The 144,179-nt window shown below is 39.0% G+C and overlaps 1 protein-coding gene across 3 annotated transcripts; it reads left to right on the forward strand.

Annotated features, from left to right (window-relative positions):
• Positions 1-21,948: 21,948 nt before the first annotated feature.
• GPBP1 (GC-rich promoter binding protein 1) lies at positions 21,949-97,207 on the forward strand. 3 transcript variants are annotated; one of them, XM_055422026.2, is made up of 13 exons: positions 21,949-22,167; positions 23,341-24,318; positions 59,204-59,323; positions 78,282-78,405; positions 78,539-78,762; positions 79,732-79,798; positions 80,833-80,892; positions 87,835-88,019; positions 88,612-88,752; positions 90,576-90,743; positions 91,199-91,386; positions 94,483-94,585; positions 96,236-97,207. In XM_055422026.2, exons 3-13 carry the CDS (start codon positions 59,261-59,263, stop codon positions 96,392-96,394), a joined length of 1,482 nt encoding a protein of 493 aa, XP_055278001.2. In that variant the 5' UTR covers positions 21,949-22,167; positions 23,341-24,318; positions 59,204-59,260; the 3' UTR covers positions 96,395-97,207. The 3 variants fall into 3 exon arrangements, with proteins under 3 accessions (XP_055278001.2, XP_055278000.2, XP_055278002.2); XM_055422025.2 differs by having other exon boundaries at positions 21,950-22,167; positions 23,341-24,304; XM_055422027.2 differs by lacking the exon at positions 80,833-80,892 and having other exon boundaries at positions 21,952-22,167; positions 23,341-24,304.
• Positions 97,208-144,179: the final 46,972 nt, after the last annotated feature.

Genomic DNA, 144,179 nt, shown 5'->3' on the forward strand with positions numbered 1-144,179 from the left:
GGATGATTTGAGAGAATAGCATTGAAACATGTATATTATCATATGTGAAATAGATCGCCAGTCCAGGTTCGATGCATGAAACAGGGCACTCAAAGCTGGTGCTCTGGGACAACCCAGAGGGATGGGATGGGGAGGGAGGTGGGAGGGGGGTTCGAGATGGAGGTATACATGTGCACCCCTGGCTGATTCATGTCAATGTATGGCAAAAACCACCACAATATTGTAAAGTAATTAGCCTCCAATTAAAGGAAATAAATTTTTAAAAAGAATCAAATTGCTTAGGACCCTCATATTTTCAAATCCTTCTCTTCTTAGCCATGTACGTAGTTTCTTCCTAAATTAAGATCTTTCCTCTCAATTATATGGAAATGATTATGAAGCTGGGGAAGCAAGGAGGCGAAACAAAAGGAAAAATGAAAGGACAGACTATTCATACATTGCTAGAGTATTAAAAAAGTTTTTAAATTTTATTTATTTATTTATTTTTGGGTATGCTGGGTCTTCATTGTTTTGAGAGGGCTTGGTTTAGTTGCAGCAAGCGGGGGTTACTCTCTAGTTGTGGTGCTTGGGCTTCTCATTTTGGTGGCTTCTCTTGTGGTGGATCATGGGCTCAGGCACATGAACTTCAGTCGTTGTAATGCATGGGCTCGAGAGCTTGGACTTAGTGGTTGTGAGTCCACTCACAACCACTTAGTTGCTCTGTGGCATGTGGAATCTTCCTGTACCAGGGATCAAACCTGTATCCCCTACGCTGGCATGCTGTTTTCCACTGGACCATCAGGGAAGTCCAAGAGTATAAAATTATATAACTACTTAGGCAAACTGTGGCAATTTCTACTCAAGTCCAATATATGCCACTCTATGACACAGTGTTTTCCCTCTTATGTACCTACCCAAGAGAAATGAAAACAAATATCCACACAAAGATTTTTGCACAGATGTTCATAGCAGCTTAATTTACAGTAGCTCTAACCTAGAAACAACCCAAACGTCCATTAACGCTGGAATGGATGAACAATTTCTACCTGCAACAGCATGAATGAATCTCAAAAACATTACGCAGAGCAGACACACACGAATATACATTATTAGATTCTGTTTTCTCTTTTTGCTTTTTTAAAATTATTTTGTTGCTGTTGTTGTTTTTAATGACTTTTTGTTTCTGTTGTTTTTGTGAAGTTCTAGAAAAGACAAATAGGCAAAGAACATATGGAGAGTGATTGTGATTGATGGTTACTGACTGTTAATGGGTACAAGAGAATTTGCTTGGGTGGTGGAAACATTCCGTATTGTACCTATACATACATAGTTGGATATATAGGTAAAAAGTCAGTGAACTTTACACTTAAGATCTGTGTATTGTACTAAATGTCAATTATATTTCAATTTAAACTAGAGAAATAGAATATATAAAGAAAGAGACATTAGAAAATCAAATAGTGGCAAGAGTTAAGGGAGAGAGTTGACAGTTAGCAATATCTAAATTTTCAACCCATAATTCTATTAAATATTCCATCCCATGTTGAAGTAAAATGATTTTAAAAATTTATTTTTATTCCAAATGATGTCCCCAAATATCGCAGTAATTTCCTAGGCTCTTCCTTTTGCTCAGGACCTGGTCAATGTCCTGAGAAAGCTGAATCTGGGCTCTGGAATGAGAGTGGGCTTCCTGGACATACAACCTATACAGCAGCACAGGACAATGAGCTCAGAAAGAGTTTAATGCTCTGCTGTCACAGTCTTGACATTCTTAAAAATTTTATCTTTGAACTTGTGTTTTGCAAGAGAAATTTGTTGAGACAATGAAGCCTGTGCGTCAACAGAAGAGATATGTACGATAGATGTGTTTGCTACTTGTTGCTATTCTATTTGCACATAAAATTTGTGAGGCCCACGGTCACAAAATTTCTGTGGATTCACAATGTGTGGGAGTTCCATAAGACCCAAACCAAGGGCAAGATAGCATACTGTATCTATGACTGAGTAAGGAATGAAGCCCTGACAGCCCCCAGAGGCCAGGTTATCTACTTGAACTGGAACTAGTTTCCAAAACGGGGGGAAAAAAAAAGGCAGCGGTGTTCTAAGAAACAATAATCCTTGTATTGTGGTGGTGGTTTAGTCACTAAGTCATGTCTGATTCTTTGCAACCCCATGGACTGTAGCCTGCCAGGTTCTTCTGTCCATGGGATTTCCCAGGCAAGAATACTGGAGTGGGTTCATTTCCTTCTCCAGGGGATCTTCTCAACCCAGGGATCGAACCCATGTCTCCTGCATTATAGGTGGCTTCTTTACCAACTGAGCCACCTGAGAAGCCCAATTTCTTGTATAGCCAAGTGAAAATGGTGGCATAAAAGGAAAAGGAAATATAAGGCAACTCATATTTTCTTTTTCTTTCTTAGTCATTCCTTAGTTATCAGAAAGCTGAAGGTAGAATGTGTTGATAGACCGTACGCATATCAAGAAGTGAAATAAGGTAGTGGTCCAGTGGTTAAGACATCACGCTGCCAATGCAGGGGGTGCAGGTTCAATCCTTGGTTCAGAAACTAAGATCCCACATGCTGAGGGGCATAGCCAAAAGACTAAAAAAATAATAACAAAAAAATAAAGTTAAATAACTGTGCAGCCAATCTAGTTCTAAGACATTTCTATCATTCCAAAAGAACCTCTGTACTCAGAGAAGTAGTCATTTAGTTATGATCTCTCTCTTCAGATTCCGCTGTCGTTCTGGCTTTTTATGTTCTGCAAGATAAAGTTTTATTTTATTTATAACCAGAAAAAAAAAATCAGCAGCACAAAGAGCGGTCATGCTGAAAGCCCCCCTGGTGGATTTGAGCTTGTCAGATGAGCCCATCACCTCATGCTTCCATTCTCTGTTACTCATTTTATATTACTTGGTCAATTATTAATATAAATGTTATAGATGAACTTAAGATTATGGAAACATGAGTATTATGTTTTTGTCTGCACTTTTCTGTACTTTTACCATCTCAAAGTTAAAAATGAAAACACACAATACCTGTTTATTATTTGAACTCTGGAAGATACAAAACAGTAAAATAATTACTCATAATTTAACCATCTGGAAGTTACTCTTAAATGTCAGTACCCATTTCTTAGTGAAGGGAAAATGGACCAACCATCTGAGCATTTTATGAAGGTTTAAGTGGTGGCATCTGAAAGCAAAATATCAATACTACACTTGAAAACAAGTGATATCAGATTCTTCAAAGAAAGTCAGGGACCATAAGTGTACTTGACACAGATGCAGAAGGGTAAAATCTCAGATGAGCAGAACATTACAATACAATGGTTGTAATCTATATGACACTTTTAATTTCATATGACCGTGTTTCAGAACTTTGCCATTCTAGTTAGTTGAACCACTTACCTCAAAAAAATATCCATCTCTAATAAGCGACAAGGACCTACTCGTAGCACAAAGAACTACACTCTCAATATTTTGTAATAACCTATAAGGGAAAAGAATCTGAAAAAGAATATATACATATATATGTTCTGTATACCTGAAACTAACACCACATTGTTAATCAACTATACTTCAATTAAAAAAAATGCACTCTCTAAAAATTAAAATATATATAAATGTGTATATGTATATATGTATTTATATATATACATAAACACTAAAAACAATTTTGTTTTTCCTTTGGGTCTGTAAGTAGCAAAATGATTTTTGCAAACTTATTTATTCACCCAATTTATGAATGATAAAGTTATCTCTAAGGAATTTCTGCCACTTTACTTTCTTTTTGGGTTCCTGGTTCTTTCTAGATGGAGGCTTGGAGGTGTCACAAGGAGGAATGATCGAGTGAAAGTCGCTCTGTCATGTCTGACTGTTTGCGATTATATAGTCCATGGAATTCTCCAGGTTAGAATACTGGAGTGGGTAGCCTTTCCCTTCCAGGGGATCTTCCAACCCTGGGATCGAACCCAGGCCTCCAGCATTGCGAGTGGATTCTTTACCAGCTGAGCCACAAGGGAAGCCCAAGAAGAAGGAAAGCGAAAGTGAAATTGTGTCTGACTCTTTGCAACCCCTCAGACTGCAGCCTACCAGGCTTCTCTGTCCAAGGGATTTTCCAGGCAAGAGCACCGGAGTGGGTTGCCATTTCCTTCTCCAGGGGATCTTCCCGACCCAGGGATTGGTCTGCCGCACTGCAGGCAGACTCTTTACCCTCTGAGCTACCAGGGAAGGAGGTTTCAAGTCATGTTTGACCAGCTGGCTTGAAGCAGAAGCTGCTGAAAGTTAAGCTCCCAAGGCAAACGCCCTCCAGCCCCACCCAGTCCATGTGCACAGCAACACTGTTCTTAAAACAGGGTAGAGTCTGTGGCTTTTGGCTTTAAAATAGGACTCCATTTTCTCTCTCTCCAATTTCACCCGCTGGAGACCAGACTCAGCTGGGTTGGAATCCTCCTGCTTGGCAGTAGAAACCATTCAGCACTCCACCTTGTCCTCCATAACAGGGTGCCAGGATGCATGCTACTATGGAAAGCTGTTGGTTTGGCAGGTGAGAAAAGCAAGGAAATGGAAGGATTATACAACTTTATCTCACTGAGGTAGGAGGTGAGGTTTGAGGAACTGAAGTAGGAACTTTACCAAGAAACATTCAGCTGACATTCAGCTGGAGTGCTGAATTGGTTAGAGGGTTTGGGGATCAGGGCTGAAGAAAATGAGAGAAGCTGACATGAGAAAATACGCTGCTCCAAGGGACCTGAAACGGAGACAGGTAAATCTGTAATAAGGTCAGTCAGCGTGGTTCTGGGATTTTCTGCAGGAGAGTCCCCAAATACAGACAGAGAATCTTCTAAAAGCAAAATCACTAAAAAGGGAGGGTTGAGAACCTGGGTGACTTGGGGAGTTTTAGGCTTCCCCTGGTGGCTCAGATGGTAAAGTATCTGCCCGCAATGCAGGAGACCCAGGTTTGACCCCTAGGTTGTGACAATCCCTTGGAGAAGGGAATGGCTACCCACTCCAGTATTCTTGCCTGGAAATCCCATGAACAGAGGAGTCTGGCGGGCTACAGTTTATGGGTCAGACAGGACTGAGTGACTAAAGCACACACAGAGCATCTAAAATATAATCAAGATTTGACTTTCTTTATAGGATAATCAGATGTCAAGATCTTCTCAGTTTTTCTAAAAGAAAAATAGTACAAAGTGGTTTCTCTTTAATCCAGAAACTCCCCTTAAGCTGGAAAGGTAGCAGGGAGGGGTAGGCAGGAACTGAAAAGGCCTGAGGGAGAAGTGGGACTAGATGACCTTCAAGGAGCCTCCCAGAGCAACAGCACCCAAAGGCAGGATAGTCCCCTGAAGGTGAGCTGGAAATTTGTGAAAGTGTTTTTTGAATGTTACAAAGATAGCATTTAGTCAAGCTAAATGTAATCAATGTCACTTCTTTTAAAAGATAAACACCAAGTATTTCTTGCTTGACTTTAATGTACATTGAATTTTCTGGGATTGCAGCTACTGAGTATACTGAAGGAAAATTGTACCTCCTTTTAGGGAGAACTTTACCAAGAAATATTAAGAACTTTTGAAAAATACCAGTAGTAACATGTCAGCTAATGTTATTTAAATCAAAATAATACATTTGTTTTAGTCTGCATTTATAGCTTTGCAGTCAAAAATTCCACATATAGAAACTGTTAGGAAATTACTGAGCTATATGAAAAATTTTAAGTTTGGGCAAAAAATGCTTAGAATTGGGCAGCATCCAATCTAGCAGATAGAAAGGAGCTCTGACGAGCTGTACAACATGAAAGATTTATCTGCAGAAGGGTGGAGGAACAAGGAAGTTAGAGGAGGCAAAAAACAAAAGAAGCATTTTGTTATTGCAGGGTTACTATCCTTCAGTTGATGGCAGAAGTCTGTCAAGCAGTTTACCCAACTGGTGCTGATCAGATGATTCTTGATTAACTAGTTTAAGATTCCATTTCTGGGAGAACGGAAACTGTAATTAGGTCTTGGTTTGGCAACATGGGCCTTGGCATAAGTGATTCCATTTTGGGCCTGTTGTCTTATTTTTTAACACTACAGACATATGACGATTCCATTATGCATTCCAGTAAAACTGTGACTAAGCATTTACACATCCAACCGTGTGTTTTATTACAAATTACTTCCAGTTTTTTAAAGGGGGTGACACAAAACACTTATTTAAAAAGGGAGGAGGGTGTAGATATGTAGAGCTTAGACCTGTTAGCCAATTGTAAGAGTTTTTTTTTTTTTTTACTTTGGAATCAATAGACCTTGAAGAGCATCATGAAAACCAAGAGACTTCTTATACATTTACATATAAACATAAACACTTGCATAAGCACCCTACCCTTTGTATGTGCAAATAGATTCATTCTTAAGGGACATTTGGAAGAGGAGGTACTGGATGAATGTGTGTGAATAGTTTACTAAACCATTAAAATTGGACCACTGTAAACAGAAAACAACCCTTATTCCTTTGCAGCCTTATGTTAAAACTCTCCTTGTGCTGCGTGCTAGGTCACTTCAGTTGTGTGTGACTATAGCCCTGAAGGCTCCTCTGTCCAAGAGGATTCCCCAGGCAAGAATATTAGAGTGGGTTGCCATGCCCTCCCCCAAAGGATCTTCCCTGCCCAGGGATCTAATCCACACCTCTTAAGTCTGCGGCACTGCAGGCAGTTTCTTTACTATCGCCTCCTGGGAAGTCCCTTAAACTCTCTAGAATGGCTCTTGTCTGTCTCAGCACAAAATCTTGGGTATGCTCCATAGTATTTTCACTGTCACTTTCACATGAGTTTTGACGAAGATTCTCTTCTTGACCACATTTCAGCCAGGCACTTCTGAGCCCTCTCTTGAGTAGGCCTCAACCTTGGCCTGTAAAGATTAGAACAAACACAAACATAGTTTCTAACAGCTCAAGGCCACATCCCTAGGATGAGTCTCACTCCCTTAAAGTGCTGCCCTAGAAAACTCCATGCTGCCAAAAGAATTGATTGTTGTAGCCAACACCTAAAGATAGAGCCTTGCCTCCCTCTCTGTGGGAGAAGAGAGGTCTTTGATAAGGGCCAACTAACAAACACAGATGGGTTTCACAGGCACCCCCTACCCTTCCAGCTTTTTATAATTTTTCACTTCCCTGGCTCTGCTAAGGCCCTTTCCTCTCCCTATTCCATTTTCTCCCCTTAAACTGCCCAGCCACCTCTGCGCAAATTCAACTAGAAGTTGGGTTCAGTTTACAGTGGAATCTTCTCCCTATGGCAATAGTGTAGTACTAATTAAAATTTGTCCTTACCACTTTAACTAGCATCTGGCTTTGTTTTTCTTTGATAGTTTTTAGGATTCAAGCGACCCACCTTTTTGCTGAAGTTACCGCACCCTTTCCGGTGATCATCTTGGGCCAAGTCCAGCTTCCTTCCCCACGTCTACATCTGGTTTTGGGGTCACTTATGCACCCCCTAACCCACCAAACTTCAGGTTCAGGCCATTCCCAACAGAGTTCTCTTGGTTAACTCTGTTGTCAGAAAAGCAGCTCACTACAACTTGAAGACCCTCAGGTCTGAGTCAGGTGTCCTGTCTTCCAAGCTTCCTTCTTGGTTGGTTTCAGAAAGGCCTAAACACCCTCCTGGGATTAGGAGAACATCAACACAACTCTTGCTATTCATTTCTCTTTCCTTCTTACAATCAATATTTATTTTTAAAACTCATCTGGTCCTTATTTAAACTCTTTTCTTCTATGTTTTATTGATACATAATTGATACAGGGTGCTCTGTGAGTTTAAGGTGTGCAGCATAATGATTTGAAATGAAAATGAATATCAGGAAATGATTACCACAGTTCATTGGGCATCCATCATCTCATATAGATACAAAATTAAAGAAATATAAAGATATAGATATTTATAGATGTATAGATATATTTTTCCCTTGTGATGAGAATTCTCAAGATTTACTCTCTTATCAGCTTTTATATGGAGAAGGCAGTGGCAACCCACTCCAGTACTCTTGCCTGGAAAATCCCATGGATGGAGGAGCCTGGTAGGCTGCAGTCCATGGGGTCGCTAAGAGTCGGACACAACTGAGGGACTTCACTTTCAGTTTTCACTTTCACTTTTCACTTTCACGCATTGGAGAAGGAAATGGCAACCCACTCCAGTATTTTTGCCTGGAGAATCCCAGCGATGGGGGAGCCTGGTGGGCTGCCGTCTATGCGGTTGCACAGAGTCGGACACGACTGAAGCGACTTAGCAGCAGCAGCAGCAGCAGCTTTTATATATAACATACTGTTATCAATCCCCAATGGATCAAGGATCCTTTAATTTGGGTCCTTTGCCTGGAGTTGTAAATGCCAGTCAAAGGAAACTGAGTTTGGTATAGCAGAGCAGAAACTTTATTCATTGACCAAGGAATGGAGAAGAGAGAGTTCATGCTCTAAAAATACCTTTTTTCCCAGGAAATTTTAAGGGGTAGGAGGGAGACTTGTCATCAGGGCTCTAGGAAAGTGGTGGAGATAGATTTCCTTGAGCAGCCAGGGGCAGCTGGGGCTCTCACAGTCTTCCACAATTCTTTGCACATGGTACAAATTGTGCCTAGCAGAGAACGAATCCCTCCTTGGGCAGAGATCTTAGCCTGGTAATGAAGCAAAGGTAACTTTCGGATACCTCCAGGTCTCATATGCTCAGGTATGTTTCTGTGGTCAAATCAGAGCCAGCCGGTTCAGAGCAGTTGGCCACAGCATTTCTCTTAAAGATGGAAAACATCTTTGTCAAATGCCAGGTGCTTTAGAAACAAACACGGGGATAAATTAACACAAGCATAATTTAGCTCTCGGGGGCTGGTATGGATGACAGTGCAGCAGCATTAATTACATTTATCATGTTGCACATTACATTGCTAGGACTTATTTACCTTATAACTGGGACTTTGTTCCTTTTAAGCACCTTCATCCAGTTCCCCCTCCCCGCCACCTCCTACCTCTGATAACCACAAATCTAATCTCTTCTTCTATGAGTCTATTTGTTTTGAAATATAATTGACATACAACACTATTTAGTCCCTGGTATACAACATAGTGATTCTGTATTTCTATACATTTCAGTATGATCACCATGACCTTTCTACCATACGAGGACACAGTGAACCAGAAAACAGACTCTCAGCAGACAGTGAAACTTCTGGTATCTTGATCTTGGACTTAGCCTCTAGAACTTGAGTAATTAATTTCTGTGGTCTTCTGGGAAGGCTACCCAGGTGGGCTTCCCTCGTGGCTCAGCTGGTAAAGAATCCGCCTGCAATGCAGGAGACCTGGGTTCGATCCCTGGGAAGATCCCCTGAAGAAGGGACAGGCTACCCCCACTCCAGTATTCTGGCCTGAAGAATTCCATGGACTGTATAGTCCATGGGGTTGCAAAGAGTTGGACACGACTGAAAGACTTTCACTTTGACGACTTTCAGTTTATGGTATTTTTTTATAATGACCCAAACAACTACTGGGATTTCAGTTTTTTTGTAATTGTTGAAACTTGCCTGTGATCTAACACTAAATGCTGAGGATGAGTGTATTCAGTTGCTCAGCTGCAGCCCGCCAGGCTCCTCCGTCTATGGGATTCTTCAGGCAAGAATACTGGAGTGGGTTGTTGTTTCCTTCTCCAGAGGATCCAGTGATCAAACTCACTTCTCTTGCGTCTCCTGTATTGGCAGGTAAATTCTTTACCACTAAGACACCTGGGAAGACCACTTGATGATTTTTAGTGATGTTCAGTATATGCTTGAAAAGAATGTGTAATATTGCTTTTTTCAGTACAAATTTATATATAAAGGTACATACACAAGTAATCTATTACATATAATAGATCACATAATTATGCATTATAATACTAGATTATATTATTATACAATGTATGTTGTATGAAATATGTTATATATTACATATAAGATGCTAAAAATGATCACCACATTAAACTTAGATATTACATAATTATAACCGTATTTCCCACACTGTAAATTTCATACCCGAGACTTATTTTGTAAGTGGAAGTTTGCACCTCTTAATCTCCCTCACCTATTTCTCTCCTCTCCTCAATCCTGCCTACAATCAAACTTTGATTTTTATAAATATAGATAGGGTCATAGGTATCTTATTCCTTGTTGCATCCTCAGCATTTAGCCTCTGCCTAGGTCAGAGTAGGCTTTATAGGACTTTGTTGTTTGTTTTTAATGGATGAATGCTTATGGAATTGATAAATAAATTTTTTGCATGTAAGTTAAGGCAAAGAACAACAAAGAAAATTCTAAATAAGGTAATTTTTCTGTTTCAGTTTTCTTTCTGTCTTATCCAGTTTATTATCTTATTCCAGTTATGCTTTTCTCTCACTCTTTGAGTCACCAACTTTTTCCCCTTAAAGTGATTGCCTTCCTTCACCTATTCATTTTACACTCCAGAAGTCTGGCTGAATTCATTCTTTACAGTAGAAAAGAATGCTAACTGTAGGGAGACTTCCCAGAGTCTTTCTCAGTTGCCCTTTTCATTCTATGGAAGTGAAAAGAGTGTCTGCCCTGGGTAATAAAGGAAAATTGGATAGGATAAATTGCTTCCTTTTCAATTTATTTTCCACAAAAGAAATGCTGCTTTAAAGGGAAACTTATTTATAGATAGGATAAGTGAATTTGATTCTTCTTTGGGTTAGCCACGGTGTTGACACAAAAGGGAGAAAAACAGCGGAATTGTTACACTTAGCCCATTGGTTGTTTCAGATGGCCAGTTCCTTTACCAGAAACTGAAGGTCTTTCACAACTGACTTTGGATATCACGGATGAAAGAAAACATTGCATGGTATCAGCCAGCCTACAGGACAAAGACCCTAAATTCATAGACACTCCTAAACTGAGAGTGACAGAAATGTAACACAAACTAGTAAAGCAATAAAGAAAATTTGTTTGCATTACTCTGAAGTCCAGGAATGGTCATTATTTCAGGTAGGACTAGGTCCAAGGACTGAGAGGATAGTAGGGTTCTGATTATGTTTACCTCTAAGAGCCACATAGTAGGCAGGATGAGAATTCCAGGGTTTCTGCCCTGGAAATTCCAGATTTGCCTTCCCTCAGTTTTTAGTACGGAGAAGGCAATGGCAAGCCACTCCACTACTCTTGCCTAGAAAATCCCATAGATGGAGGAGCCTGGTAGGCTGCAGTCCGTGGGGTCGCTAAGGGTCGGACATGACTGAGTGACTTCACTTTCACTTTTCACTTTCACACATTGGAGAAGGAAATGGCAACCCACTGCAGTGTTCTTCAGAATCCCAGGGACGGGGGAGCCTGGTGGGCTTCTGTCTATGGGGTCACACAGAGTTGGACACGACTGAAGTGACGCAGCAGCAGCAGTTTTTAGTAACCCTAATAGAAAGAGAATGTTTTCTTGATAGTTCCTGTAGAGAAGTCTCAGAAAAGGTTCTGATAAATCTAGCTTGAGACAGGTGCCTCAAATCAGCACTGTGGCCATGGAGATAGTATTCCAATTAGGCAGGGATAGGATCCAGCTTCATACCTGTAACTGAGGGGTGGGGAGGCTAATGGCTAATGGGGTGGGGTCCGTCCCAAATCATACTACACAGAATGGGTCCCTTTCAAAACAGGCATTCCAGTCCCCACTCTTCCATCAATATTTTTTTTATGGGTCTCCACTTTAAATTTCTTTCAAGTGTGACACTTAAAGGATGGCAATTTCTTAAAGTATCCTGTTATTAATTCCAACATTTAGTAAATTTTTTATCAGAAATCATCTCTAGTTCCAATCAAGATTCAGTTCAGTTCAGTTCAGTTCAGTCGCTCAGTCGTGTCCGACTCTCCGCGACCCCATGAATCACAGCACGCCAGGCCTCCCTGTCCATCACCAACTCCCGGAGTTCACTCAAACTCATGTCCACAGAGTCGGTGATGCCATCCAGCCATCTCATTCTCTGTCGTCCCCTTCTCCTCCCGCCCCCAACCTTTCCCAGCATCAGAGTCTTTTCCAGTGAGTCAACTCGTCGCATGAGGTGGCCAAAGTATTGCAGTTTCAGCTTTAGCATCAGTCCTTCCAATGAACACCCAGGATCGATCTCCCTTAGAATGGACTGGTTGGATCTCCTTACAGTATAAGGGATTACTCACGCTCTAATTTTTTTTTGTTGGAATCTTGACAGAGATGTCAAGCAACCATGACAACTTTGTTTTATTGCCTTTATGGCTTGGAAAGAGAGAAAGTTAGAAAAAAAAAAAAGACACAAGTAAAACAGATGCAAAATAACTCCAAGAGTGCAACAGCATAGTTATTACTGAGACAATCGGTAGCCTTAGTTATCATTGGGGTCAGCACAGGAGATCCTGAAATTAACGGGGATATAGGGCTTTTTATGGAAAGCTAGCTGAGTTCTCATTGCTGTCCACTTGAATTTGTGATCTGCGATTCAAACTCACACTAAGTCCCAATCTGAACTGGGATTCCCATCTTCCACCTAATTTGTTTCTCTGCCTTGATTTCATAACTCAGAAAATGCCACAAGCATCAACACAGATGACCAAATTAGAAACTAGTTTTTTCTTGCCTTATCTTCACAAACATTTAAACATAACATTTTCGGCATCCACCCTTGGATCTGTTTGAATCTTTCCCTGTCCGTTCACCTACTCCACTCACTCAATTCCTCAAGAAATCTCGAGTCCACTGGGCCTAGTATATATCAAATGAATAACCATAACAATAATTTATAGTTAAGATCAGTGCTATAAGAGTGAGTACAAGGGGAACAAGGAGCTCAGGGATGACTACCTAAGGAAGTACATTTAAGTTGAAACTTGAAAGCTTGTAAGAACTGGCAGAAAGTGGGAGATCACCTGTGTTCCAGCCAAAAGGAAGTTTATGTGATGACCATTTACACAGTTCTAATGTGTTAGAAGGATCATGGAGGAGAATTACGGGGTGTAGGAGAAACTGAAAAATGGCTGCAGCAATCTCAAGACATCATTGTCTTTCACCTGGATTACTGCCATAGCATTTTAGCTTTTCTCTTCATGGACTTTCATTTTCCTAATCTCTTCTTCAGAGGATCACAAGGAGGCTCTTTGTAAAGCATGAATCCAACATGTTTCTTTCTTACTTAAAGACTGTACAAAGTCTTTGGGATAAACACCTAATCTCCCTAGCACAGAGTCAAGGCCCTGGAGATTTGTTCTCTCGTGTTTTTCTCCCGTCCTCCCTCATGGTTCCTAGCAGTCTATGTGGCGGCAGTCACTTCATTTGCATCTTTGGAAATGACTTGCATGTGTTTGTGTGTGTGTGTGTGTGTGCGCACGCGCGCGCGCGTGTGTGTGTGTATTAGTCGCTCAGTCATATCTGACCCTTTGTAACCCCATTGCTCCGGTTTATTTTCATCCATGTACTTCTGACTGTCCCTCCTGAAATTATGCTCATCAGACTCAGTTTTTTCAAGGTTTCTTCTTGGAAAGCCACCTCACAGCACTCTGCATGCCTCTAACATAACACTTGGCACAAAGTCTTGAGATCCATCATTTGACAAATATCGAGTGGTTACTATTGCTAGCACTGTTTTAGGCACTGGAGGATACAGTAGTGAACAAAATAGATATTAGTTCAGCTTTACCCCTTAGGTTGTGAGAATCTGGAACACTGATTATGTCTTAATCATTTCTGTATCCTCAACAGATGTACCACAATGCCAAATATAATGAAATCTGAATTGAATTGAGCTAGTATTCAAGTCCAGGTCTGCCTAATTTCAAAGTCCCTGATTTTTCCACTACTATGTGGAATCCAGATGAATCTGAGTCTATTAAAGTAAAAATAGTAACACTATTAAAGAAAAATGGCAGCATGGATCATAAGTAACCAGGACCTGGTTCATTTTAAATGCTCAATAAATAATGTTATTTTGCCAAATCTTCCTTTAAACTACCATCTTTGGCTCAATGAGTCACCCTCTGGCATATTACCTTAATTTTCCAACACTCCTCTCTCCTTCCTCTCCAGACATACTCTCTAAATTCAGAAATATTTATCACTATATAGTTTAATAGAAGAAAAAATTAGATACAATCTAAATGTTCTTCTATAAGATACTGGTTAAATAAAGTAAATTCTTCCAAAGGATAATTATACAATTCTTAAGTTAGCACTAAGTGCAACTGACAAAGAAAGATGACCATATATTGCTAAGCTGAAAAAACAAGTTTCAGAATATTGTGTATAGACCAATTTTATTAAAATATATATGGATATGATACATACATGAATAAGAGAAAAATCTACAAGGATCATAAACTGTTCACAAAAGCTTCATTCTGGAGGTATAGTAGTATCTTCTCATTTATATATACTTTTTCAAAACAAACAACTTTTTACTAAAGTATAGCTGATTTACAATGTTGTGTTAGTTTTAGGTATACGGCAAAGTGATTCAGTTATACATATATGTATACCTGTTCTCTTTCAGATTCTTTTCCATTAAAGGTTATTATGATATTGAATATAGTCCTTGTACCATGCAGTAGGTCCTTATTGCTTGGATGTTTTATATATAGTAGGGCGTATATGTTAATTCCAAACTCCTAATTTATCCATCCCCTGTCCTTTCCCCTTTGGTAACCACAAGTTTGTTTTCTATAAGTAGGACTGAGACACTTAGTTTAGAGACACCCCTGACTCTCCTAGAGCTTTGTCAGCTGGGCCACGGGGGACTGACTATGCACCCTCTGACAGAGCATATATCTTTTGCATGTATGTAGAAATGTGCTTTTACTCCCCGGGGATGGTGTACATTATCTTTAGATTTTCACAATGATCCTTGACCTAAGATACATTGAGCCATCTATGCAGAAGACGGATGCTTAGGAAGTCCTCCATGAATGTCTTTTATCTCCATTAGATTTTTAAAATTTTTTAATGTTTTATTGAAGTATGGTTGATTTTCAGTTTTTTAAAGTTTTTGGTACATAGCAGAGTGATTCAGTTAGTTCAGTTCAGTTCAGTTGCTCAGTCATGTCCGACTCTCTGCGACCCCATGAATCACAGCACGCCAGACCTCCCTGTCCATCACCAAATCCCAGAGTTCACTCAAACTCATGTCCACAGAGTCGGTGATGCCATCCAGCCATCTCATTCTCGGTCGTCCCCTTCTCCTCCCGCCCCCAACCTTTCCCAGCATCAGAGTCTTTTCCAGTGAGTCAACTCGTCGCATGAGGTGGCCAAAGTATTGCAGCTTCAGCTTTAGCATAAGTCCTTCCAGTGAACACCCAGGATTGATCTCCCTTAGAATGGACTTGTTGGATCTCCTGGCGGTACAAGGGACTCTCAAGAGTCTTCTCCAACACCACAGTTCAAAAGCATCAATTCTTCATTGATCAGCTTTCTTCACAGTCCAACTCTCACATCCATACATGATCACGGGAAAAACCATAGCCCTGACTAGACGGATCTTTGTTGGCAAAGTAATGTCTCTGCTTTTCAATATATTACCAAGGTTGGTCATAACTTTCCTTCCAAGGAGTAAGCGTCTTTTAATTTCATGGCTGCAATCAGCATCTGCAGTGATTTTGGAGCCCAAAAAAATAAAGTCTGACACTGTTTCCACTGTTTTTCCATCTATTTCCCATGAAGTGATGGGACCAGATGCCATGATCTTTGTTTTCTGAATGTTGAGCTTCAAGCCAACCTCTTCACTCTCCTCTTTCACTTTCAACAAGAGGCTTTTGAGTTCCTCTTCACTTTCTGCCATAAGGGTGGTATCATCTGCATATCTGAGATTATTGATATTTCTCCCAGCAATCTTGATTCTAGCTTGTGTTTCTTCCAGCCCAGCGTTCCTCATGATGTACTCTGCATATAAGTTAAATAAGCAAGGTGACAATATACAGCCTTGACACACTACTTTTCCTATTTGGAACCAGTCTGTTGTTCCATGTCCAGTTCTGACTGTTGCTTCCTGACCTGCATACAGGTTTCTCAAGAGGCAGGTCAGGTGGTCTGGTATTCCCATCTCTTTCAGAATGTTCCACAGTTAGTATGTATATGTATTTTCAGATTTTTTCCATTATAGTTTATTATGCAGGAGACTCAGCTTTGATCCCTGCATGGAGAAGATCCCCTGGAGGAGATACGGCAACCGGCTCCATATTCTTGCCTGGAGAATCCCATGGACAGAGGAGCCTGATGGGCTACAACAGAGAGTCAGACACGACTGAGTGACTGAGCACAAGAGATTGAACATAGTTCTCTGTGTTATATAGTAGGACATGGTTGTTCAGTTTATACACTATTGTATTGTTTGATTTTAGAATAAACTTATATCATCTTCATAATTAAAAAGGAAGGGTGAAAATATAAAAGATGCTCTGATAACATAACTATTACCATATTAATTCCTATGATTTTGTTTTAAAAGCTGGTTAGTTTGAGCACAGCTTCTAGTCTTAGCAAAGTTGAAGTGATCTAGTATTACTTAATTCTGAAACTTACAGGCTTAATACTAGGTATCAAAATGAGAAATCTTTAGCTTTACTTCCAGATCTGTTTGACTGACTTTTGACCAGGTCATTTAGCCTCCAGTCTGTATCCCTATATGCTTATTAGGCAATTAGACTTAGTGTTACAAGTGGCATTAACGCATTTGAGTAGAATTATTTGCTGGGGTGGGGTGGGGGGGGCGGTGTTGCCACTCATTTTTACTGGGAAGCTATTGATTCAATAAACCTTCTAAAGTACGTGATGGATTTCCTTGCACTGAATGCATATTCCGAGCCAAAAGAGGATAGAGCCACCCCAAGATGAACTTGGAAACCTAAGAGGAAAAACACCAGGGAAATTCCATCATGGAGAATATTCCTAAGCAGTTTCCCACATATTTATTGTACCTAGAGTCAGCAGGTAGCAGAACAGCCCAGCTCTTGACTCAGTTTCTCTCAGTCAGTCAGTAACAAGGTGCAGGGGATGGTGGCTATTCTATCTCCAGGGCTCCTCATATTTCACTTTCAGAGATCACAGAGGAAACAACATATTGAAATAGATTCCAAGACTTTTAAAAACTCTAAAAGCATTTTCTTCACTTTATCTTCAGTGATTTACATGCATTTACATGCTATAGCTTTAAAATTATAGACACCATGCAAGGAGAGTCTGTGTTTTGAAAGTCACATATTGGAGAGAACATTTAAAAATTTTGTTGACAATTGTGCCCATGCTAATGGTGTTCCTCCATATCTCCTAGAACAAAGATAGGAACGCAGATGTAGAAGTGCCAATTAGCAAAACTGGGCCACCCATAACTGGAGGCCAGAGAACATTTGTCAGTTCACATATATGCAAGTGGTCAATTCTCCAGCAATTAGTTCTATGCTCAGACAGTAAAGAATCTGCCTGCAATGCAGGAGACCCGGGTTCAATCCCTGGGTCGAGAAGATCCCCTGCAGAAGGAAATGGCAACCCACTCCAATATTCTTGCCTAGAGAGTTCCATGGACAGAGGAGCCTGGCAGGCTACAATCCATGGGATAGTCACGACTGAGTGACTAACACTGTCACAACTGAAAAACTCATCAAAAGGAGAAAATACTTGGTAAATTTAAATTTATAATCATGAATTGAGTGAAACTTAACAGGATCAGGAAACTTTTCTAGGGAAAGGAAGGTTAGAAAAGTGACTCAAAAATAATGACCATCCTGGAATAAAAAAGGGATATAAAGGTTAGCTTTACATATACGATGATACAAAGACATACTAGGAACAAATCCTTGAAAGGAATACATTAATAAAACTTAAGAGCCATTATTTCTGGGTGGTGGACTATAGGTAATTTTTATTTGTTTATACTCTTCTGTATCTGTCAAATGTTCTACAGGTACAACTTTTGTACTTAAAAATTATTATTGGTGGTGGTTTATATGCTATGTCGTTTCCCACTGTAGTGACCCCATGGACTCTAGTCTGCAAGGCTCCTCTGTCCATGAGATTCTCCAGGAAAGAATACTGGAGTGGGTTATCGTTTCCTTCTCCAGAAGATCTTCCCAGCACAGGGATTGAATCTGGGTCTCCTGCATTGCAGGCAGATTCTTTATCAACTTAGCTGCAAGGGAAGCCCACAAGTATAATAGTATGTGGCAAAAACAAAGATTAAGGTGGAGAAGCCATGCATTTAACAAATATTTATGCTGTGACCAAAACTATACTAGTTGCTATGAATAAATATGAAAAACATAATGCTGCTTTCAGGGACCTGTGAGTTCCGTGGTAGAGACAAGTAAGGAAATCAGCAACTAATTACATGTAGAGGGATGATAAGGAAGTTCCTAGACACCTTCTAGGATCTAGGTAGAGGTAAAAATGGGTAATCATAGACATGAATACACGATTGCATAATGGGAACACAGAAAAGGAACACTGGATATAGTTTGGAAAGATTCAAGGTTTCCTACAGAAATATTTTGCTTCCCAACTGCTTTAGATTTTTGGAAATTAAGTTTTAAATATCAAATTATTATAAAATAGTATATTCAAATAGCACAGAAGTGAATAAAACAAAAAAATCTTGATCTGATGACAGAGTTATTCTTTCGTTATTGCTATATAAATATACATACTTTAAAAAACAGATTCTGATGCTATATATATATATTGTTTTGTCACATACTTTTACCTCTTAACATATTGAATATCTTTGCATATATTGGCCTACCTTATTCTTAACAGCTGTATAGTATTCTACTATACGGATGCACATTAATTTTTTAACCAGTACTTGGCTGGTAGGGGCTTCCCAGGTGGCGCAGTAGTAAAGAATCCTTCCACTAGTGCAAGAGATGCAAGAGAGGCAGGTTCATCCCTGAGTTGGGAAGATACCCTGAAGTAGGAAATGGCAACCCGCTCCAATATTCTTGCTTAGAAAATCCCATGAACAAAGGAGCCTGGTAGGCTACAGTCCCTGGGGTTGCAAAGAGCTGGACACGACTGAGCATGCACTCACACACACACTTGGTTGGCAGACACTTAGGTTTTCTGGTTTTCACTATTACATATAAGTTGGAAATGAATACTTTCATTTACACATCATGTATACTGGAGCTAACATTATTTTGAAGCAAGTTACTTAATCTCTTTATGACTAATATTTATAAAATCACTGAAAGTGTTGTCAAATTTATCACTATTTTTTGTATAAAGTGAAGAGTGTGTGCATGCTCAGTTGTGCCCAACTCTTTGCGATGCCATGGACTATATCCTACAGGCTCCTCTGTCCATGGGATTTTCCAGGGAAGAGTATTAGAATGGGTTAACGTTTCCTACTCCAGGGTAATCTTCCCTACCCACGGATCGAACCTGCATCACTTTCATCTCTGCATAGGCAGGCAGATTCTTTACCACTGAGTTACCTGGGAAGCCCTTATTTCTTATACAGGGCTTGGTTAAAAAAGCATTTTTCAAACTATTATAATGTTATGCTAACTAATAAAATAACCTAGTATGTGATAAATCCTTTGTTTACATTTCACTAAATGAATAAAATAATGGAAACCATATTACTGGTTGAAGACAGATTCTTGTATTTTTTTTAGTTAGCTTGTTTTTTAATGATTAGAAAAGTAACACAGGCCTTAACAAGTATAAAGATTCTCTACCTGGAAATAAACATTGGTAACATTTTGATATCTATTCAGACTTAATCTTTTGATGTAAAGTTTTTCTAGGTGACAGAAAATCAACAGTCCTGTAACTGACTTACTTTTCAGTAATGTCTGCTGTGAACATCTTTTCATGTTATCATTTTTTATAAAGAAGTATATCATCATTTTAAATGGCTTTTGTAATTATAAGCAATTTATCAATGGATATCTATAAATTGTTGGACACCTTTCCTATTATTTAACTAATAAAAATTCTCAGATGTAGAATAGCTGTTGATACCTATTCCTTATACCTTCCCCTAGTTTTTATTCTTTTTAAATCTTTGCCAGTCTGCTAGGTGAAATGTAGTACAGTATGTCACTATTAAGTTTTATTTTCACTTTTTCTGATTTTTAGTGAGGTAGAACATCTTTTCATATAATTACTGACACATACATGACTGGCTTCTTCATGTCCTTTGACCTTTAAAGAGTATGGTTGCCTGTTCCTTGATAATTTGTAAGAGCTCTTAATGTATTTATTATGTAAATTAAACATTATTAGATATTATGGATAGTAACCAACTGTATATAATTAAATATTAACATTTTTGTCATCCATGTTACAACTGTTTCTCCATTCACTATTCGGTTTTCAGCTTTATATCTTTTGCCATATGAAAGGTACAATTCGTGTTTTCAAAGCATCAATGTTTTCCTTTGTTGAATCGACACTAGAAGAAGCAGGTCTTGTCCCAATACGTAAGTTATTTCTATGGAAGCAATGTGGTGTGGTGTAAAGAACGTGAATTAAGACCCAAACACACTTGAATTAAAGTCTGACAGCCAAGTACCAGACTTGGTACAGTCTGGCACCCACATTCTATGCTGTGTAACCTGAACCAGTTTCCTCATCGGCAAAGAGGAAAACACCACTTCAGAGACTAGTATGAGAATTAAGTACTTGGCACAGACAAGGAATCCAGCAAGTGTTAATTCTCATTTCTTTGCACTCAGCGAGGCATTATTAATTGCCCAGTGTCCATCTCCCCTCGAAAACGAAAAGATTGGGAGGTGTAATTATTGGTGAGTTATATTCAAACATTCTTTCAGGTAGCTTTTAGAAGCAGTTCACTAAACTACAAACCCCATAATGCACATAAAAGAAACGTAAAGTTTCCGTGTATGAAATCTTCATGGCTTGGAGGAGGGCGAAGAGCCAAGAAATTTTTCTTCTCCGGTTTTTCCCTCGTTAAGACACCCTTCCCCCACATACTTCCTAAAGAAATACGGTTACTTTTCTTACTTTGCGATACCCCTTGAAAGGCTGATTTCACAGGTTTCAACGTGAGTCTTCAGTGTCAAGGCAAAAAGGGTATCGCGATTAGAAAACGGTGACGCCCACAAAATTCATTATACCGAATCTCACGAGCTGTGAGGGACCGAGACACTGTTGAAATAATCCTCCCCTGCTGTAGATTTATAAAGAGAAAAACGATAATTAGCACGGTTATATCCAGTAGCCACTTTTATCCCTGAGAATCTGGGCTTCGTTCCCAACCAGAGGGCCTCGTCTCCTCAGTCACCGGCCTCGCGTATATTATTTATGTCCGACACTCCCGTATTTGCATACGACAGTGGATCCACTGCTTCAAGGCGCCGGATTAGCCCTGCGCCAACTCCGCCGGCGCTCCGCCCGCGCGAGGCTGTGTACCGGCGAGCATGTGATCGCTCAGCCTCCCAGGCCTGAGCGAGGTATCCGGCGCATCGCGCGCGCCGCGGCCCCGCAGAGCATCCAGCCAGGGTAGACGCCGCGGCGCGCGCCACTCGAGCCGGCGCGGCCGCCTCCCGAATCGGCGTTCCCCTCTCGCCCTCCCGCAGCCCCACCATCCCAGGCTCCGCGGACGGGGGGAAGGGCGGGAGGAGGGGCTCCTCAGGGAGCCGCGGGGAATTCCCCCTTCCACCGAACGTTCCCGATTGTTCACCAGCCTCACGTCAGCAGCAGGGGGTAATCCCCGACTCCAGCTGCTCCTGACGTCACCGTGCGGAGCCACCGCCCCCCGCGCGCCCCTGCCTCCGGGACCTCCTCGAAGCCCCGCCCCCAGGCATAACCACGCCCTCTTCCCCTCCCCCAGCCGCTCGACGTAGAGGGAGGGGCTTCTTTGGCCGGGGCGTGAGCGGTTGCTTAGGCCAGAAGGTTCTCCGGTGGAGACGCTCCTCCTGCTGCCCCGCCCAGTAGGTTCGTTCGCACCGCTTCTTCCACACCCTATCTCCCTCCTCCTTCTCCTCGCCCCGCCTTTCCCCTCCCTTCTCCTCAGCCCCTTTAGTTTCTTCCCCGCCTCGCCACCTTCCACGATCTCGCGAGACTTGGCCCAGAACATTGCGGATCGGGTCGGCGCCATTTTGGGACTGAGACTGGTTGTGGGGGAGGGAAAAGCGGCAAAAGGGGATTATTCAAAGTACCGAAAACCTCCTCCCGGGATCAAGCGCAGCGGCACCCCTAGGCCAGGGGCACCTCTGGTGTGGCAGAAGGTAAAAGCGTCCTCTGCGCTCGCCGCCAGGGTCTAGGGATGGGAGGGGGTACCCGTGTCGGCGTTGAGGTTTGAGGGGTCGGGAGCGGCGTTGGCGGCGCGAGGTGTGAGGCTGCCCGAGGACGGGGGGAGGGTGGCGGGAGAGCGAGGACAGAGAGGGAAGGACGGCGCGGCGAGGCCCCTCTAGGTATTGACTTGGTCCGGGAGGAGCGGAGGTGGCGGTTGCGGGAGGGGGTGGGTGGCTTAGCCCGGGCGGCTTGAGGGGGGGTGTTGTTTGGCGGAGGCTGGGAATGGGTCCGACGCCTTTCGTGCTCGGTCTTCCTCCCTCCGGCCTCTCGCAGGCGCCCGCCTCCTTTTGCACCGCTGCCGCTGTCGGAGGGTTGAGAGAGTCGAGGCCGAGTTGTGGCCTTTGGTTGTTTCTCAGCGCACCCGCTCAGCCCGCCTCTCCAGGTCCGCGGCTGTGGACTGAGGCGAGCGCAGCCTTGCCCCTCTTGAGTCCTGTAGGGTCTGAGGGGACTCGGTCTGGTTGGGGAGAAAAGCACTCTTAACGTGGTATACGAGAAGGGCTCAGTACCTTCCACCCCCTCAGTGTTGAGAGAAACCTGTTTTCTTAATTCAAGGAAATGGGAACCCTCACATCTCGTGGCTGCCGAATAAGTCTCACCCTCGGGCGAATTTAAGGAATGTTCTTGTCCCACTTCCCGGCCACTTACCTTCCTACTCTTAGTGTGCCCCTTTCATTCTGATTTGGAGGGAGCGTCTTTCTCTTTTATAGCCCTCATTCGCTAAGTTGCATTTAGTAATGCTCGGTGGCAACACACCTGTCTTTGCGTTTTCTTTTGGTAGATTTCAATAGAAAATACGGAAGATCTCTTAGATGATTGTTTGCTCGTTTGTAACATTTACTCAAAGTATAAGAAGGTTTGCTTATATAATCCCTCAACCTTATATTCGCACACCCTTCCCAGTTGGAATCCGCACTTGTCTTCCATAATACCATCTCCCACCGTTTTCTCCCCCTTTGCATGTTTTGAAGTTCTTTTCATACAGTAGACCTTTTTTGGGTGCGGAAGTGCATTTCTCTCCAGAGGTTGACTGTTGAGGATGGGGATTAATTTTTAGTTCAAAATTAAAATTCAGTGTGTAATTAAAATTTTTTTTATAACTTTTACAGGTGATTGAATTACTCAGATATGAAGATCATCTTCTAGGTTTTGTGTAAAAGGCCCCGGATATTTCAAGTGGCCATTTTGGAATTACAATGTTTTTGGATAATTTTACCCCAGAAGTTTATTAAAATTGGCAAGAATCATCTCAGAAGTGAATTGATAGTAGTGAACAATTCTGCAAGCTACTTAAAAAGAGATCCAGGCATTTCTTCAGTATTTTGGTTCAAACGGATTATATAACTGGTTTAGAGTGTTTCAGCTGGTGGTATTTTTGCCTTCCCCCAACCCCTCCCCTGTTGTTGGTGTTCTTCAGCCAAAACTGTAAGATATGTTTGATTTGTGTACTGAGTAGTTTCGGCAGTTTCAAATTACTGTTTAAATATTACTGAAGTTTCATGGCAGTTTATTTTTAGCTTTATTAAAAGTTTTAGGAATTTTTGACCTCAGCCCTTTTCATGTCACAATGGGACAGCTTTTCTAAATGAAGACATTGAATGAATACAGAGTTTTTTTGCTTTTATCTTTTATTTACGTGGAAATTTAAGATGTGGCAGTTTCCCAGCAGCATGGTAGTATTGAGATAGCTGTGTGTCTCTTGTTTATGCTGATGTTTAGGAATGCTCTTCAGATGTGAAATTTTCTTTTTGTTTTTGCTTTTTGACTCATAAATTGGATTATTTCTTCTGGAGTGGATAAGTACAACAGTGACAAATACATGGAATAATAAAGAAGACTTTAAAATCTTAAAATCCAAGGAACTTGGCTAATTCTGACGATAGCCATATGAAAACTTTAAAACAGAAGTATGGGTAGCTGACTGAAGTAACTCTATGTCAAATAGCCATAGGTTAAGTGTCTTCAAAGAACTTGGATATTATTTCAGAGGATACAAAATAAAAAAACAAACTGGAAAACATAAAGATTACAGAGACAAACCCAACACCTTCCTGTGCAGTCCTGTTGGAATTTGTAAGTACTATATGGTGAGCAAATCAAATGTTCATTTGTAAACTGTAATGAGTCAACTTTATCCTGTGTTATTCTTTGGAAGCCTTTCAGTTTCTTGCAGTAAGATTCCTTGGCTTTAGTTTCCTGGGCAGTCTGAAAAGAACTGTTAAGTAAATTGAAATGCAGAAAGAATTGTTAAGACTATTTCAGAGGAAACTGTTCACATTTGAAGTTTTCGTGCTTCTGAAGTAAGAGACAAATCCATATGGTCAGTATGGCTTTATGGATTAATAGAAAGGTAGGAAAAAACTCAACAAATAGCCAATTTACTTCCTAAATATGAGTTTAGATTACATTCTGAATGCAGTTTAGTGTTCCAGTGTAGAATTAGGTAGTTGTTTAAAAATTACAGGGCCTGACTTTTAATCTGGTCTTTCACGGAGTAAATTGTTTTAAGGGATAACAATTCCTAACTTTTTAATCCATTACAGAAATTTTTTGAAACAAATTTTGGAGTGGCTTTGTTTTTCTGATTGTTCCTTAAGTTCCAAAAAGTTTCAAAAAGTCATTACTAGGAACAGAAACTGAGAGGAAGAGAAGGTACACTAAGAACCTTTAACTTTAAAAAAAAAAAAAGTATACATTTTCTGCCTCCAGAAGGTAATGTTGCCTTAAGTTTATAAACAAATCTTGGTTTAAAAAAAAAAAAGTGACTATTAATTGCTGTAATAAAAATCCTTTGACAAAAGAGTATTATCTTTTAATTGTTTATTTGAGGATTGACTGGTATTATGATTTGTTACTGCATTTAGTTTTTTTAGTGAGTCATAGGCATTCAGTAGAAGTGTTTGTTTTTAAAAAATTGACTAAAATTTGTTTTTGAAGCAGTTTATATTAACAGACGAATGTAGCTAAAGTTAAGAGGGTTATTTTTTTCACTTAATTATTTCTCTGAGATTAAAAAATACTGTAATATTTGCACACTTTGCCAGGATAGCCTAATAACTGGTCATTTGGCTCATTTATTGTTCTGTTGTTGTTATGCTGTTGAATCCTGTTAGCTCCCTTAGAGCAGGAGAGGAAGGAGAGTCCAGAAGATTGTAGGTATTTAGACATACGTGGTATTTTATTTTTTGATGTAAAATTGAGTTTAGGGTTAAATAAATCTGTCAGAAAAGAATAGGATATTTGTTGTTTTCTCTGTCAGAGCTTTGTGTAGTACTTCTAATTGAGTTTCCACCTTGATTTATATAAACCTGTGATGAGAACAACCCCTCTTCTGCCCCTTTCTTTGCTTCAGAGAGCCTGTGTTTTACGTATTCCTCAAACTTAATGGGTTTTCAAGTTACTTATCTAAGAACATGCATTTTGAATGTGGTTAGGAATTTGAACTGGAAGTGAATGGCCTTTATTTATAGAAAAGAACCACATAACATTTACTGTTTGTGATTATTTTTCTTTAAATTTCTCCTGTTGCTCCAAGCAGTAGTATCAGGATAGAGATAACTAGTGACCAGGGTTTTTAACAATTAACTTTAATCCTTGAATAGTAACATTTGCTTACAGTAGTTTTTCAAGGGCAGCTTTATTCAACTTGAGTGTTTTGATAAATTGTTCATTATTTTCTTGGCATTGAAATATACAGTACCAGAGTAATTGAAATAATGGCTGGGTTCTCCCCCCCTCCCCCATAAATACCTCTATCTCCCTTTCTCCCATTTCCCCCCCCCACTATTGTGCCTGAACAATATATAGGTCTAAAATAACACAGCGAGTAACATTTATAGATGATGATTGTGTTGTCCATGGTAGTATATCGTAGAGAAAACTACTATTAGTTGTATAGGTGAGAAATTAAAAATTTTAGGGAGACTGAGACTGGTGTAAGAGTCTTTATCAAGTCTCCAAGTCGGAGTAGAGAGACCCAGACTTAATCACTAGCCATGTTTAATACTCTCTTCATGTGGATTTTACTTTTTTAATTCAGTTTGAATATTATCCCTGATGTTTTTGTTTTCCTTCTCATTTACTGCTTTTCTTTGGTTAATAATGATTACTAGTGGAGCTTGGAGACCAGCTAAAAGAAGAAAAACCACTGTTTTTACTATTTGTTATTAGCTGTTTGAGTGCTAACTTTGGTATAGTTTCAGATTATGAAATGAACAGAAGAGAGAAAAAAATAAAATTCAGTAAGGGAAGGGAATCAGGATGGGAACCTTTAATCTGAAAGTAAAATTACAAGTGAGGATAGAACCTAAACAGGCCAGATTCTCTAATTGTCTTTGACTCAACCACTTAACAATTTACATCCAGTTAGGGGTAATGATGTAGGAAAAGGGTAGTTTTGGGGAGTTAGGAGATTTTGGATCTAGGATTTGGAATATTAGAAAAGGGTCTTTGTGACCTTGTATATTTACTTAAGGGCTTCCCAGGTGGTGCTAGTGGTAAAGAACTTGCCTGTCAGTGCAGGAGACCTAAGAGATGGGGGTTCGATCCCTAGGCGGTAAAGATTCCCTAGAGGAGGGCATGACGATCCACTCCTGTGTTGTTGCCTGGAGAATCCCATGGATAGAGGAGCCTGGCGGGCTATAGTCCTTTGGGTTGCAGCGTCAGACAACGACTGAAGCGATTTAGCATGCACGCATATATTTACTTAAACTCTTTTGGCTTTACTTTTTTCATAAAAATGATGGAAATAATGTATGTGAAAGCTTTTTTGTTAATTGTGAGGTGTAATATATAGGTAAAGTTTTATTGTATTTGTAACATTTTAAAATTCTGTTTAATATATTTTACATGTTAAACTAATATTATGGTCTCTGAAATTATTTGTCTCTTGTTTCTGTTAATGGCATTACCTGCATCCTAGTCACGCTTTCCTCATTTCCAGTTTAATCTGTCGTTCTAGCTTGATCTTTGGCTAAGGAAATACCCTACTTTAGTTGAGTTTGTGTGTGTGCTTAGTCGCTCAGTTGTGTCTGACTATTTTCAACTGCATGGACTGTAGCCCACAAGTCTCCTTTGTCCATGGGGATTATCCAGGCAAGAATACTGGAGTGGGTTGCCATGCCCTCTTCTAGAGAATCTTCCCAACCCAGGGGTCGAATCCAGGTCTCCCCTATTGCAGGCAGATTCTTTACGGTATGAGCCACCAAGGAGGTCCTTAGTTGAGTTTACGTCTCTGCAAAGTCTTTTCCTGTGGCTAGAGAAATCTGCCTGAATTAAAGCTCTTGGTTTTGTTACTGTAGCAGCCTTTCGGGTCATGTCTTTGGAATATTTCGGAAAGAGCAAGTTGCAAAGAGATATATCTTATGTCCTCCTCTCTTTTAATGTTTCATGTGTGAGGGGCTCCTAACATGAATTCTTTTTGGCTATGTGGATGGGAGACTGATGTGAGAAGTCTCTGAAATAGATGTATTTGAAGGTGCTTCCATGTATTTTTTTAGAGAGCAGGTTCAACAGCAGGATCACGAGACACAGAATGCTATAATTACTGATAAGATCTTTTATGATTGGATGTCCTTTTCAGTTTTACCTGCCTGCTTTTTCCCTTTTTGTTAGCTGTCCCACCCAGCAGAATACTTACAAGCTTTTGTGCTGTATCTCTTACAGTAATTGCTGTTTTCTGCATCTTTTTATATAAGAGATCATACTCAGTTTCTTTAAAAAAATATTTATTTATTTTTGGCTGTGCTGGTTTTACTTGCTGTGTGCAGATTTTTTCTAGTTGTGTTGCTTGGACTCCAGAGCACTGCTTCAGTAGCTGCGCTTCTGTGAGACATGTGGGATCCTCCCAGGCCAGGGATCAAACCCATGTCCTGTGCATGGGCAGGTGGACTCCCAACTGCTGGACCACCAGGGAAACCCCAGTTTCTTTAGTCATCTTTCTGTTCACAACTTGGGGGGTGCATTGTTTTCATCTTCATTTCCTACCTGTTAAGTCAGTTTCCAGGTTATATATTTTTAAAACCGTATTTAGAAGTTGTTCCATACTTTAGTGTTTTTTTAAAGCAAGAATCTTAAAAAAAATTCTAGTTAAATGGATTGTTTTCTTTGCACCTCGCAGATAAGTTTAAAAAATTATTTAACCGAAAAATCATTTTTTGTCTTATGTATGTATAAGAGTAAAAACAAGTTAGCTTTCAGTGAACATAAATAACAGTTGACTCTTGAATGACACGGGGATTATAGGCACCTACCTTTGAATTGGAAAATTTGCATATAGTAGGCCAGATGTCTATATCTGAGGTTTCTCAGTATCTGCATCCACAAATTCAACCAGTTTTGGATAGTGTAGTAGTCTAGTATTTAATATTGATAAAAATCCACATGTAAGTGGGCCTGCACAGTTCTAATGACTATGTTAAGGGTCAACTGTATGTTCTTGTTTTTTTCTTTCTAATGGCAAACATTTTTTTTTTTTTGCTTTGAACTGTATATTCTTTAAAGAGGGGAGTTAATACTATTACACATGGATTTTCTGTGGGTCAGAAATTTGGTAGCAGTTTAGCTGAGTGGTTCTGGCTTCTATGTCTTTCATAAAAATCTCAAGGGTTGCTGTCATTTGAAGACTTGACTGGTGCCTAGAGGATCTCCTTCTAAGAAGGTGTTCCTCTTTGGGCTAGCAGGTTGTTGCTAGCTGTTGTCTGGAGGACTCAATTTCCTTAGCATGTGTGTATGTAGATCTTCAGCTGTTTGCATGGCAGCTCCATTTCCAGAGGAAGTGATCTGAGAAGAAAGGTGGGTAGAAGTGTTCAGTGCCTTTTATGATCTAGTCTCAGAAGTCACTTCTGCCACATTCTTTTCATTAGAAGCAAGCTATTAAGTCTAGCCCACAGTCAAGGAGTGAGAAGTCAGGCTCCACCTTTTGTCAAAAGATTTTGTGGACATAGTTAAAAAAACTAGGGGGTAATTTCTTTACAACCTGTTGTTGTCAATATGGGAGCTTCCCAGGAGGCTTAGTGGTAAAGAATCTGCCTGTCAGTGCAAGAGGCCTGGGCGGGTTGGTTGATCCCTGGTTGGGAAGATTCCCCTGGAGTAGGAAATGGCAGTCCACTCCAGCATTCTTGCCTGGAAAATTCTATGAACCGAGAAGTCTGCAGTCCATGGTGTTGCAAAGAGTTGGACACTACTGAGTGACCGAGGACACCCACATGTTGTCAATATAATTAGCTAAAGTCTTCACCCCCACAAATATGTTGTTTTAAGTTTAGAGAAGAAAATAGATTCTAAATTTGTATCAATTTAGCAGATATAAGTCTTTTCTGCCTTTTGAGCCACTGTATGAGATAAGGAAGTAAAATCTTCGTCCCCCTTTGCACTAATCTCCCAATTTGTGTAATGAGGAACTTTTCTATTATGGTAAAATAAACATAAAATTTACCATTTTAGCCATTTTTGAGTGTACAATTCAGTGACCTTGCGTACCTTTACATTGTGTGATTATCACCACCATCCATCTCCAGAACATTGTTTTATTTTCTCAAATTGAAACGTTACCCATTAACTCTCCATTTTCCCTTCTCCCAAGCCCCTGGCAATCACTGTTGTATTTTCTATGAATTTGACTACTCTGGGTACCTCTTACCTGTTGATATTGTACTCTTTGAAACACTTCTTAAATATTTTGAAGAATATCTTCAAGGAAATTAGATATGTTTATAATAAAATAAACTTTTTGGTTCTAATTAATAATTTGTGGCAAAATACGCATAACATGAAATTCAGCATTTCAGTTATTTTTAAGTGTATAGTTCTGTGGCATTTAGGTACATTCATGTTGTTACGCAGCCATTACCAGCACTCACCTCCAGAGCTCTTTTCATTTTGTAAAACTGAACCTCTATTCCTGTTAAACCATAACTATTCTTTGCTCCTTCCAACCCTTGGAAAGCACCACTCTCCTTACGTCTCTATCAACTTAACTATTCTAGGTACCTCATATAAGTGGAATCATGCAAATTTGTCCTTTAGTGACTGGCTTATTTCCTTTGAACGTCCTTGAGGTTCATCCATGTTGTACCATGGGTCAATCAGAATACCCTTTTTTTAAAGACACAATAATCCATTATATGTGCATGAACCACATTTTGTTTATCCATTCGTCTATTAATGGACACTTGGGTTATTTCCACCTTTTGACTATTGTAAATAATGCTGCTGTGAACATAGGAGTACAAATATTTGTTTGCATCTTTGCTTTCGATTCTTTTGGCTAGATACCCAGAAGTGGAATTGCTGATCATATGGTAATTCTATTTTTAATTGAGGAACCACCATACTGTTTTCCATTGAGGCTGCACTGTTTCTTATTTCTACCGGCAATGCACAGGGGTCCCAGTTTCTTCAAATTTTTCTCAGCATTTGTTGTTTTCTGTGTATTGTGTTCTAATGGTTGTGAAGTGGTATTGTTATGGTTTTGGTTTGGTTTTCCCTAATGATTAGTAATGTAATAAAATGATGTCTGGTGTGCTTATTGGTCATTTGTATGCTTTGGAGAAACACCTATTCAAGCCTTTGGCCTATTTTTAAAGCAGATTGTTTTTGTTGTTGAGTTATAGGAGTTCTTTATTCTTGATATCAACATCTACCATAATGAGTGGGTTAATCCATATTAATGCTTACCATGTTTCAAGCAGTATTCAAAGCTTTTTAAAAAAACTATTAATTCATTTGATCCTCATAGGTGCAGCTTGTGGGAAGGTTCTATGCTCATTTAATAGGTAAGAAAATGAAGTCAGAGGTTTTAAATTGCTTATTAAGGTTACACAGCCAATAAATGGGATTTCTGAATCCATACATTCTGCATCCAGAACCTAGAACTCCCAACCATTATGGCTCATAGTGTTAGGATAACAGTAGGACACTGGAAAAGACTCTGATGCTGGGAAAGGTTGGGGGCGGGAGGAGAAGGGGACGACGGAGAATGAGATGGCTGGATGGCATCACCGACTCTGTGGACATGAGTTTGCGTGAACTCCGGGAGTTGGTGATGGACAGGGAGGCCTGGCGTGCTGTGATTCATGGGGTCGCGGAGAGTCGGACAGGACTGAGCGACTGAACTGAACTGAACTGAGGAAGAAAGTAAAATTCTGTTCTATTTCAGGAATTTCGAAACTTTGTTCTTAACCAGCAACTAAATTTTATTTTCCTTAATGTGATATGGTTGTGACTTATTAATAATATGCTCACATAAGTTCTTTATCAGGAATGTTTTCCTTTAGGATCACCTCATAACTTAATGTTTATATAGCAATTTAATTTAGAAAGTATTTTCCCCAGTTATCATGTAAAATAAATGCTATTTCTGTTCAGTGGTTTAAGAAAGTCAATCTGAAATTAAATAATTTATGCAAGCTTCTCAGTAAGTGAGGGAACCATAATTTGGATTATTTGCGTTCTTCTGTTACAATTAGCTTCCTTAGCATTCCAAGGTTCTAAGTAGTAGGTCTTATTCTAAGAGCAGTGCTATCCAAAGAACTTTGTGAAAAGGTGCAAGATTCTGTGTCCATTCTTTCAGTATAATAATCACTAGCTATATGTCATTGGAGAAGGAAATGGCAACCCACTCCAGTAATCCTTGTCTGGAAAATCTAATGAACAGAGGAGCCTGGTGGGCTGCAGTCCATGGGGTCAGTGTTAGACCGAGCAACTAACACTTCAAGACTTCATACATCATTATGGAGATTTGAAATGCATCTTGTGCAGATGTGATTTGAATTTAAGATTTGTTTAATTTTTGTTTAAATTACAGCCTGTGGCCACTAAGCTGCCATATTGGACAGCACAGCTCTAGAGTTCAGTTCAGTTCAGTCGCTCAGTCCTGTCCGACTCTCCGCGACCCCATGAATCACAGCACGCCAGGCCTCCCTGTCCATCACCAACTCCCGGAGTTGACTCAAACTCATGTCCACAGAGTCGGTGATGCCATCCAGCCATCTCATTCTCTGTCGTCCCCTTCTCCTCCCGCCCCCAACCTTTCCCAGCATCAGAGTCTTTTCCAGTGAGTCAACTCGTCGCATGAGGTGGCCAAAGTATTGCAGTTTCAGCTTCAGCATCAGTCCTTCCAATGAACACCCAGGATCGATCTCCCTTGGTACAGAATTCTGTCAGATTCCTAACCTTTTGTGACAAATACTTTTTAAAGTGCTGTATACACTCCTGCAGTCCGTGGGGTCGCTAAGGGTCGGACATGACTGAGCAACTTCACTTTCACTTTTCACTTTCACACATGGGAGAAGGAAATGGCAACCCACTCCAGTGTTCTTGCCTGGAGAATCCCAGGGATGGGGGAGCCTGGTGGGCTTCCATCTATGGGGTCACACAGAGTCGGACACGACTGAAGTGACTTAGCAGCAGCAGCATACTCTCTTGAAATAAAATAGCCTATGCATATAGTAAGATAACAATGTTATACAGCCGTAATAAGAAAATAGACATTTATGACAATGTATTTCAATAGCATAAGTATGATCAGATACCCTCCTATCTGCCCCCTAATTTCCAGACCATACTCTACAGGTTATTTGCTCTTCTTAAAAAGAAGCAGATGATCTAATAAATACTCTTGTCTTTTAAGGTAGAAAAGTACCTCAAGTTGATTAATTTTTCCTTTAATAGTATTTACTGCTAGGGTAGTTGAGTAGGCAGTTAGCCAACATTAAAGCTATCATATAGTGTAGTGACATGATAAGCATCTTTTAATGTACTTTGGTGAAGGGTCTATTCAAGTCTTTGATCCATTAAAAGATTAACTTGTTTTATTGTTAGAATTCTTTGTTTTGGCTATAAGTGTATTAGATAATGTGTTTTGCAAATTTCTCCCATCTGTGGTTTGTCTTCATTTTCTTAACTGATTTGGAGATCAGACATTTTAAAACTTGTAGTAAAATTGGTTATTTTTCTTTGATGATTTGTGCTTTTTTGTGTCATAAGAAATTTTTACTTAATCCGAATTCATAGGATTTTCTCCTGCTTTTTAGCTTTCTGCTGAAAGTTTTGTAGTTTATATTTCTAGATCTGTGATCCATTTGGAGTGAATTTTTTTTTTTTGCATGTGAAAGGGTTGAGGTTCATTTCTTTCTTTTTTAAATATAGATGTCCTACTCTCCTAATTCTGTTTGTTGAAAAGACTTTGTTTCCCACTGAATGATGTTGAAATACCTCTGCTGATGTCAGTTTACCTTATACATGTGGAACTATTTGTGGCTTCTTTGGTATATGTCAGTTCCACAAAGCAGTAGTCAATAAATACAAATGGTAGCTTTTGACTTTTCCTTTCTGCTTTATTTTAAAACCTGATTGACATCTTTTATAGGAAATTTGGATTAAAAGGGGAAATTGTTTTTATGGGGATATGAAATATGACCTGTTGCAAAATAATGCCATCTTGAATTTATGGAGCAATTGTCTTTTGAATGGCTTGTGATGTTATATATTATCTAATTTATACTTAAGCGTACTTGGAAAATAAATGACAACATTTTTATGTTGCAAATGAGAAAGTAAGGTACAAGCATATCATCTTATTTATGGTAAAATATATGGTTTTTCCCGTGGTTGTGTATGGATGTGAGAGTTGGACTGTGAAGAAAGCTGATTGACGAAGAATTGATGCTTTTGAACTGTGGTGTTGGAGAAGACTCTTGAGAGTCCCTTGTACCGCAAGGAGATCCAACCAGTCCATTCTAAGGGAGATTGATCCTGGGTGTTCATTGGAAGGACTGATGCTAAAGCTGAAACTGCAATACTTTGGCCACCTCATGCGACGAGTTGACTCACTGGAAAAGACTCTGATGCTGGGAAAGGTTGAGGGTGGGAGGAGAAGGGGACGACCGAGAATGAGATGGCTGGATGGCATCACTGACTCTGTGGACATGAGTTTGAGTGAGAATGAGATGGCTGGATGGCATCACTGACTCTGTGGACATGAGTTTGAGTGAACTCCGGGAGTTGGTGATGGACAGGGAGGCCTGGTGTGCTGTGATTCATGGGGTCGCGGAGAGTTGTACATGACTGAGCGACTGAACTGAACTGAACTGATTGACTCAACAGTGGATCTGGGATTTTTATTTCTTGCGTATTAGTCTGTGCTAGAGATGTTTATTGCCTGGTAGATGTTTGTCTGTTATGTGCCTGTACTTTGATTGGTGCTGGGCATTTAATAGCAAACAAGGTAGTAATATAAGATTCCTAAACTCATGTAGTTTGTCTTCTCTGAAGTTCTGTGAATATAGAGTAAACGTAGTCCTTAAATTTGAATGCTGATTTCATATCATCTAGTAAATAATAGCTATTTAATGTTGACCAGCCTTTTTAAGACTTTATTTTTTTGCTCTGGTAAAACTAGTTTTCTTCCTGCTTCACAGAGTTATCATTACAATCAAGTGAAACAATGAATTTTAAATGCTTTGAAATTGTAAAGTGATGGCAACAGTAGTAGTAGTATTGTTACGGCTGGCAGATAGTAGTGTTTGAGGATCATGTGATCAGCCAGGAGGGAGATTGTAGATAAGGGAATGTAGGGAACTGAGCAGATACCAGGTATATTTAGATTGCATTTATGACCTGTTTAAAATTGTTGAACCATAGCTGTTACACTCTTATGAGGTAATTGCTTAAGTTGCAATATGGTACCATAATTTTAAATGCCATCTTTATGCAAAAGATCTCAAATTTAAATCTCCAGGCCTCCTCCCCATATTCTAGGCTTGTAATTTAACCGACCTTGACTTTCTAATTTCATTTACAAATTTAACATATCCAAAACTGAACTTGTCTTTGAGTCTTTCCCAGCTCTTTTGTCCCTGCTTTTGTAGCTCAATAAATGGATACAGTATCCGCCTATTCAGATTAAATAATTAGGTCTCATCTTTGATTTCTTCTTTTCCTCCCATCTAGACAATTAGTAAATCTCTTTGCTCTCCCAAATATATCCATTTCTGCTCACCTTCACTGGGCTTTTACAAGCCTTGATCTTCTCTTATTTGAACTACTTGTTGTAGCCTTTAACTTTGTACCATTCTTGCATTCTTACAGTTCATTATTCCCAGAGCATGGTCTTTCCATTGGACCTAAGGATAACATGCAAACTCTGTAGCCTGCAAGCAACTTAATTGTCCTTTCTTTTTCTCTGCAACATTGGTTACTGTCATCCTAGACCATTGGTTTTTGGCCTTTTCTTCCTTAAATACACCAGGCATATTCCTTCCTGTCTTTGGGCCTTTATGCTCTGCCTCTTTTTCCTTTTTTAGCTCAGTTTTGGCTCATATATTACATTCTGAATGACTTTCTCTAATCATTCTGTGTGAAGTGGGCAACCCGCTTTGTATAACTTTTGATTTTTTCTTGTTACTGTGTTATGTTCAGATCAGTCTCTTAATTATCCCTTCTTGGACATGAGTTTGAGTGAACTCTGGGAGTTGGTGATGGACAGGGAGGCCTGGCGTGCTGTGATTCATGGGGTCGCAGAGTCGGATACGACTGAGCGACTGAACTGAACTGAACCTATCTTTATTGCATAAACTTCTGAGGACAGGTACCTTGTCTCATTTGTTTATTGTTACATGCTCCATGTGTTAATGTAGAGCAGAGACATCTTAGATAATGTAATCCATTCCCCACCTACACCACCACCCTCGGTTTTTTATTGTAGAACTTCTATTTAACTACCTAGGGGCTCGGTAAAATTTGTTAGGGGATTATTTATAGGTGAATTTCTTTGTTGTCTGATCATTTAGAAACAATTTTATCTGCCTGAGAGTAAGTGTTAGTTGCTTAGTGGTGTCTGACTCTGCAGCCCTATGGACTATCTATAGCCTGCCAGGCTACTCTGTCCCTGGAGTTCTCCAGGCAAGAGTACTGGAGTGGGTTGCAATTTCCTTCTCCAGGGGATCTTCTGGACCCATGAATCAAACCCAGGTCTCTTGCATTGCAGGCAGATTCTTTATGGTCTGAGACACCGGGAAAGTTCTTTATCTGCCTAGACTTAAATAATTGTTACATGAACTTCTAGTCTGTTTGCTAGATTCAAGGCTAACTTTGGATTTTGTAACCTTTCTGAAGGGACTGCTTGATAATGACTTCTTTTTATTATAACCCTGGCCTTTTAAAAAATTTCCATAGTTTTGAAATGTTCAGTCAGAGGAATTGAAATCTAGTGGAATTAGTCTCTCAGTCTTAAAAAGATAAAACACTTTACATTTCAAGGAGTGACCTTGAGATATGTGCATGGCCAATTTTAGGCTCATTTTCAGAAATCAGGAAGGCCATGACAATTCATTTATATTACCTGATGTCTTTATTTAAGGAGGAAACATAATCCTTTTATGTTTCCTCCTCAGAGATGGCAAATGCAGATTTATGTCCATAGAGCTTTAATTATTTTTGGTATTGCAGATTTTCTCAGTTTGGTTTTGGCTTTGAATCTTTTAGATCCCTTCCAGGGGGGCTTATTTAATAAAACTCTGGTAGGATGGTAAACTTAAGGCTGCTGTAGCAAGTATCATTAGGTGAGTAATGAAATCATTGCTTCATGAACACTAGCTAGGTTGAAAACTACTTGATTATCAAGATGTCTTAAGGACTTTTCCTATGCAAGCTTAGTTGCCTTAGGTTTTTTTTTAACTCATAGTTTAGGTCTTTCACATTGTGTACTCTTTGATCTACATTTAAAATGAGTTCCTTTTATAGGCACTTTGTGGAAATGGGGAAAAGTGAGTAAAAATGTTTTCACCTTAGTACTTTAAATTAGGGCCTTCCAAGGATTGAATTTGATGAGAGAACGAGTCTTATCTGGAGATAAAGTTGGCTAGGTTAGTGGAAAGCAAGTTGTGACTGTTGTGGAAGTTCAGACTACTTGTCTTCTTTTTGCCACCTAAAAGACTTTTTGTCTAGGAGATTGAGATCTGTATTTTCTATGGTTTGATATAAAGCTATAAACTCGAGATGGTGCCTGATAGGTAAGGCAGAAACTTAAAACTCAGAACATAGAGACTGACTGACATACTTGTGAAACTTAAAGCTAATATTTTATGTAATACATGGTCTCTACCTAATGTTCCCTGGGTTATTTACAGTATGTGTAGGGTGTATATAGAGGTTAAGAATTTGAGCTACCACTGATTAGTACTGTGACCCTGGGAACTTTAAAATGTACTTCACATCTAAAAACCTGTTGTTCTTGTTTGAAGAAAAGATAATATCAACCTTCTGGGGATAGTGAGAACTAAATGAGATAATATTTGTAAAATCCTAAGCAGATTGCCTAAAACATAGTGTGTGTGCGTGTGAATATATATATTCATTGTATATTTTGTTTTCATAACCAGGTAGGTCCTTAAAAAGTTCCCTGAATTATTTTCTAAAAAATTATTTTTATTTTTTTATTTTTAGCCATGTTGTGTGGCCTGAGGGATCTTGTTTCCCTGAGGTTGCCCCTGCAGTGGAAACAGAGTCCTAACCACTAGACCACCAGGGAATTCCCCAAATCTTTAAATTAAAGATGGATTATATTAAAGTGTTTGAGGATTCAAGAACTGGTAAAGCTGAGTCAGACTTAAGAGGATTTAAAATTATTTTGAATACATGCACCTAGTGCAAATTACAAATAGTACACTTTTTTTTTTTAAATAGAAAGTCACCTCCTTTTGTCCAGCTATAGTTCTTCTCTAAGGAAACTGTTTACTATGAATTTTTTTAGAGATCTTATGGATATATAAGCATGTGATATTTTTCTTTCTAAATAAGTAGTATGATGTCCACTTTGCTCTTTTTTTGGGGGGGGATCTGAGTTGGGTTTCATTGCGGTGTGCACGTTTAGTTGTGCTGCAGCATGTGGGATCCTAGTTCCTAGACCAGGGATTGAACCTGTGTCCCCTGCATTGCAAGATGGATTCTTAACCATTGGACCACTAGGGAAAGTCGCTTCATCTTGCTGCTGCTGCCAAGTCAATTCAGTCGTGTCCGACTGTGCGACCCCACAGACGGCAGCCCACCAGGCTCCCCCTTCCCTGGGATTCTCCAGGCAAGAACACTGGAGTGGGTTGCCATTTCCCTCTCCAATGCATGAAAGTGAAAAGTGAAAGTGAAGTCGCTCAGTCGTGTCCGATTCTTAGCGACCCCATGGACTGCAGCCTACCAGGCTCCTCCATCCGTGGTATTTTCCAAGCAAGAGTACTGGAGTGGGGTGCCATTTCGTTCTCCGCTCCGTCTTGCTATCTAACCTTTTTTACTTAAGGAGTTATCTTGGAAGATTATTCCATATTAATACCAGTAGACCACCAGGAAACTCCTGAGAACAAAAATTTTATATATAAGATCTTTTTCTGTGAACTCTTTATATCCTTTTCTCATTTTTCTCTCTTTTCTATAGAGAGTTCTTTTTTGCTGATTTATAGGAGCATTTGTGTATGAAGGTAAAAGACCTTTATATATGCTTTGTGTGACAAGTATTCCCTGCCCTCCCCCAGTATAGTGATGTTTTATTTGACATTGATTGTGATTTTCATCAATAGAATGCTTTTTGAGTTTATATGTAAATATGTTTTTATTCTTTTTTTGTGTATCATACTTAGAAAGGCCTTCCCTTTTCTCAGGTAATAAAAATTTCTCTTTTTCTGTAAAGACTGTGACTTTTTTCTCCTTTAAATCGTTAATCTGTTTTGATTATTTTGAGTAAACTTTGAAGTAGGAGAGTTGTCCAGACTTTCCTCTTAATACTAAATTTCTGCATGTGTTGTTTATATGGACTTTTCGTTCTTTCACTGAGGTTTCTTTCTGTTCACATATTAATGTTATGGAGTTTGAGTGAACTCAGGGAGTTGGTGATGGATAGGGAGGCCTGGCGTGCTGTGATTCATGGGGTCGCGGAGAGTCGGACACGACTGAGCGACTGAACTGAACTGAACCTTAAAGTCACTGTGACTTTTAAAGTTGAGTTATTTAAATAAAAAAGGAGTTAAAAAGCCATTTAATCTGGAATTAAGGAACTACATATTAATGTTTAATTTATTATTTCCTAATTCTAGAAAATGGATTTGCCTTTGAAATGCAAATTATCAGGTTCATTATTCTGTAAATAGGACATGAATTCTTCCCTCCCTGTCTCCTGTTCTGCATCCAGTTCTTCATTCGTTCTATACTAGTATGTGTTCTTTTGAAGGATGTTCTTTAAAGTATTGGTTTGGAGTTTTGGCTCCTTAGATTTCAATTTTGTTATACAGAAAACAGATATGTCAGATATTTCTTTATGGGAAGCTTAATTGTGTAATAGAATAGCATATATTTATGCTGAATCTTTTGATAAATAACGTGGTGAAATGGTTAAGGTTTTTCTTATGAAAAATTTTTATGCATTTAATCTTTTTTAAGTTTTATTGAGATATAAATTGACATGTGTAATTTGTGTAAGTTCAGAGTGCACAACCGCATGTTTTTGCTTAACATATATTGTGAAATGATTACCACAGTAAGTTTAGTTAGCATCCATTTTCTCATGCTGTACATAACATCCTGAGTACTTATCTTGTAACTGGAAGTTTGTACCTTTTGATTATGCTTCTCCACTGGGTTCCTCACTCCAGCTCTGTAACCACAAATCTGATCTCTTTCTAGTTTTTTTTTTTTTTAACAGATTCCACATAAAAGTAAGATCATACAGTGTATGTCTTTCCTTGACGTACTTCACTTAGCATAATGCCCTCAAGGTCTACTCTTTTTTGTTGTCACAAATGGCAGGATTTCCTTTTTTTTATGTACCACAGCTGCTTTATCCATTCATCCGTGGATGGAAGAGTTTCTTAGAAAGGTAATAGTTGTTTATCACGTTGAGTTAAATTTTGAATGCTTGATACTTAAAGCACAATTTAAATTATAAACCAGTCTTAATGTATTTTTATTTACTTTGCAGTACTGTAGAGTTCATATCGATACTTCCAGTTCAAGTTTAGGACCACTGGGTTTTTGGTTATTGCCTTCTGTCTTACATGTGTATTTCCTTTATTCAACGTTTAGAATCTTGGTTCTCAAGGACACTTGAGTCTTTTTTTTGGTAATGGGATGCTTTCATGGTAATTTGTTTAGATTTTCTCTTTACTGGGGATATTTTTAGTAAATTGTCTTTTTCTAAAAACTGTCCATTTCTATATTTTCAGCTTTAATTACGTAGAGTTGTTCAGATGGTTTATGATTTTAAATGTTGCCATTTTTGATTTTATATATTTGTGCTAGTAGCTTCTCTACTGATCTGTCCCTACCCCCATCCCACAGCAGTTTTGGATTTATAGTTCAGCTTTTCCAATTTATTAACTATTGGTTTTGTGACTTTGCTTCTTTTCATTTAATTGCATGTGGAAGAGGCTTGATTTTGTTAATTTTAGTTTAATTGAATTGTGGTCAGGTAATGTCATTTGTAGGTATGTTTGAAATTTAGTAAAGATTTCTTGGTGGCCTGAGATGGGTGCTTGAAAAGAAGATATACTTTCTGTGTTTAGGGGTTTAGCATTTGATACATAAAATCTGTTAAATTTTAAATGAGTATGGTTTAAATTTCTATATGCTTACTAATTTTTTATCCGCTAGGTTTGTGTTGGAGTGAGCAAGATGTGTTCAAGTCTTCTGTATTTTTCTTGTATCACCTGTATTTTATGCTTTATGAAAGTGTATCACTGTTACTGGGATCATAAATATTAGAATTACCTTGTTATTGTACATTTCAGTTATAAAGTCTGTCTTTGTCTACTTTGATGCTTTCTAGTTTGAATGCTACCCTGTTAGTACACTTACTGATCATTTTCTGGTGCATTATGTAATCTGCTGTTAATCCTGTCCAGTGTTTTTCACTTCAGATGTTACGTTTTTTATTTCTAGAAGTATTATTTTATGTTCTCTATTTTTCCTTTATGTTCCTATTTTCCCTGTCCTTAAACATATTTATAATAGTTGGTTTGATGTTCTTGTCTGCTAATTCTGTCATATCCATCATATCTGGCTATCTCTTTAAGTAGATTCTTCCTCTTGTTATTGGTAGTATTTTCCTGTGGGGGAGGCCCCCCCCCCCCTTTTGCATGATAGATAATTTTAATTATTTTGTTTTGTTTATTTGGCTTCTGTAGGTCTTCGTTGCTGCAAGCAGGCTTCTGGTTGTGGAGAGCTGGCGCTAGTCTAGTTGCGGTGTGTTGGCTTTTCATCATGGTGGCTTCTCTTGTTGCGGAACACAGGCTGTAGGTGTGCAGGTTTCAGTAGCTGCAGCATGTGGGCTCCAGAGTGCAGTCTCAGTAGTTGTGGCGCACAGGTTCAGTTTCCCCATGTCATATGAAATCTTCTCGGACCAGGGAGCAAACCTCTGTCCCCTGCATTGGCAGGCAGATTGTTTACTACTGGACCACCAGGGAAGTCTTGCGTGACTGATAGTTTTTGATTGAATGCTAAAGATTATGAATTTCATATTGTTAAGTGTTAGGTTTTGTCATTGGACTTTGGGAAACAAGATAGAATTAGTTGGATCCTTTCAAGAAAAGTTCTATGAGGAAATTTATACAAGTAAAACATTCAGTTTCGTAAAAATCCTGTAATAGTAAAATTGAATTGGCATGCAGTTTTAAAATTCTGGCTATGACAGAGTAACAGGTAACCAGATAACCAGATTTATCCACCCATCATAGAAATCTAAAAAGCCAGACAAAATGTATGTTACAGGCTTTTAAATATTGGATAACAGGAGGTGGTCAGTCTTATAAAAGCCCTCATTGCTTGAAGAAAAGTAATAGGTTACAGCACGGGGCAGGGGGGTGGTGGGGTGAATTCAAACAGTCTGGTGGTCTTACTAAAAGTTGAGACAGCTGAAAATTTGGAAAGGTCAAAGTAGACATTGTGGGGCAAAGTAATAGGAAACTGTTGAGCGGAGAGAGGACTCAGAAGAATCTACTCAAGGCTTGTCACTTACAACTGGACCTGCATGTGCATGTTTGGAAGTGACTGAAGCCAGGGAATAGAACCACCAGAAAGGAGTAGGTGAAACAATTCCAAAGATTTACGTAGGGTCAGGAAAAGTTTATGTTTACATCAGCTTCAGTGGAAAACCCACCTAAGATTTGGCACATAGGCAGTAAGTAGAATATAGGCAAAATCTTCAAAAGGATTAGCTCCAATTTGTGGGGCAAAATTAACTCCAGACTACAAGCTTTTTTGGACCCACCCTAACAAAGAGTTTTGTAAGTTTGGTAGCTGAATAGGTCCAGTATTTTAATTTTTTATGAAAATAGCTGGACATCTTTTCCTAATAGTTTTTTTCTTTTTTAATTTACCTTGGGTTTTTAGTTGCAACATGCAGGATTTTAGTTGCATTGTATGCGATTTTTTTTGTTGTTGTGGTGCCTGGATTTTCTAGTTGTATGTGGCTCAAGGCTTCCAGGATGCTCAGTCTTTAGAAGTTGTGACACACGGGCTCCACAGTGGACCGGCTCAGTAGTTGTGGTGCCTGGGAGCTTAGTTGCTCCACAGCATGTGGGATCTTAGTTTCCTGACCAGGGATTGGACCTACATCCTCTGCATTGCCAGATAAATTTCTTAACCACTGTACCACCAGAGAAGCCCCTAATGGTTATTTTTTTTTTTTTAATGAACTGTCCATAAAGTGACTAGAAAATGTTGGTCACTGATCTTAGTCTTTTTTTTTTTTTGGCTGCGCCACATTGCATGTGGGATCTTAGTTCCTTTATCAGGGATCAAACTTGCACCCCCTGCAGTTGGAACCCTGGAATCTTAACCACTGGATAGCCAGGGAAGTCCCACTCTTCATTCCTCCTGGTTGTTAGGAATTGCTTGTCTAAGAATGTATTTATCTGCTTCACTTTTGATACTTTGAGTATAGCTTTCATGATTCAAAATACTTTTTCCCTCAGCACCTTGACTGCTATTTTGTTGTCTTATAGCATGAGATGTTTAAGAAGTTTGATGCAGTATGATTTTTTTCCCCTTCCTGTGGAGATGTTTTGTTTTTATCTCTCAAGAAGTTGTTCTGTATTTTTGGAGTTCTGAAAATTCCATTTTGCTAGTTATTTCTTGAATTTTGTGTTTCCTTTGTGTTCATGGTTTTTAGTGGTCTCTCTGCTACTGCCACTTTCCTTAAAATGTTTGGTTATTACTTCACATTTCCGTTCCGTTCCATCGCTCAGTCGTGCCCGACTCTATGCGACCCCGTGGACTGTAGCCTACCAGGCTTCTCTGTCCATGGGATTCTCCAGGCAAGAATACTGGAGTGGGTTACCGTTTCCTTCTCCAGGGTATCTTCCCGACCCAGGGATCAAACCCAGGTCTCCCGCATTAGAGGCAGACGCTTTAACCTCTGAGCCACCAGGGAAGCCTTAAAAAGCTCTTTGGGACTCTATGTGTGTGAGCATTGCTTTTTGAATGACTGTTACGTTGAAGGACTCTGAAATCCAAGTATCTTTGTGGTGTTAGTGCCCATTGTAGCTCTTTATTTGGAGAATCTACCCCAACTCCGTTCTTTTTGAGTACTACTGGGTACTCTGTGTACATTCATATACCAAGGAGCAAGCTGTTCTCCAGTTTTTTTGTGGATACTCAACTGGGTTTTCTACAATTGAATTCAGTTCGGATTTTCTAACACTTACTACCTGGAGTTAGTTTAGACTGTACAGGTTAAGGACTCAGTCCCATAGGACTGCCCTTCTGGTCCCACTTCAGATATAAATCTCAAGTAGTAGATTTTCAGATTACCCGAACTTCTGTCTGATTTGGCTTTAAATTAGAGATGCCCATGGACACCCCTCCCACCACCACCAGTTCCCCCCTGCTACCCCCCAGGTTCCATATTTTTCTGTAATGGTTCACAGAATGCAAGAAAACACTACTGTTACTGGTTTATTGTAAAGGATATTCTAGAAGACATAACTGAACAGCCAAATGAAGCAGTACATAGGTTGCTGTCTGGAATAGTCCCTTTGGAGTTTGGGGTATACCACTGCCTCAGCGAGTAGGCACATTCAGCAACCTGGAAGCTCTGCACACCCCTTCTTTTAGGGTTTTTACAGAGGTTCTAGTACCTAGGAGTGAGTGATTAAATTGCTGGCCTTTAGTGATTTGCTGCAAGTTGCCCAGTAGTTATAGAAAATTTTGTTTCTGGTTTTCTGTCAGTAAAAAGTTTTCATTTGTAACACACATGCACTAATGGACACTGCACACAAATTTTAAGTATGTATTGTGTTCACAAGTGAACACCCCAAATTAACACCATTTACTAGCACTCCCAAGTGTTTGTGTCCTTCTCATTTTCTAACTTTGAAATGTTTTTCATCTTCTGTTTCTCAGTCTCCTTACCTCTTCACATCCAGTCCTTTGCAGTCACCCCCCTGTAGACTGTGTTTCTGCAGTCTCCCTCCCTGTCTCCCCCCTCCACATCATTTCCTTTGTTACTACCCCCTTATTCTTTTTCTTGTTTTTTTTTAATTGAAGTATAATTGGTTTCTATCCTTGTTTATTTTATATATGGTGGTGTGCATCTTTTAATACCATAATCCCAGTTTATGCCTCCCATTCACCTTTGATCACTGTAAGTTTTTTCTATGAATCTGTTTTGTAGTAAATTCATTTGTACTACTGTTTTTTGGATTCTACATAATAAATGACATAATATTTGTCTTTCTCTGACTTATGTCACTTAGTTTGATAATCTCTGGGTCCATCCATATTGCTGCAAATGGTATTTCATTCTTTCTTATGGCTGAGTAATATTCCTCTGTGTGTGTGTGTACACATGTTCTTTATCCTTTCATCTGTATGGATAAATGTCCATGGTTGCTTCCATGTCTTGGCTATTGTACATAATCCTTCCATGAACATTACAGTGCATGTATCTTTTTGAATTACAGTTTTTGTGTTTTCCAGATGCATGCCCAGGAGAGGGATTTGCTGGTCATACAGTAACTCTCTTTTAAAGGAGTGTCCATACTGTTTTCCACAGTGGCTGCACCAATTTATATTCCCAGCAACGGTGTAGGAAGGTTTTCTTTTCTCCACAACCTCTCCAGCATTTGTTACTTCTAGACTCTTGGATGATGGCCATTCTGATCAAGTGAAGTTGATAAGTCGTCGTTTTGGTTTGCATTTCTCTAAGAATTATTGATATCGGGCATCTGTTGATGTGCTTTTTGGCCATTTGAATATCTTCTTTGGAGAACAATATCTCCAAATATGGAGGAAAAATAGCTATTTAGGTCTTCTGCCCATTTTTTGTTTGGATTTGTTTGTTTTATGTTATTGAGTTGTATAAGGTGTTATGTATTTTGGAAATTAAGCTCTTGTTGGTCACACTGTTTGCAAACATTTTCTCCCAGTCTGTAGGTTGTCTTTATGGTTTCCTTTGCTGTGTAGAAGCTTATAAGTTTTATCAGGTCCCTTTTGTTTATTTTTGCTTTTATTTCTATTGTCTTGGGAGACTGGCCTAAGAAAACACTGGCACAGTTTATGTCAGAATGTTTTGTTTATGATCATCTTCTAGGAGTTTGACGGTGTCATGTATTATATTTGTCTGTAAGCTATTTTGAGTTTGTTTTTGTGTGTGGTATGAGAGTGTTCTGACTTCATTTATTTGCATGTACTATCTCTTTATTCTTGCTCTCTTTACTTCCATTTTTTATAAGAGAGCTTTTAGAAAATTGAAGGAAGCTAGCTCTTTTCCACTGAAATTGAACTCATGGACAGTTCTTTAAAATTTTTTAAGTAACACAACTTTTGAAAACCTCTGTTATGAGTGAGTGGTAATGGGAACCAATACCTTTCCTCTCAAGGTGATTTTCTGAATCCTTTCTGCCCCCTTTATTTTACAACAAACTATACCAGATTTATTTTTTCTAAACACATGTCCAGACATATAGTTGTAACTTTAAAAACTTCTGAGTGCTTCCCTTGCCTGCTGAATTTAATTCTGATTTCTCATTCCTGTGTGCTGTTCAAGGTAGTACTCAGTGTCTCCAGAGTACTTTCTCTACTTGGTTTTAAATATACTGGCATGTTGAGTGGTGTTGGTTGACATGTTCATTACTGGGTTGATGTGTTGAGAGTCCATTGGCTAGATTCATTAGTTCAAATAAGTTTGTAACAGAATGACTTAGTACCATTGAGAAAGGAAACCCCCAGTAGTAGTAGTTGTTTTTTAAATTACTTATTTTTGGTTGTGCTGGATCTTCGTTGCTGCTTGTGAGCTTTTGCTAGTTGTGGTGAGTAGGGGCAACTCTTTGTTGTGCTGCTCAGGCTTCTCATTGTGGTAGATTCTCTTGTTGAGGAGCACAGGCTCTGGCATGTGGGCTTCAGTAGTTTCAGCGCTTGGTCTCATTGGTTGTGGCCCACAGGGTTAGTTGCCTGCATCATGTGGAATCTTCCTGGACCAGAGATCAAACCCATGTCCCCTGCATCGGCAGGCAGATTCCTATCCACTGAACCACCAAGGAAGTCCCCCAGTGGTTTTAAGAGACCTGTTCAGAAATATTCTGTGCTTACTCTAAATTATTCACACAAAATGATTCCTTTAGGTTTTTTATTTTTTAGGATTATGTTATTGGCCAAGGTGTGGGGACAGACAAGGAGAAACAATGATAAATTCCATTTCCTTTCTGTGTCAGTGCCAGAGAGTGTAATTTTGTTTTCTGCTTAATTGAAACAAGACATTAAACATTATGGTTTTATGTCTTGGGCTAAATAAGTTTGAATGTTTTAAATAACATGATCTTTAAATCTTAAGGGATGGTAGTTTAGAAGCTTCTTGGTAATTATTCTAATTTATAATACCCTTTTAAAAAATTCTATATTATATGAAACATTGTCAAGTTGTATCTAAGCTATATATATATATTTAACCATAGTCATACATTTTTCTGGTTTTTTCCTCATGTTTTTATTCCAGTTGAACTAAAGTCATCTCTGGGATTTTACATTGTTATAGCAGTGTTTTCTCAAACACAGGGTTTAAGAAACCTTAAGGTAAACCAATCACCTCTGATTCAAGGTTATTTTACTTGAATAAGTAACTTAAATTTTTTTATATTGAAACATATATAGATAAAGTACAGTGCAGAAATTTCATGAGCTTGTACAGTAGGACTTGAGGATGAATTGTTTTGGTTACTTTCTGAAAATACATTTTGGAGGGGGCAGGTTTGTTAACTTTGTAAGTAACTTCTATGGGAAAAAGTTTGAGAAATATATTGATAATGAACAATGAGCATGGTTTTGAGGCAGGAAGATTTGAGTTCATATCTTAACAGGCTTTGTAGTTTTGTTGTTGTTGTTTAGTTGCTAAATTGTGTCTGACTGTGTGACCCCATGGACTGTAGCCTGCCAGACTCCTCTGTCCGTGGGATTTCCCAGGCAAGAATACTGGAGTGGATTGCCATTTCCTTCTGCAGTGGTTCTTCCTGACCCCCAGGGGTCAAACCTGCTTTCTCCTGCATTGGCAAACAGATTCTTTACCACTGAGCCACCTGGGAAGGGCCTAGTCTGGGGGTAAATTATTTATCTCTTCCTATTCTGCCCTCCCCCCCACCTTCAGAACACATATATAAGCCGATGCCACATATGTTTTTTAAAGTGTATCTGTTTACTTTATTTGAACTCTGATAATATTGACATTTGTTTAAATGGCAAAACATCTTTTTTTTTTTTTTTTCTTAAACTGTGTATTCTTTTAACAAGGAAGTTAAAATACTTTTGCACATGGATTTTCTGTGGGCCAGAAATTTGGTAGCAGTTTAGCCGAGTGGTTCTGGCTTCTTAGGTGTCTTTCATAAAAATCTCAAAGGTTGCTGTCATTTGAAGGCTTGACTGGTGCCTAGAGGATCTCCTTCTAAGAAGGTGTTCCTCTTTGGGTTAGCAGGTTGCTGCTGGCTGTTGTCTTCAGGACTCAATTTCCTTTGCATATGTATATGTAGATCTTCAGCTGTTTGCATGGCAGTTCCATTTCCAGAGGAAGTGATTTGAGAAGAAAGGTAGGTAGAAGTGTTCAATGCCTTTTATGACCTAGTCTCAGAAGTAACTTCTGCCACATTCTTTTCATTAGAAGCAAGCTATTAGGTCTAGTCCACAGTCAAGGGGTGACCTGGGTTGGGAAGATACCCCTGGAGTAGAAAATGGTAACCCAATCCAGTATTCTTGCCTGGAAAATTCTATGGACAGGGGAGCCTGGTGGGCTACAGTCCATGGGGTTGCAAAGAGTTGGATGGGGCTTAGTGACAGAGCGTGCACACACATGCGCGCGCACACACACATACACACTCTTTGCACATTTCTCTGGTTAAATACTTCAGATGGATAATTTGCTTATACCTTATGAAGGATATGAGACAGCAACTTTGTTTCCATTTGTGAGCTTCAGTTCAGTTCGGTCGCTTAGTCGTCGTCCGACTCTTGCGACCCCATGAATCACAAAACGCCAGGCCTCCTGTCCATCACCAACTCCCGGAGTTCACTCAAACTCATGTCCACAGAGTCGGTGATGATATCCAGCCATCTCATTCTCTGTCGTCCCCTTCTCCTCCCGCCCCCAATCCTTCCCAGCATCAGAGTCTTTTCCAGTGAGTGAACTCTTCGCATGAGGTGGCCAAAGTATTGGAGCTTAAGCTTTAGCATCAGTCCTTCCAATGAACACCCAGGATCGATCTCCTTTAGAATGGACTGGTTGGATCTCCTTGCAGTCCAAGGGACTCTCGAGTCTTCTCCAGCACCACAGTTCAAAAGCATCAATTCTTCGGCTATCAGCTTTCTTCACAGTTCAACTCTCACATCCATACATGACCACGGGAAAAACCATAGCCTTGACTAGATGGACCTTTGTTGGCAAAGTAATGTCTCTGCTTTTTAATATGCTATCTAGGTTGGTCATAACTTTCCTTCCAAGGAGTAAGCGTCTTTTAATTTCATGACTGCAGTCAGCATCCACAGTGATTTTGGAGCCCAAAAAATAAAGTCTGACACTGTTTCCACTGTTTCCCCATCTATTTGCCATGAAATGATGGGACCAGATGCCATGATCTTAGTTTTCTGAATGTTGAGCTTCAAGCCAACTTTTTCACTGTCCTCTTTCACTTTCATCAAGAGGCTTTTTAGTCCCTCTTCACTTTCTGCCATAAGGGTGGTGTCATCTGCATATCTGAGGTTATTGATATTTCTCCCGGCAATCTTGATTCCAGCTTGTGCTTCTTCCAGCCCAGTGTTCCTCATGATGTACTCTGCATATAAGTTAAATAAGCAGGGTGACAATATACAACCTTAGCTGTTAAAGAGGGAAGACTGCCCTTTTAAATCTTGTACTTTCAGCAGTGTTTAGTGCTTGTTTTAGCTTACATTGACTGTTTAGTAAATGAACTGATCTGAATTAAATTTTATCCTTTGTAGACCATATTGTTTGCAGTATAATTCTAAATTAAAGTTTATCTTTACCAGTCCTTAAAAAAAGATCTCATTCAGGGGTGACTTAAACGGCTTAGTATTGTGAGCTTGAAAGAGAAGCTCAGTGAGTAAAAATTTGTTTATAGAGTAAGGTTTTTTTTTTTTTTTGTAGTACGTTTTGTATGAAAATTGTTAGCTCATTATAAGTTTTGGAGTGCTTCAGTTATATTTTGTGTATTAAGCCTTTAGTAATCTAAAATCTCGAGAATTGAAAGCATGCTGTTTCCAGTAATGTTTTTTTTTTTTTCCTCCTTAAATAGAATTCTTTTTGTAGGGGTGAAAGTAGCAATTTTCACATGTAGCAATTTAACAAATAGCAATTCTCATAAAATTCCTCTTCTATTTTATTTTTTATTTTTACATGTAGGTAAAACAGAAAGGTTCTGAACAACTTAATAAGAGATAAGCTGAGGGGAATAGGGGACTTAACAAAATTCAAGGCTAAAGCAAGCCAATAATATTAAACTTTTTAAAGGATGGAAATTTCTAATACTCTATATTTCTTGTGAAATTTGCTAATGTTTTATATTTGAGAGTCTAATCTGTAATTGAGAGTTTGAAAACTAAGAAAATATATTAGACACTTTGTTTCATAACTGAAACTGTAAGAAACAGTAGGGCAGTGGATTATTTTCCTGTGTTTAGAGGCCATGTTCCTGAGGCAAGAGTTTTTTTCTTAGTAAATATTCAGTATTTACCATCTTTTCCTGATTATCATTCATTACTTTAAGTACTCATTTAAGAATAGAATTCTCAGCCTTAAGACCTGTTGAATCAGAATCTGTAGGGGAGGAACCTTTTACTTTATTAGGGAAATCTGTCTGCTTCTGCTGCTAAGTCGCTTCAGTCGTGTCCGACTCTGTGCGACCCCGTAGACGGCAGCCCACCAGGCTCCCCTGTCCCTGGGATTCTCCAGGCAAGAACACTGGAGTGGGTTGCCATTTCTTTCTCCAAGACCCAGAGCAATCAAGTAAATAAATATATATATATATGAAAAATAGGGTAGTTTGGGAACAAATCTCTATGATGCAAGATCTCTGATTATTAACTTGAGATAGAAAAGTAGTAATTATTTTCTTTTTGATTCTTTCAGTATGTAGAAATCCCCAATTTCATAAAATTTCTACCACTAATTCTAAAAAAGAAAATAAATTACAATTTTCATTACCACAATTTTCACTAATATCATTTGATATTTATACTGAGCCTAGAGAAATAATAGAAAAATATCACCAGTTAGCATCCATGCAATATTATACACATTTTCAGTAATTATTTTTGTATTTATACTCAATATCCATTTGTAACAATATATATAACCTTTTCACAAACTTCTAATGCTAACTCCTATTATTTGGAGCATATGCCTCTGTGGTTCAGTTGGCCCAAGTGCACAGCCAAGACACTTAGAACTGCTTATGAGCCTCCTGGGGAAACCACCTTGACACGCCTCAGTCATAAGCAGACTGTACAATGTGTGAGAGCACTCACTGATGACAGCACTGACTGTATTCTCCATTTGGGGACAAAAAGAGCCTGATTTCCAACTTGCCTGAATCAACAGCATCCTACTGTGAGTGCAGATTAAGAAAAAGAAGTCTAATTACACACACCCCCGCCCCTTGGTCTGTCTCTGAACCAAGACATATGTGAACTCCAGGAAAAGTAGAGAAACTGAATCACTCATTCCTCCCTCAATGATTGGTCTGGTCAACAGATGTCACTTTCTCTTTCAGGTCATTAAAGATCCTTTCTTTCACTACCTACCTCTGATATTGTAGACTTGCAAACTTCTCTGGCCACAGATTCAAATTTTGGATCTGTAGTTAGGTTCAGCTTATAATTCCATAATAAATGATTGCAGTCTGAAGAGCTTACTAAATATTAATCAGACTTCATTAGTGGTATTGCAGTAGTGAAGCAGACACAACAGTGGAATAAGATGTCAGAGTATACTTTTCAAAGTTAAAAACATGAAACTTCCCTGGTGGTCCAGTGGTTAAGACTTCACCTTCCAAAGAAGGGGGTTCAGGTTCCATCCCTGGTTGGGGAGCTAAGATCCCACATGCCTTAGGGCCAAAAAGCCAAAACATAAAACAGGAACAATATTGTGACAAATTCAATAAAGATTTTAAGAATGGTCCAAATAAAAAAAAAATTGAAGAAATGTTAAAAACATGACTCAAAAACATAGAATAAACATGTCACAGCCTCCTCATTTAAAAAAAAAAATAACCTGATTCTTGAAGATTTTGAACTAGTTGTTAGAGTGCATATGATGTGTCTCATATAATGTCACAAGCTCTGGGAGTTGGTGATGGACAGGGAAGCCTGGCATGTTGCAGTCCCTGGGGGTCTCAAAGAATCTGACATGACTGAGCAACTGAACTAAATGTCTCTCAAGTTAGCGCCTCTCCTGTTGAAGACAGGCTGTGCTCTGGTTAGGATATTACAGAAGTGAAATGGTGCCCTGTCTTGCTCATTGGCACACAATTTCAGTTTGTTCTTTTACTGATGATACTCACTTTGATCTGTTGATTAAGGATTTCCCAGGCTATGTGCCAGGCCATTTCATTACAAAACTGTAGTAATTTTTTTTTTGAGGTTCTTAGAAATTATGTAAATAACCTCTTCCTTCTAAAATTTTTCAGTTGTATATATATTTATCTGGATTCATAGTGTTTTATTCAAGGGGTTATAATATAGCACATTTATTTATTTTTATGAGGTGAAAGCCACGTTACATGAAATTAGCCATTTTAAAATGTATAAAATTCAGTGTCATTTAGTACGTTCACAATGATGTACTAAACTTGGTTCTGACCCAAATTCCAGAACATTTGCATTATCCTCTAAGAAAAATCTGAATCCATTTAGCAACCAGTCCCATTCCTCCTCCCCAGCAGTCCCTGGTTAGGTCTCTGCTTTTCATCTCTGGATTTGTCTGTTCTGGATATTTCATAAAAATTGGGATTGTACAGCATGTGATCTGGAGAAGGCAATGGCAACCCACTCCGGTACTCTTGCCTGGAAAACCCCATGGACAGAGGAGCCTGGTAGGCTGCAGTCCATGGGGTCGCTAAGAGTCGGACTCGACTGAGCGACTTCACTTTCACTTTTCACTTTCATGCATTGGAGAAGGAAATGGCAACCCACTCCAGTGTTCTTGCCTGGAGAATCCCAGGGACGGGGGAGTCTGGTGGGCTGCCGTCTATGGCATCGCACAGAGTCGGACACGACTGAAGTGACTTAGCAGCAGCAGCATGTGATCTGGCTTCTGGATGTGTTTGGTGGCTTAGCATATTTTCATGGTTAATCGTAATAGAATATGTCTTCTATTGAATACATACACAGTTTGTTTTTTATTCATTTATCGATAGGTGGTCATTGAGATGTTTCCACCTCTTGGCTGTTGTGAATAGATCTGCTGTGGGCATCAGCATTCAAGTATTTAAGTATCCATTTTCAATTCTTTTGAATGCAGTGGTATTGCTGAGTCATATGCTATATATTTTTAGCTTTCTGAGGAATTATCAAACTGTTTTCCCCAGCACTTGCATCAGTTTACCTTCCCATTAACAATGTACCAGGGTACCAGTTTCTTCATATATTTGGCAACCCTTGTTATTTTTTTATATACTTTTAAATTTCATTTTATATTATTTATATATATATTTAAATTTATTTATTTTAATTGGAGGCTAATTACAGTATTGTAGTGGTTTTTGCCATACATTGACATGAATCAGCCATGAGTGTACAGACACTTGTTATTTTTTAAAAATTAATTTTTGGCTGTGCTGGGTCGTTTCTGCACTTGGGCTTTCTGTAGTTGCTGCGAGGTGGGGCTGCTCTTGCTTCAGTGGTCAGGCTTCTCATTGCAGTGACTTTTCTCGCGTTGTGGAGCACAGGCTCTAGGCTTACAGGCTTCAATAGTTGTGCATGAGCTTAGTTGTCCTGTGGCATGTGAAATCTTCCTGGATCAGGGATCAAACCCGTGTCCCCTGCATTGGCAAGAGGATTCTTAACCACTGGACCACCACCAGGGTTGTCTAACACTTACTATTTTACTGTTTAGTTCTTTCCCCTTTCTTGGAGGGAGGCTGAGAAATGTCTGTTCAAGTCCTTTGCTCATTTTTACATTGTCTTCAAGAATTCTTTATATATTCTGAACACTGGAAACCTGTTAGATAAAATTTGCAAATATTTTCTTCTATTCTGTTGTCTTTCCACTTTCTAGATGATATCCTTTCTATAGAAGTTTTAAATTTTAGTGAAATCCAAAAGTGCTGTATCTAAAATTCCATTGCCAAGTCCTAAATTAGTGATGCTTTACCTCTGTTTTCTTCTGCTAGTTTATAATTTTAGCTTTTGTGCATCTTTGATCCATTTTGAGTTATAGATATCAATGCAAGTTTATTGGGTATCCACTTGTTGAAGTTCATTTGTTGTGGTCTTAGCAGTTTGGTTAAAAAGAAAAGTCAGTTGGCCATACATGTATGACTTTTTCTGGATTCTCAGTTCTGTTCCATTGGTTTATATATCTATCCCTTACACTATACCAGTAAGACATTATTTTGATCATTATAGCTTTGTAGTAAGTTTCAAAATAGGGATATGTGAGTCCTGTAACTGTGTTCTCCTTTTCCAGTAGTGTTTTGGCTATTTGGGGTTCCTTAGTGTTCCAAATGAATTGAGAATGGCTTTTCTGTTCCTGCAAAAAGGGTTGTTGGAATTTTAATAGGGGTTATGTTGAATCTGTTATTGCTATCTTAACAATACTTAAGTTTCCCAGTCCTTGAACACAGCATGTTTTTATATTAATTTAGATCTTTAAAATTTTCCTGTAGCAATGGTTTGTAGTTTTTCAGTGAACAAATCTTAAACCTTCTTGGTTAAATTTATTTCTGGATGATTTTTGAATAGATTTGTTTATTCATTTCCTTTTGGATTGTTATTGCTAATATATAGAAATGCTATTGAATTTTCTTTGTTGATCTTGTATCTTGCACTATTGCTGAGTTTATTAGCTTTAATAGGTTTCCCCACAGATACAGAAATCACGGTTGATTTCCTTTAGGATGGACTGGTTTGATCTCCCTGCAGTCCAAGGGACTCTCAAGAGTCTTCTCCAACACCACAGTTCAAAAGCATCAGTTCTTCGGCGCTCAGCTTTCTTTATGGTCCAGCTCTCACATTCATAGATGACTACTGGAAAAACCATAGCTTTGAGTAGATGGTTATGTGTCTTGGTGTGAATCTTTTTGTGTTATCTTTCTTGGAGTTCAGTTAACTTCTTGGATATGTGTGTTTTATGTCTTTAGCTAATTTACTAAGTGTTTAGCCATTATTTCTTGGTTTCTTTTTCTGCCCCCCTTTTTTTCTTTCCTTCTGAAACTTTTGTTATGTGTATGTTGATATGCTTGATGATGTCCTACAAGTCTTTGTTCAGTTTTCTTTTCTTTTTTTCTTCTAGCTCCTTAATCAGGTAATTTTAATTGACCATCACTCTTCAGTTTCTCTGATTCTTCTTCCTGCTGGCTCAAATCTGCTATTAAACTGTCTATTGAAATTTTCATTTCATTTAACGTACTTTTTAGCTCCAGAATTTGTTTGGTTCTTTTCTGTATTTCTTATCTCTTTGTAGATACTCTGTTGAGACATTGTTCTGGTTTCCTTTAGCCCTTTGTATTTAAGACAATTGATGTCTGTTTCACATCAGTGGCAGTTTCTGCTAATGTCACAGCTCCCCCCCCCCCCCCCCCCCGCACCCGCCATGGGCTGTACTGTATTGTTTCTTTGCATGCTTTGTAATGTTTGTTAGAAAATCAAGCATTTTGAATGCTGAATCAATAAGTTGGAGACTAGGAGTCAAATATTTTTTTCTTCCCATCTTTGGAGTTGCTTATTATTGGGTTGTGGTTGTGTGTTCATTTAGTGACTTTTCTAAACTATTTCTGAAAGTCTGTATTCTTTGTTTTGGGTAGTTTCTGAAGTCTCTGTCCCTCTGATTGTAATCACCTAGTGTTTTGTTGTTGTTTGAGAGAAATAATATTTTAATAAAGTTTAATGCAAAAAGTCCATGGTGAATAAGAAGTTATCAGGCTCAGTATATTGTCTAAAGGTTGCAAATCCTTCACACATAGGCGAGGAAGAAATCAATTTAGTCTCGTAGCACAGCTGAGACAGGTTGCAGCCTTTAATAAGACTTTACTAAAGGTTCATGGTTCCAGAAAGTAGTTTCAAGGCAATATAATAGTTTTATTTCAGCTGTCCATGGATATGGCTGTTCTCAGAGCTCTTCAAACAAGAGCCATTGTTACCTTGTCCAGCTTGTGTTTTGTTGCAGATATGTGTCTGGAGCCTAAAGGGAATAAAAACGAAAGAAAAGAAATAAGAACTCTCCCAGTCTTTGTTTTATTGGATCTGTGTTAGGACATTCTGTCTTTCCTTTAAATATTTATTTATCTTTGGCCGCGTTGGGTCTTAGTTGTCGCAGGCGGGATCTTTCTTTGTGGTGCCTGGGCTCTTATTTGTGGTATGCGGACTCAGGAGTTGTGACTGTAGGCTTAGTTGCCCTGCAGCATGTGGCATCTTAGTTCCTCTGTTGTTCAGTCGCTAAGTCGTGTCTGACTCTTTGCGACCCTACAGACTGTTGCCTGCCAGGCTCCTCTCTCCATGGGATTTTCTGGGCAAGAATACTGGAGTGGGTTGCTGAGCCTGCCACCAAGGGATCTTCCCTGACCCAGGGATCAAACCTGTGTCTCTTGCATCTTCTGCACTGCAGACGGATTCTTTTACCCCTCAGCCACCAGGAAAAAATTTATTTTCTCCGTTCCTGTGTTCTCTGGCTGAGACTCTATAAACTGAGGAAAGACAATTAACAAGAGAAAACAAACAAGTTTATTAAGCACGCAGTCACCTGTCAGTACCTCTCACCGTGAGTAACTCAAAGAGGATGAGTAGAATTTGGAATCTGTTTAGCTAACTTCACAGGGGGAAAGAATACTTAGTAGGAAGAAGCAAATGATTTTTGAAATAAAATGGATAACTGGGTCCTTAGGCGTTTGTGGCAGTGTCTGAGTGTGGTGCTGATTTTTTTTTTTCTTTTTTGTTCTTCCAAAAAGAGAAGATGAGTTGCACCAGGAGAGGGGATTAATAAATTCTTTTGGCAGGCTTTGCATTTAGGTTGATAAAGAATTTTAGGAACTCACATGCCTTCAGCTCAATTTTTCTTGTATCAAAGTGGCTTGTTTTGAGGATGGCATATCTTGATCTCATCACACACTTCTGTAAATGTTGTGATATTAACTATTATTGCTCTTTACCTTTTTACAGAACAGGAAAACTTATGCCATTAGCTGTCTATGCTTTATTCTTTAAGAATTGATTTAAATTAGAATTCATAAAGACAGAAACAGAGATAATAGTAGTGTTTTGTCTCTTAGGAATAAGTTTTAGTGTGTAACTTACCATTTAACCTTTGGTTTTCTATGGTTCCTGGGGCTACTCTTTAGTTGCTGTGTGCAGGCTTGGTATTGTGGTGGCTTCTCTGTTGCATAACGCAGCTCTAGGTTGTGCAGGCTCAGTAGTTGCAGCACACAGGCTTAGTTGCCTTGTGACATATGGGATTTTCGCGGACCAGGGATCAAACCGGTGTCCCCTGCATTGACAGGCGAATTCTTAACTACCGGACCACCAGCGAAGCCCTACTCATTTAATTGAGTATGTAAACATTTTCATTACCTTAGCGAGTTAACCAGTTGTTTCTGTTTCTTATATCTGACATTGGTTGACCTTCCCTCCACCCCTTCCCCTTTCCAGTACATTGGATAGTAGAAGTGGAGTTTTTGTGTAGTATCTTGAGAATTTTTATTTAGGAAATACTTTGGTATGACTTAAATTCTGCCATAGCACTTATATTTGAAAGAATTTTGAAAAAGGATGATTAGCAGTGGTATTGATAATTTTGCTTTTTAAAATTTACCTTTTGAGATTATTCTGCAATTGTAAGTATAAGACATTAGTAAATTTAGACATTAATGTTTAGAAAATTTGATTTCTTCATTGACTAATTTCTAAGCTCTATATTGAAATGAGTACAGTTGCCCAGTTGGCTTCTTCCCCATTTAAAAAAATCTGAATTTACTGGGTTTAGATTGGGCTGGTGACTTGAAATTTTTGATGCAATTGAGAGAGGCTTCCAAAAAGTTAAATTTAGAATGTAGGAGAGTAGTGGATGCCTGTTGTGAGGATTGTAATTTAAAAAAATCCTTTTAATTGAGGAAATTTTCAAACATAAATGTTAAGTAGAGAGACTACTTAGTCACCTCTCTGTACTAACATTTATAAACACACGGACAGTTTCAGAAACACCCATATTCCTTGTTTTTTTCCCCTAAAGCAAGTTACAGATACATGGATTTAATTGCAAAGACTTCAGTATATGTCCTTTTATATACAGTTGACCCTTGAATAGCATAGAGGTTGGGGTGCTGTCCATCCATGCAGTTCAAAAGTCTAACTTGAGAAGTCAAAAAATCTTTACAGTTGGCCCTCCCCACTTGCTGCTCCATATATCTCGATCCAACCAACCTCAGGTCATATAGTGCTGTATTACATAAAAATCTGTGTATAAGTATCTCAAACCATCACAGTTTGAGACCTTATTGTTGAAGAGTCCACTGTACCATCATTGCACTAACAGTTACATCTACAGTGACTAATAATTTCTTGAAGTCATTTAATATTCAGCTCATGTTCAAATTTTGGACTGTTCATAATTTTCACTTTTTGAATTTGGTTGGAATAAGGATCTATGTAAGGTCCACATGTATTTGATTGATCTGTCTGTGAAATTCATGTATTTGCTGAAGAAGCCATATCATTTGACCTGTAGAATATCTTGTGATCTCAATTTGATGGGATTACTTCCCTCAGTTGTCCTTTAATTTATTATCTGTTTTGAATTTCCTGCAAATTGGTAATTAGATCAGAATTCAGATTCTGTATGGGGCAAGGGGGAAGAATATGTGCTGTGTACATAGGTAATGCTGTGTGCATCGTATTGTGTCACATCAGGAGACACTTTATAACTAGTCTAAGACTTGTAATTTCAAAACTAAGCTTCATTGAGGTAGTTTATAATAAAATTATCCATTTTAAAGTGCATAATTTGAGTTTTAACATGTGTCTACATTTGTATAATAACCTTCACCACGATTAAGATAAATACCCAGTTAACCTTGAAAATTTCTTTCATCCCTTTGTAGTAGTCATTTCCTTTCTCTCCAGGCCCTTTATCCTCCACTGTGCTGATCTGGTTTGTCACTATATTTTTGCCTTTTCTAGAATTATAATTGAAATCTTATAGTAGTCAGATCATTGTAATTTAAAGGGAGGTATAAGATAACTTTGGCCAGGAACTATATAGATCTAATGCTTTCCACTTTTGTATGACAGGGACTTGCCATGAGGTGTTGAAACCTTGTTTCGCTGAGTTGGAGAGACTGGACCTAAATGGCGCAGCATGACTTTGCTCCAGCCTGGCTTAATTTTCCTACCCCACCATCATCAACAAAGGTATTCTTTCTTGCATTTCTCTTTTCTGTCTTTCTGTCTGCTTTTATTTAGTTCATGTTCTGCACAGATGTAGTTAAACTAAAACTTAATGTTTTGCAGAGAAACACCTAAACTTTCTAAGTTATTTTCATTTTTAATGTGTTGGTTTATCTATATATGTCAGTTTTCAGTATACCATCAACATTCTAAACCATTTACTTCAAAAGTTGTCTTTTGTGCTAAAGTTCTGCATTTTAAAATTCAAACCAGCCAGTTAAATACATTGCACATTACTTCTGCGGCTTATCTCTCTGTACTATTCTTCTGATAACTAACTTTGCTTACTTTCCTATAGATATCATTAAAAAAAAATCAGAAGTATTTTAAGTCTTTCCTTACAGCTGGAAGACTTATTTTTCAAATAAATGAGACTTTGGCATATTACTCAGTTTTAGGAGTTATGAGAACTTTGCAGTGTTGCTACATATCAGATGACTCACTGATTTTTAAATGTTCATTTTATATAACCGAAACAGAACTTAGTGTATCTAAGACATGCTTGACATTGAAATTGTCATCTGCTTATAAGCCTTGCTGAGAGGGATGTTGAAATTGATTAAAATCAATGTATCTGGCTCCATACTATCTTCTACTTTGTTTTTTCCACAGTGCAAAGGAATCGAGGGAGGTCTTAATCATCTGCTTACCTATTAATCACTCTCTACCATGCTGAGGCATTCATCTAGGACCTTTTGCGGGTCTAAGCAGTTCTTATAGAACAGTTTGCCGAAACAGCTTTCATGGGAACAATTTTATAATTTGCTGAGTTGTTCCCCAGTAAGGACTTGTCAGATCATAATATGTTGGAAAAGTTGCACTGGAGACACAGCATGTGAACTGACTTTTATTTTATGCAGATGGATTCTCTGGAAGGCTTATTGACTTGCCTGTTTTCATATAATTAGTGTGAGCCTAGACTAGAATCTAGGATGCATTTTCTGTTTTGTAGTATTTTCATTTGTGAATTTTGTAAAATGATTAAACATTTTATTTCATAGATTATAAAATGGGATTACAGTTGTTAGGAAATGGAAAAACCATTTCTTAGTTACAGACTCTGTTTGCCCGCCTTTTCTCTTCTATTTAGGTCTCTGAAATTTGCTTTGCTCTTGTTGTTATGTCTCCACCCCCCTCGTTGCTGTCAGCTGTGCTTTTCCTGGATTCAGTTTTTTCCAGACCTACTTCAGAGCCTGGAACTATATGAATTTCTTGCTCCTCCGTTTGTTTCCTTTTTCTCTTTGAAATGAGTTAAGATTTGTTTTCATTTTAAAACATATCAATAAAAATTATCAGCACCTGGAAAATTAGTTACAAATATTGAGGATAATTCTTGTCTTCACTGAAGTGTTGATTAAGGTTGATTAAGATTGACTTTGTTATGTGTGGTGGAATTCTTAATGCTTTCTAGAACCAGACATTTGATCTGGATATAGGCCCTCATGAAACAAAGTCTTGATTTTGCCAATTCTAAATTTTCAATGAATTCTAATTTATTTTAGATTACCTACAGAAAATAATGTCACTTTGAACTCTTAACTAGCAGTATTTGAAAGTATCTTCTTAGACCTTTCACAAAGTGGTTTTAATAAATAAATACATGCATCATTTAGTATAATGACTTAACACTGTATCACTCAAAATTAACTATTCCTGGGTTTTCAGTTATAATTCTTGTTTTCTGACAGAGCCCTTTTAATCTTATCCTGAATAAATGGGATAGTCATTAAATAACTGTTGGGTTCTCTTTTTCAACTTTGTGTTAAGTCTTTTATTATTTGAAGAGATGATAGGAGTACTTGAATTAAGGGTTAACAATGTTTTCAACACTGCACCTGAGCAGTTTTCTAAGGTGTGCAGAATTGTGCAGAGTTTTAGCCCCATCGTGTGGTGAAATTTTAAACTACATGTGGTTTCTGTCTATGAAATAGACATACTGGCATTTGTTCATTAGGACCCAGTAAGAAATTTTACATCATGTTTTCATATGCACATAGCTGTAGCTAAAAAGTCATTTACCTGTGTTCTTCTTTCTCTTGGGGTCTTTTTACTCCAGTCAAAAAAAATGCTAAAAAAAATACAAATTGCTACTAATTATGTGTCTTTTATAATGAGACCTCACCTGCAGTTTGAAAAATAGAATTGTAATTACTTTCCTTAAATAATATAAATAGTATCAGTTTGCATTGAAACTGCTTTTTAAACTTTAGGCTAAGAAAGGATGAGAAAATTTAGACTGGTAGCTGAATTCATTGAAACTTCTTGTTACTGAGTAGTTTTTGTTAACTGTTGATTCACATATTCTGGGAATCAGAAAATTACGCTATTATTTTTAAAAATTCAGAAAAAGATTTAAAATGTGGTAACAACTTGACCCAAAGTGCTTGAGTTAGCATAGGAACATAGGTGTGCTTGACTTTAAATATTTATGTTTAATAACTTTCTTTTTTTGATTATTAAGAAGTAGACTGATTTTCAGAAGTGAAATACTGGGATGTTTTAATGTATGTATCAGAATATAATTTTATCTTGGTTTGGGTAAGCAAATGAAATTGCTTTTTTTTTCCTTCAAGGATAGCATCTCCAATAATCTATTTCTGTAGTTGGTCATAGGTATCTTCACTCTGCAGTGGCTGTGTACAGTTGACCCTTGAGCAATATGGATTTGGGCTATATATGTCCACTTATGTGGATTTTTTCTCCCCAATAAATATGTACTGTAGAACTGTGTAATCTGTGGATACTGATTTTGACCATACATAGAGTCGGCACCCCTAACTCCCTGCATTTTTCAACTGTCAACCTTAATCTTTTATTGAGTGAATCTACATAGATTAATTGAACCTATTAATGGACTAAGCTGCTATTAATGGACTAAGTTGCAGAAATGCTTGGGCATCTCTTGAATGTATTTGTAGGGGAAATTCCTAGCAGCAGAATCTGTGAATTAGGAAGTTTATACCTTTTGGTAGATAGTGCCTAATTGCTGTCTAGAAAGGTTGTACCAGTTTATAATCCTATAAAAGTTTTATGGAGGAGGGGAGTTTTTTCACTATTGGCAATGCTGGCTTTTGTCCCATTTTTCATATTTGTGAAATTCAGTGAAAAATGACACTTTATTGTTTTGATTTGCATTATTTAATTATGACTGAGCATATTTTTGTCTTAGGAAATGTTATTCGTATAATTTATTTCTTAGTGATTTATTTATAAGAGCTCTTTTCATATTGAGTTTGTTGCATATTCTGCATATATTTTCCTACAGTATATTTGTCTTAATAATTCTAAAAGAGCCATGTGGATAGTTCTAAAGAAATATTTAAGTGTGCAGAGAAACTTGGAGAATAAGTTGCATCATAACATTTTGCAGTTTTATCTTTGTGTCTCTTCTGGAAATAAACAATTGAAGTCTGCTGTTGACTTCTTCGCAGTCCTTCTTCTGTCTTCGTTTTTTCCCCGGAGATATTCTCAGTGCATGTTCTTATATTGTTACTAAGTACGTGAATATCAAAAGGAGTTTCTGTATATATAGAACGTTAATATAAACAATTAACATTTATATTCTGAACCTTGTTTTTATATTTGTTATTTATATCTTTTGGATTTCCCCACATGTTGATATCTGCAGATTTGCTGTAATTACCTTAAAAACTCTGTCCCGAGTCTCTTACATTTCAGGTGAATTCTTCAGTCTGAACCACCAGGGGAGCCCCAAAACTCTGTATTCAATTTTTTGCCTCTGTATCACACTGTGTTTGACTCATTAAGTTGAGATTGTTTATATCGCTGGGAAAGATTGAGGGCAGGAGGAGAAGGGGACAACAGAGGATAAGATGGTTGGATGGCATAACCGACTCAATGGACATAGGTTTGGGTGGACTCCGGGAGTTGGTGATGGACAGGGAGGCCTGGTGTGCTGTGGTTCATGGGGTTGCAAAGAGTCAGACACGACTGAGCAACTGAACTGAACTCTATAATGAATACTGTATTGACTATTCTGTTACTGTCTCCTTGCATGCATGGATAAGAATTCTTTAGACTCCTGCTTCTCAGACTTTAATGGCTATGAAGATAACCTGGGAATTTTGTTAAAATGCAGATTCTAATTTCAGTAAATCTCTAATGGGGTCCTAGTCCTGACAGTCTTCAAAGTACTGTTGATTCTGCTTGTCTCTGGACCACATTTTGAATGGCAAAGCTCTGACCTATAGTTAGAAGAAAAATTGCTGGAATTCAATTCCATATTGCCAAATTTCTTTTCCATCTGGTATACTGATTTATACTCCTGTATGCTGTACATAATTATTCTTTTTACTTTGTACTCTTGCTCTCTTGCCAAGACTTTGTCAGATTATCAGAGTTAGCATTTTTGCCAGTCTTTGTCATGAAATGTATTTTTACTGTTTCTTGGACATTGGGTTATATTTCTGTGAATTGCCCATTCACATTCTTTATTATTTCTTCTGGGCTGCCTGTCTGGGGGGAGTAATGGTTTGATGGGGGAGAGAAAGAGTGTGTGTGTGTGTGTGTGTGTGTATATGTATGTCTGTCTTTGTGATCTTTACCTGTTTTACGTAAAGTTGCATAGCTCTTTTTCAGTCACCCAAGTATTTCTCTCTCTATATATATATATCTATCTATATATATATATATACACACGTGCGCACACACACATATGTACCCACACATATTCAATTGCTTTATAGGAGTTGTTTCTTTTTATTTATTTGGCTGTGCTGGCTCTAAGTTGTGGGATGCGGGATTTTTGGTCTTAGTTGTGGCACGTGTGATCTAATTTCCTGACCAAGAATGAAACCTGGGTGCCCTGCTTTGGGAGCATGGAGTGTTAGCCACTGGACCACCAGGGAGGTTCCTATTTGTTGCTACCTTAAATGCTATTTTAAAAAGCTTTCTTATTAAGTCTTTCTAGAATATATGTTCGGAGAAGGCAAGCCACTCCAGTACTATTACTTAGAAAATCCCATGGATGGAGGAGCCTGGTAGGCTGCAGTCCGTGGGGTCGCTGAGGGTTGGACATGACTGAGTGACTTCACTTTCACTTTTCACTTTCACACATTGGAGAAGGAAATGGCAACCCACTCCAGTGTTCTTGCCTGGAGAATCCCAGGGACGAGGGAGCCTGGTGGGCTTCCGTCTATGGGGTCATACAGAGTCGGACACGACTGAAGTGACTTAGCAGCAGCAACATATATATTGTATCTTGTATTAATGTTGTTTCTAGCAGCATTGATTAATTTTTACGTTAATGTCTTCTGGAATTTTTAATGTGGAAAATCATTCACAAATTGTATCAGTTTTCTTTCTATATTTTCAATCCTGTTACTGGTGTTTCTTATTCATATCTTACTATGCTGGCTATATGTCAGAGTCTGAAAGGTCTGAAATTTTATCCTACTTTCAAGATAACTGTAACAAGCTAGCTTGTTACTGTTTCATGGATTCTGGCAGAAGATGAGACTTCCAGGTCTCATGAGACAAAGTGCATTATTATTATTAGCACAGCAGGCAGCATAAGCATGATTTTGGCACTGGTTCTTCCTGTCCCTTAAAACCTCTGGGAGTTGACATGGAGCAGCCCAGGTATATGCCTCCCTTGTATGTTCTGTTCTGTTCTGTCGCTCAGTCATGTCCGACTCTTTGCGACCCCATGGACTGTAGCCTACCAGGCTTCTCCATCCATGGGATTTTCCAGGCAAGAATACTGGAGTGGGTTACTGTTTCCTTCTCCAGGGGATCTTCCCAACCCAGGGATCCAACCCGGGTCTCCCGCATTGGAGGCAGATGCTTTAACCTCTGAGCCACCAGGGAAGCCCGCCTCCCTTGTATATCTGCCACATAAGAATCCTGCTTTTTGTCCCAGAATAGGACATTACCTGACCCTCAATATTCTCTTCAAACATAACCCTGAGAAAAGGGCCATAGAAAGAGCTGTCAAGGCCTTGCGTTCTTGGCATACAAATAGGAAAATGGAGGGATGCTCAGTGTCATATCTTTTTGCCTTTTCATACTGTGCATGGGGTTCTCAAGGGAAGAATACTGAAGTAGTTGGCCATTCCCTTTTCCAGTAGACCACGTTTTGTCAGAACTCTCCACCATGACCCATCCGTCTTAGGTGGCCCTGCATGGCATGGTCCATAGTTTCATTGAGTTAGTCAAGGCTATGGTCCATGTGATCAGTTTGATTAGTTTTCTGCGATTGTGGTTTTTATTCTGTCTGCTCTCTAATAAGGATAAGAAGCTTACTGACTGACTGTGGGGAAACTGGGTCTTGTTCTGATGGGTGGGGCCATGCTCGGTAAACCTTTAATCTAATTTTCTGTTGATGAATGGGGCTGTGTTTCAAACCCTAAAAGATGATGCTGTTAAAGTGCTGCACTCAGTATGGCAGCAAATGTGGAAAACTCAGCAGTGACCACAGGACTGGAAAAGGTCAGTTTTCATTCCAGTCCTAAAGAAAGGCAATGCCAAAGAAGGTTCAGACTACTGCACAATTGCACTCATCTCACACACTAGCAAAGCAATGCTCAAAATTCTCCAAGCAAGGCTACAACAGTACATGAATTGAGAACTTCCAGATGTTCAAGCTGGATTTAGAAAAGGCAGAGGAACCAGAAATCAAGCTGCCGACATCCATTGGATCATAGAAAAAGCAAGAGAGTTCCAGAGAAACATCTACTTCTGCTTTATTGACTATGCCAAAGCCTTTGACTCTGTGGATTACAACAAACTGTGGAAATTCTTCAAGAGATGGGAATACCAGACCACCTTACCTGCCTCCTAAGAAATCTGTATGCAGGTCAAGAAGCAACAGTTAGAACTGGACAGGGAACAACAGACTGGTTCCTAATTGGGAAAGGAGTATGTCAAAGCTGTATATTGTCACCATACTTATTTAACTTATATGTGAAATGCCAGGCTGGATGAGGCACAAACCGGAATCATGATTACCAGGAGAAACATCAATAACCTTAGATATGCAGATGACAACACCTTTATGGCAGAAAACGAAGAACTAAAGAGCCTCTTGATGAAAGTGAAAGAGGAGAGTGAAAAATTGTCTTGAAACTCAATATTCAAAAAACGGAGATAGTGGTGAGAATGGGTACCCTTGTCTTGTTCCTGATTTTAGGGGAAACGCTTTCAGTTTTTCACCATTGAGGATAATGTTTGCTGTGGGTTTGTCATATGTAGCTTTTATTATGTTGAGGAATGTTCCTTCTGTTCCCGCCTTCTGGAGGGTTTTTTATAAATGGATGTTGAATTTTGTCAAAGGCTTTCTCTGCATCTATTGAGATAATCATATGGTTTTTATTTTTCATTTTGTTAATGTGGTGTATTACGTTGATTGATTTGTGGATATTGAAGAATCCTTGCATCCCTGGGATAAAGCCCACTTGGTCATGATGTATGATCTTTTTAATGTATTGTTGGATTCTGATTGCTAGAATTTTGTTAAGGATTTTTGCATCTATGTTAATCAGTGATATTGGCCTGTAGTTCTCTTTTTTGGTGGCATCTTTGTCAGGTTTTGGTATTAGAGTGATGCAGGCCTCATAGAATGAGTTTAGAAGTTTACCTTCCTCTGCAATTTTCTGGAAGAGTTTGAGTAGGATAGGTGTTAGCTATTCTCTAAATTTTTGGTAGAATTCGGCTGTGAAGCTGTCTGGACCCGTGCTTTTGTTTGCTGGAAGATTTCTGATTACAGTTTCAATTTCCGTGCTTGTAATGGGTCTGTTAGGATTGTCTATTTCTTCCTGGTTCAGTTTTGGAAAGTTGTACTCTTCTAAGAATTTGTCCATTTCTTCCAAGTTGTCCATTTTATTGTCATATAATTGCTGATAGTAGTCTCTTATGATCCTTTGTATTTCTGTGTTGACTGTTGTGATCTCTCCGTTTTCATTTCTAATTTTATTGATTTGGTTTTTCTCCCTTTGTTTCTTGATGAGTCTGGCTAGTGGTTTGTCAATTTTATTTACCCTCTCAAAGAACCAACTTTTGGCTTTGTTGATTTTTGCTATAGTCTCCTTTCTTTCTTTTGTATTTATTTATGCCCTAATTTTTAAGATTTCTTTCCTTCTACTAACCCTGGGATTCTTCAGTTCTTCCTTTTCTAGTTGCTTTAGGTGTAGAGTTAGATTATTTAGTTGACTTTTTTTCTTGTTTCTTGCGGTATGCCTATATTTCTATGAACCTTTCCCTTAGTACAGCTTTTACAGTGTCCCACAGGTTTTGGGTTGTTGTGTTTTCATTTTCATTCGTTTCTACTATTCAACATAGTTTTGGAAGTTTTGGCCACAGCAATCAGAGCAGAAAAAGACATAAAAGGAATCCAAATTGGAAAAGAAGTAGTAAAACTCTCACTGTTTGCAGATGACATGATCCTCTACACAGAAAACCCTAAAGACTCTACCAGAAAATTACTAGAGCTAATCAGTGAATATAGTAAAGTTGCAGGATGTAAAATCAACACACAGAAATCTTTTGCATTTCTATACACTAATAATGAGAAAATAGAGAAATTAAGGAAATAATTCCATTCACTGTTGCAATGAAAAGAATAAAATACTTAGGAATATATCTATCTAAAGAAACAAAAGACCTATATATAGAAAACTATAAAACACTGGTGAAAGAAATCAGAGAGGACACTAATAGATGGAGAAATATACCGTGTTCGTGGATTGGAAGAATAAATATTGTGGAAATGAGTATACTACCCAAAATAATTTATAGATTCAGTGCAGTCCCTATCAAGCTACCAACGGTATTTTTCACAGAGCTAGAACAAATAATTTCACAATTTGTATGGAAATACAAATACAAAAAACCTCGAATAGCCAAAGCAATTTTGAGAAAAACGGATGGAACTGGGAGAATCAATCTGCCGGACTTTAGGCTCTACTACAAAGCCACAGTCATCAAGACAGTATGGTACTGGCATGAAGACAGAAATATAGATCAATGGAACAAAATAGAAAGCTCAGAGATAAATCCACACATCTATGGACACCTTATCTTTGACAAAGGAGGCAAGAATATTCAATGGAGAAAAGACAATCTCTTTAACAAGTGGTGCTAGGAAAGCTCGTCAACCACTTGTAGAAGAATGAAACTAGAACACTTCCTAACACCATACACAAAAACTCAAAATGGATTAAAGATCTAAATGTCAGACCAGAAACTATAAAACTCCTAGAGGAGAACATAGGCAAAACACTATCTGAGATAAATCACAGCAGGATCCTCCATTACCCACCTCCCAGAATATTGGAAATAAAAGCAAAAATAAACAAATGGGACCTAATTAAAATTAAAAGCTTCTGCACAGCAAAGGAAACTTTAAACACGATGAAAAGACAGCCTTCAGAATGGGAGAAAATAATAACAAATGAAGCAACTGACAAAGGATTAATCTCAAAAATATACAAGAAACTCCTGCAGCTCAATTCCAGAAAAATAAACAACCCAATCAAAAAATGGGCCAAAGAACTAAACAGACACTTCTCCAAAGAAGACATAAAGATGGCTAACAAACACGTGAAAAGATACTCAACATCACTCATAATCAGAGAAATGCAAATCAAAACCACGATGAGGTACCATCTCACGTCAGTCAGAATGGCTGCTATCCAAAAGTCTACAAATAATAAATGCTGGAGAGGGTGTGAAGAAAAGGGAACCTTCTTACACTGTTGGTGGAAATGCAAACTAGTACAACCACTATGGAGAACAGTGTGGAGAGTCCTTAAAAAACTGGAAATAGAACTGCCATACGACCCAGCAATCCCACTGCTGGGCATACACACCAAGGAAACTAGAATTGAAAGAGACACACGTACCCCAATGTTCATCACTGCACTGTTTATAATAGCCAGGGCATGGAAGCATCCTAGATGTCCTTCTGCAGATGAATGGATAAGAAAGCAGTGGTACATATGCACAATGGAGTATTACTCAGCAAGTAAAAAGAACACATTTGAACTAGTTCTAATGAGGTGGATGAAACTGGAGCCCATTATAGTCTGGCTTACCAGAAAGAAAAACTCCAGTACAGTATACTAACACATATATATGGAATTTAGAAAGTCGGTAACGATAACCCTGTATAGGGGACAACTAATCTTCCAATGTATAGGCATAAAGTTGTTTCTATTATTTATATTCTTAATGCTTCTATGAATAATTCCCATTTTGAATATGGTTTATTTGCAAGATTTTTCTTGTTGGTTATTGTTACCTGATGTTTCCCTTTTTAGAGAAGCTTTTTAAGGCAGCTTTGACTCTGTTGAGCCTCTCAATTTTATTTTTATTTTTATTGCATGAATACCTGGTATGTATTAGGTGCTTTCTTTTCTTTATGATTATTCTGCTTATCTTGCTAACTTCTTAAACTGGCTGTATACTTGTATACTCATTACTTTTCCTTTTTATGTAAAGTTTACTACATTTAAGGCCTCAGTGGATAATGTTTTCCATATCCCATAGGTTTTAAGACTTTGTATTTTTGTTATCTTTCTTTAATGAGGTTGTTTTTAAATGCTATGTACTCAGTGAGTGATATAAACACATTGTAAATTTCAGTTTTCTAATAAGAAATTATTTTTTTTTAAAAAAGCAAACGCAGATAGATCATAGCATCTGGTCCCACCATTCATGGCAAATAGATGGGGAAACAATGGAAACAATGACAAACTTTCTTTTGTAGTGCTAAAATCACTGCAGATGGTGACTACAGCCATGAAATTAAAAGATGCTTGCTCCTGGAAGAAAAGCTATGACCAACTTAGATAGCATATTAAAAAACAAAGACGTTACTTTGCTGACAAAGGAAGTGTGGTGTTGGAGAAGACTCTTGAGAGTCCCTTGGACTGCAAGGAGATTAAACCAGTCAATCCTAAAGGAAATCAGTCCTGAATATTCATTGGAAGGACTGATGCTGAAGCTGAAACTCCAATATTTTGGCCACCGGATGTGAAAAATGACTCACTGGTAAAGACCCTGATGCTGGGAAAGATGGAATGGAGGAGGAGAAGGGGACGACAGAGGATGAGATGGTTGGATGGCGTCACTGACTCGATGGACATGAGTTTGAGCAATCTCCAGGAGTTGGTGATGGACAAGGAAGCCTGCTGTGCTGCAGTCCATGGGATTGCAAAGAGTTGGACATGACAGAGCGACTGAACTGAGGGAAGCTCGGGGTCCATGATGATTGCCTGTCCCAACCTACAGTTCATACATATTGCAGCCAAACTTGAATTTTGCATGATTGTAGCACTCTCAGCTACTCTGATTAATCTGACAGAGACCAGAACCAAATCCATTTAATTGTCTTACATAGCAATTAAGGTTACTACCAATGTCCCAAGCAGCAGTGAACGAGACCAGGATTTAGCCAGTTGTGAATAGCTTAAGGGGCACTAGTAAATGATTCTTTTAGCCAACCAATATATGGTCTAAAGCCACTCTGTTGTCCTTTAAAATTCACTCAAGGGAGGGACTTCCCTGGTAGTCCAATGGTTAAAACTGCACACTTCCTCCACAGGGGGCATGGGTTCGACCCCTGGCCAGGGAACTAAGATTCCCCCCCGCCAAAAAAAAAACACTCAAGGGAAACTGAGGTTTGGTATTATTATTACTTACAATTATAGAGGCAATACAGTGGGTCAAAAGCAACCCTTATCCTCAGTAGAAAACATTCTGTAGCTTATTCCCCCCCCCCATACAAAATGATTGATTCAGTTTTCCTGAAAACCATTCAGAGGTTTGAATAGTTCTGCCCCTGTGGTGTTGGTTGGCAACATCAGTGTACATAACATATCCTCATGCACATCCTCTTGAAAAACAAATTGCACAAAAACAAGCATTGTTGCCTTGTTCGTGTCGGTAGACTCTTGTCACCCTGGATTGCTTACTGTGGTGACTCTCTAATCCTCTCTAACAACTGTGTCTCTTCTGCTGTTTCATCAGTTCGTCTAGTTATGGTGCTAGCTGAAAGAGGAACACATGCCACCCTTTGGGCTGCAGCCTTTCCTGAAAGTCCAAGACAGTAGTCCTCAGCAGCATGGAGAATCAACTCTTCATTAATAATAAAGACCTTCTTAGCTTTAGCAATTTTTAGTTAGCTACTAAGAATGATGCTCTCAGTGCAGACATGTTTGATGAGGTGGAGGCCTTCAGTAAGGGCTTCTGTTCTTCATGTTCATGTCTTTTTCTTTTGAAAAACTCCAAAGGCTTGTCTTTTAATTCAGGGTGCTTGGTCTCCATGTGGTGGAGCAGTTTTGAAAGTTTCATGGCTTCATTGGGTAGCCAGTCAGCACATATTATACAAAGTAGACTTGGAGAATGTAATCACCTGTTGCAGTGTACTTGTAATTTAAGTAGGATTCTTAAGTGCAGCTTTCTTTTTTGTTGGCAGTCTTAAGGGTCTTCTGCTGTTTCACCTGGGTCTTTCCCCACTTTTCATAGAAGTGCTCCGGCAGTGTTTGTTTTTTTACTCATTTTGGCTAGGGTTATCTTGTGTAGGGCTTCCCTGGTAACTCAGCTGGTAAAGAATCTGCCTGCAATGCAGGAAACCCTGGTTCGATCCCTGGGTTGGGAAGATCCCCTGGAGGAGGGCGTGGCAATCCACTGCAGTATTCTTGTGTGGAGAATCTCCCAAGGACAGAGAAGTCTGTCTGTCTGTAATCCATGGGATCACAAAGAGTAGACCATGATTGAGCGACAAAACACAGCACAGCTTTTGTGGGCCAAAAAAACTGTGACCCAGACAAATGTGTGGGGTGGGAAGGAGGGACGGATGGAAGTGGTAAATAAAATAATGGGCAGGCCACACACAGACTAAAATAAGTGTTGGATTCTAACTTAAAGGTTTTCACCAGATGCAGCTGTACAGTTGAAGGACATCAACTCATTTGCCACTCTAAAGCCTGCCACCAGATGTGGCCCAGTTGTGACTTGACATTCACTGATAGGGTTTGATGATAATCTGCAAGCAGTTGATTTATTATGGTCTTTGTGCAATCAGGAGTCCATACCTTGTGGCTCACCTGGCAGAGAATCCACCTGCAATGTGGGGACCTGGAGAAGGGAAAGGCTACTCACTCCAGTATTCTGGTCTGGAGAATTCCAGGGACTGTATTGTCCGTGGGATCACAAAGAGTTGGACAGGAGTGAGCGACTTTCACTTGCACTGTGCAGTCAGACCTCTCTGCTAGTGGTAATCTGTATTTGCAGCTGCTCCCCAGTGCTAGTATCACCATCTCAGCTCCACCTCAGATCATCAGGCATTAGATTCTCATAAGGAGTGTGAAACTTAGGTTTGTTCTGTGAAACTTAGGGTTCGCAATCCTATGAGAATTTAATGTTTTCACTGATCTGACAGGAGGTGGAGCTCAGGCAGTAACGTGAATGATGGAGAGCAGCTGTAAACAGTTGAAGCTTCTCTCACTTACCCACTGCTCACCTGCTTGTGGCTTGGTTCCTAACAAGCCACGGACTTGTAGTGGTCCATGGCCTGGGGTGTTGGGAACCCTTGTTCCAGGGGATAGGGAAATCATAGTTGTTCTCCTTTGTACCTGTGCTTTCTGGTGTTAAAGATGTTTCTTCTCCCAATTGCTAGGGTTTTTGCTCTCCCTCTATAGCCATGAAATCTGTATGCAGTATGTCCCAATCCCATAGCTCTAATTTCAGTTAAAAACTCTTCTTGTACCTAGATATTTTCTAGAGGAACTGGATGTGAGTGGGACAGGGGCATTTTTAAATAATTTTCAGAGACCCCATTTTAAAGATATCTCACCCTCACCTTGGTCTACTTTGGATACTATAGGCGGGGACTCTGTGAGAAGTGTACACAAGCAAATGACTGTTGTCTACAGGTCTAGGACCATGCCAGTTCAACAGGAGAATCCAGATGGCCAGACTAGATTTGTTTGAATTCCATTTTGGTTAGCCATCACCCTGAGGGGTGGCCTGGCCTGTAGTTGTTCTTAGGGAAAAGAAAGAAACATTATATCTAGGGATAATCAGAGCAGAATTTTTAGTGTAAGTCTGTTTACTGTCATAACTCTCCACTTCTGTTATCCTGATTACTATACAAGAAGTGGCCAAGAGGAGATGCTCCCCTTTTGGTTATGCTGCATTCATTTATTTTACTAAGATGTGGGAAGAGATGAGGGATATAGAGGTGTAGTATAAGTGGTTCTGAGTTGAATTTTGAGGGGACTGTTAAAATGCTTGTCCATACTTGTCTATACTTGTGAATAATAGTATGAAAGTCCATTGAGAACTTTGACTATTGATTCATTGCAGGGTGACCTTTTTAACAAAAGATGTACTGTTTAATGGACTGTTCCTGGTCTGGAATATACCCAACACATTACATGAATTAATTTTAGGAGACACAATACTGTGACCAGAGTTAGCCCATCAGACTGCAGCAGTAATAATGTAACTTGAAAAAGTTTCAATAGTGATGCAAGTCCATTGAGGACTCCATGAAGAACTCAAATCTTTGATGTAGTTCTGTGTGATATGGTGTTCTTTACAGTGAGACAGATGGACCAGCTTTTGGCAGGAGTCACAAGCTGGCATGCGGTAGAGCTTTCTGCATCAGAAAGAGAAAGTCCTTTATTTTGTAACCAGTCTGTGGCAGTGGGTGTGTTCCATGTCTGGTGTGATGATGGGTCTAGGTGGTATGCTGAAGATTTGATCAGCATTTTAATTTCAGTCACTCTCAATGCCATTCACTTTGATCAGATAGCAAGCCTTACTGAATCAACATTAGTGACTCCAGCAGCAGCTGCAATTTCCCATCATGTGTGATCCCAAGAGATGTTTTTAATTGGCCAGCCTATAGTTTTTCAATGATAGATGACGAGGCCATTGACAACAATACAAGAGTTAGAAAAACATGAAATGTCTTGTCCTGAAGAATATCTAAGGCAAGGATCATAGCTTTTATTCCATTGAGGTGATTGGCACTTACCCATTTGGTTTTCCAGAGTTGTTGGGTCTGGGTGGCTACTGTGTGGTACCATCATCTTTTAACTTAGCTGAACTATCAATGAACCAGACTCAGTCATTTAGGGGAACTTTTCTGATTTGAGAGCCTTATTGATGCACTGGCTTGTCATGGTGGCAGGAGGGGAAATAAACTATACTGCAAATTTATGGTTGGCACTTCAAGGGCGAGGCCAGCTGTGTTGTTGAACATATGATTTCCATTTGATCAAGAGCTCTCTTGGGTTCTTTTATTGGTTAGTTCTTAGTTTAAGTTTGCTTTCAGTAAGAAGAGCTCAGCATTATGGCAAGAGCCACATTCTTTTTTTGGCTGACTAGGGATTGAACACTGAACCTTGGCCATGGCAGTGAAAGCCTGGAATCCTAACCAGGGGAACTCAGCTTTTAAAAGGAGTGTGTACTTGGTGTGTGTGTCAGGCCGGTGGCATTGCTGTACTGGAAAATAGTCTTTCTGAACACTGCAGAGCCAAGTCTTCAGCCACATGTGATTTTCTTTTCTTTCCTTCTGGAAGCTGTACTTTTTATTAGATCATTTTGAAGGGGATGGGAATCATCTGTCAACCTGTGACATTTCCTGAATGGGAGAATCTAGAGCATTTTTAGTACAAGCATGTAACGTTAGCATCAACTATAAAACACTGGTACATTGAATTGGCCTAGTGGCCCCACCTGCAGGATTGCTTTAATTTCCCACTCTTACTGCTGAGATTTTTCCAAACTCTTATCAGCCATGTTGGGATACTAGGGTCCATTCCCACCATGGGCACAAAGACTAAGGAGTTTGTTTATTTTTTTTTAAATTATTTAATTGGAGGCTAATTTACTTTACAGTATTGTAGTGGTTTTGGCCATACATTGACATGAATCAGCCAGAGGTGTACATCTGTTCCCTAAACTGAACCCACCTCCCTCCCCCATCCCATCTCTCAGGGTCATCCCAGTGCTCCGGTCCTGAGCGCCCTGTCTCATGCAGCAAACCTGGACTGGTGATCTATTTCACATATGGTAATATGCTATTCTCAAACCATCCCACCCTCGCATTCTTCCACAGAGTCCAAAAGTCAGTTCTGTACATCTGTGTCTCTTTTGCTGTCTCACATATAGGGTCATTGTTACCATCTTTCTAAATTGCATATATATGCTTAATATACTGTATTGGTGTTTTTCTTTCTGACTTACTTCACTCTGTATAATAGACTTCAGTTTCATCCACCTCATTAGAACTGACTCAAATGCATTCTTTTTAATAGCTGAGTAATATTCCATTGTGTATATGTACCATAGCTTTCTTATCCATTCATCTGCCAGTGGACATCTAGGTTGCTTCCATGTCCTGGCTGTTGTAAATAGTGCTGCGATGAGCATTGAGGTACACGTGTCTGTTTTCAATTCTGGTTTCCTTGGTGTGTATGCCCAGCAGTGGGATTGCTGGGTCGTATGGCAGTTCTATTTCCAGTTTTTTAAGGACTCTTCACACTGTTCTCCATAGTGGCTGTACTAGTTTGCATTACCACCAACAGTGTAAGAGGGTTCCTTTTTCTCTGCACCTTCTCCAGCATTTATTATTTGTAGACTTTTTGATAGCAGCCATTCTGACTGACGTGAGATGGTACCTCAGTGTGGTTTTGATTTGCATTTCTCTGGTAATGAGTGATGTTGAGCATCTTTTCACGTGTTTGTTAGCCATCTTTATGTCTTCTTTGGAGAAGTGTCTGTTTAGTTCTTTGGCCCATTTTTTGATTGGGTTGTTTATTTTTCTGGAATTGAGCTGCAGGAGTTTCTTGTATATTTTTGAGATTAATCCTTTGTCAGTTGCTTCATTTGCTATTATTTTCTCCCATTCTGAAGGCTGTCTTTTCACCTTATGGTTTCCTTCGTTGTGCAAAAGCTTTTAAGTTTAATTAGGTCCCATTGTTTATTTTTGCTTTTATTTCCATTACTCTGGGAGGTGGATCATAGAGGATCTTGCTGTGATTTATGTCAGCGAGTGTTTTGCTTATGTTTTCCTCTAGGAGTTTTATAGTTTCTGGTCTTACATTTAGATCTTTAATCCATTTTGAGTTTATTTTCGTGTATGGTGTTAGGAAGTGTTCTAGTTTCATTCTTTTACAGGTGGTTGACCAGTTTTCCTAGCACCATTTGTTAAAGAGATTGTCTTTTCTCCATTGTATATTCTTGCCTAAACTGAGGAGTTTAGTATGTATGTGCATATCAGATTTACAGTCTAAGCTTTCAGGACCTCTCATGATTTCTTTGGCATGGAATGTGGGAAAGTTCAGGGTGGAGGGGTACACTGTTCCTTTGGGGGTTGCATGGGTGGCCTGGGGACTTTTTCTCTTCTGGTTTCTGAAGTCAGGATTGGTATTGATTTCTCTTTTATGTACCTCCTGGCCCCAGGAAACACCCCAGCCTGGGACCTTTCATGCCCCCATGTACCACAATGCCATGGCTTTGCCCTGTATGGAAAAGTTTTGAGTCACTCTTGTGCTTAATACTGTCCCCCCTCCATGGCAGTGGGTAGGATGGTAACTTGGGTACCTGTGTGCAACAGAACTATAAGACTTTGCTTCTTTCTTGCCTTAAGTTCTGGCACACATTGACTTTTCTTGTTAAAGCAGCTGAGTTTGATGTGGGGAAGAAAGGAATCAGAAAGTACAAAGAGCACATCCACTCCAGGAAGCTAGGCTTTACATTTTTCTTTGTTTCCAGTGTCAGTAGCAGTTTGGCCTTAACAAATTTACTTCTAATGTTTTCAGTCTTTCCCAAACTCTCTGTTCTCATCACTCTTCAGCTTTGGTGACCTCTTGACTTCAGCGGCTGCAGCCATACTGCCTTTCAGATGGGACCCCATCTCATGATAAGACATCTCTTCCTTCTACTCAGAGGAGAGTTTCAACATTAAAGCACTGTTGGGACATCTTGCTTCGGTCCTGCCCCTTGCCACTTACTTGGTCACTAAACAGTGAGGAACCTTTACTTCATCCATCATTTGGATGAGAACAATTGTTGCCAGGTCCTGAAGAGTCTTATCCTGTGCCCCCGTCTGGCCTCAGAGACCCTGCCCTTGTTTTTCTAGAAAGTTTTAGCTTTGAGAGCATGGTATCTTCATCACCATAACTGATAGGGTTGTGAAGTGTTTGGGTTTTTACCCTACTTAAAAGCTTAGCAAACCAGGCTATCACTGTTGTTTCATGGATGCTCGTGGAAGACACATGAAGGACAAAGCCCTTCATGTATAGAAGCAGCATGAGGATGAAGCCAGGAGCAGTAGGGGAACTTGTAAGTAAGTCCCACAGTGGTCATGGGGAGGAGCCTAGTTAAACGAAAAGAGTGTGTGCAGTGTGTTTATATTAAAACTGAGGAGCTTTTCTGTTTGTCCTGGAGAGAATTGTAATAGTTGTTTTTACAACATTCTTCCTTTGACAGATTTTTTTAAACACTTGTTTTGGGGAAGAGGAGTTTGGAAATAAATCTATAGAGAACTTAGAACTGTAGCTTCATTCACCATAATTTTCTGATCTTGAAGAAAACTTTGAGCTATTTAAATCAAAGAATGTGAAATACACGACACTATGTTTTATTTTAAAAGAAGTGTACTATATTTGCCTTGACGCCTTTACAGTGGCTTTACCTTTAAAGTTTTCGGGTGAATATAGTTGTCAAACTCTTTCAGAATGGTGCTCTCGTTTATCTTAGGTAGAAAAAAATAGATGAACAGTGGAATCCCTCATAAGTTTTCAGTTACCAAACACATCGAAATAATTATAAAATATTCTTAACCATTTAAAATTCTTGGGAATAAATTAAACCAATGTATTACTGGTTTCTAAAGTTAGTTAAATTTTATATGTATGTTTATCTGTATGCTTATAATTTGTTTCAGTCGTCATTGAATTTTGAAAAGCATTCTGAAAACTTTTCATGGACAGAAAATCGTTATGATGTGAACCGCCGACGACACAACTCTTCAGATGGCTTTGATTCTGGTATTGGACGTCCTAATGGAGGTAAAGTTGCTGAGGAATAGTAGAGTTTAAGAAGAATTTTTTTCACATTCTTGCAGGAGTTGTTTTAATTGTGATTGAGTCTTTAAGCATAACCATCTTTGAATTTGTAATACTTTGCCATTATTTTTAAAAGGTAACTTTGGAAGGAAAGAAAAAAATGGATGGCGTACACATGGAAGAAATGGTACTGAAAACATAAATCATCGAGGGGGATACCATGGTGGAAGTTCCCGTTCTCGTAGCAGTATTTTCCATTCTGGAAAAAGCCAAGGACTACATGAAAACAACATACCTGACAGTGAAACAGTGAGGAAAGAAGACAAGAGGGAACGCAAGCAGTTTGAGGCTGAGGATTTTGTAAGTTGCTTGTAATTTTAATACGAATGATGTTTCTACAAGTGCCTTTTATGCATCAAATCTCTCTGGAGATTTTATCAGTACATATCATTTTCTCCAGAGATCACACTTGACAGGTTTAATTATTTTTTTTATTTTTATTTATTTTGGTTCAATTATCTTTAGTCTTTACATTTTGTGAGACTTTCTGTACATAACTCTTTCCTTCCCCAATCTTCTTCATTCCTTGCATCTATTTACTTATTCCAGTGTCTCAGCATGTGGTTTTTTTTAACTTTGGATAAATTTATGTCATTTTATTCTTCATAGAAATTTAAATAATTTCTCTTTTCTAAAGAACAAACATCTACTAAGCTAAGCTTTAGAGTACACATTTAGTGCTCAACTCAGTTTTCTTTTTAATAACCTGAGCATCACTATTTGACGTAATAAACTTGTACTTTGCTTTGAGTATGAGCTTGTTTAACTAAAGCATTCAGGGATGCAAACCTAACAAGAATTAAGGAATGGTCTGATTCTTGTCTGCTCTTAACTTTATGCTAAGAAAGGATGATTTCTCATATTGATGCAAACACTGCATTCTCCTGCATTTGCTGTCTTTTTTTTTTTTTTAACACTTTTTCTTCACGTAGTTGAGGATGAGGAGAATATTTACCTTGTATTCTTCAACTTAGCGTGAGTATAGATATTAACCATTTTAATTGTTAAAATAAGTAGAAAATAAGATTTATGAATAATCAGTGTTCTTGCCTGGAGAATCCCAGGGACGGAGGAGCCTGGTGGGCTTCCGTCTATGGGGTCACACACAGTCGGACACAACTGGTGACTCAGCAGCACCAGCAGTGTTTAGTTGTTAAGAGTTCATTATGTCAAATTTGTCAGTATATTCTTGAGATTATTTTTAAAAGGAATTTTTTTCTTAAATATGATTAAACATTTGTTCTTTTCATTCCACCTTTTTTCCCCCAGCCATCTCTAAATCCTGAATATGAGAGAGAACCAAATCAGAATAAATCTTTAGCTGCGGGTGTATGGGGTAAGTAATTTTTGATCTATCGTTGAGGGGTATAAAATGTTATTTTTAGGTTTCACATTTGTGTTTTTTAAAACAGTAGGCTGGAATTAAACTTTATCTTTTAAATACCTGTTTTTGATGTGCTAAGCTATTAAAAAGTAGCATTTTAAAAAAGATTGGGGACAGAAGAAAAGCTTGATTTGGATAATTATTTACATGTATTAGTACCATTAAGTATATTTAGATATGAGTTTTTAAAAAAGTAAGTTAAATGTAATGAATTGATATCATTTGGAGAGCAACTTGATAATCTGTTGAAACAAAAAATTTAGTTTAACTCAATTTATAGTTTTCCAAAGTTGAAAACATAACTGGAAAGATAAGTACTTTTAATCATAGTGTGCTATAAAAATTTTTTTACTTATTGAAAATGATTCTACATAGACAGTATTAAAAATAATTGTATAAATTTTGCCTAGAACTAGTCTATGTTTGAAATTATTTGCCTTTTTGTTTGTCAAATCTTGACAGTTTTTCTGGTAATGACTCCCTTTTCTTTAAAACTGCTGAAAGTTTAATTTGATAGCATCTACAGAAGATTAAACTGCACTTAGAGTAACTTAATTAGCTTTTTAGAGATTCAAGTGAAGTTTAAAATAATGGAATAATTTAAAATATGAAGATTTGATATCTGAAAAATTAATTATTTGATACCAAATTCAGAGGCGATGCATCCGCTTTGGAACTTGTACACATTTCTTGTGTTTTTCTGTTGAAAATAAAGCAATTTACCAAAACAAAAGGATCGTGGCTTATGACAGCATAATAGTCCTAACGATAAAGGCATTATTTTAAACTTTGCCACTTCCTGTGCTGTTCTTTATTGTATTTGGGGGTGATAAGCTGGGGGAATTATTCTGTTTCTTTTGATCTCCCAATTTATTTAAGGGCTTCTTGAGGGTGGGGGTGGGGGTGGTCAGACACTTTTGTTAGAACCATGTGAATGGCATTGTTTTTTCTGTATTGCAAATTAGTATTTCTACCACTCTCCCCAGGCCTACACGCCCAGACACACACATACCCAACCAAAAAAATCTCCCAAGCTCCTCTCTTAGGTATGTTTCCTTATTATTCAGTTTTTCTGGGAACAGCTGATTGCATAAGAATATAGAACCACCTGCAAGGTGTTAAATAAAATCTCTTAAGAAATTAGGAATAATTTGGATTTGATTAAAATGAAAGTAAATAAAATCAAGAATGTTAGTGAGCATTTGTCATATAAAACTACCTATAGATACTACTGGTACTGATCCTTGGTTAATAACTTTAGAAATGATTTAGAAATACATTTTTGAAAATATTGAGCATAAAATGTATTAATACGAAGATTTTGGTTCTACTGTTTCAGGGTTGGTCTAAGGATTTTGAGCATTAGTTGAAAAGATGTTTAAAAGGACGATGTACTCTTTACTGTGTCTTAGGTAAACTAAAAAGTGTGTCTGCATTAGAAAAAAAAAAAAACTGTGACTTGATTAATTGTTAAATTCCCAGTACTTCCCATAGGAATACAATGAAACTTTCATTGTATCACACTTCACTATTCCTTTCTTAATTTATGCCCTGGGTTCCCAAATATTGTTTTCCCCATTGCAACATTTAAAATAGCTATGTTCCTGAGGAAGACAGAATTTTCAGTAGAACTTTTCTAGTGCTACTTCCTTCCAGGTAAGTCAAAATTTAATAATGGAAATGTAATATATATTAAAAAACAAATACCACCAGTTTGTCCCTGAAACTGTCCTTTTGTAAATAAAAAATTGCAAGAGTCTAAACATAATATCCCAATTTAAAAAAATAGTTTGAATGAAGTAATAATAGTTAAGCTATTTAAACCTGTTGTTAAATATGTTTAATTCTACCTAGAACTTAGTTTTATTGGACATGCCTTGTAGTTTGTAACTGACTTTTGTAGTGTTTTTATCTTAACCAGGATTACTGTTGCTTGATTCATACTAAATTTATGTCCTATATCTAGCAATCTAAAACAAAAAATCAAGGCACTTCAATGTACCTGTGAGAATTTTAAAATAATTTAGCTGGGTGATTGATTTGAGCAGTGAGAAAGAGAGAAAATGATATGTGTTTGTATGCAGTTTGAGACATTCAGTTCAGTTCAGTCGCTCAGTCGTGTCCGACTCTTTGTGACCCCATGAATCACAGCATAGTAAATATCAAATTGACTTGTGTTTTTAGAAGTCCTACTGGCTATTCTGTGTTGACATAATATGTCAGCAACATAGTATTAACAGAGGCTAACATTTTGTGCTTAAGATACTAAATAGTGAAAACCTTTAGTCACTATTAATTAGTTTTGTTTCAACTCAGCATTTACATTTGTGTTTATCCCTTGGTAATTTGATGAACTTCCTAATTTTTGCTCATATTTGATACAATACTATGAACTTTATTTGTTTAGCCTTCTAAATTAAAGCAAATTGGTGACCAGTTTTTAAAGTTGGATTGTTTTCTAGAGAATCTAATGATACTGCTACTGCTGAGTCACTTCAGTCGTGTCCGACTCTGTGTAACCCCATAGACAGAAGCCCACCAGGGTCCCCCGTCACTAGCATACAGATTGAGTGACATGATAACACTAAATGAGGTTTTAGGTCATGAAAACAAGTGAAGTGTTTAAGGTGACTTTGTAAAGGGGTAAAGAGAAGGGAATAGTCTTTATCGGATTGCTTTATATAAAAGTATTTTGTAGGTAGATTGATTATATGTGAGTCTATGTTCCTTCAATGTCTCAGGTGAAAACAGTTGTTAACATAACAATAAGAAAAAGGTAATGCAACATATGTTCAAAGTTGAGAAGGGAAAATTAAGAGTTTGATTAGATGATTTGTCATAAGTAAGATAGAGTTAGAAATAGTGTTTGTCAATTAAGTTGTTTTTGTTTTAGAAAGTGTGCTCTTTTTTATATGAGTGATGTGGGTACCTTGTTAAAGGAAAGAATATCATGCCCCTTCTTTGACATTATGTCAGTGAAACTCATGTGACTAAAAGTCTCATACTACTGTGAAACAAAAGATTTATTATATAAAATATCAAAAATAGCAATATTCAAATAATATCAATCTATAGAAAAATAATCTTTAAGATATTTTTGTCTTTTAAAATTAGTGTTCAGGTGGCTTTATTGCTATGGTACCGATTCTTTGCTTCTGATATTTGTATGTTACTATATCTTATGTGATTGAGTTTCCTTTTCAAATTAGTGTGAAAACAGTTAAAATACTATTTATCCTTCACTTGACTATTACTCACACAGTAAAGTTGCCTCTTACATCACGATGAGGAAACTAAACTAGTAATTGTCATCACTGTGATGATGAGGGGAAGGGTGGACCCTGACTTGATAGTGTACACTTACAAGCCTCTTATTTTGACCATTCAGTATAGGCTTACTAGTAGTATTTTAGTTGAGAATGGTATACATTTTGAACTGTCTGACCTAGCCAATACTCTAATCCATTTTCTCCAGTAATATATTGATTAAGTGCATTATCAGATAGTTCTGGGTGCTAACATTAGGTCTTTTACTTTTTAGTTATTTAGACTTTGGGAAGGTTACTTAATCTCAGTGAATTTTCTTGTCTGTGAGATGAGGATGGAGCTCTATGCTAATACTAATGAGAAAAGCATTGTTAATATTAAATTGTCTGTTAAATTGGTATCCTTGATCGCTGTTTAATACGAGTTAGCTAATTATGTTCAAATCCAGTAAGTGAGGAAGATTCTGATAGATTTATGAAAAGACAAAAAGTGATAGATTCAAAAATAAAAGTGAAAACTGACTCAGAATATAAGCCAACTGTGTGGAGAGCATGAAAACAGAAAAGAGAATAAGGAATTGAGATGTCAGCATGTGGCCAACTTACTTTGTATTATACGTGGCAGTGTTTTAATTCTAATTTTTCTTTGAAAGATTGAGCCTCTCCTCTCCACTATTGGCTTTGTATTTAAGGAACAAAACTTACTACAACATTCAAAGATATTGGGAGAGCATGAAATAGCAAGATGATAAAACAATATTTAAAGCCAGGTATCATCAGATTACAGTTGTTTGTGAGGATAGAAGGAAATAATGATACGAAAATCCACAACTCATATTTGCTTTTAGGTATTTTGAAAGCAGTTTGAATATCTGCTTATATGAGCTTGATAATAAGCATATATGGTTTGTAGAAGGAAGTCACTAATTCTTTATAAGTGTTAACGTCTTTCATCAATGCATAAATTTTCTCTTTAAAAAAAAATGAGCAGTTTGAATCTTTTTCATGAAGTTTACCAGGTGATAAAGTGAAGAAAGTATAGAAGGAGTCATTCATTGGATACTGTTTGAATCCAACAGATTCAGCACCTAGCTCAGAAGGTTCATGTCAGGAGAATTTGCAGAGATAATCTGTGAATAGATAAACCAGTTTATAAGTAATAGAAATGATGCAGATTTACGTTACTAGTGCTGCCATCACCTTTGCCATTGCTTTGATGTGATTATTACTATCAAGAACCAGCTTTCCCACCCTTCCTCTTTTCCTTCTCCCTTCTCTCTCCCCCTCCTTCAGACCTCTTCCCCCACTCATCTTTTTGGCTCCTGTGTTCTTGTATTGATATTTAACACATTAATTTGAACGCTTGGCTAGAATGTCTCTATCAAAAAGTAGGGATTCTGAAGTCCAAGTTCTCCATTTTGGTCAGCCAGTTCAGTAACCAGCATCTGCTGCTCTTGGAGAGTCTCCCAGAGCAGCAGGGAAGGGTGGTGGGAATTTCCTGCAGCTCACCCTGAGGACACAGACACTGGTGGCTCACACAGTTGGGAACACTTCACCAGGTGAACACCTCTGCTTGCGGCTGCCATGCCATCCTGGCCCATTAGACTAAGAACACATTTCTTGTTAAACAGGCAGGTTTATGTAGTATGTTCAACTTAGATATATATGATATAGGTTAGTGTTTATTTTATTTCTGTTGTAATTTTTCTCATCTTCTATACTCTTGTGGTGGTTCAGTTTAAATTTTAGGTTTAAAATTCTTAAAAAAGACACCTTTAATTTGAAATACAGCTGCCTATTACAGTGGAGATTATATATGACTTTTCTGGACATTTTTCTTTAAAGAGAACATTTCACTGTAACTCTGAGACAAGAACTGTTGTTTTTCATTTTATAGATGAGATTAACTAGTGATGTTGGAGCAAGTATCAAAATTCTGTAAATCTGGTATGGAAGCACATGGTCTTAATTTCTGTACTATTTGAATATGAATACTTAGTAAGTGAATCAGCACTGTATCTGGCTTTGTTTTTCCTCCCAGTTCCTTTCATCATCTTTTAGGTACCTTTGTTATCTTTTACTTTACTACCTCTTGTCTGTGACTGATTTCTTAGGCTTCATCTTTCTTTGTAGGATTTTCTTTCATTCTTGCACCAAAGACCTCTTTGAGGAAACTGTGAGAGTATTTCTTAGGTATCTAGAAATCCAGTTTTAGGAAAGATGAACTTTGTAGTCAGAAGTTATATTGAGGCTTAATCATACCTGCGTGCTTTTCTGTTTTCCTCTTTTGTCTTCTAGTTTTGATCAGTGATGACTTATGTACAAAAATATTATTTCTTTTTCATCTTGTACCCTTAGCCTTCAATGTGAAATCATTTACTTCTCCCTACAGTACATTGTTTAGGATTTACTTTAGTAAAGATTTTACTTCAGTAGATTTATTTTACTTTTCTTGGTGATTAATTTTTATCTGAAAAGACTTCATTTCTGTCTTCTGCTTGGCATTTCCAAGTCCCACTCTACAATCCAGGATTCTACAGCAGAAATTAGTCCCCTCCTCAGCTGTTGGGTTTCTTTGTGCACACACTCTAAGCTGAAGTTTCTTACTTTATTTTCTCTCTAGAAATATGGGTTGATATCATTCATTGCTGAGGAACCTCTTCCTGTTCTTATATTGCTGTATTTGTTTACCTCCCTCATTATAGTTTGGGGGGCTTCCTGGTAGCTCAGATGGTAAAGACCTGGGTTAAATCTCTGGGTCGGGAAGATCCCCTGGAGAAGGGAATGGCAACTCACTCCAGTATTCTTGCCTGAAGAATCCCATGGACAGACGAGCCTGGCGGGCTACAGTCCTTAGGGTTGCAAAGAGTCAGACGTGACTGAGCGACTAACACTCATTATGGTAATTTTAACATGAGGATCTAAAAGGGAAGGAAGATAAACTTGTGTGCTTAATTGACAATATTGGAATAGAAGACTTTGCCAGTCATGTATGAACTTATTGTGGTGCACAGATAAAACCATGTCCTACTTCAGCACTTGGATTTTTCTGAAATCAGACCTTAGAGACTCTTAGACTTTTTGCATTTCCCAGCATCAGTCAGTCATCCCTCAGATTCCTGAGGTTCATTAACTTAGATTTTGAGTACCAGACTGTTAAGATTTTCTCTTATATTCTAATTTAAAGAATTGGTAATTTCAGGAGTTTTTTTTTACTATTTATTTATGCTGTCACCTTCTGCTTACCAGAAGTAATTGTAAAACTTAAAATTGTTTAGCACTATTTCTAATGTTCTTCATTGGCTTCTGTGTAAGATCGTTATTTTTCATTTTTGTTTTGACTTCAATGTGTTAGTTCTTCAGAAAAACTATATATTGGTGATGTAATTAGTGTCCTTGTGTGCCTGAAAATATTTTTCTTAGCCTTCATATCTTGGGCCTTTGTGGGTAGCTGAGAAATTGGAATGTTTGCTCTAGTAGATAAACTTTCAGTGTTTAACTTTCAGAAAGATGAATCTTTTCTCAGTTTGCTTTAGGTTCTTGGATGGTGTGTTTTTTCGTTTGTTTGCTTGTTTTTGCTACACCACAGGGCTTGCACAGTGAAAGCACTGAGTCCTAACCACTGGACCACCAGGGAATTCTCAGGTTCTTGTTCTTTTATTTTTTTAGCATTACAATAAATGAACTACTTTATCAGCTCTGTAGTTTGAAGAGTTACTTCAGAGGACTTTGAGAATGCCTCTGTATCCCTAGTAGTCCTTGTTTAGTTTTTGAGATAAACCAGTAGAAAGTTTGGTTTGTTTGATGCAGGCCATCATTATATACATATGTACTACTCACTGTCTTATAAGATCATATCTTGATCTTAAACTAATTTTAATTTACATTTTCTGCAGTTTTGTTTCCAGTTAATTCTTTTCTTCGAAACTCTTCAGTGGTGAAACTGATGGCTTTCAGAGTTTTTCTATAGGAAGAAAGACATGTCACTGCCATTGTTGGGAAGGTGCTCGTTGTAACACCTGTTTAATTACACATTAACTGGTTACACATTAACTGGTTAAACTCTAGAAGTTATATTTCATATTTTAGCAAATTCAGTTGTCTTGAGAAAAACTTTCTAGTATTATCTTCAGAAGCAAAGATTGAGTTGGATCCCCTACAGCTTGCACAATGCCTTCAGTTTAGTTTGGATGGCCAGTAAATATTTGAATGAACTGGTATTGTGAAAACGTAGTTCCCCTTTTCATTAGTCTTAAATTAAGCAGGAATTTAGAAATAGAGGGGCTGTAGATCCTTTCTTATTGGTAATAATTTTATGAATGAAATAAAAAGAATTAGGAAAACTTTTCAAAATGGAAAAGAGGAAAATATATCTTGTATTTCAAGTCTTAAGAGCTGTTAGGATGAATTTTATAATCGAAAAATATACTCGAATAATTAATTTTGACTTGGTCATAGTTAGCATTCTAGGCCACTGTCTAACTGAATTCATCTCTGAATGTTACTTGATATTGCTCAGTTCCTTGCTATGGTCTGGTGATTGTTGAAGCTTTATTTCTCAAGCAAGAATGTAATTCATACTTACATAGCTTAGTTATTTTATCCAAGAAAGCATCTGTTATTTTTAAATATAGTAAAGTTTGGAATATGCTATTCTTTGGTGATTTAATTTTATGCTAAAATTTAAACTGTATAACTGTTGCTCGTGCTTTATTTGTACAGAATATCCCCCGAATCCTAAATCTAGAACTCAAAGGATGCTGGTCATTAAGAAAGGTAATGCAAAAGACTTACAGCTATCTGGATTCCCAGTAGTAGGAAATCTTCAGTCACAGCCAGTTAAGAATGGGACTGGTCCAAGTGTTTATAAAGGCTTAGTTCCTAAACCTGCTGCTCCACCTACAAAAGTAAGTTCTAAATTATTTAACATGCAAGTTATAAGTTGATATCAACTGGGTTACTTTGGCCAAAAAAGTGTTGAAAAATTCACATCAGAGTGGGGAGGGTATTGGTGGGCTGCTGATTTCTAAGTGGAAAGTGTTGGGCCATTGTGTATCCTTAATTATCTTTTAAGTGGTTTGTGTGTTTGTCTGTGTATGTTTTCTTGTTTTAGTAGTCAGTAGTAAATGAAATCTGTAAGTACTTGTTTGCCAGATGCGTCTGTGATATATTTGCTTAATAATGGTATAAAGTGCTGTCCTTCATCTTCGGTTTTAGGCTTTTGAAACTCTCACTTGTGTGTTCTTGGTATTAGGCAAAAGAAACCTAACTTAAGGTCTATAAAACTTGGAAAAAAAGCAAGGTAGTTAAATGCTTTATCTGAATACCAGATTTTGATTTTGTTAAAAAGAGAACCATGTAGAAATGATTAATACTCTACAAAATAATTTTTTTTTAAGTCATATTTAGTCATCTTTACAGTATTCACTTTGTTCTCTCTTTCCTCTATGTAATCTGTTCAGATACACATTAATTAATATTTGTGTGTTTTTTCTTTAGCCTACACAATGGAAAAGCCAAACTAAAGAAAATAAAGTTGGGACTTCTTTCCCTCATGAGTCTACATACGGTGTTGGCAACTTTAATGCTTTTAAATCAACTGCCAAGAATTTTAGTCCATCAACAACTTCAGTGAAAGAGGTATGGCATTTAATAAAAGTACTCCTGAGGAGCCAAACATATCTCAATCATGATAATTTAATTAACAGTGAACAAAAGGCATAGATCATTGAACAAACTCATTAAAGTAAAAGACTTTAGTTCTTCCAGAATTCAGATACTTCTCTCTGTTTGCTAACTAATTTTGCAATTTAAGGAGGGATAATTTTAAAAATTTCTAATAAAATGTCCAGATAACCTAAAGTGTAGAAAATTCTATGGTAAAGTAAACCTGTATAATCCATTAACCAGAAGGAGTAGTTTTTTAAAAAATTATTTATTTTTGGTTCTGCTGGGTCTTCATTGCTATACAGGCTTTTCTTGAGTTTTGGCAAGCGGGGGCTACTCTACAGTTGCAGTGCTTGGGTTTCCCTTGTGGAGCACGGGCTCTAAGGTGCTTCGGCATCAGTGGTTGCAGCATGTGGGCACAGTAGTTGGAATTCCTGGGCTCTTGAACACAGGCTCAGTAGTTGTGGTGCACAAGTTTAGTTTCTCCTGGGCATGTGGAATCTTCTGGATCAGGGGTGGAATCCGTGTCTCCTGCTAAGTTGTGTCCAACTCTTTGTGACCCCAGAGATGTAGCCCACCAGACTCCTCTGTCCATGGGATTTCCCAGGTCAAGGATATTGGAGTGGGTTGCCATTTCCTTTTCCAGGGGATCTTACTGACCCAGAGATCGAACCCACGTCTCCTGCTTGGCAGGCGGGTTCTTTACCACTGAGCCACCAGGGAAGCCCCAGAAAGAGTAATTTTTAAGAAAATAATTATGAAAACAAATGTTTTTACTTTTGTCATAAAGTTATGCTATGATGTAGGATTAAACCTTGAAAAATCAGGATTTATATACTCTTCTTTTGGGGATGATGGACATTTTATTAGTATTAGCACTCAGGACAGAGAGGAGGAAGAAGAGAGAAAGATGCAGTTTTACTGACTTTGAATTACTTGGTAGCTTACACATTGCTTTCTCATTTGGCCAGCTTTCTGAAACTTCTAGATCAGGGACTTCCCTGACCAGTTCAGGGACAAAAGACACTTGTGACTATACTGTAATAACTGTGATTGTTCTGGGTACTGTATTGGAATATTATAACCCCTCATTGACTAGTTCTCAGTCATAGAATTTTAGAGCTGTACTAGAAGGACCAGCATTCCCAGGTGGTTAATTGTGGCTTCAATTCATTGTAGTCTGCAGATGTTATTGCTGAGTTAAGCATTTAGATTTATTCCCAAGGCTTAAAATTCCTGTGACACAGAATTCCAACTTTCTCTTTCCTTTTGTATTCCATCCTTTTGTATTCCATCCTCAGTATATGAAAAATAAAAGGCCTCCAGTACATGTCTCTTTACCACGCTCCTCTGCTCTTCCACAAAACTTCCCTTGTGAAATAACTATATGATAAACCCTTAGTGTACTTGTGCATAAATAATTATACTAGTTTGTTTTGGAAACTATTATCAGAACCTTTGAACTCTGTGGAACACAGTTTTAAAAACTGCTTTTTAAAAAATACATATAAAAATATTTAAACAATTTCAGGATCCATTATATAAAATAGTATTTAAAACTCCTAATTTAGAATCATAGGTCTTAGTATTATCTGACTTTGTTTCTCGGATAAGAAAGATTTTATATTTAGTCATTCAGTGAGATAGATTAAAAATAACAAGGATAGTAGAAAATAGAATTTAAAATCAATTTTGTATATTGTGAAGAAAGTGAAATAGAAGGTCATTGTAGTTGTGAACTTTATGTTGATATTAGTTCTCTATGTATTTACCAACATTCTAAATTTTTTTCTTAGTGTAATCGCTCAAATTCTTCTTCACCTGTTGACAAACTTAATCAGCAGCCTCGTCTAACCAAACTGACACGAATGCGCACAGATAAAAAGAGTGAGTTTTTGAAAGCATTGAAAAGGGACAGAGTGGAAGAGGAGCATGAAGATGAAAGCCATGTGGGCTCAGAAAAGGTATTTGAACGTGTAGTGTAATTCTTGGGCTCGACATTAGCGTGTCATTGGAATAGTTGGACAGATATTATTTAGGATCTTTGAATATTTTCATATTTCTGAAAGCAAGACTAGTTAGCTATGTTTATAAATAATGAATTCCTTTCTGAATAGATTTTTCTTACTCTAGTTGCTGTGCAAAAATGAAATTAAAAAAAATTCCTGTTCATATTTGTACTTTTGGTTTTCCCCATCTTGCCTGCCTTTATCCTTTTAATTTTTTGTTGAATAGATGTGAATACTTGAAGTTAGTAAGTTGCCTTCACAACTTAGTTTTACATCTTATGAAACTGTTTTCTACATGATTGTGTAAGCATTACAGTTATGTTTTATCCATGAAAATCTAGCCAGTATCTATTAAAGTTTCCTTTTTTAATAACTATTCTCTAATCTTTTTTTAACTCTTCAAAAATCAGGATGACGACTCATTTAGTTTGCATAACAGCAATAGTACTCACCAAGAAAGGGATATAAACCGAAACTTTGATGAAAATGAAATTCCACAAGAGAATGGCAATGCCGCAGTAATTTCCCAGCAGATCATACGGTCTTCAACCTTCCCACAGACTGATGTTCTTTCTAGTTCACTTGAAGCAGAACACAGGTCAGTGTTTTTACTTTTTTCTCTACCCAAAATTTTGATTTTATATGGAAAATTGATTTTTTTAACAACTTAATCGAGATATAGATTTTTATACTCTTAATTTTTTTACTTGGTTTGTTAATTTTGGGTATATTTGAAGTTGTATGGCTGTCACCACAGTCTAATTTCAGAACATTTCTTTCACTCCATGAAGAAACCCCATGCTCATTTACAGTTACTCCTCCTTGTTACTCTCTTTGCTGGGTAACCACCAGTCTACTTTTAGTAATACTTTCAAGGTTCATCCATATTGTAGCATGTGTTTCTCTGAAAATTGAGTTCTATTTATTTTCCATGGCTTCAGATTTTCTTTAAATCTCTTTCGGGCAGGGAGCAGGGGGGAGGGTTGTGGGATCTGTTTCCCGACCTGGGATCGAACCCAGCCCACAATAGTGAAAGCATTAATCCTAACCACTAGACCACTAGGGACCTCCCTGTAAACTTTCTTAAGTTACATACATATTTAAGTACTCATGTTGCTTGATTTAATAAGTTAGGTATCAGTGATAGAGTTCTCACGAATGACTTTTTTTGTTCAAATGTGTAAATTAAAAATTTAAAATGAAATAATTTGGCATATATATTACTAGTTATTATCAAGTTTCAGTATTATCATCGCAATAATTTAGGATAGTTTCAACATCAGAGAGGTAATTGTTACCTTGTCTAAGCACCAGATGAATTAATAGAAAGGAGTGTCAGAAATTCAAAGGAATTTTGGGTTAGATAGCATTATGACTTGAGTACCAGTTAGGAAGTTTTAATTGGGACCTAAATTAAATCTTAAAGGGTGAGACAATACAGGCAAGGGTACTGGGCAGTCAGTTTGAAATGAGGGTATGAAAGGATGTTTAGAATACATGCGTGGTGTGTTTTAGGGGTGATGTATAGCATAACTTGACAAGAGTGTGGAGTCCTAAATGGAGTTAGAGATACATTGCAAAGGCAGGGCCTTAGAGATCTAGTCAAACTCTTTGAACGCTTTAGATGAAGAAGGAGCTCTGTCTTATACCTGGTTTTTGATAGAGTAGGATTTGTGACCCAGGTCTTCCACTTCTAGTGCTATGCTCTTTCTAATGTAAGGAATTTGAATTTGTGGTCATTGTGTGTTACGGAGTTTGTTCTTTTAGGAATTGGGAAGCTGTTGAAAATATTTGGCAGAGGATGGTAATTGTGAAAGTGGTATTAGAGTGATTTGATAATAGTTTCAAAGAGAATGAGAAGAACTGCTAATGAAAAGGCAAAGTGCAGATCACTGTTATGATCTATTCCTAACTGTGGGGTTTAGTCCAGAGGCCACAGGGTTTGGTGCAGTGTATATTAACTTGGGAGGCAGAAAACCAGAATTCTGCTTCTTTGCTATCAAGTAGGCAAAATTTTTTACTTATATTATCACAGTTCTTCATCTGTAAAATGTGGGTATAGTGTGTTGTTGTTCAGTTGCCAAGTCATGTCCAAGTTCGCAACCCCATGGACTGCAGCACGCTAGGCTTCCTTGTCCTTCACTGTCTTCCTGGAGTTTGCTCAAACTCATGTCCATTGAGTCAGTGATACCATCCAGCCATCTCATCGTCTGGTGCCCGCTTCTCCTGCTTTCACTCTTCCCAGCATCAGGCAGGGTCTTTTCTAACGAGTTGGCTGTTTGCATCAGGTAGCCAAAGTATTGGAGCTTTAGCAGTAGTCCTTCTGATGAGTATTCAGGGTTGATTTCCTTTAAGATTGACTGGCTTGATCTCCTTGCTCTCCAAGGGACTCTCAAGAGCATTATCTAGCACCACAATTTGAAGGCATCAATTCGTTGCCATTCTGCCTTTATGGTCCAGCTCTCACATCCATGCATGATTACTGGAAAGACCATAACCTTGACTGTATGGAGCAAAGTGATGTCTTTGCTTTGTACTGTACTATCTAGGTTTGTCATAGCTTTCCTGCCAAGAAGCAATCGTCTTTTAATTTCATGGCTGCAATCACCATCCATAGTGATCTTAGAGCCCAAGAAGAGGAAATCTGTTATTGCTTCCACCTTTTCCCCTTCTATTTACCATGAAGTGATGGGACCAGATGCCATGATCTTAATTCTTGTAATACTGAGTTTTAAGCCAGCTTTTTCACTCTCCTTTACCCTCATCAAGAGGTTCTGTAGTTCTTCTTCGCTTTCTGCCATTAGACTGGTATCATTTGCATATCTGAGGTTGTTGCTATTTCTCCTGGCAATCTTGATTCTAGCTTGTAACTCGTCCAGCCTGCCATTTCGCATGATGTTCTCTGTGTATAAATTAAACAGGATGATGATAAACAGCCTTGTTGTACTCCTTTCTTAATCCTGAACCAGTCAGTTGTTCCATAAAAGGTTCTAACTGTTGCTTCTTGACCTGCATACAGGTTTCTCAAGAAACAGGTAAGATGGTCTGGTATTCCCATCTCTTTAAGCGTTTTCTACAGTTTGTGGTGCTCCACACAGTCAAAGGTTTTAGGTGAAATTATGGGTATATTTCAAGTCTCTGAGCACTGATTTTTTTCTGAGATTGTTTGACAGTATGTAAAGATCTACAGAGTACTCAATTTGTGACAGGTTCATTTTGAAAAATGAGTTAGGTGTAAAAAGGAGTAACAAGTGCTTAAGGGATGTAATTATCAAAACAAAACAAAAACAGAAGTAGGAAACGTAATGAATAGCTAAGAACGTGATGAACTGTAGTGGCCCTAAAGAGAATGGGGAGGTGTATTGCTTCTACTTTTAGTATAAGAATTTAGCAAATTTTCTTCAGTTTTTAGCCTAAAGAACCTTTTGCAGTTTTCCAGCCTTAGAGAACCTTTTACACCAAAGATAAAGTAATTAGGCATTTCATTCTGATCTTATTATTTAAAACAGTTTATTGGGCATAATCTTATCTGTTCATTTTCAGAAAGATATTTAAAGCATAAACCCTAACATCTTTTGTGTGGATTTTGTATAATATAATATAAAAGGACATAATAATATAATGCACATAATATAAAAGGACTTAATTTGGGTGAAATTCTAAATTAAATGTATTCATTTCCATCCCTTTCCAGATTGTTAAAGGAGATGGGTTGGCAAGAAGACAGTGAAAATGATGAAACATGTGCGCCCTTAACTGAAGATGAAATGAGAGAATTCCAAGTTATTAGTGAACAGGTAAGAAGAACTGAATTATGTAAGCTCACTTTAAAAATAGCTCTTCCTTAATCAGAACAACATATAACTTAGCATTTTTAAGGGGTGAGATAGAAGTTTTATTTAGGGATTTGTTGAGCATCACATAGGTCAGATTTGCCTTTGTCTTCAAGGCCAACTTCTTTAAATCCATGGATCTGCAGTGCTTAGAAATTAGTGTAAAGAATGTGTCTGATTTATCATTTTCCAGGCATTTAAAAAATGACTTGGTAATAAGAAGTAGAAAACAGCAGTAGCTTTCTCAAATGTAATTTCATCTTTTATCCTTTTCTTGGCACGGCAATTTTGATATCCTATAATCTTTTTTTTTTTTTTTTAAATGTCTGTATAGTTGCTTTTTGAAAGAGTTGTTGTTTAGTTGCTAAGTCGTGTCCAATTCTTTTGACCTAGTGAGCTATAGCTGTTCTGGCTTCTCTGTCCATGGGATTTCCCAGGCAATAATATAGGAGTGGTTTGCCATTTCCTTCTCCACGTCATCTTCCCAACCCAGGGATCAAACCTGATCTGCTATGTTGGCAGGTGAATTCTTTACCACTGAGCCACCAGGGAGTATTCCTTAGAAGATGTATGGTAGAGTTGAGGGAAATCTCAGGGAATTTTTCAAATTTTTTTTCAAATCCATTATACTTTTTGAAAATAGTTCTGGTCATACAGAAGTGATTTTCTATTGTAGAAGTATTATCAATGTTAATAATCTTTAAAACACTTTTCACATGCTTTGAATGAAATTTTTGAGGAAATTAGCTATAGTAATAGATTGGTCATCCTAAAAAATTTGTGCCAAAATGCAAATAGCATAAAATTTACCATTTAGATCATTTTTAAGCATATAGTTCTGTGGCATTTAGGTACATTCATATTGTTACGCAGATATTACCAGCACTCACCTCCAGAGCTCTTTTCATTTTGTAAAACTGAACCTCTGTACCTGTTAAACCATAACTCTATTCCTTGTCCCTCCCAACCCTTGGAAACCACCACTGTGCTTTCTGTCTCTAGGAATTTTACTGCCTTAGCCCCTTATGTAAGTAAAATCATGCAGTATTTGTCTTTTTGTGACTGGCTTATTTCACTTAGCAGAATGTTTTCGAGGTTCATCCATGTTTTTCAGAGACACAGTAATCCATTATATATGTATGTACCACATTTTGTTTATCCATTCGTCCATTGATGGACCCTTGGGGTGCTTCCACCTTTTGGCTGTTGTAAATAATGCTGCGTGAATATGGGTATATAGGTATTTATTTGTCTACATGGCTATAGATTGATCAGTAGTGTCTCTTTCTCTGTCTCTGTGTGTGTGTATATATATATATATACACACACACACCCCAAAACATTAGAATATATATGTGTATATATAAATGGTTTGGTATGCTGTAAATGCAGCTCTCCCAAGAGTATTGGTTTATTCCTAGGAAATATTTTGTTATATTGGTTTGATCTATAATTACCTATATAGCTAGTTTTTCAGAAATGATACCTTAATCTGTGGAGTTCTATTTACCTTTATTGTGTTCTTGGCTATATTTAATTACTAGAGCATTCTTAGTTTGTAGTAACTCTTGGAGGATAATTTATTTATTCATTTTACTTTTGTTGATATTTTAGTTACAGAAGAATGGTCTGAGGAAAAATGGTATTTTGAAAAATGGCCTGATCTGTGACTTCAAGTTTGGACCCTGGAAAAACAGCACTTTCAAACCCACTATTGAGAATGACGACACAGAGACAAGTAGCAGTGACACATCAGATGATGACGATGTGTGAAGGATTTCCTAACAGCTTTAGAAATTTTAGTGTGATACATCTCTCATACAGTTTGGGGTGAATTGTAAAAATGAAGAACTATAATTTATGTAGTAAAATACCCCATTAGAAGATGATTTTTTTGGGGGACTTCAATATGAAGAAAACCAAGAATGTTGTGTTGGGCTGTGTTGAACATTATTTCTTTGTAAATGAATGTTGTAGAAATGAGGACTTTGGTTGATCCAACATTGACTTTCTTCATCACTGCAGCATTTCTCTGACTAGCAATGTGACGATGTAACAAATGAGAGTTTCTCATTTAATAATAAAAAAATTGTGTAATGTTTTGCAAAGCTTCTGTCTTAAAATGTCCAGGTCTTAAGAAAAAAGGCAGCTTACACTGTTCTGCTTGCAGAGTCATATCTTTTCGTACAATGGAAATCCTCAAGTCCACTTTGTGTGGCGCTGTCCCCAGCCTTCCCGCCCTCCAAAAAAGGACAATGTAGCATGTTGGCTAAAACTGGAGCAAAGTGCACTAAAACGTTAATTTCCTGAACTCAACTGTTGTGCTAGTCACGTTTTAAAACATAAATTGCTCTTTAGCCATTTGTAGTTCAGTAAATATAACAGGAAAGACTTGCCACACTTTCTTCCAAATTTAAGGAGGTGATTTTCAAGAGCTTTATTTGGGTATGTTGTAAGACCAGGATTTTCAGAGTTGATGGAAAAGAGTCTTGTGGGAAAACTTATTTTGATAAATTATTACACATGCAGAAAACTGATCACACTGACTGGATCTGTCCACGTGGAAAATAAACTGGATTTTCAGAATATTGTCGTTCTCTGTAGTGTTCAAGATATTGGTCTTTAAACACATTGTGGTTTATTCACTTTATAAAACAAAGTTATACTTTATTTATTTCTTTATGGTGATTACTTTTGAGTTTAGAAAAAGAAAACTACTTAAAATAGCCCTTTTATTATCGACTGCTTAACAAGTTTATCAAATGAATGAATGGTAAAAAAACCACTTTATTTTTCATTTGCACATTAATTATAGAATTTTCTCTTTACTGCTCACTGTAAGAGTAATTTTGCTCTCTTTTTGTAGTATTTTTGATTGTTTTGATTTTGTTTATCCACATTTACATTTAGCTTCTTCCATCCCACTTCCATGTTTAAATATATTCTGATTGTAAAGAGCATAATCTTAAATGTTTAAGTTAACATCCTCAGGATGTTTTCTCAGAAAGCTGCAGTGTTTTTGCTGTTTCCATTTCAGAAATCCTATGCAGGTTCTCCAGCTTTCACCAGAAGCCAGCTTTTTGGTTCACACTGAGACTGCTGGTGATGGGGAAATTTAAACAAAACACAAGTGTTACCCCCACAAAACTTATGAGGATTGGTTAAAGTGGTTATTAGTATTAAATATATCTTAAAATTTATCTTTTATAATAGGCTTTTATTATATAATATGCCATAAATCAGTCTAATCACTTAAAGTGAAAGGTAGCATTAGCCACAAGAAAACTGAAACAAAGCTCTGTCAGTATCATATTGAATGTTTTTGGAATTCTTAGATTGCACTGTTTGGTTTATGGCTTAATAAAATCTATCAGATGCAAATTGTATTTGCTAACAAGCTTGAAGGGATCTGAAAAATGTAGTTTACATTTGAAATTAATTTATTGTGCTTTCTAAATAGCTTTTAGAAAAGATTCTATAATTTTCTATTTTTTTGTCGTTTTCTGCTTTCTATTCAGATAATTTTGCCTTAAGTCTCATTTTTTCAGCAGTTACTGTTTATTGTGCATTCACATATTGTGATATTGAATGTTTCCATTGTGGTAAGATACAATGGTATGGTTGGTTATTCTATGTATTTAATGATAGCATTAGCCAGTTTGGCTACTGAGTAGATGGAGCCATATGGATGTATTTTGATAGAATGTTTTAAGCGTAACATGATTTTAACTTGCTCTTGAAATACGGGCAGCTGATAGAGTTTGGACTGTATTGTTTGAAAGGGAGCCCGTGAGCATTATGGAAACTAGTTAAATTGTACATCTAGTGTGAAATGGTCAAACCCAGGGCATGGAGGCCTGGGGGGAAAAGTTACTGCTTTTAATTGCTTCAAACTGTTTCTCTGCAGCAAGTTCTTTTTTCAGTTAAATTGGCATAAACTACATATTTAAAGCATATAGTTTATCTTTGCCTTGTGAAACCATTGCTGGAGTCAGGGTAGTGAATATATATGTCACGCTGAGAAGTTTTATGTTTCCCCCTTTGTAATCTTCCCCTTTTACTACTGCTAATACCCCCTCTTCCCAGCCTTTTTTTAATGAGCAAAATTCTTATGGTAATGGGTTTAAAATAGCATTTCCAAAATTATATCTTGTCTTATATTCAGGATTAGGGTAACTTTTATTTCCATAAATATATTTTTATTAAAGTTGAAATAACTATAGAAATGTTAATCTAAAAAAATCAGATTTGATAGCATCAGGTATACCTTATTAAAATTCAGTGTGTTGAAGGGCTTGGTACCTATAAACATTTTAAATTTCTTTGCTAGTGTTTGTACTGTTGTTAGAATAAGATTACATAAGCGTTTTAAACTTAGGGATAAGTTTAAATACTAATAATGTCCTAAATAACTTCAATCGCCCAGTCGTGTCCGACTCTTTGCAACCCCATGAACCGCAACACGCGAGGCCTTCCTGTCCATCACCAACTCCCGGGCACCTCTGTCATCCCCTTCTCCTCCTGCCTTCAGTCTTTCCCAAAATCAGGGTCTTTCCAAATGAGTCAGCTCTTCGCATCAGGTGGCCAAAATATTGGCGATTCAGCTTCATAATCACTCCTTCCAATGAACACCCAGGCCTGATTTCCTTTAGGATGGACTGGTTGCATATCCTTGTAGTCCGCGGGACTCTTCAAGTGTCTTCTCCAACACCACAGTTCAAAAGCATCAATTCTTCGGCACTTAGCTTTCTTTATAGTCCAACTCTCACATCCATACTTGACTACTGGAAAAACCATGGCCTTGACTAGACGGACCTTTGTTGACAAAGTGATGTCTCTGCTTTCTAATATGCTGTCTGGGTTGGGCATAACTTTGCTTCCAAGGAGTAAGTGTCTTAATTTCATAGCTGCAGTCACCATCTGCAATGATTTTGGAGCCCAAAATGATAAAGTCAGCCACTGTTTCCACTGTTTGCCCATCTATTTGCCATGAAGTGATGGGACTGGATGCCATGATACTAGTTTTCTGAATGTTGAGCTTTAAGCCGTTTTCACTCTCCTCCTTCACTTCATCAAGAAGCTCTTTAGTTCTTCACTTTCTACCATAAGGGTGGTGTCATCTGCGTATCTGAGGTTATTGATATTTCTCCCAGCAATCTTGATTCTAGCTTGTGCTTCGTCCAGCCCAGTGTTTCTCATGATGTACTCTGCATATAAGTTAAATAGGCAGGGTGACAATATACAGCCTTGACTTACTCCTTTTCCTATTTGGAACCAGTCTGTTCCATGTCCATTTCTCACTGTTGCTTCCTGACCTGCATACAGGTTTCTCAAGAGGCAGGTCATGTGGTCTGGTATTCCCACCTCTCAGAATTTTCCAGTTTATTGTGATCCACACAGTCAAAGGCTTTGGCATAGTCAATTAAGCAGAAATAGATGTTTTTCAGGAACTCTCTTTTTCGATGGTCCAACTGATGTTGGCAATTTGATCTCTGGTGCCTCTGCTTTTTCTAAAACCAGCTTGGACATCTAGAAGTTCATGGTTCACATATTGCTGAAGCCTGGCTTGGAGAATTTTGAGTATGACTTTACTAGCATGTGAGATGAGTGCAGTTGTGTTGTAGTTTGAGCATTCTTTGGCATTGCCTTTCTTTGGGATTGGAATGAAAACTGACCTTTTCCAGTCCTGTGGCCACTGCTGAGTTTTCCAAATTTGCTGACATTGAGTGCAGCACTTTGACAGCATCATTTTAGGATTTGAAATAGCTCAACTGGAATTCCATCACCTCCACTAGCTTTGTTCCAAGTGATACTTCCTAAGGCCCACTTGACTTCACATTCCAGGATGTCTGGCTTTAGGTGAGTGATCACATCATCGTGATTATCTGGGTCGTGAAGATTTTTTTTGTATAGTTCTCTGTATTCTTGCCACCTCTTCTTAATATCTTCTGCTTCTGTTGGGTCCATACCATTTCTGTCCTTTATTGAGCCCGTCTTTGCATGAAATATTCCCTTGGTATCTCTAATTTTCTTGAAAAGATCTCTAGTCTTTGCTAGTCTGTTATTTTCCTCTATTTCTTTGCATTGATTACTGAGGAAGGCTTTTTTATCTCTCCTTGCTATTTGGAACTCTGCATTCAAATGGGTATATCTTTCCTTTTCTCCTTTGCTTTTCGCTTCCCTTCTTTTCACAGCTATTTGTAAGGCGGCCTCAGACAGCCATTTTGCTTTTTTGCATTTCTGTTTCTTGGGGATGGTCTTGATCCCTGTCTCTTCCACTGTATAATTATAAGGGATTTGATTTATCCCTTATGATTATACAGTGGAAGTGTATATTACTGACTCCCAAAACACAACTGACCTTGACCTGACTTCAGATTCCACCTGAATGATTCATAATCCCTTACTCTAAAACTTTGTAAAAGATGTTTTATTAAATGTGTTTTATTAGAATTCAGCTACCTGGATTAGAAAAGGTACTTGTGAAATTTTTCTTTAAAGTCAGGTTTTTATTTTGGCATATAAATTTAGGAATATATTGCTCCTGCTGCTAAGTTGCCTCAGTCATGTCCAACTCCGCAGCCCTATGGAGTGTAGCTTGCCAGGCTCCTTTGTCCATGGGATTCTCCTGGCAAGAATACTGGAGTGGGTTGCCATGCCCTCCTCCAGTGGATCTTCCCGATTGGATTGAAGCCACGTCTCTCTCTGTCTCCTGGATTGGTAGGCGGGTTATGACCACTTACACCACCTGTCCATGGGATTCTCCAGGCAAGAATACAGGTTGCCATGCCCTCCTCCAGGGGATCTTCCTGACCGGATTGAACTCTTCGTCTCCTGCATTGGCAGGCAGGTTCTTTACTACTCGCGCCACCTGGGAAGGCCTGGGGATATATTGCTAGGCTTTTAAATAAGAATATCACTAATTGTGAGAGGTGGATATTATGACTCTTTCTTTTGAAAACAGTTACATTTCTGGAGGTTATGATCATTACTTGGTTCTTCAGGAGTGAGTGAGCAGGACATTTCAAGCAATAGCAAAATACATAAAAATCTCCGAGGCTGTAGAGAAGTTTCCATTATTCTATTTTGCTACTTAATGTAAATTTGAGTTAGGGCTGAATGCCAGAATTTAGGAAAATGATGGGTCTCCCAAGAGAACTTTGATTATTTTGGATAATTTTGTTTGCTGACACATGGACCCGAAGTGTTATTACTTAAGGGCTTGAGAATATGTGTAATTCAGTTATCAACTTTAAAGATTCTCTCCTTATGAGATATAATGTGCAGTTCATCACTTGCTGACATTTAATTTATCCTGTAGATTTCACTCTACCTACCCATTTATAATCTTTGTTTTGTAGAAACCTGAATCTGACACTGATTGAAATTTATAATGTTAAATCATGTTAGAAGGACATTGCTGTAGCATGTTTAATGGCAGCAGTATCCCAACCCTTGGTATACATAAGACCCCCTGTAGTAGTAGTTCCCAAACTTGTCTACACATTAGTGTTACTAGAGAACTTAAAAAGATTCTAATGTATTGACATGCAGTATGGTAGAGTAGTCACACTTGGATTTGAAACCTGACTTTACCCTTTATGTGAGCTTTGATCTTAGTCCAGATAGTTCTTGAGATGTTAATATCTCTAATGTAGGATTACTGTGAGGATGAAGAGAATCACACATAGTGTAAATCCTGGGCACACAGTAGGTGTTCATGAATTCTAGCTGTTAATCACTACTGTTAATACCATGTAATTCAACAGGAACTCCCAGTAGCATGTATTTCAGTCGCTCAGTCGTGTCCAACTCTGCAACCCCATGGGCTGCAGCATGCAGGGCTTCCCTTTCCATCACCAAATCCCCAGAACTTGCTCAGATTCTTGTCCATCGAGTCGGTGATGCCATCCAACCATCGCATCCTCTGTCGTCCCCTTCTCCTCCTACCTTCAATCTTTCCCAGCGTCAGGGTCTTATTTCAAATAAGTAAGTTCCTCACATCAGGTAGTCAAGAAGTATTGGAGTTTCAGGTTCAGCATCAGTCCTTCCAATGAATATTGAGGACTGATTTCCTTAAGGATTGACTGGTTTGATCCCCTTGCAGTCCAAGGGACTCTTCAAGAGTCTTCTCCAACACCACAGCTCAAAAGCATCAATTCTTCGGCGCTCAGCTTTCCTTTATAATCCAACTCTCACATCCATACATAACTACTGGAAAAACCATAGCTATGACTAGACGGACCTTTGTTGGCAAAGTAATGTCTCTGCTTTTTAATATGCTGTCTAGTTGGTCATAGCTTTGCTTCCAAGGAGCAAGCATCTTTTAATTTCATGGCTGCAGTCACCATCTGCAGTGATTTTGAAGCATGTAATACATATTTTTAAAAATTACATGTTAGATTGGACAGAAACTATTCTAAATGGTTATATGTGGTGTAAAACAACTGGTTCTTACTAAACTGACTTGTTTCTTTTCCACTTCATTTATCTGACATGATGCTCAGTTATGAACTAAACTTGATTTTTTTTTCACTCTAAGGAGAAGTTTACAGTTTTCTGAAATGCAGTCATTAAACTTTAGTGGTAAATCATATTTTTGTCAACTAATTACAAAGGTGGGCTTCAGAGCTTTCAAATTTTTAAAAAATAGAATTGCATTTAATAGTGACTTTTTTGTAGAAATAATTCTAAGCTGGAGTTGTCTCAAGGTTTTATGCTCTTTCTAGGATGCTAAAGATAATCAGAGGTAATGAGGTGGAGAATTTTGATGAGAGGAATATGACTTTTTAAAAGCTGTTTATCTTTAGATGGACACTAGATCATGGGACAAGCTTACTAGGTCTGGGTCACAAGAAAATTAGATTATAGGCATCAACTTTTGTTTTAATTTTATGATTTTGTAATTAAAATTTTTTTGTTGGAGTGTAGTTGATTTACAGTGTGTTTCTGCTGAATAGCAAAGTGAATCAGTTACACATATATCCACTTTTTTTTTAGATTCTGTTCACATATAAGTCATTACAGACCCTTGAGTAGAGTACCCTGTGCTACACAATAGGTTCTAATTATCTATCTTATTACAGTGTTGCATATGTATCAATCCCAACCTTCCAGTTTATCCTTCCCAACTCTCCTGCCTTCCCCCTTGGTAACCATAAATTCGTTTTCTACGTTTGTGACTTTCTGTTTTGTAAATAGGTTCATTTGTACCATTTTCTTAGATTCCACATATAAGTGATATATTTCTTTTCTCTGACTGCACTCAGTATGACAGTTTCTAGGTCCATCCATGTCACTGCAAATGCCATTATTTCGTTCTCTTTTTTATGACTAATATTCCATTGTATGTGTATGTATATATCTAGATAAATTATATATTTAGATCTAAATCTTTAAATATATAGATATCTATCTAGATTAAGGGCAGGAAGAGAAGGGGCCCACCGGATGGAATAATTAGATGGCATCGCTGACACAATGAACATGAATCAGAGCAAACTATGGGAGTTGATGAAGGACAGGGAGGCCTGGTGTGCTGCAGTCTATGGGGTTGCAAAGAGTTGGACATGACATAGCAACTGAGCAGCAACACACACACAAAGTGGAGTGGACACACAGACACACACACAGACACGCACACACACTGGTTCCAGTCTCTCAGAGTATCTTCCTGAATCTGGGTCTCCTCCAGGCAGATTCTGTATTGTCTGAGCTACAGGGAAGACCTATGTATATGTACATACCATATTTTTTTAATCCATCCTTTTGCCAGTGGACATTTAGTTTGCTTCCTGGCTATTGTAAATAGTGCTGCAGTGAACATTGGCGTACATGTATCTTTTCGAGTTATGGTATTCTCCAAATATATGCTTATGAGTGGAATTGCTGGATCATATGGTAACTCTTGTTTTTAGTTTCTTAAGGAACCTCCACATTGTTCTCCATAGTGGCTGTTCCGATTGACATTCCCACCAACAGTGTAGTAAGGTTCCCTTGTAATGACATTTTAGATATTAGAGTATTTTTTCAGTAAGGAATTTACTTTTGTTGTTACAACTTTAATGCACCTTTAACGTGGTTTTGTAAGGCTCAAAATTATTCAAGCCAGGCTTCAGCAATACGTGAACCGTGAAATTCAGATGTTCAAGCTGGTTTTAGAAAAGGTAGAGGAACCAGAGATGAAATTGTCAACATCTGCTGGATCATCGAAAAAACAAGAGAGTTCCAGAAAAAGAACTATTTCTGCTTTATTGACTATGCTAAAGCCTTTGACTGTGTGGATCACAATAAACTGTGGAAAATTCTGAAAGAGATGGGAATACCAGACCACCTGACCTGCCTCTTGAGAAACCTATATGCAGGTCAAGAAGCAACAGTTAGAACTGGACATGGAACAACAGACTGTTCATGGAACTCCTGTTCCAAATAGGAATAGGAGTATGCCAAGGCTGTATATTATCACCCTGCTTATTTAACTTATATTCTGAGTACATCATGTGGAACGCTGGGCTGGAAGAAGCACAAGCTTGAATCAAGATTGCCGGGAGAAATATCAATAACCTCAGATACGCGGATGACACCACCCTTATGGCAGAAAGTGAAGAGGAACTAAAAAGCCTCTTGATGAAAGAGGAGAGTGAAAAAGTTGGCTTAAAACTCAACATTCAGAAAACTAATATCATGGCATCCGGTCCCATCACTTCACAGGAAATAGATGGGGAAACAGTGGAAACAGTGTCAGACTTTGTTTTTGGGCTCCAAAATCACTGCAGATGATGATTGCAGCAATGAAATTAAAAGACGCTTACTCCTTGGAAGGAAAGTTATGACCAACCTAGACAGCATATTAAAAAGCAGAGACGTTACTTTGCCAACAAAGTTATGATTTTTCCAGTGGTCATGTATGGATGTGAGAGTTGGACTGTGAAGAAAGCTGAGCACCGAATAATTGATGCTTTTGAACTGTGGTCCTGGAGAAGACTCTTGAGAGTCCCTTGGACTGCAAGGAGATCCAACCAGTCAATCCTAAAGATCAGTCCTGGGTGTTCATTGGAAGGACTGATGCTGAAGCTGAAACTCCAATACTTCGGCCACCTCATGCGAAGAGTTGACTCACTGGAAAAGACCCTGATGCTGGGAGGGATTGGGGGCAGGAGGAGAAGGGGATGACAGAGGATGGGATGGCTGGATGGCATCACCGACTCAATGGACATGAGTTTGGTTAAACTCTGGGAGTTGGTGATGGCCAGGGAGGCCTGGTGTGCTGCGATTCATGGGGTCACAAAGAGTTGGACATGACTGAGTGACTGAACTGAACATGATTTTCTTTAAAGACAGGAGAAATTTACAGACTAGCAATTAACTGGTGTTTTCCCTGGTGGTTGAGATGGTGACTTAGTCCACCTGCAGTGCAGAAGACCCAGGTTTGATTCCTGGGTTAGGACGATCCCCTGGAGAAGGAAATAAATGCCTCCTTAAGTTAGTCTGGGTACTGAAATAGTAGTTGCTTTATAAGAACCTGATTTGGTGAGGTGAAAAAGTATTTTATTTGGAGTTAGTACTTTCTCCTCAAAATTGAGCTTAAATGTCCTGACAATGGCACTGATATTTTTGGTGGAGTGAGTTGTAGAGCAGAGAGTCATTTGGCAGAGAAAACCTGGGTACTGAGAAGTAAGGCATATAGGGCCCATCTTTATGCCCAGTAGAGATGAAAAGGCTTCATGCCACCCGTTAAGATGTCTATAATTTCCTTCTGGGGGATTTTTTAAGTTGGGTTTTGGCAGACTTTCTATAAAACAGCAGATGGTAAATATTTTAGGCCATATAATCTGTTGAAAAATTGTTAAGTCGTTCAGTCATATTCGACTCTGTGATCCCATGGACTGTAGCATGCCAGCCTGCTCTGTCTATGGAATTCTCTAGGGAAGAATACCGGAGTGGGTAGCCATTCCCTTCTCCAGGGGATCTTCTTGCCCCAGGGATTCATTCTGTGTCTCCTACATTGTAAGTGGATTCTTTACCATCTGAGCCACCAGGGAAGCCCCATATAGTCTGTTGCAACTACTCAAATTTGCCATTATAGCATGAAAGCAGTCAGAAAATATCTGAATGAATGGATATGTCCTGTGTTCCAATAAAACTAGCTATCTAGGGGCAGTAGTTTGCTAGATTGAGGGCAGGAGGAGAAGGGGGTGACAGAGGATGGGATGGTTGGATGGCATCACTGATTCAATGAATACAAGTTTGAGCAAACTCCAGGAGATAGTGAAGGACAAGGAATCTATCTGGCGTGCTGCAGTCCTTGGGGTCACAAAGAGTCGGATATGACTTAGTGACTGCACAACAACTTCTCAGTCTTAAGGACCAGACCTTTGGAAATGAATAAAAGTTGGATTGTGGTATTTGATCTTCGCACCGTTACCTGGATGATTTTTTGTCTTGTTAAAAAAACCTTTAAAATATTTTTCCTGTTTTTGTAAAGATGATTGTAGTAATGTATCTACACAGGATAAAATACTTTGCGTCCTGAATCACATCAAAAGAAATGCAGATTTATCAATACCATACAAGGAGAGACTACTGAGAAAATGGAAAACCTTTAGTAACACATGGAGAGTTCTAGAAGTAGAAACATTTTTCTCCCCTACAAGTGCAGTAATTTCTTTCCTGACTTCTGTTATTCTGCCAGCGTTCTGGACTTCATGTGTTTATAAACATAAAAAGAACTTTTTTTTCATTTTTTATTTTGTCAACAGTAATATGAACAATTTATTTTAAAGGAAAAGCCTTTAGGCAAAGCCTTTGGTAGAAATTAGAATTTTTCTCTGAAGCGGCACAGTTTATGGTGAAGAATAGTTTATCTGTTAAACATGAGAGAAGCAACTCTGTTTGGTACTGGAAGTTACTATTACAACACATCAGGTTCCCATCAGATTTTTGGTCACTCCTTATATCTGGAACTTTCCAAGTTGAAACAAATAGAAAAGTCAGTAAAAGGAGGGCCTGCTAGGCCAGGCCCTGTGCTGAAAGTACAAAGAATGAAGATAACCCCTGTGCTGTAATTGATCACGGTTTTGTAGGATAAATTAATGTAAAGAGTTTTCAAAATATGTGCAGTGTGTAGAGTTAGGGGTAAGGTAAGAGGTCTTAGGGGAGGCTTTCCAGAAGATGTCTTAGCTTCGTTTTAACGAATAATAATTTATAAGGCACACGGAGGACAGAAGGGAATTTTAGGCAAATTATGGGAATTGGCCCATACTCAGTTCAGGAAACCTTATGGGGTTCAGTGTAAGCTTGAGCTTTAAAAGTCTTTTTATGTCAAGGTTCATATGTATGCTTTCTTAAAACTCAGGGACAGATAGGAGGGAAAACTTGCCAATGTCTCATGCAGGTTTGGGTACATAAAGTCATCTAGGTTGAGGGATACATGTTAGCAACAGAAGAGGCAAACTAAAACTGGCACGTTGGGGGAAAGGTAGAACAAGGGTCTGGTCTGCACAAGAGAAATTCCCCAAGGCAGCTCATCAATAATACCTTGTTAGGTAATGACCCCACAAAAATGAGGTTCTAATGAGTGATTTTTCTCTTTCCATAAGTAAACTTCTTCTCTCCCCTTTGTGCAAAGTCAGTTCAGCTCAGTTGCTCAGTTGTGTCCGACTCTTTGTGACCCTATGGACTGCAGCACGCCAGGCCTCCCTGTCCATCACCAACTCCCGGAGTTTACTCAAACTCATGTCCATTGAGTTGGTGATGCCATCCAACCATTTCATCCTCTGTTGTCCCCTTCTCCTCCTGCCTTCAATCTTTCCCAGCATCAGGGTCTTTTCAAATGATTCAGTTCTTCACTGGTGACCAAATTATTGGAGCTTCAGCTTCAACATCAGTCCTTCCAATGAATATTCAGGACTGATTTCCTTGAGAATGGACTGGTTGGATCGCCTTGCAGTCCAAGGGACTCTCAAGAGTCTTCTCCAACACCACAGTTCAAAAGCATCAATTCTTTGGCGCTTAGGTTTCTTTGTAGTCCAACTCACATCCATACGTGACTACTGGAAAAAACGTAGCTTTGACTTGATGGACCTTTGTTGACAAACTTATGTCTCTGCTTTTTAATATGCTGTCTAGGTTGGTCATAACTTTTCTTTGAAGGAGGAAGCGTCTTTTAATTTCATGGCTACAGTCAACACCTGCAGTGATTTTGGATCTCCCCAAAAATAAAATCTGCCACTATTTCCACTGTTTCCCCATCTATTTGCCATTAAGTGATGGGACCAGATGCCATGATCTTTGTTTTCTGAATGTTGAGCTTTAAGCCAACTTTTTCACTCTCCTCTTTGACTTTCATCAAAAGGCTCTTTATTTCTTCTTCACTTTCTGCCATAAGGGTGGTGTCATCTGCATATATGAGGTTATTGATATTTCTCCCGGCAATCTTGATTCCAGCTTGTGCTTCTTCCAGCCCAGCATTTATATTGATATAATCTGCATATAAGTTAAATAAGCACGGTGACCATATATAGCCTTGATGTACTCCTTTTCCTGTTTGGAACCAGTGTGTTGTTCCATGTCCAGTTCTAACTGTTGCTTCTCAACCTGCATCACATTTCTCAAGAGGCAGGTCAGGTGGTCTGATATTCCCATCTCTTTCAGAATTTTCCACTTGTTGTGATCCACACAGTCAAAGGCTTTGGCATAGTCAATAAAGCAGAAAATAGAAGTTTTTCTGGCACTCTTGCTTTTTCGATGATCCAACCGATGTTGGCAATTTGATCTCTGGTTCCTTTGCTTTTTCTACAACCAGCTTGAACATCTGGAAATTCATGGTTCACGCATTGTTAAAGCCTGGCTTGGAGAATTTTGAGCATGACTTTACTAGCGTGTGACATGAGTGCAATTGTGTGGTAGTTTGAGCATTCTTTGGCATTGCCTTTCTTTGGGATTGGAATGAAAACTGACCTTTTCTAGTCCTGTGGCCACTGCTGAGTTTTCCAACTTTGCTGGCATATTGAGTGCACTTTCACAGCATCATCTTTTAGGATTTGAAATAGTTCGACTAGAATTCCATCACCTCCACTATTTTTGTTTGTAGTGATGCTTCCTAAGGCCCACTTGACTTCACATTCCAGGATGTCTGGCTCTAGGTGAGTGATCACAGCATCATGATTATCTGAGTCATGAAGATATTCTTCATACAGTTCTTCTGTGTATTCTTGCCACCTCTTCTTAATATCTTCTGCTTCTGTTAGGTCCATACCATTTCTGTCCTTTATCGAGCCCATCTTTACGTGAAATATTCCCTTGGTATCTCTAATTTTCTTGAAGAGATCTCTAGTCTTTGCTATTCTATTGTTTTCCTCTATTTCTTTGCATTGATCACTGAGGAAGGCTTTCTTATATCTCCTTGCTATTCTTTGGAACTCTGCATTCAATGGGTATATCTTTCCTTTTCTTCTTTGCTTGTTGCTTCTCTTCTTTTCAGAGCTATTTGTAAGGCCTCCTCAGACAACCATTTTGCTTTTTTGCATTTCTTTTTCTTGCATTTCTTGGTCTTGCTCCCTGTCTCCTGTACAATGTCACGAACCTCCATCCATAGTTCATCAGGCACGCTGTCCTTCAGATCTAGTCCTTTAAATCTATTTCTCACTTTCACTGTACAATTGTGAAGGATTTGATTTAGTTCATATCTGAATGGTCTAGTGATTTTCCCTACTTTCTTCAGTTTATGTCTGAATTTGGCAACAAGGAATAAGGAATTCATGATCTGAGCCATGATCTGGGTCAGCTTCCGGTAGTCCAAAGTAACTCATACTAAAAAGCAAATAATTGAAAATTATTTGACAGTTACCATAAACAAAATGTAGTATTAGTGAATGAGGAGACTCAACATATAAAGATGTGGCCCTTCCTTGAAAGACATCGTCTTTTTACCTAAATATCTGTATTTTTAAGACCAGGAAAGATAAGTCTGAGTCTGCACAGCTTACCTAGATACATTTTTAGTATCTGAAAGTTTGTTTTAAAAAATTCTCTTTGAATAGGTATTTTTTTTATTTCCAAAAGTAAATTGAATTTACACTTAAAGCTTGTTCAGATTCTTCATATGTTGTATGTAATCTTCTGTGGTTTATTTCACAATTGAGAGGAAGAAATTCACAATGTGCTAAGCAGTATCCTCTAAGGCCAAGAAGTGCTCCTATCAAAGATTATTTAAAATAAATACATGTCTTGACTTTGGAGGACAGAACGAAAAGAATTCAAAAAATGATCTAAGTAATGACAATATCACCAAAATTATTTGCACATCTAAGCAACTTTGGTGTGCCCAGCTCCTCTCCTGAGTCTTCAGAAGTGTACAGCCTACCAGTGTGATTAGAGATAGTCATTTGGACTGTCCAGTTCCAGTGTTCTTGTTAAAAAAAGTAAAAATCACATGTTTTATAAGATGTAATGTTAATAAAAAATTCCTAGAGTATTACTTGTTGTTTGCCTTGAATTTTAGCTACTGATTTGGTAGACAGGAGTTTTGCTGAAATTGCAGTTGCTAACTTTGGCAACTTTCCAAGCTGTTCTTTTTGACTTGGAGATAATTATGAAGAGAGGTTAGATTTTCCTAGCATATCTCTCAATGCAGGCTGGGTGACACTTCATGGGCATTCATTCATCTTGTTGAATCTAATTAGCACAGGCATTCTTGGGTCTCAGAAGGTCCATCTATGAATTGCTTAGACTCCAGGCTATTTTGAGAAAAAGATAAATGTGTGTGCAAGGGTCCCCCAAAGACGAGGCAAGTAGAGAGCAAGTAAGAAGGCTGGCTTTAAGAGTTTGCAGGACTCTTAAAAAGAGAGGGATTAGATAGCTTTTGTGTGATGTCGGTTCAGTTACCTAACTTGTGTGTACCTCAGTTTCCTTAGGTAAAAAATTGGATACTATTTGGAGATGTCTTAAAAGTTTGGGGGAAGACTAACAAAACCTCTCAAACATGTAAAGCCTTTTTAAGAGCTTGGCAGGTAGTCAACAACCAGCAGTATTAGCTTTTGCTATTGTTTTTCTTCCATGTGACTTATTGAAGAGAAATCTAGCAAGTATTTTTCTAAATAAATGTGTCATATGAATAAACATTATTTTTGTGTTTAACAAATAGTTTTAAACATATTCTTCACTGGTCCTTACACCAGTTGCTGGAGTGTAGTTGAAAAGAATAAGTACTCTTATTTTTACAAACTGAAATCCAAGGAGATTGGTAATTTGCCCAAAGTCACCCTCCTAGCATGTGGGTACACTGGAAATTATGAATGGGGCTGTCTAACTTCCTAAATCAGTGTGGTTTCTATTAGGTCAAGCTACCTTAAGGTCCAGTACGAGAATGTTGGATGAGGAATGGAGGTTTCAGCTCTCTGATAGAAAACTCCTCCTACTAGAGTTCTTACAAAGTGGTTTCCTTGAGAGGGTATGAGCAGTGACAGTAGTCAAGCATGAGCTGGGTGACCAATTTCGATAGATATTATTAAGGGCTTTTTGTATTTGGGAAAATCTTGACCTAGATAACTGAAATGGCCCTTTTGACTTAGATTGTATGGTCTCATGTAGGGGAAATTTGTTAACTCATGCTTTTTAAATGGTCATTTTTCATTGTGGCTCATTACAAGGTCATAAATAACTTCAGCTGTTTCTCCCTTGGATGTTCTGTGTAATTCATTTGCCTCATGCTTTCTAGTAGCACTGTATGACTAACATGACCTGGAATATTTAGCCTTAGGTGTGTATCCCTTTGCATCACACAGAATATTAAAAAGACATGTACTCAAGTGTTGAAATCCAGTAAAAATAATTTATTGTCTTATGCATAGCATTTTTAAATGAAGCTGGCATTTTGTTTTGTTTTTCCTTTATGGTAAGTACCTGGGAGTGAAAAGATACAATGATTACTAATATTGTTTCGTCTCTCCACCTCGAGTCATGCTAAAGTATCATCGGTGTACACATTCAACACAATTGTTCCAGTATGAATTATATATTTTGAAGAAATTATTCAGTGCTTTGATTTTTAAGCACTGAATAACTTGTTTGTTGACAAGCATTTACATAAAAGAAGATATTCTTTGGTAATTAATTGATATTGATACCAGGTGAATATAAGCAAAACAACAAATCCCAAATTCAGTCATTTATGTGGCAAGTACAATTTTAAAGATAAGCTATTAATTCAGTCTCCATGTTTGAAGCTAAAATTTTAATTCAACAAATTACCATATCATTGGAAAATGGCACTCTTGTGATTTCTTTACTGAATTTTCAGGCATTCCATAATGTCTGTTCTATCAGGGCTTTAAATAAAATGCCTCTCAGCTAATGTGTGGGTTTCCCTAGTTAGTGGAATACAAAAACCTGTAAGATGCTTCAATGACCTTTTCATGAGAGTTGGACTGTGAAGAAAGCTGATCACTGAAGAACTGATGCTTTTGAACTGTGGTGCTGGAGAAGACTCTTGAGAGTTCCTTGGACTGCAAGGAGATCCAACCTGTCCATTCTGAAGGAGATCGATCCTGGGTGTTCACTGGAAGGACTGATGCTAAAGCTAAAACTCCAATACTTTGGCCACTTCATGTGACGAGTTGACTCACTGGAAAAGAGTCTGATGCTGGGGAGGATTGGGGGCGGGAGGAGAAGGGGACGACAGAGAATGAGATGGCTGGATGGCATCACCGACTTGATGGACATGAGTTTGAGTGAACTCCGGGAGTTGGTGATGGACAGGGAGGCCTGGTGTGCTGTGATTCATGGGGTCGCAAAGAGTCGGACACGACTGAGCGACTGAACTGAACTGGACTGAAAACCATTTTGGCTTTTAAAGAGCTCATCATGTCCATGTTAAAAATAATAAGGCTGCTATAACAAAGTACCACAAATTAGCTGGCTTTTAACAACAGGAATTTATTGTCTCTCAGTTCTGGAGACTAGAAGCCTGAAATTAAGGTGTTGGCAGGGCCATCCCCTTCCTGAAGTTTCTAGGGGAGGCGTCCTGCTTGTCTCTAACTGGCTTCCGGTGTTTTCTGACAGTGCTCGGCATTCCTTGCTTTGTGGCAGTGTAACACAAAATCTCTGTTTCCATCTTCACATGGTTCTTTTCCCTCTGTGTATCTAGTACGTCTGTCTTCTTTTCGGACATCAGTGATTAGATTAGGGCTTAAGCCATTATGATTTATCTTAGTTGATTGCATATGAAAGACCCTGCCTCCATAAAATGACATTCTCAGTTTCAAGGTAGACATGAACTTGAGGGGTGGCACATAACTCAGTGGGTACTCAATCCCTTTTTTCTTTAAACTCTTTATATACTTTCTTTAAACTCTGGTCTCAAAATGATGTTGCAACTTAAGTAGCAGTATTAAACTATTTGAAAAACTATATGAAAATATTCTCCTGTATAAGGCACAATAAGGCAAGTTATAAACATCTAAAGCCAAGGGGAAGATAGTTTTATCGTACTTTTGTTTCCTTATAGTTTTGCCCAGATTCTTTGGAGTAGATGTCTCCCTTCCATGAGATAGGACACTTCCATGGGTGTCGATTTCATCTTTCTCAACATCTTTAAATGTAGATGGCACAAGTGTGCACTGGAAAAAACAGTCTTTCAATCTCCCTATTTTAAGGCATCTATTCTAAAACATAAGAAAAATATATAGTTAATTTTCATATAAATATTAAGCTACCCTAATATTTTATGTAAAAACTAAAACAGTTTCAAGAATTTTAAAATATTGAATTTTCTATTCAATATTAAAGAATATAAAAATATCAAATTATACTCAGTAGTGTTGTTTCCACAGAGTTACAAGAAAATCTTGTGGGCTTCAGAATCATGATTTATTGGATAATGAATTAGCAGAAAACATAGCAAGTATAACTGAAGATAGCTAGCAAGAGCCCTGTAGGAGAACAGAAGAAAAAATTAATCTTTGAAAATGCAGGAATTCATACCCTAAACCACTTACGCCTTAGAAATTTCTAAAAAAAAATTACAATGTACAAATACACATTCCATCAGTCAGCAGAGCAATAACACTATCATGTGTCACTTAGCCTCTGGAAAACTCCCCTGTACATGCATGGGAAAAGGGAAGTTACAGAAGCAAAAACATGTTAGTGTTATAGTGAAAGTAGTTCTGACTTTTCCCAACCTGAAAAGGGACTCATAGCCTCAGGAGTATGGCCCCTACTTAGAGAACCCCTGTCAAGGCTAGATTAGATATGCTTATACCTAATGCCAGTAGTTAGTTCAACAAATTACATTCTCCATTATCTTAATAGTGCTAAGGCCACTCCCACCAGACCTTGAGCTCACTCACCAAGGAAGTGATCATGTTTTCTTTATTTTTACATCTTTATTATGGCTCTTTGTCCATAAAACATATTAACAATGTTCAATAAATATTCATTGAAAAAATTTGAGAATTTTTTATTTCATCAGAAAACATGGTGAAAGTATTTAAAAATCTTTGGTGCCCTCAAGAGGCTTAATACTGCAAAGCAGCTTATGGAAAATACTGCATGCATTATTTTTTACTTTTGAGCCTAATTTGGGTTTAGGTTTCTACTTCTCTGGATCGATAAGAGTTTTCTTCCACTCCAAATTATCTTACAAGTGTCAAATTCTTGTATTCCACTTTTATGTCCCATTTCATGTTGATACAGGTTGAAATGATAATATTCTTTACTGAGTAGTTTCTTACTAGCATTAAGATGCTGACCAATTTGCTATACTCCACGGTTTCTTACTTTCCTGTTGCCAAGAAAAGTTGATCGTTGCAGCTAGTTTTCTCTGATGAGAGAGGTGAGTTTTGTACTTGATATTCTGAAATTACTCTTGCCTTTGATTCTCGTCTTTGTTATTTCACCCTGTTATGGGTCTATGTTTCTTTTGAGAGCAGACATTATTTCATATTACGAATGTCCGGCATATTTGAAATTTTCCTTTAATTGAGTTTATTTTATCTTGTTATACCTGTTCCAAAAAAATGAGTTTTTTTACTCTGTGGTTTGTAGGTGCACATACTTGTAACCAAAAGAGCAAAGGTGACCACATTTATTTTCAGGGAATTCTTACATAAATGGAAAATGTGGGTGCTCCCCCCAGTTATTATTAACAAAGTTGGCAGTTCAGATAATATGCCTTAGGTGTATTGAGTTCCTTATAATACCCAAATTATTAAAAAGACTTTCGGATCAGTCAATCACACTGATGGTCAGTGTAGTGGAAAGAACCAAGAATTTTATACTCGTTTTAAGGTTGAATGACATGTGAGGAAGCTGGAAAGATGTTTTATGTTTTTTGGTGGAGGTTCACCAAAGTGTTAAAAGTTTGGAAGAACTAAAATTTTTATCTAGATAGGGAAAAGTCTAGGATAGACGTATCCACAGAGTATCTTTACAATATGACCACCCTTCCATTTTTAAAACATTTTATTTCATTTATTTGTTCAAATATTTATGGAGAATCTAACTTATATGCAGAGTACATCATGAGGAACGCTGGACTGGAAGAAGCACAAGCTGGAATCAAGATTGCTGGGAGAAATATCAATAACCTCAGATATGCAGATGACACCACCCTTATGGCAGAAAGTGAAGAGGAACCCAAAAGCCTCTTGATGAAAGTGAAAGAGGAGAGTGAAAAGGTTGGCTTGAAGCTCAACATTCAGAAAACAAAGATCGTGGCATCTGGTCCCATCACTTCATGGGAAATAGATGGAAAAACAGTGGAGACAGCGTCAGACTTTATTTTTTTGGGCTCCAAAGCCACTGCAGATGCTGATTGCAGCCATGAAATTAAAAGACGCTTACTCCTTGGAAGGAAAGTTATGACCAACCTAGATAGCATATTAAAAAGCAGAGACATTACTTTGCCAACCAAGGTCCGTCTAGTCAAGAGTATGGTTTTTCCCGTGGTCATGTATGGATGTGAGAGTTGGACTGTGAAGAAAGCTGATCGCTGAAGAATTGATGCTTTTGAACTGTGGTGTTGGAGAAGACTCTTGAGAGTCCCTTGGACTGCAAGGAGATCCAACCAGTCCATTCTAAAGGAGATCAATCCTGGGTTTGGAGGGACTGATGCTAAATCTGAAACTCCAATACTTTGGCCACCTCATGCGACAAGTTGACTCACTGGAAAAGACTCTGATGCTGGGAAATGTTGGGGACGGGAGGAGAAGGGGACGACAGAGAATGAGATGGCTGAATGGCATCACTGACTCGATAGACATGAGTTTGAGTGAACTCCGGGAGTTGGTGATGGACAGGGAGGCCTGGAGTGCTGTGATTCATGGGGTCGCAGAGAATCGGACACGAGTGAGCGACTAAAGTGAACTGAACTGAATATGTATCAGCCATTATCCTGGGCTCTGGGAACACGGATATTGAAAAGGGAGTCTCATCCTTCATGAAGCTCTTCTCCTAGCGAGGAAACAGCCAAGTTAAAAACAAGGCAGCATCGTAAGTGCTGTGACAAGCATAAAGGCACGTCAGAAAATTCTCTGCAGAGGTAAAATTCTGATCCTTTCTTGCAGAATAATTAGGTGTTAGTTGGATGGTGGAGGAAAGAATGTTTCAACAACGGGGCTAGTGTGTGGATGGTATTGGAGGACTTTGTGGAGGAATAGCTAAAGAGGCAGGCGGAGATCTTGACTATTCAAATAAACATCTGTTTTCTTGGAGGCAACAAACTGCCGAAAAGTTTTAAACTGGGGAGTCATATGAGCAGGTATACATATTTCAGAAAGTTCACTTTGGCCCCAGTGTAAAAAGAAGATGAGAAGGGGGTAAACTGAGGAGTAGGGAGTGAGTTTGAAATGTTGCATTTTGACAAAAAATGGAAAAGAAGTGAACTCAGGCAATTTAATAGGAATTAAATTGAAATGTTAAGGAGAGAGAATCAATAGGATTTGGTAGGTAAGGGAGTGAAGAAGTCCAGGATGCCTGCCCTGTGTTTGGTTTAGATGGTTGTGTCATCCACTAAAACAAGAAATTTAGAAGGAACAGTGTATCCTGGGAATAAGAATGACTGGATTTGAGACTTTCAAATAGCAATGTCTCGAAGGCAGTTAGTCATACAGATTTGGAGGGCAGAAGACTAGGGCTTCCCTAGTGGCTCGGGTGGTAAAGAATGTCTGCAATTCAGGAGACCTGGATACAGTCACTGGGTTGGGAAGATCCCCTGGAGAAGGGAATGGAAACCCACTCTTCTATTCTTGCCTGGAGAATCCCATGGACAGAGGAACTTGACGGGTTATGGCCCATAGGATTACAAAGAATTGGATACGACTGCATGACTGATACACAGAGGGGCACTGGGGAGAGACCATCCCGAAAAACCTGGATGGAGGTTGGCTCTGAAACAATGAATAGCACTGTCTGAGTTTTCTGTTTTCATGGCATCTAGCCTGAGTCAGGCCCTAGTTACAAACAGCTAGGACTCCAACGTAAAACCTGTATTCTTTCTGGCTGAAGAACCACAGGACAGAAAGTTGGCGGGGAGTGGGGGGGATTCCAGAAGGAAAAGACCCACAAAAGAGGAGCTCCAAATCCCATCGATAAAGTCTGTTTAAATCTTTTGACAGACTTAGGTTTGAGCCTTGGTGGATGACCTGGGGCAAGGTACTTCCCCTCACAGAGCCTTAGCTTATTCATTTTTAAAATGCAAAAACTAATATTTTTTGCAGAATGGTTATGAGGATTAAGAATAATGCAAGTGCATGGGAAGTGTTTCATAGTGCTTTCCATATAGTAGACTCAATAAATGACTGTACTATTAATCAGGGTTCTGCTGGTGGCAAGTGACAGAAACTGATCTCAAGCTTGCTCAGGTGGAAGGACAAGGAAGAACAGCGGGTGGAGTCAGGGACTCGGCGTGACCAGGGCTTGTGACTGCTTCCTCCTCTCGCTCTCTTCATTACACACCTTGCCTGCCTCCTGGGGTTTATTCTTATTTTCTTTTCTGTTGATGGCTTTGGCCTTTGGGGATGGGTGTGGAGAAGTCTGGTGCACAGTATTCCAGACTAACAGCCCTCTGTGGAAGGCAGAAGAGTAAGTCCCAAAGATGTCCACGTCCTGAGTCCAGGACCCTGTAAATATGTTACTTACATAATAGCAACAGGGAATTAAGATGGCAGATGGAATTACAGTTAATCAACTGACCTTAAAATAGGGAGACATCCTGGATTATCTAGGTTGGCCCAGTGGAGTCACAAAGTTCCTTAAATGTGGAAGAGTGGGGCGGGAAGGTAACAGGGTGCTGTGACTACTGAAGGTCGCAGTGATGCGATATGAGAGGACTTGACTGTCATTACTGGCTTTGAATATGGAGGAAGGGCTCACAGCCCTCAGAAGATAGAAATAGCAAGGAAGCATATTGTCCCCTGCAGCCTCCAGAAAGAATATAGCCCTGCTACTGATTTTAGCCCAGTGAGACCCGTGTGAGACTTCTGATCTACACAATTGTAAGGTAAATCTGTGTCATTTAAGCCTCTAAGTATGTGGTAATTTGCCTGGACAAAACTAATATACCATCTCAGCTTAGTTGGAATGATTCAGATTTTGTGATCTAAAACTTATGCAATTTGGGGGACTTTAAGAAAAATTCAAAATTACAAAAGAGACTGTTTAGAATGAGAACAAATCACAACAGATCATAAATTTTAAAAAGATGACAAATGCTACAAACTGAAAATATCCAGAAAGAGAATATTTTTAAAATTATTAATAGTTCTCAGACATACCTCCATATAACACTTCTCCTGGTACAGTTTTTGGCTGCTTTTTCTCTGATCTTTTTTTCATATGATGCTATTTTCTTATTTTTTTAGTGGAATAGAAAAGTAATTCCCTCTTCGCTCTAATGTCATTAACTGAAATTTATCTTTGACTATTGATATTTTAGAAAAGTTTCCTTTAGTTTCACGACTTGTAAATTTTTAGAATTGCTAAATTGAGAAAACATCTGTCAAATGTGCTTTACAAATGAGAGAACTGTTAGGTTTTAGGCATTATAATTTTTCTTATTCAGTGGCTAATCTTAAGTAATCTTTAAAATGGTGACACTTATAAACCAGATTATTGTCTCTTTTCTTGTCATGAAGACATGTTGTAAATGATCTATTTTCTTTAGGTTAGTATTTCATTTGAACTCAGCAAGAAATTCACAAGGATTTGTGTTGACAGGACTGGGCCAGAAGTAGAGCGTGTGCAGAGGTGTGTGTGGCCGAGCGAAGGAAGACCAGGTGCAGGGGATGTGAAGCAAGTGGCCAGGCGGGGCAGTGGCCGCAAGAAGACTAGAAAAGTGTGCTGGAGCCGGGGAGGAAGGTGGAGGATGGTGTCAAACGCTGGCAAGTGGCTGAAAAGAGAAGGCCATGTTTTGAGTTAAAGTGTCACAAGCCTGAGATGATTGCTAACCACTTGAAGAACATTACGGGAAATGGTAAGGTCATTAACACTAGAGTTGGGAAAGCTTTGGTTTGAACCCTAACTCTGCCCCCCGCCCACCACCCTGTTCATCTCATGTCAGACAGTGCTGCTTCCCCTGGCCAACATGTACGATCTGTACAATCAGCTCAAATTCCTAATGCCACCAGCCCCGCTCTCCTCCAGGCCAGGTGGTCTCTTTTCCATTGGTTTCATCGTTTGGCTGCTCCACTGGCCTGGAGGACATGATGGCACACATAGAAGCTCTTCCTAAATTTACCAAGTCTTTAATGATAGCTATCAAAATCTGTTCTTATGGAGCACTGAAATGCCTCTAACGAAAAAAACTTTCCTTTAAAATAGGATGGCCTTGGGACTTCCCTAGTGGTCCAGTGGCTAAGACTCCATGCTCCCAATGCACGGGGCTTGGGTTCGATCCCTGGTCAGGGAACTAGATCATGCATGCTGCAACTTCAAAGATCCAGCGTGCTGCAACGAGAACTGAAGAGTCTGCATGCTGCAACTGAGACTTGGTGAGGCCGAATAAAAAATAACTATTTAAAAAAATAAATAGGATGGCCTTGGATGCTATGACTGCCTCACTAGGAAACACCTGTGCCATCACCCAGATGAAGTGCTATGTGTTCATAGCTGACGAGACTGCTAATATATCATTTTTATAAAATCACATGAAGGCACAAGTGAACATCCTAGTTGATCTGATCCCTACCCCAGTGGACTAAGTGATCAGTGGTTCAGATCATGGAGCTCTTGGTGGGAAAAATTACTTATTTGGAAATCATTATCTTGATCTGTGTTTTCTCTTGCATGTGCCTCTATTGCTTCTGTAGGATCTACCTCCAGTATAGTCAGAGACCCACTAGAGGAGGGGCCTCTATGCTGGTGCTGAAGGATCTGTGTAAGGCTATAAGAGCCTCTCTGAGATATGGAGTGTTGGAGGAGGTCATGGAGAGGATGTGACTGCTGGTCGACCTTCGTGCTGGAGCCGGGCAGCCGGAAGCCCCTCCCCCACCCCCTGTCCTTGGCACAGGCATCTGCTTGCCTTTCCTGCACTAAGAGCTGCCCCAAGGACAGGGCCTTGAGATGGCAATGCATGGCTGAGACCATCTGGACAGTCCTTGCACAGGACTGAACCCCATTAAAGCCTTTATATACATTTTAAGATCCTGCCGACCAGTGTGGAGGTCTGCTCATCTTACAGCTCCCGGGACCAGCCTTGTACATGAGTTCCACGCTTATTAAACCTGCCACCTGCCCATCTGGAGTGAGTGACCAGTCTCTGCCTTTGTTCTCTCCTTACCTGCAGTGTATGGGGTCAGGTTTTGAATCAACACCTTCTTTGCATTCTCCTAGGAAGACACCTGGGCTTCCCAGGTGGCACTAGTGGTAAAGAACCTGCTTGCCAGTGCAGGAGACATAAGGGACGCGGGTTCAATCCCTGGGTCGAGAAGATCCCCTGGAGAAGGGAATGGCAACCCACTCCAGTATTCTTGCCTGGAGAATCCCATGGACAGAGGAGCCTGGCGGGCTACAGTCCATGGTGTTGCCAAGAGCCAGACACGACTGAAGCGATTTAAGGCCTGTGTTTTTGTCTCCTTTTCCTGCCCTTCCTTTCCTTTCTCTGTGCCTGCAAGCCTTTTAGTGTTTCTTTATCCTAAAACAAACTCTTTCTCGAGCCTCTCTCTCTTCATCCTTTTTATCTTTGCATGTTAGAAACACAAGGAATCCTTCATGGTTGAGTCTCGGATGCTTTAGGAGAGTCTTCCCTTCTGCGATTGCTAAGCCTAAGACTTTCAGATTACTCACTGCACTCTGACAAAATAGGTATTTTTCACACTCACAGGCTAATTCTCCATGCCTGGAGTCATGCTGTTCCTTCTTGTTATGTTGTTTCAGAGACTAAGCTGGAGAAACCCCTCAGACCTTTGTTAGGGTTAGGTGGCTCTCAGAGCATTTGGGGAGTTACAGTAAAAATTGTTAAAAGTTAAGAGCTACTGGTGATGGGAGCAACTGGCTGTGGGGAAAGATGGATTTTGCTTTCGTGGGCAGGGCCGTGCTAGGTAAATCTTTAATTCAGTTTTCTGCTGCTGGCAGAGTGGACGGATGTGTGCTCATCTTCTGTCTGTGAGTGTTTGAGGGTCTCCTGTAGAGGCGTGGGTCAGCAGTGGCCTGCTGTGGGCACAGGGGGCACTGGCGGCAGCAGACCTGGGAGGTGTGGCATGTTGGCACAAGTCCTGCTGGAGGAGCTTGCCACTAGCCTTACCATAGAGCCTGCAGAGTCCATTGGCATCACTGACTCAATGGACATGAGTCTGAACAAACTCCAGGAGATAGTGAAGGGCAGGAAAGCCTGCCATGCTGTAGCCCATGGGTTCACAAAGAGTCAGACACGGCTTAGCAACTGAACAACAAAAAGAGCTACCATCTATTAATTGCTTACTATGTATTAGGCACTGGCCAAGCATTCTCTGCATGTTGCTTTGTTTAAATGCATCTCTCAAATCCCATACCATGCTGTGCTACATTTGCTTATGTATCTGTGTTTTCCTGGAGACAGAAGACTCCTCCGCTCCTAGAGGTCAGGGCCTAAATGCTCTTCATTGAGCACAGTACCTGCACATAACAGGCACTCCAGCATCGGGGAGTGTTTGGTTTGATGTGAGGTCTAACTCTTCTGGTAGACTGGTCTAATTCTTCTTTTTCTTTTCTATTTGGTTATATTGAATAATTTGTTTCATTTTTTTAGGTTCAACATATAAGTGATAATATATGTATGTCTTTCTTTGTCTGACTTACTTTACTAAGCATAATACCCTCCAGGTTCATCCATGTTGTGGCAAATGGAAAAATTTCATTCTTTTTTATAGTATTCCATTGTATATACATATCATAGCTTCTTCATTCATTCCTCTGTTGATGGGCAGTTTGCTTCCCTCCATTTAACCATACTTCTGATGAAGCCATTATTTCCCAGCCTGACCCAGAATAAGGCAACTCTCTAGTTCAAAGGTTGGCAAGTATTCTCTGAAGGTCCAGATAGTTAATATTTTTGGCTTTGTGGGCAGCTACTCAACTCTACTTTTGTAGTGGGAAAGCAGCCATCAACAATAGGAAAGCAAGTGGGTGTGGATATTTTCCAATAAAACTTTATTTACAAAACTAACTGGCTACCCCTGCTCTATCAGGTCTATATCTGTAACCAGCAGGCTGGTTTAGAACATGAACTTTCTTTCCAAGGGTCAGAGAAAAGAGCCAGAGGTACTTACTGTTCCCCCTGGTATTTGTCCCTAAGTGGCTTTCATACTCTTAAAGATTTCTGGAAAACATTGTAATTTTAGAACATGTTCATATCTTACAACCATGAAGTCCATGAGTTCTTTTTTTTTCTGTGTCAAACTTAAATTCATTCTGCTTTTAACTGAAATGTGATGCTCCTTATTACACTTAAGGAAAGGAACTTACTACCCTGGCATCTTGGCTAATGCTTTATCAAATAATTATTAATCTTGTGCTTTTAGATAGTTCTATGGTATTGTATCATTTTCTAGTATGTCAGTTGCCTTAAAAAATAGCTTAAAATTCTCATCAGAAAGAACCATAATCACAAAAGACTGAGAATTTGGTGAACTAGGCAGAATCGTTTTAGGCTACAAACAATGAAAAGCAGACTGAAATTGTCTTCATACTCAGATTGATCAAGTGTGTAAATAGCACTGGGGAGAGGGCTGTTATGTTCATCTCTTGGTTCTGTCCATCGTCTATCTCTGTGCTTCTGTTCTCAGGTAGGCTTCCCCCTCATAGGAGCCCTGGGAAGTTCCAAGCTTATATGCTTTTAGGTAAACTCCAGTGGAAAATAGAAATTATGTTTAACAAACAGTTTCAGTACAAACTTTGGGTCTGGCTCTCATAGGCCAGTATTGTTGACCTGCTGATCCAAGTCACCTTGGCCTGAGGCATGGCATATGCTGGTTACCCAAGCCTGGGTAATATGCCCTTGGCTGACTTTTCCATATTCTCCATCTAAACTGAAGAGTTGGTGAAGAGGACATAGCACCAAGTTTCTAAGTGATTTATACTTTCGCAAAAAGAAAAATGAGGTATGGAGAAAAGTTTCAACTAAGGTCAGAGTAAACACTGTTAGATTTAAATTGCTTTCCTTAAAAAACACTGATTACAATGTAAGATCACAGAAAACTCAGATTTAATGACATTAAGCTTAAAGTACTCAATAGCAAGAATGAAAGCCTTCTGTCATCCTAATAGCAATGGATTTGTAATATTTCTGTTAACTAGAATTAGCCATCCCTGAAAAGATTCTAATCCAATATTGATTGTTTATAAAATGCCCTATTTATGTAATGTATTGTAAGTAGTCAAATTCTGTATATACTGCTATCTTCTGTGTTTTTTCTTTGTTGTGGACTTATGCATGTTCAGTTCAGTTCAGTTCAGTCACTCAGTCAAGTCCAACTCTTTGCGACCCCATGGACTGCAGCATTTCAGGTTTCCCTGTCCATCAACAACTCCTGGAGCTTTCACAAACTCATGTCCATCGAGTCGGTGATGCCATCCAACTATCCCATCTTCTGTTGTCCCCTTCTCCTCCTGCCTTCAATCTTGCCCAGTATCAGGGTCTTTTCCAAGGAGTCAGTTCTTCATAAATGGTGGCCATGCTGGGAAGGATTGGGGGCGGGAGGAGAAGGGGACGACAGAGAATGAGATGGCTGGATGGCATCACCGACTCGATGGACACGAGTTTGAGTGAACTCTGGGAGTTGGTGATGGACAGGGAGGCCTGGCGTGCTGTGATTCATGGGGTCGCAAAGAGTCGGACACAACTGAGCTACTGAACTGAACTGAAAGTGTTATTGGAGTTTCAGCTTCAGCATCAGTCCTTCCAATGAATATTCAGAACTGATTTCCTTGAGGATTGACTGGTTTGATCTCCTTGCAGTCCAAGGGACTCTCAAGAGTCTTCCCCAACACCACAATTCAAAAGCATCAATTCTTCTATGCTCAGCTTTCTTTGTAGTCCAACTCTCACATCCATATACGACTACTGGAAAAACCATAGCTTTGACTAGATGGACCTTTGTTGGCAAAGTAATGTCTCTCCTTTTTAATGTGTTGTCTAGATTGGTCATAGCTTTGCTTCCAAAGAGCAAGTGTCTTTTAATTTCATGGCTGCAGTCACCATCTGCAGTGATTTTGGAGCCCCCCAAAATAAAGTCTCTCGTTGTTTCCATTGTTTCCCCATCTATTTGCCATGAAGTGATGGGACTGGATACCATAATCTTCTGAATGTTGAGTTTATTAGTGAAATTAAAATAACTACAGAGTAAGAGGAAGCTGGTCCTTCCCCCATATTTGTTTCTTTTGCTGCTGTAACAAATGAGCACAGTGTGGTTTAAAACAACACCAGTTCATTATCATACAGTTCTGGAGGTCAGGATTCTGAAATGAGTCTCACTGAGCTAAAGTCAAGGTATCAGCAGGGCTGCATTCCTTCAGGAGGCTCTAGGGGAGAATCTGTTTCTTGCCTAGGGGCTGCCTGCATTCCTTGGCTCATGGCCCTCTTCTACCTTCAAAGCCGGCAATCTTATCACTCTGGCCCAGATAAATCCAGGTTAATCTCCCCATCTCAAAATCCTTAGCTTAATCATACCATAAAAGTCCCTTTGCTGTGTGAGGTAACATGTTCATAGTTCTGGGGATTAGGTCACAGATTTTTTTTTTTGGGGGGGGGTGCCAATATTCTACCTACTACCTTCCCTTCAATCAGGGAGTTGTTACCAGATAAAGGAGGGAATGGATACTAGGCAAGTGACTTGGGTTCTAGTTTCCAGTTCATTTATTTAGGTGCTGTGTGATTTGGGCAAATAAGTTCATGTCTTTGGGTCTTAGCTTCTGTACTTGTAAAGCAAGAGGTTGTAGTAGATGAACTTGCTTAGTTCTTGCATGCTCAGTTGCTCAGTCATGTCCAACTCTTTGTGACTTGCATGGACTCTTAAGTGTTAGGTAAGTGTTAGTTGCCCAGTCGTGCCTGACTCTTTGCAACCCCATGGACTGCAGCCCCCCAGGTTCTTCTGTCCATGAGATTTCCAGGCAAGAATACTGGAGTGGGTTGCCATTTCCTACTCCAGGGGATCTTCCCAACACAGGGATCAAATCCTTATCTCTTGTGTCTTCTGCACTGGCAGGTGGATTCTTTACCACTGAACCATCTGAGAAACCGTTTAATTGATACATGTGTATATATCATATACTTATGTGATATGGTAGCAAAAGTCATCAGAACAACTGAAATGTTCATCAGTTCAGTTCAGTTCAATTCAGTAGCTCAGTTGTGTCCAATTCTCCGCAACCCCATGAATCACAGCACGCCAGGCCTCCCTGTCCATCACCAACTCCCGGAGTTCACTCAAACTCATGTCCACTGAGTCGGTGATGCCATCCAGCCATTTCATTCTCGGTCGTCCCCTTCTCCTCCCGCCCCCAACCTTTCCCAGCATCAGAGTCTTTTCCAGTGAGTCAACTCGTCGCATGAGGTGGCCAAAGTATTGCAGTTTCAGCTTTAGCATCAGTCCTTCCAATGAACACCCAGGATTGATCTCCTTTAGAATGGACTGGTTGGATCGATAAGGGAATTTTGAATAAACAATGATATATTCATACTATGGATTATAGTGAAACTATTAAGCATGAGATATATCTATACATTACCTAGAAAGGTATCTTTGAAATATTACTAAGTGAAAAAAAGAAACTGCAGAGTGTTATGTATAGTCTGATCCTATTTTAGAAAATTAGAAGACAATGTGTGTGTATGTATATTTGTATGTCTTTATATGGAAGTAGAGCAAGTCATGGGAGGACTCTTAAGATTGATTACGTCGGGGAGGACTCTTAAGATTGATTACGTCGGGGGACGTGGGATTGGATGAGAATGGAGAGATGATTATCTTTACATTAATTTTTGATTTCTCAAGTAATTAATGAACCCATATTTTGTAAGTTGGCCCTTTTGAATACCACTTCTGGCTCTCCTCCCTTCTCTTTCCCTTCTTATGTATTTTGTATTGCATAAGAACCTGGAATGTTAGGTCCATGAATCAAGGTAAATTGGAAGTGGCAAACAGGAGACGGCAAGAGTGAATATTGACATTTTAGGAATCAGTGAACTAAAATGGACTGGAATGGGAGAACTGAACTCAGATGACCATCATATCTACTACTGTGGGCAAGAATCCCTTAGAAGAAATTGAGTGCCCTCTTAGTCAACAAAAGAGTCCGAAATTCTGTACTTGGGTGCAATCTCAAACATGACAGAATGATCTCTCTTTGTTTCCAAGGCAAACCATTCAATGTCACAGTAACCCAAGTCTATGCCCCAACCACTAATGCTGAAGAAACTGAAGTTGAACGGTTCTGTGAAGACTTATAAGACCTTCTAAAACTAACACTCTAAAAAGATGTCCTTTTCATTAAAGGGGATTGGAATGGAAAAATAGGAAGTCAAGAGATACCTGGAGTAACAGGCAAATTTGGCCTTGGAATACAAAATGAAGCAGGCAAAGGCTAATAGAGTTTAGCCAAGACAATACACTGGTCACAGCAAACATCCTCTTCCAACAACACAAGAGAAGAGTCTACACATGGACACCACCATATGGTCAATATCAAAATCAGATTGATTTCATATTCTTTGCAGCCAAATATGGTGAAGCTCTATACAGTCAGCAAAAATAAGACCAGGAGCTGACTGTGGTTCAGATCATGAACTCCTTATTGCCAAATTCAGACTTAATTGAAGAAAGTAGAGAAAACCACTAGACCATTCAGGTATGACCTAAACAAACCCCTTACAATTATACAGTGGAAATAGTGTATAATTGTGACAAATAGATTCAAGGGATTAGATCTGATAGACAGAGTGCCTGAAGAACTATGGACAGAGGTTCGTGACATTGTACAGGAGAAAGTGATCAAGAATATCCCCAAGAAAAAGAAATGCAAAAAGGCAAAATGGTTGTCTGAGGAGGCCTTACAAATAGCTGAGAAAAGAAGAGAAGCTAAAGGCAAAGAAGAAAAATATACCTATTTGAATGCAGAGTTCCGAAGAATAGCAAGGAGAGATAAGAAAGCCTTCCTCAGTGATCAATGCAAAGAAATAGAGGAAAATAACAGAATGGGAAAGACTAGAGATCTCTTCAAGAAAATTAGAGATACCAAGGGAACATTTCATGCAAAGATGGGCTCAATAAAGGATAGAAGTGGTACGGACCTAATAGAAGCAGAAGATATTAAGAAGAGGTGGCAAGAATACAAAGAAGAACTATACAAAAAGATCTTCATGACCCAGATAATCACAATGGTATCATCACTCACCTAGAGCCATACATCCTGGAATGAGAAGTCAAGTGGGCTTTAGGAAGTGTCACTACAAACAAAGCTAGTGGAGGTGATGGAATTCCAGTAAAGCTATTTCAAATCCTAAAAGATGATGCTGTGAAAGTGCTGCATTCCATATGCCAGCAAATGTGGAAAACTCAGCAGTGGCCACAGGACTGGAAAAGGTCAGTTTTCACTTAATCCCAAAGAAGGGCAATGCCAAAGAATGTTCAAATTACTGCACAATTGCACTCATCTCACACGCTAGTAAAGTAATGCTCAAAATTCTCCAAGCCAGGCTTCAACAGTACGTGAACAATAAGCTTCCTGTTGTTCAAGTCGGATTTAGAAAAGGCAGAGGAACCAGAGGTCAAATTGCCAACATTGGTTGGATCATCAAAAACACAAGAGAGTTCCAGAGAAACATCTACTTCTGCTTTATTGACTACACCAAAGCCTTTGACTGTGTGGATCATGACAAACTATGGAAAATTCTTCAAGAGATGGGAATACCAGACCACCTTAGCTGCCTACTAGGAAATCTGTATGCAGGTCAGGAAGCAACAGTTAGAACTGGACATGGAACCACAGACTAATTCCAAATCAGCAAAGGAGCACGTCAAGGCTGCATATTGTCACCCTGCTTATTTAACTTATATGCAGAGTACTTCATGCAAAATGCTGGGCTGGATGAAACACAAGCTGGAATCAAGATTGCCAGGAAAAATATCAATAACCTCAGAAACGCAGATGACACCACCCTTATGGCAGAAAGTGAAGAAGAACTAAAGAGTCTTTTGATGAAAATTAAAGAGGAGAGTGAAAAAGTTGGCTTAAATCTCAACATTCAAAAAACTTAATATCATGGCCTCCAGTCCCATCAGTTCAGTTCAGTTCAGTCACTCAGTCGTGTCCAACTCTTTGCGACCCCATGAACTGGGCATGCCAGGCCTCCCTGTCCATCGCCAACTCCCGGAGTTCACCCAAACCCATGTCCATTGAGTCGGTGGTGCCATCCAACCATCTCATCCTCTGTTGTCCCCTTCTTCTCCTGCACTCAATCTTTCCCAGCATCAGGGTCTTTTCAAATGAGTCAGCTCTTTGCCACAGGTGGCCCAAATATTGGAGCTTCAGCTTCAACATCAGTCCTTCCAATGAACACCCAGGACTGATCTCCTTTAGGATGGACTGGTTGGATGTCCTTGCAGTCCAAGGGACTCTCAAGAGTCTTCTCTAACCCCACAGTTCAAAAGCATCAATTCTTTGGGTCTTAACTTTCTTTATAGTCCAACTCTCACATCCATACATGACTACTGGAAAAATCATAGCTTTGACTAGATGGACCTTTGTTGACAAAGGAATGTCCCTGCTTTTTAATATGCTGTCTAGGTTGGTCATAACTTTCCATCCAAGGAGTAAGCGTCTTTTAATTTCATGGCTGCAGTCACCATCTGCAGTGATTTTGGAGCCCAAAAAAATAAAGTCAGCCAAAATAAAGTCAGCCACTGTTTCCACTGTTACCCCATCTATTTGCCATGAATTGTTGGGACCAGATGCCATGATCTTAGTTTTCTGAATGTTGAACTTTAAGCCAACTTTTTCACTCTCCTCTTTCACTTTCATCAAGAGGCTGTTTAGTTCTTCTTCACTTTCTGCCATAAGGGTGGTGTCATTTGCGTATCTGAGGTTATTGATGTTTCTCCCAGCAATCTTGATTCCAGCTTATGCTTCCTCCAGCCCAGCATTTCTCATGATGTACTCTGCATATAAGTTAAATAAGCAGTGTGACAATATGCAGCCTTGACATAATCCTTTTCCTCTTTGGAACTAGTCTGTTGTCCCATTTCCAGTTCTAACTGCTGCTTCCTGACCTGCATACAGTCCCATCACTTCATGGCAAATAGATGGGGAAACAATGGAAACAGTGAGAGACTTTATTTTCTTGGGCTCCAAAATCACTGCAGATGGTGACTATAGCCATGAAATTAAAAAAAACATTTGTTCCTTGGAAGGGAAGTTATGACCAACGTAGACAGCATATTAAAAAGGAGAGACATTACTTGCCGACAGAGGTTCATCTAGTCAAAGCTATGGTTTTTCCAGTAGTCATTCCTGGATGTGAGAGATGAACTTATAAAGAAAGCTGAGCACCGAAGAATTGATGCTTTTGAACTGTGATGTTGGAAAAGACTCTTGAGAGTCCCTTGGACTGCAAGGAGATCAAACCAGTCAATCCTCAAGGAAATCAGTCCTGAATATTCATTGGAGGGACTGATGCTGAAACTGAAACTCCAATACCTTGGCCACCTGATGGGAAGAACTGACTCCTTGGAGAAGACCCTGATCCTGGACAAGATTGAAGGCAGGAGGAGAAGGGGATGACAGAGGATGAGATGGTTGGATGGCATCACCAACTCAATGGACATGAGTTTGAGCAAACTCTGAGAGTTGGTGATGGACAGGGAAGCCTGGCGTGCTGCAGTCATAGGGTTGCAAAGTGTCGGACGTGACTGAGCCACTAAACTAAACTGATCTGATGTTGCCTTCCTGATATTTTCTGTGTATTTACATGGTTATATACCTACATGGAGAGAATTTATAGTATTAAAAATACATGATACCGTGTTGTGCGGATCTTTCTATAATACACGTTTAAATTCCATAGTATTTTAAAGAAATGTATCCATGTTAGTACATATAAACTACTTTATTCTTCTAAATTGCAAAGTAGGATGCCATAGCATGGATAATAGATGACCTGTTTAGCTATTCTCCTGCCAATGGGCAACTAAATTGTTCCGATCTTTTAGCTATTGCAAATAGTGCCCCAGTGGCCACTCTTGTGGCCTTGTATATGGGTTCCTGTTTCTATAGAAGAGTCACCAAATAGTGAAATAGAGTGATCATAGAGTATAAAATTTTTAAAAAGTTTTGAAATAGATCCTGTGGAATTTTCTTTAAAAGAGTTGTGCCATTTAAAAAAAGTTTTTTTAAATTAAAAAAGTTGTCTAACTTTTAAGGCACGCATATATTACTTAGGCATTCAAAAATAAAGAAAATCTGTAAAGGTGTTCTGCAACTCTGCATGTCCTTCAGATACTGTGGATGAGACTAGGTAGATTTCCACCTGTCTGGACTCTCTCCAGGGAACCCTCCTACCTGAGGCAGGAGATGGAGAAAGTTTCGTCAAACAGCAAAGATTAACAAGCCTTCAGAGAGCTTGTTTCTGTCCACTTGGCACCTGGAACTTACCTGACAAGGGTGAAAATTTTGTAACTTTAGAATTTGATATTCTCTGTACTGTTCTAGCACAAGAGGAAAGCCTTTCTGAGTACCAGAAGACAAGGTTTTATTTAAGTATATGAAAATATTGATTGAAGGTAAGAAAAGTTTTGGAATTCAAAGAAAAGTATGAAATTTTTCCTTCTATGATGTCACCAGTGATGTGGAACGCAGACAGCTTAATAGGATTTTTAACAGAAATGAAACTATTTAACTAATGAATTTGTTAGCCTACCCAAGGTTCTTAACTAAGAATTTAATACACTTTTACAAGAGTATCTCTTACCAGCAGAGGGGGCCAGCGAGCTTTCCACTGTTTAGAAACTTCCTGACTACAGGAAGAGGCTCAGAATTACCTTTGCCTGCCTAAAGGTACAGAATATACAGTGTTTAATCTTTGTGTTCAAGAAGCACTTCCATAGCTTCCATTTAAAAATAAAAAAAATTTACATATAGAAGAACATGTACACTGTTTAAAGTGTAATGCCAGAAATTAATACAGAAAGCTTTTTGTATATAAAAGCACAAAATGATATAAAAGATCCTTACCCTGTCCACCCCTTCACTCTCACCAGTCCTACTCCCAAGAGGCCATCATTTGCAACTGTTGTTTCTGTTGCTTTGGGGAAAAACTTGCATCTTTTTAATAATACACTAACAAGGTACAGATTTAGAAAGTACAGCTCCCTTTACTAGTGGCAACCACTATAATTAGCTCATTGAATATCCTGCCAGAGAGATTCTATGTGATGAGTCTTTTAAAAAACGTAATAATTCTAGAAAAGCAATACAGTCACATGATTCAAAAGCTTCCAACAGAAATTCAGAGAAAAGTCTCCTTCCCATCTATGTCTCTCAGAGTTTACATATTAAGGCCTATTTCTCCACTTAATCTGAGAATTTAGCTACTGACTTTATAACATGTTAGGTGAAGGTTTGGTCTTGTACTCCCCCTGCTATCCCCTTCCCCTACCACCTGATATAAACATAATAATCACATTATTATTATTATTTGGCTGTAGAATCTTGGTTCCCTGAGTAGGGATCAAACCCACGACACCTGCTTGGAAGTGTAGAGTCTTAATTGACTGGACTGCCAGGGAAGTCCCAATAATCATGTTATTTTGGTAGACAATAGTTTTCACTGCTGAGCAAAATACTGCAGTAATTTCCCCCCAACCTTTTTTTTTAAAATAAAACATTTGGTTTTCTTGGAGTCGTTGCTTCACTTTTTCATTGGTTTAGCTTTTTTGATGCACTTATCACTCATTATTTTCCATGCATACAATCAGATTTGTCAAACACCAATGATATTTCCCAAATTACCAAATATATTGCATATCTTGATACATTTTCTGTCTTCTTGCTTTAAGCATAACTGGTTGTACTCGTAGCCTGCAGAGCTCTGACCCTCCCACTTGCCTTTGACCCCTACCCTGTGGAATAGTCTCATGTCTGGGTCCCATGTGTTAAGTTTCAAGGAGGCCATCAGATGGAGGGGCCTCTAATACTTACAAAGATGAGCAAACCAACATATAAGCCTGTAAATGCCTCAAGGTTAAGAAACCAAAACCAAGGACAACCCATCACAAACAGGTGACCAGGCTTTCAGCTATAGCCAATCAATAATCTTTTTAAAATTTTTAAAAAATTTATTTTATTGAAAGATAGTTGATTGACAATATTGTGTTAATTTCTACTGTACAGCAAAGTGACTCAGTTATACAAATATATACATTGTTTTTCATATTCTTTTCTGTTATATCACAAGATATTGAATACAATTCCCTGTGCTATACAGTAGGGCCTTGTTTATCCATTTTATGTATAATTGTTTGCATCTGTTCATTCCTAAACTCCCAATTCATCCCTGTGCCGCCCCACCTCCTCCTTGATAACCAACCACAAGTCTGTTCTCTATGTCTGTGAGTCTGTTTCTTAGAATAAGTTCATTTGCATGATAAGATTCCACATGTAAGTGATATCATATGATATTCTTCCTTCTCTGTCTGACTCTCTTCTCTTAGCATCACAATCTCTAGGTCTATGCATGTTGCTGCAAATGTAATTATTTCACTCTTGTTTTGTGTGTGTGTGTACGTACATACGTGCAGTTGTGTCCTTCTCTTTGTGACCCCATGGACTGTGGCCCACCAGGCCTCTCTGTGCATGGGATTTCCTAGGCAAGAATACTGGAGACAGGGTACCCATTTCCTCCTTCAGCAATCAATAATCTTGCTTTGCTTCTGCACCTTCTCTGTATAAGTCTTTTTTTCCTGGCTCCTATAGGCAAAGTGCTCCTAATCACTTTGGGTCAGATTTGGCTCTGCCCAATTAGAATAGGTTGTAACTCCAGTCACCACTTAAAATTGTTAATAGGCTTCTGTTTCTCTTCTACCACTTTTCCTTTTTCTTGGTTTATTCCCTCTTTGCTGGAGCACATCTTCTAGGAATTTCTCAAGAGAGGGTCATAGTTATTATTTTGAGTTCCTTGTGAGTCTGAAAATGTCCTAATTTTTGATATGCACTTTGGTGGGCTATGTATTTCCAGGTTGGTAATCTTTTTCCTGCAGAATTTCTCCATTGCCTTTCATTCTCTCTTATTGTAATTGAGAAGTTTATGGTATTCTGATTTCTGATCTTCAGTATGTGAACTGCTTTAATTCTTTTTGCTTCCCTGGTGGCTCAGATGGTAAAGAATCTGTCTGCAATGCAGGAGACTGGAGTTCAATCCCTGGGTTGGGAAGATCCCCTGGAGAAGGAAAAGGCTACCCACTCCAGTATTCTCGCCTAGAGAATTCTATGGACAGAGGAGCCTAGCAGGGTCTCAAAGAGTCAGACACGACTGAGCAACTAACACTTTCACAATTCTTTCCAAAAGGTTTGCTTATCTAGGCCCATGAAATTTTGTGAAGATATTACTTTGTATGATTCTCTTTCATTTATTCTTCTAGGCAACGAGGAATTCTTTACAGTTCCTGGAAATTTTCTTGTGTGTTTTTCCTTTCTTCTCTCCAACAGGACATCTGCTATCATGTTCTCCCCTGGAACTCTTTCCCTTCCGATTTATACCTCTCATATGCCTTTCCTGTTTTTTTTTTTTTGCCAATTTGCAAAAGAATTGAAGAGATAATATGCATGTTCGGTTGGCCACAAAAACGAGGTGCCTTTATGCCATCACTTTTTGAAGGTTTATTAAAAGAGGAGTCTAGTGTGAATCTGTGGAAGTTATCCTCTAAAACACACAAAATGGAACCAGTGGAATATCTTTAAGTAGAAGGTTTTGTAAAGAAAGTATTTTAGAATAGGCCCTGTCTCTTTTGACCTTGGTTCTTGCCTTGATACCAGAATTAAAGTGCCAACTATACACGGAGGAGTCACATTTCAGAGAGATTAATGAATGGTATCATATGATATCATTGTTTTTCTCTGTCAGACTTACTTCACTTAGTATGATCTAGGTGCATCCATGTTACTGCAAACGGCATTATTTCATTCTTTTTTATGGCTGAGCAGTATTCCACTGTAAGTTCTTCATAATAGCTGTACCAATACACGTTCCCACCAACAAGGTAGGAGAGTTCCCTTTTCTCCACACCCTCTCCAGCATTTATTGTTTCTAGATATTTTGATGATGGCCACTTGGACCAGTATGAAGTGATACCTAATGGTAGTTTTATTTGCATTTCTCTAATAATTAGTGATGTTTAGCTTCTTTTCATGTGATTTTTTTTTTTAGCCATCTGTATGTCCCTGTAGCTCGAATGGTAAAGAATCTGCCTGCCATGCAGGAGACCAGGGTTCTATTCCTGGGTTGGGAAGTTCCTCTGGAGAAGGGAATGGCAATCCACTCCAGTATTTTTGCCTGGAGAATTCCATGGACAGAGAAGCCTGGTGGGCTATAGTCCGTGGGGTCACAAAGAGTCGGACATGACTGAGCGACTAACATACGTATCTTCTTTGGAGAAATGTCTACTTAGATCTCCTGCTCATTTTTTGATGGGTTTTTTTTTTTTTTTTGACACAAAGCTGCTTGAGCTGTTTGTCTATTTTGGAGATTAATCCCTTACAGCAGCGGTCTCCAACTGTTTTGGCACCAGGGACTGGTTTCGTGGAAGACAATTTTTCCATGGACGGGGGGTGGGGGAGATGGTTTTGGTTTTTACCACTGTTCACGTCCTGCTGTGTTTATAACAGGCCACAGACTGTACTGGTCTGTGGCATGGGGGTGGGGACCCCTGCCTTGCAGGACTCAGGATTTTATTTTATTTGATGAAACTGGAGCCTATTATACAGAGTGAAGTAAGCCAGAAAGAAAAACACCAATACAGTATACTAACGCATATATATGGAATTTAGAAAGATGGTAACCTTAACCTTATATGCTATTGCTGCTAAGTCACTTCAGTCGTGTCCGACTCTGTGCGACCCCATAGATGGCAGCCCACCAGGCTCCCCCATCCCTGGGATTCTCCAGGCAGGAACACTGGAGTGGGTTGCCATTTCCTTCTCCAATGTGTGAAAGTGAAAAGTGAAAGTGAAGTCGCTCAGTCGTGTCCGACCCTTAGCGACCCCACGGACTGCAGCCTACCAGGCTCCTCCATCCATGGGATTTTCCAGGCAACAGTACTGGAGTGGGGTGCCATTGCCTTCTCCATAACCCTGTATACGAGACAGCAAAAGAGACACAGGTGTATAGAACAGTTTTTGGGACTCTGTGGGAGAAGGTGAGGGTGGGATGATTTGGGAGAAAGGCATTGAAACATGTATATTATCATATGTGAAACGAATCACCAGTCCAGGCTCGACGCATGATACAGGATGCACGGGGCTGGTGCACTGGGATGAACCAGAGGGATGGGATGGGGAGGGAGGTGGGAGGGGGGGTTCAAGATGGGGAACGCATGTACACCCAGGGCAGATTCGTGTCAATGTATGGCAAAACCAACCAATATAATATTGTAAAGTAATTAGCCTCTAATTAAAAAAAAAAAAAAAAGAAAACTAAGATCATGGCATCCAGTCCCAATACTTCATGGCAAATAGATGGGGGAAATAAACAACTTCTTTGGCTGTGTTGGGTCTCAGCTATGGCATGTGAGGTCTTCCTTGTGACACGCAGAATCTTGTTGGTGTGTACCGGCTCTAGAGCTTGGGCTCAGTAGTTGTCCCCTGGATGGTAAGCTAGATTCTTAACCACTTGACCAGCAGGGAAGTCCCAGGACTAGGTGTTTTAAACACTGCCCCCTAGATGCCCCGCTTGATTTGAGAACCACTGGGGTCGCTGATGGCTTTCCTCAGGGAGAGAATTACACTCTCCTTACTTAAATAGACCCAGTTGGAGTAACACAAGGGTGACTTTGTAGTTCTGGCTTTGTCGTGTGGGTCCTTGGGTTCCTCCCCACCAGTGATGGCTCGGGTTCATGAGTGGTGACGGGAGGAGAGGCAGAGCATCTGTCATGGATGTGATATGAAGGCTTTTTTATGTAAATCAACTTTGTCATCATTTAATTTGGCTACTGCAGTGACAGTCAAGGGACGATTTTTTTTTGACGAGACTGGGAGGGAAAGGAAAATAGACTAATGATTTGTGAATTTTAGTATAAGAAAATGGACACTAGGGGGCAGCAAATCACCGTTCACAGAACAGGCTACACAAAATTCAGTAGGGCAAAAAAAAGATGGTTTCCTCCCAAAATATGATGTGTGATAACTGTCTTCTATAAAGGGCAGCCCCGAGGTCAGAGCTGCCCTAACCTGAGTAGCAGTTTCAACCTTTTCAATATTTCCCTCCATGTTATCCCATCCACTTATCTTCTCATGAAGCACAGTCACGTACTGTGCTCAATGTTTCCTTACCTGAGTGTTTCTTTATGCTTCCCCGGTGGCTCAGACAGTAAAGACTCAACCTGCAATGTAAGGGACCTGGGTTCTATCCCTGGGTTGGGAAGATCCCCTGGAGAAGGAAATAGCTACCCAGTCCAGAATTCTTGCCTGGAGAATCCCAAGGACAGAGGAGCTTGGCTGGCTCCAGTTCATGAGGTCGCAAAGAGTCAGATACAATTGAACAACTAACACTAGCCCAGTAACTCCTTACCTTCTCATGAGGAACATTCATGTACTTTGCTCAGTGTTTTCTTACAGGGCACCCTCCTAGTTCCTCTCTTACAGACTCCTAGAGTTGATCCTCAAGGACACACCACCTCTTCTGGAAACAGTCAGCTTGACAAGTACATTTCCTGCATCTTGAGGGATGAAGAGCTGGTCTCCAGCTGTGGGTCTCTCAGTTAGCACATTATCTCCTAGAAGCTCCTCACAGGTGATAAGCCTCTAGGAGACAAGTCCACTGTGGTGACCAGGAGACGCTGCAGTGTCCTGAGGGACCTTCTGAATAGTCAAAGGATAACTTGGCTTGATGTTTTTGGCTATAAATTTTGTTCTGAATCACCTCAGTCTGTTTCCTTTGCTAAATCTAGGAATTATTCATATTTACCCAAGATGTCTTCTTAACAAGAACTTTGCAAAGTTCATCCAAACTGAAGTAAAAAAAGATGTGCTGCATTTGGATTGTTCAAGTGGTCAAATATAATTGTTTTTCTCAAGAGAGAGGAGGTCTTCATCTGGACTCATAGAGGATTTGGTACCATGTGATGCTTTCTCGTCAGTTCTTCTAAAGGCGGTTCCAGCATGACCTGGAGTGGCTATGGTGGTATGTGCCCATGAGCTGTGTGAGGTTGGGCAGATCATGGGACCTTCATTTCCTCATTTGTTAAATGAAATGACCTTGATTTCCTCCTTTTAAAAACTATCTACTGTTGGCCTAGATAGTAGCTCTTAATTATAAGCACACCTCTGATTCTGTTTTGAAACCAGTAGATCCCTAGGCCCTGTTCTCTCCCACAGAATCACGGTCTCTGGGGCTGGGCCCCTGGCGTGTGTATTTGGGTGGTGGGGGTGAGGATGAAGGGGAACTCAGCCCATTCCAGGTGATTCTGGTCAGGTTACCAGGATATGAACCTCATAGCAAGTAACCTTTCATTCATTCCCTCATTTGTTAATTCACCAAAAATTTAGTAAAAAGAATGTGCTGGTGTAAAGGTCTACATGAGTCCATTTGGAATTCAGATCCAGTAAAAAAAAATGAAGGAAGACGATGGTAACTATTCCAAACACACACACACACACACACAGTTAAAATTTGTATAGTAACAGGCACTTGGTTAGGCTACATTAGTATCATTACTTATTTATTTTCTAAGTCTCCTGACCTGATAGTAGCTGACAAAATGAACCCCCCTTAGGACACATGAACCAAGAAATGAGTGACATAGAATCAAGAAGCTGATGCATGAAGAGCTCTGGAGAGAGACGCTGATGTTCTAGTGCCAGGAACTTCCATGCCACCGACTCTCCCTGCAATCTTGGCAAAATGTCTGGAGTTTCTTCTTCTTTGCTCATGATTACTTTCCAAAGGGGATTATAAATCTCTACTGGTTATTGCTCAGGATGAAGATTAGGATCAAATGAGATAATGCGACTTTGTCAGTTATAAAAAGCCATAAAACCTTAATAATAATATTGCCATTATTGCTATCACGAATTCTATTGAGCGGAAGTGTTGGAATTTTGCCTCTTGGGCCAAACGTCTTAAAGGTAGCAACAGACTAGGTTGGGCTTTAGTTTGTCCATGGTGAGTGACCTCTCTGGGTTTTCTCTTTCACTTTCCATGAACCATAACAGCCCACATCTTCACATGCTTGGCCTCGGCCGACTCCTCTCCAAAGCTTCCTTCACACGCATGCATCTCATCTACCAAAAAATGTTCCTTGTGGTCCAGAGTGCCTCAGCTGAAGCTTTCCTCATTACCGTTGTTTACTTTCTCTGTAAATGTTAGGTTTTATGGTGAACTGTGGCTTTGGAGATACAAAAGCTCCATCTTGGTTTATTTGGGATAGGCTTTCCAAGAAAACAAAGCCTGTGAGTCTGAGGAGCACGGGCCCTCATGTGTCCTGTGCGGGCCTTTTACCCCTCCCGCTGTGGGCCGGGAAGGCTTTCATTTATCCATCTGGTTGTTCTTGCCCAGCTGCTCAGTTGTGTCCGTCTCTCTGTGACCCCAGGGACTGCAGCGCGCCAGGCTTCCCTGTTCTTCACCATCTCCTGGAGCTTGCTCAAACTCATGTCCATCGAGTCGGTGATGCCATCCAACCATCTCATCCTCTGTCATCCCCTTCCCCTCCTGCCTTCAATCTTTCCCGGCATCAGGGTCTTTTCCAATGAGTCTGCTCTTCGCATTGGGTAGCCAAAGGATTGGAGCTTCAGCCTCAGGATTAGTCCCTCCAGTGAATATTCAGGATTGATTTCCTTTAGGATTGACTGGTTTGATCTCCTTGCAGTTCAAGGGACTATCCATCTGGGGCTTCCAGTTAATCCTTTACTTGCTTCAGATATTCAGGGTCCTTTTCTATGATCCTTTCTTTCTAGACTAAGGAGAAGGGTTGGTGCATTTGTGTCCTGTTTTACAAGGAGAAGGGAACACAAACACCATGTTTATTGGGAGAGGCCCTTTGGGATGAGATAGACCAATGAAATGGGCTTGCAGGTGCCACAGTGACTGCTGCTGTTCCCGAGGGACGTGGAGCCCTGTCCCCTTGTAGTTTCATTCCTTGGGGGAAAGGAGAGGCATTAGATGACCTTATTCAGGGTCACTTGTAGTGTAACATTCTTATGGATCTCTGCAGGACTCTGAAACACAATTTCTTCCTAAAATGACATACCTACTGTAGCAGGAGAGTTCAGGGATCACCAAAGAGAATTTAAGATGACTAGCGTGAGCCCCTGTACCCCCAAATCCCCAGCTCCCATGTCTTCTCAGTGGTCATTCTCAGCGGGCAGGTGGCTCTTTCACAGGACATGAGCTCTGCCACTAAGAGCAGTTCCTACTGGAGACACAGGGAAGCCAGGGTCCTGCTCATTAGACCTGAACCTGAGGGCTCTCTGAGCTCTGGGACTGGTCTTCCTCCCATTGTGTGATGCTGCTGCTGCTGCTGCTAAGTCACTTCAGTCGTGTCCGACTCTGTGTGACCCCATAGACGGCAGCCCACCAGGCTCCCCCGTCCCTGGGATTCTCCAGGCAAGAACACTGGAGTGGGTTGCCATTTCCTTCTCCAGTGTGTGAAAGTGAAAAGTGAAAGTGAAGTTGCTCAGTCGTGCCAGACTCTTAGTGACCCAGTGGACTGCAGCCCACTAGGCTCTGCCACCCATGGGATTTTCCAGGCCAGAATCTTGGAGTGGGGTGCCATTGCCTTCTCCATCTGTGTGATGAAGGACCTGCTTTTGTATTTTAAAGCAAGCAGATATTTATCTTTATTTATAAAAACTTTTATTGGGGTGTATTTGGTTTACAAAGTTGTGTTAGTGTCAGGTATATAGAAAAGTGAATGCACGTGTTATCGATATTCTTTTTCAGATTCTTCTCCCACAGAGGCCACCATACAGTATTGAGTAGAGTTCCCTGTGCTATATTCCGTTCCGTTCCGTCGCTCAGTCGTGTCCGACTCTATGCGACCCAGTGGATTGTAGCCTACCAGGCTTCTCCGTCCATGGGATTCTCCAGGCAAGAATACTGGAGTGGGTTACCGTTTCCTTCTCCAGGGGATCTTCCCGACCCAGGGATCGAACCTGGGTCTCCCGCATTGGAGGCAGACGCTTTAACCTCTGAGCCACCAGGGAAGCAATATAGTGGAGTCTTATTAGTTATCTGGGGCTTCCCTTGTGGGTTGGCTGGTAAAGAATCCGCATGCAATGCAGAAGACCTGGGTTCAATCCCTGGGTTGGGAAGATCCCCTGGAGAAGGGAAAGGCTACCCACTCCAGTGCTCTGGCCTGGAGAACTCCATGGACTATATAGTCCATGGGGTCACAAAGAGTCGGACACGACTGAGCGACTTTCACTTCACTTCACTATTAGTTATCTATTTTATGTGCAGTAGTGTGTATATGTCAATCCAAACCCCCTTCTTCTCCCTGATAAGTTTATTTTTTCCACCTGTAACTCTGTTTCTGTTTTGTAGATAAGTTCATTTGTAGTCTTTTTTTTTTAGATTCCACATATATGTGAGATCATATGATGTTTGTCTTTCCCAATCCATCACAGATTGATACTTGTTTAACAAGAAAATTTTACCTTTGTGAAACATTACATTAAAAATCCAGTACAAGCCCCACTTAAAAATGATTTGATTTTAAGAAAGATAAGATTACTCTGGAGCATGTTTCTAGAATAGTTTCAAAGGACTTACTTGCAGTTGATATCAGAAGCAAAGAGTCCTCCACCTGGGACAGGTGTGTGGCCCATGTACTGGGAAGCACTGTTGAAGGTCTTGGTCGGCAGCTTGCAGCCCCTGGCTGACCGTGTGACCGTGGCTGGGCACCCACCCTGTGCCTCAGTGTCCTCACCTGTATATAGTTAGGAGATCGAACCTGGGTGTTCACTGGAAGGACTGATGCTGAAGCTGAAACTCCAATACTTTGGCCACCTCATGCGACGAGTTGACTCACTGGAAAAGACTCTGATGCTGGGAAAGGTTGGGGGCGGGAGGAGAGGGGGACGACCGAGAATTAGATGGCTGGATGGCATCACCGACTCTGTGGACATGAGTTTGAGTGGACTCCGGGAGTTGGTGATGGACAGGGAGGCCTGGTGTGCTGTGGTTCATGGGGTCGCGGAGAGTTGGACATGACTGAGCAACTGAACTGAACTGAATGATGGTGGTCAATCCTGGGTGTTCATTGGAAGGACTGATGCTAAAGCTGAAACTCCAATACTTTGGCCACCTGATGCGAAGAGTTGACTCACTGGAAAAGACTCTGATGTTGGGAGGGATTGGGGGCGGGAGGAGAAGGGGACGACAGAGAATGAGATGGCTGGATGGCATCACCGACTCGATGGACATGAGTTTGAGTGAACTCTGGGAGTTGGTGATGGACAGGGAGGCCTGGCGTGCTGTGGTTCATGGGGTTGCGGAGAGTCGGACACGACTGAGTGACTGAACTGAACTGAACTGAATGATGGTGGTGCCTCATGGAGTTGCTGTGCAGATGAAGGAGGCTTAGGCAGGACCATCGCTATGACTCTTGAAGTGTGAGCCCAATGTGATCAGTCCTAACTGGCAGCCAGCTCCTTATGTTGGAGGCCATTAGAGTCCCTGGGAAAGAGTCAAGTTGGAAGTAAGGGTAGACTTGCCTGCCTCGTGATGTCCTCTCTGGACAGCAAGATGTTCCTTTTCTCACACATTCTCATTTAGGTAAGTTGGAACTGCAATATTTAAGGCCGTTGCATTTTCTGTGTCTTTTACAGTTTGCCTGTAGTTTTGCTTGAAAATGAGACTCTACTGAGCCAATGTGTTTATCTCCTTTATTTCTGGCTAGTTTCTCTTTCCAGTTAAAATATACAACAATTTTTAGGCTCACAGTACAGCAGGGGGATGTTTAGATATAAAATAAACTGTTTCGTCAAAACTAAAAAACAGCTAGAACTCATTTAATCCGTGTACCTTTTCTGTAGTGATCCCAAATTTTCTCTTAGACTAAGAGCAGTGTTTCTTTTAGTATAGATGGTCTTCCGGTGACATTTGAGGTTTTGATATGTTCTAAAGGAGGAACCGGAGAAGGCAATGGCAAGCCACTCCAGTACTCTTGCCTAGAAAATCCCATGGACAGAGGAGCCTGGTGGGCTATAGTCCATGGGGTCGCTACTAGTCGGACAAGACTGAGCAACTTCACTTTCACTTTCCACTTTCACATGTTGGAGAAGGAAATGGCAACCCACTCCAGTGTTCTTGCCTGGAGAATCCCAGGGATGGCGGAGCCTAGTGGGCTGCCGTCCATGGGGTCGCACAGAGTCGGACACGACTGAAGTGACTTAGCAGCAGCAAAGGAGGAACATATTAATGAGATGTTTTAAATAATGGAGTCATTCTTATCAAGTCGTCAGCCTAAAGCTGAAATCTATAGCACAAGCTCTATAAACATGACCATTTTACCATACTCCATCAGAACTTGGCCTCATGTTTGCATTGGATATTTCCTAAAATATAACCAAAAAGAAAAAAATGAGTGAGAAATTTCTGTTTACATTGTGGATCCGCTTTCTTTACTGGCTTCTGTTTTGCTTCCCAGTTGCCTTTTCACGGGAAGTATTTTGACGTGAACATGAAATAAAGGCTGTGCAGTATTTCTGCATTAAAATGTCCCATTCAGTCCTTGGGAGGAAAGTTATTCAGATGAACAGTTGATCTCCGGCTCTCTGTACACCGAACGGAGTAAATACCCCAGAGTAAATGAATCACAACAGTGAATTCTAGGGGATCTCCTTTTTCCATGGTGATTCCTTAGCACCTCACTGGGGCACT

This window comes from Moschus berezovskii, chromosome 18 (assembly GCF_049115385.1).
Source record: "Moschus berezovskii isolate FMDL1 chromosome 18, NW_MosBer_1.0, whole genome shotgun sequence".
Lineage (NCBI taxonomy): Eukaryota > Metazoa > Chordata > Mammalia > Artiodactyla > Moschidae > Moschus > Moschus berezovskii.

Excerpts from the sequence above, each read along its gene's own strand:
- GPBP1 (XM_055422026.2), top strand. The coding sequence starts at position 59,261 with ATGGCGCAGCATGACTTTGCTCCAGCCTGGCTTAATTTTCCTACCCCA. Across the intron at positions 59,324-78,281 it reads CCCCACCATCATCAACAAAG|TCGTCATTGAATTTTGAAAA; the intron begins GTATTCTTTCTT and ends AATTTGTTTCAG. Across the intron at positions 88,020-88,611 it reads CTGCTGCTCCACCTACAAAA|CCTACACAATGGAAAAGCCA; the intron begins GTAAGTTCTAAA and ends TTTTTTCTTTAG.